Source organism: Oreochromis niloticus, linkage group LG19, assembly GCF_001858045.2.
Source record: "Oreochromis niloticus isolate F11D_XX linkage group LG19, O_niloticus_UMD_NMBU, whole genome shotgun sequence".
NCBI lineage: Eukaryota > Metazoa > Chordata > Actinopteri > Cichliformes > Cichlidae > Oreochromis > Oreochromis niloticus.
The window spans coordinates 29,683,536-29,821,710 of NC_031983.2; the positions used below are offsets into that span (position 1 = coordinate 29,683,536).

The 138,175-nt window shown below is 47.9% G+C and overlaps 12 protein-coding genes and 2 long non-coding RNA genes across 24 annotated transcripts in view; 10 read left to right on the forward strand and 4 right to left on the reverse strand.

Moving 5' to 3' along the window:
• Window positions 1–2,388: 2,388 nt before the first annotated feature.
• Window positions 2,389–8,850, reverse strand: foxa1 (forkhead box A1). Its single transcript, XM_003457203.5, has 2 exons — window positions 8,560–8,850; window positions 2,389–6,760 (listed from the first exon to the last, which is right to left on the reverse strand). Exons 1-2 carry the CDS (start codon window positions 8,623–8,625, stop codon window positions 5,594–5,596), a joined length of 1,233 nt encoding a protein of 410 aa, XP_003457251.1. The 5' UTR covers window positions 8,626–8,850; the 3' UTR covers window positions 2,389–5,593.
• A 5,209-nt stretch (window positions 8,851–14,059) lies between these two features.
• clec14a (C-type lectin domain containing 14A) lies at window positions 14,060–16,670 on the forward strand. The gene is made up of 2 exons (XM_003457223.5): window positions 14,060–14,251; window positions 14,993–16,670. The coding sequence occupies exon 2, from the start codon at window positions 15,028–15,030 to the stop codon at window positions 16,093–16,095; it is 1,068 nt and encodes a 355-aa protein (XP_003457271.1). The 5' UTR covers window positions 14,060–14,251; window positions 14,993–15,027; the 3' UTR covers window positions 16,096–16,670.
• Window positions 16,671–17,849: 1,179 nt separating this feature from the next.
• On the forward strand, window positions 17,850–24,397 carry LOC112843114 (uncharacterized). The gene is made up of 3 exons (XR_003215255.1): window positions 17,850–18,421; window positions 19,803–19,978; window positions 24,233–24,397. It is a non-coding gene; the product is annotated as an uncharacterized LOC112843114 (long non-coding RNA).
• LOC112843123 (uncharacterized) lies at window positions 18,428–19,469 on the forward strand. Its single transcript, XR_003215265.1, has 2 exons — window positions 18,428–18,915; window positions 18,996–19,469. It is a non-coding gene; the product is annotated as an uncharacterized LOC112843123 (long non-coding RNA).
• On the reverse strand, window positions 21,293–24,374 carry lrrc57 (leucine rich repeat containing 57). Its single transcript, XM_013265322.3, has 5 exons — window positions 24,224–24,374; window positions 22,826–22,961; window positions 22,305–22,573; window positions 21,815–22,000; window positions 21,293–21,728 (listed from the first exon to the last, which is right to left on the reverse strand). Exons 1-5 carry the CDS (start codon window positions 24,305–24,307, stop codon window positions 21,687–21,689), a joined length of 717 nt encoding a protein of 238 aa, XP_013120776.1. The 5' UTR covers window positions 24,308–24,374; the 3' UTR covers window positions 21,293–21,686.
• Window positions 24,398–26,255: 1,858 nt separating the features above from the next.
• haus2 (HAUS augmin like complex subunit 2) lies at window positions 26,256–29,273 on the forward strand. The gene is made up of 7 exons (XM_013265323.3): window positions 26,256–26,404; window positions 26,694–26,780; window positions 26,962–27,060; window positions 28,014–28,083; window positions 28,236–28,368; window positions 28,440–28,548; window positions 29,089–29,273. Exons 2-7 carry the CDS (start codon window positions 26,694–26,696, stop codon window positions 29,200–29,202), a joined length of 612 nt encoding a protein of 203 aa, XP_013120777.1. The 5' UTR covers window positions 26,256–26,404; the 3' UTR covers window positions 29,203–29,273.
• Window positions 29,274–32,878: 3,605 nt separating this feature from the next.
• Window positions 32,879–35,937, forward strand: LOC109194469 (zinc finger BED domain-containing protein 4-like). Its single transcript, XM_019348500.2, has 5 exons — window positions 32,879–32,925; window positions 34,326–34,443; window positions 34,575–34,711; window positions 34,850–35,320; window positions 35,426–35,937. Exons 2-5 carry the CDS (start codon window positions 34,380–34,382, stop codon window positions 35,918–35,920), a joined length of 1,167 nt encoding a protein of 388 aa, XP_019204045.2. The 5' UTR covers window positions 32,879–32,925; window positions 34,326–34,379; the 3' UTR covers window positions 35,921–35,937.
• Window positions 35,938–38,513: 2,576 nt separating this feature from the next.
• Window positions 38,514–47,533, forward strand: srp54 (signal recognition particle 54). Of its 2 annotated transcripts, none has more exons than XM_005461933.4 (17): window positions 38,514–38,646; window positions 43,843–43,936; window positions 44,310–44,407; window positions 44,489–44,580; window positions 44,666–44,750; window positions 44,845–44,949; window positions 45,065–45,131; window positions 45,207–45,264; window positions 45,379–45,529; window positions 45,651–45,799; window positions 45,880–45,980; window positions 46,169–46,255; window positions 46,333–46,406; window positions 46,510–46,618; window positions 46,708–46,878; window positions 47,008–47,103; window positions 47,207–47,533. In XM_005461933.4, the coding sequence occupies exons 3-17, from the start codon at window positions 44,330–44,332 to the stop codon at window positions 47,296–47,298; spliced, it is 1,515 nt and encodes a 504-aa protein (XP_005461990.1). In that variant the 5' UTR covers window positions 38,514–38,646; window positions 43,843–43,936; window positions 44,310–44,329; the 3' UTR covers window positions 47,299–47,533. The 2 variants fall into 2 exon arrangements, with proteins under 2 accessions (XP_005461990.1, XP_019204439.1); XM_019348894.2 differs by having other exon boundaries at window positions 43,843–43,932.
• A 395-nt stretch (window positions 47,534–47,928) lies between these two features.
• On the forward strand, window positions 47,929–61,347 carry sec23a (Sec23 homolog A, coat complex II component). The gene is given in 20 exon segments (XM_025900957.1): window positions 47,929–49,674; window positions 49,765–49,822; window positions 49,900–49,986; window positions 50,063–50,299; window positions 50,390–50,466; window positions 50,554–50,597; window positions 50,600–50,697; window positions 50,789–50,947; window positions 51,093–51,208; window positions 51,312–51,435; window positions 51,529–51,609; window positions 54,437–54,526; window positions 58,792–58,898; window positions 58,991–59,144; window positions 59,222–59,299; window positions 59,385–59,546; window positions 59,745–59,831; window positions 60,205–60,360; window positions 60,575–60,640; window positions 60,723–61,347. Coding segments are annotated over 20 exon segments (2,292 nt in total). The 5' UTR covers window positions 47,929–49,453; the 3' UTR covers window positions 60,813–61,347.
• On the reverse strand, window positions 54,441–58,785 carry LOC102078222 (histamine H2 receptor). The gene is made up of 4 exons (XM_025900972.1): window positions 58,065–58,785; window positions 57,046–57,976; window positions 55,752–55,905; window positions 54,441–55,623 (listed from the first exon to the last, which is right to left on the reverse strand). Exons 2-4 carry the CDS (start codon window positions 57,740–57,742, stop codon window positions 55,440–55,442), a joined length of 1,035 nt encoding a protein of 344 aa, XP_025756757.1. The 5' UTR covers window positions 57,743–57,976; window positions 58,065–58,785; the 3' UTR covers window positions 54,441–55,439.
• A 3,440-nt stretch (window positions 61,348–64,787) lies between the features above and the next one.
• On the forward strand, window positions 64,788–76,189 carry tyro3 (TYRO3 protein tyrosine kinase). The gene is given in 21 exon segments (XM_003457222.5): window positions 64,788–65,062; window positions 68,135–68,318; window positions 69,859–69,959; window positions 70,037–70,207; window positions 71,111–71,197; window positions 71,289–71,404; window positions 71,485–71,665; window positions 72,156–72,298; window positions 72,397–72,505; window positions 72,508–72,534; window positions 72,627–72,750; window positions 72,970–73,064; window positions 73,168–73,263; window positions 73,733–73,813; window positions 73,896–73,988; window positions 74,067–74,188; window positions 74,280–74,389; window positions 74,709–74,868; window positions 75,505–75,641; window positions 75,764–76,112; window positions 76,115–76,189. Coding segments are annotated over 21 exon segments (2,625 nt in total). The 5' UTR covers window positions 64,788–64,998.
• Window positions 76,190–82,454: 6,265 nt separating this feature from the next.
• Window positions 82,455–106,185, forward strand: mgaa (MAX dimerization protein MGA a). The gene is made up of 27 exons (XM_019348499.2): window positions 82,455–83,095; window positions 88,080–89,170; window positions 91,268–92,978; window positions 93,063–93,318; window positions 93,407–93,522; window positions 93,648–93,789; window positions 93,885–94,492; window positions 94,528–94,614; window positions 95,166–95,442; window positions 95,518–95,645; window positions 95,746–95,814; window positions 95,890–96,001; window positions 96,084–96,403; window positions 96,659–96,961; window positions 97,160–97,499; window positions 97,599–97,886; window positions 97,966–98,627; window positions 98,747–98,869; window positions 98,954–99,065; window positions 100,207–100,319; window positions 100,780–100,868; window positions 101,101–101,203; window positions 101,407–101,530; window positions 101,654–102,031; window positions 103,498–103,647; window positions 103,729–103,836; window positions 104,452–106,185. Exons 2-27 carry the CDS (start codon window positions 88,140–88,142, stop codon window positions 105,108–105,110), a joined length of 8,409 nt encoding a protein of 2,802 aa, XP_019204044.1. The 5' UTR covers window positions 82,455–83,095; window positions 88,080–88,139; the 3' UTR covers window positions 105,111–106,185.
• A 592-nt stretch (window positions 106,186–106,777) lies between these two features.
• Window positions 106,778–130,597, forward strand: mapkbp1 (mitogen-activated protein kinase binding protein 1). The gene is given in 32 exon segments (XM_025900976.1): window positions 106,778–107,142; window positions 109,216–109,307; window positions 116,561–116,623; window positions 116,708–116,765; window positions 116,853–117,023; window positions 117,110–117,247; window positions 117,326–117,508; window positions 118,132–118,292; window positions 118,549–118,747; window positions 119,283–119,429; window positions 119,503–119,708; window positions 119,778–119,869; window positions 121,384–121,509; window positions 121,608–121,678; window positions 121,918–122,039; window positions 122,940–123,015; window positions 123,098–123,209; window positions 123,358–123,421; window positions 123,524–123,652; window positions 123,919–124,037; window positions 124,122–124,153; window positions 124,745–124,885; window positions 124,974–125,093; window positions 126,512–126,615; window positions 126,695–126,822; window positions 126,916–127,104; window positions 127,236–127,317; window positions 127,593–127,990; window positions 128,859–129,102; window positions 129,105–129,601; window positions 129,802–129,887; window positions 129,966–130,597. Coding segments are annotated over 32 exon segments (4,695 nt in total). The 5' UTR covers window positions 106,778–107,028; the 3' UTR covers window positions 130,197–130,597.
• Window positions 130,598–130,639: 42 nt separating this feature from the next.
• LOC102077468 (COP1-interactive protein 1) overlaps window positions 130,640–138,175 on the reverse strand; it is a 50,858-nt gene continuing 43,322 nt past the window's right edge. For 8 of the 10 annotated variants that reach the window (XM_025900961.1, XM_025900960.1, XM_025900964.1 and 5 more), the window contains 12 exons: window positions 136,042–136,125; window positions 135,741–135,815; window positions 135,549–135,632; window positions 135,397–135,471; window positions 133,426–133,488; window positions 132,771–132,854; window positions 132,619–132,693; window positions 131,851–131,934; window positions 131,711–131,773; window positions 131,597–131,641; window positions 131,392–131,520; window positions 130,640–131,241 (listed from right to left, as the gene is read on the reverse strand). In XM_025900961.1, the coding sequence (XP_025756746.1) occupies window positions 130,961–131,241; window positions 131,392–131,520; window positions 131,597–131,641; window positions 131,711–131,773; window positions 131,851–131,934; window positions 132,619–132,693; window positions 132,771–132,854; window positions 133,426–133,488; window positions 135,397–135,471; window positions 135,549–135,632; window positions 135,741–135,815; window positions 136,042–136,125 (1,142 nt within the window). In that variant the 3' untranslated portion in view covers window positions 130,640–130,960. The remainder of the gene's footprint in view (window positions 131,242–131,391; window positions 131,521–131,596; window positions 131,642–131,710; window positions 131,774–131,850; window positions 131,935–132,618; window positions 132,694–132,770; window positions 132,855–133,425; window positions 133,489–135,396; window positions 135,472–135,548; window positions 135,633–135,740; window positions 135,816–136,041; window positions 136,126–138,175) is intronic. The other 2 variants (XM_025900967.1, XM_025900966.1) reach the window with 2 other exon arrangements.

The window sequence follows — 138,175 nt, forward strand, 5'->3', positions numbered from 1 at the left end:
AAAAATAAACTTTTACTATGAAATACCTGCAGAAGACCCACTTGTATTTTATTTTATTTTATTTTATTTTATTACTTATTTTGCATCATCATGATTATTATTATCAATCTTTGTTTAGTGTTTTTATTGTGTTTGATTCTCGGAGATGAATAACGATGTTCAGTGTGAATGTTTGCTGTGTTGCCTCGGAGATGACACTCGCCGTTTTCATATTTGAAATCAAGTGTTTCCCACGTGTTGTTTAAACTCACACATGTTTGGAACATGTTTAAAATCAGGGCTCACTAATACTCATGTCACAATGAGGACGTGTGACAGCTGCTCACGTTTGATTAAAGATTTATTGCCAATAATCGTTCAGATTGAAACGATCAGCAGGAAGACTTTTGCTAATAATTTTTGATTTATGCCACAAACACGGAAAAAACAAACAAATGTTCACACGACGTTTACACATCATCCTGCTGAGGATGTTCAACATGATCGATAATCATGTGTTATAAACTGATGGTGCACGTTTGATTGATCAAATTAAATTTATTAAGTCTAGAAAAAAATGATTTAAGATGATTGTTATTGATTATTTTGGCCTAAAGAATTCATGATCAATTATTTTTAAATCAAAGGTCTCTGATTTATTTATTTCTGAATAAATCAGATTCTGAGCTCATCCATCAGGTCACTGATCAATAATTAATATTTGATGTGTGACCGCCGGCTTTTAATCTTAAAAAGGTTTCACTTTTAATGTTTCATCACATAAAAATGAACTCGTTTTTATTTTATCATTTCAAAGTCTTATGTTTGATCCCCACGCAGTGTGTGTGTGTGTGTGTGTGTGTGTTTTATTCCAGGTAATGCACGTTAATTTAAATGGTTTGTGTCACATTTCTGTCTCATCTCTCTTCATTCTCTCACCGCCTTAGTTTCCTTTTTCTTATTTCTATAAATCATCCTTTTAACACAACAGCTCCTGTCCGCTGCACAACAGGGAACTGAAACCAGGAGCCTCGTGAGGCCGGGTCCTGGTTTTAGCTCAGGTCTCCTGAATTTGGTGTTTGTGAAATTTGCTTCACTCGGGACACACGAGGTTTTCTCTGCATGCAGGTGTGTGTGTGTGTGTGTGTTTTAATGAACATATAAATTGGTCTACAGTCAGCTCTGATCCTCCACAATAAAAGTCTCAGTGTTAAATCATGAAGGTCAGTGTTTGAAAAACGGCAGCAAAACAAATGCGCCCCCCCCCCCCCCCCCCCACACACACACACACACACACACACTCAGAGCGCTATTTTTCATATCAGAAGTCAGACTTTTCTCGATGATCAAAAACAAACAAAGAAACAAACGAAGAGCTCCTCTGTAAACAAGCTCAAATCATTTAATTGCTTTTATTTATTTGTTTGTTTGTTTGTTGATTAAAAATAAAAACTGTATAAAAATAAGAAAAATTCTCTGTCAGCATTTTGAATTCTTTTTACCTTCAACATAAATGTTTTTCATGATTTTTATATTAAATCCAAACAGAGGTTTTATTTTGAAATCTCGTGCGTCCTCCTCTCTGTGATTTTTATTTCTTATTTTATTTATTTCTACTTTTCATTACTAATTTCTTACGTTTATTGTTTCGTCGTTTGTTTGTTTGTTTGTCCTTCCGAAGCGGCCCTCGGCTCCTCTCGGCCCGGCTCGGCCGTCCGGGCCTCTGTGCGCGTCTCCGCTGCGGGTTCATGTCCGCGGATAATTGGCGGGTAATTCCGGGATCATTGGAAACATTTCGCGGCAAAAAGGGGAAAAACCTCGAGATCAAAGTGAAATCTGTCGGCTCGTGTTCAGGTTCACGGCCCGCAAACACCCGCGAAATCCGCACAGCGAGCCCGCGGGAGGCGCACCGAGGCCGGCCTGAGCCCCGAGACACGAGCCGAGAGGAGCCGAAACACCGGGGGCACAACAATAATAAAACATAAAGAAACTACAACAAAGCGGTGAAAATAAACCGCGAATAAAACCAGAATAAAAAACAAATAAAGGAGAATTGAATAAAAATAATTAAAGAAACACAAACACGGCGACAGAAAGATGTGAAGATAAAATCAACAAACAAATAAACAATAAAAACCATCATTAAAACTGTAAATAAAACAAAAACAGGACAAAATAAAAGAAACGAAATATAAAAAACGGAAAAAATAACAAATCAGCTGTTTCCGGTGTTTACACTAAAAACAAACAAACAAACAAAAACGCGGTCACAGAGAAGCCTGGAGATACGAGCTTTCTGTCCACCAGAGATAACAAAAAATAAAATAAAACAAATAAACATTTTATTTTATTCGTTTATTTTATGCATCTATTTATTTGATTGTACTTTTTCAGTGAGTCTTGAACGATCACAGTGAGTGATGGACGAGTTTTCGAGTCATCGTTCTCTTTGTTTTTGCTGAAACTGACGATTATTGGAAAAAAAATTCTCGATTAAATGAAATCAAATAGACAAAATTAAAACCAGTAAAAATCAGATCGTTCTTCTCAATGTTTTTATTGAAAATGTTCTTCTGTCCTCAGCTTATCGAAGATCAATGAATTTACTGATACTTTATCGATTCAGTTCTCATTATTCTGCTGTTATCAGCTGATCGTTATTGACTGCTGCACGTGATTGATTAGTCATAAGTGATCAGTAATTTTGTTCTCCTGATAATTAAATCAGTTCTCTGAGCGAGATACGTGGTTTTTACAGGACAGCAGAGACATTTATTGATCGATTATCAGCTGATTCCAACACCTGTCTTTTTTGTAATCAGTAACGGAAATGATCGATAAATGAAACACGTCTGAATTGATCAGCAATCAATAACCCGATCAGCCTGCAGCGTTCCCTGTTTTTATTTGAAAATGACAGAATAAGTTAAAACATGCATCAAAACCAACGAAGAACAAACACGCGACGAGGACGCGACAGAAGGAGAAGAAGAAGACCTCCCACTTCATTCATGCACATGGTAATAATCAATAATCAATAATCGTGATGGGTTAAATACACAGACAGGAAGTGATGTTGCTTTTACACACAGAGTCACCGATCGATCAGATCATCGATCGACTGATTGGAGGATGACGCCAACACTCGATCAGTTATTGATTATTGATCGGCCTCATGAGTCTCTCTGCTTCCTGTTTATGTGCCAGAGGTCATGTGACCTGAGTTTTCAGCGTTTGGTGCAGATGTAGACTCCCAGCATGCTCTGCTGCAGGTGCCGTCGTTTCTTAGTTTCCTCAAGTGGTTAAACTAGCGAGCAGGAAGTGACCCCCACACCTCAGCCACAGAACGCCACGCCCTTCATCCCAGGCTGTGATGTCACAACAACTACTCTCCTCACAGTGTGGCATGGAGGGCACCGCTGGCAGACTTCCAGCGGCCTCGTGTCTCCGGTCACGTCGGGGGTAGCGCTAAAACACAGGTGAGGCCAAGAAAGAGCTACAGAGCATGCTCAGAACCGACATGGACGCAGAGATGCAGGAAGTGCTCCAACACTCCACGCTCCTATTTTGAAGCTTCTTGCAATGAACTTACTTTGAAAGTTTAACTCCAGTTTGAAACTAAGTGACAAACGATGAAGTGGCCATGAATTAAAATTTAATAAAGGTTATTCCACCCCAAACAAACCATTAAATAACAATAACGACGAGTTATGATGTAATTCAGGTTTATGTTGTTAGTTTGTGATTGGATAAAATGGATCAGGTGGTTTTCTGTTGGTCACATGACGCAGGTGCTTTAACCCTGTGAGAAGAAGATAGTTTACTGTCGATTAACGATTCTTTTTTGTTTTGATTTTTTCATTCACCTCAAACTCGTTTGATTTTATACCTGAAAATCATAACCAATTTGAGTTACACTGAATACTAACAGTAATCAGAGTAAAACTACTCTCTAATTATTGATGTATATTATCGGGTTTGTTTCTTGTTTCTGTCGAGCTTGTTTTAAAGTGCTGCTGTTGTTTGGTTTTTAAAATATTTCCTCAAACTTAAAAAGAAAAGCAGCAAATATTTTTCAGTGAAAAACATCAATAATCAAATCACTGATCGATCGTCTCAGCTGCACGTCTATAAACTGTTAGATCACTAAAAAAAAAAGTTCCAGTCATTAGCTGCAGCGGCACATAAACGTCTGAAGTTTGTCAAGTAAAAGTACTCAGAATGAAGTTACTCGAGTAAAAGTACCGAAACCCTGAAAGCAGCTTCAGCCTCATCTGTGTGTGAATGTTGTGTGACCCTCACTCTGCTCCTCGGGTTCTGCAGTCTTTAATTTTCAGCCTCACAGGAAGTCAAATGAACTTGTTTGCATTCGATCTGAAAATCGGACATGTCGTCGTGCTGTTCCTGCTCCGCGACCCTGTTAAGATGAATGTTTTGTTTAAAACAGAAGCTGAAGCTGCTGTATCAGGAAATTTATTTATCTTTATAAACTTTTAATGACTACAAATATTTTAATTTTCTCTGTGAGTAACAGCTACGTCAGAGTACTTTAGCTTCAATATTCTGAACACTTTTCCTGACTGAGTGCTTCCTCCAGCTCTGAAGCCAATCAAAAACTGCCCAAACGGCGGCGAGGAGAGTGTGGTGAGCATGGCAGAGCGGGACTGTTTTTGGGGTGAAATTATCCTTTAAATGAAAAGCCTTTAATCTGAGCGGCAGGTTCTCAGGCTGGGCCGCGCGATCCTGCCAGAGGTCAGCGGAGGAGCAGACAAGGTCGTGGGAGAAATAAATCCTGATCAGAAAGACGAGTCCTGATCATCAATGTGTTTGTAAACATCTGCAGTATGACCTTTGACCTTGCTCTAAGCAGGACTCCAAACCACTGTGGCTCAACCTGCGGCTCATGGCCCTCTGAGGGACACCAACAGTTTCACGGATGCCTGAGCCCAAACAGCCATGTTCGGTCACACTTGAGGGTGAAAGGTCAGTCAAAGGTTAATGTGTGCTGCTGACCAGGATCTCAGAGACAGCAGAGAGTTCTGCCCGAGTTCTTAAAGAACCGAGTCTCTGACCTGGATCAGAGAAACCTAAAGGTCTTCACACTTTAAACTCACAGAATTTGCCTCCATGAAAACTAACATTAAATTACGTAAAACTTGAATCAAGTTTGGTATGGCTTTGCCTACATGCAGACTGACATTGCTGATATTTGAAGGAAGTCTGGTCACACCGGTAGGAATTGAGTATTGAACGGGTCCAATGACGCTGGTTTTGCAGTACTGGATTTCTCTGTGTCCCCAACCAAACCAGGATCAGACTCAGAACCAGGACTCCCGGGCTCCACCTCCTAGCAGAACCCTGTGGTTTAACTTCCAGGGTTCTTCAGGTGGATCACAATCTGGACTCAGGTTCAAGTCTGACCCGGTTGTTGTTTTTGTACCTCAGATCATTTGTGACTCGTGTGTAAAAGCAGATCACAGACCTGGGGTCAGTCTCATCGTGTCTGTTGGCGTCCCGGTTCGGTCACAGTGCAGGAGTTCAGAAGTCCGTCTCAGTCCAACAGGAAGTCTATGACGGCTGCATGCAGAGAGTCCAACAGGAGGTGCAGCAGCTACTATGAGGTGTTGAGGAGTGGTCTGGGGTAGACCCCTTGGTAGTAGGAAGCCTCCAGTGGCTCCATGGTCCTCCCCCCGAGGCCGGACCCTGCCCCGGTGTTGTAGGAGGAGTACTGCAGGGCCTCGTAGGCCTTCAGGTCCAGTTTGTGCTGCTGCTCCGAGGACGACATCAGGTTGTTGATGGAGAACGGATGGTTGAAGGAGTAGTGCGGGTCTCCTTTGATATGGAGCTGCGACTCGTGAGCCATGGAGTGGGGGGGCAGTGACAGCGAGGAAAGGAGCTGGGCGCCGGACACCTTCAGGTCAGATGGCCCGCCCATGCCTCCCCGCAGGTCCAGCCCGGGGGACGAAGCTGCCTGGCTGGAGGAGGGCAGCGAGGAGTCTAGGAGTCCCGGAGTTTTGAGGGCATCCCCTGCGGGAGACGCAGACCCGCCTCCGCTGCTGCCCCCCTGCTCTTTCCTGCCGTCTGACTTGGCCGACATCTTCTTCTCGCACTTGAACCTCTTCTGGCGACGCAGGTAGCAGCCGTTCTCAAACATGTTCCCAGAGTCCGGGTGCAGGGTCCAGTACGAGCCCTTCCCCGGTTTGTCTGGCGAGCGCGACACCTTCACGAAGCAGTCGTTGAAGGACAGCGAGTGGCGGATGGAGTTCTGCCAACGCTGCTGGTTCTGTCGGTAGTATGGGAACAGGTCCATGATCCACTGGTAGATTTCGCTTAGCGTCAGCATCTTACTGGGCGCCTGCTGGATCGCCATGGTGATGAGGGAGATGTAGGAGTATGGAGGCTTGGCGTGCGGGTAGCTCCGTCTGAACGCCTTGTTGTCCCGGGCTCGGTTCAGTCCCCCTCCGCCGTACGCCATGCCGGGGCTCATGCTGGGGCTCATGGCGCCGTACGGGTTTAGGCCCATCGAGGCCTGCTGGGCCGACACCGAACCCATCCCAGATGGGCTCAAGGCCCCGCCCATCGATGCCACTCCCCCACCCAGCCCCGTCATGGCCGCCGGAGCAGAGCTCCCCATTGCTCCTACAGGGGCAGGGCTGAGACAAGTGCCGCTATAGGACATGTTGAAGGAACCTGACGTGGTCCCGGTGCTCGACATGTAGCCGGACATGGAGCCCATCCCCAGACCAGAACCCATCCCACCGCTGGCCATTGGGGAGTAGACCTGCAGACAGAGACCAGAACCAGTCAGAACCAGGACCAAGACACTGACCAGTCAGACTAAATACAGAAAAGTTTGAAACCAGAGCCAGGTCTAAGACCCAGTTTGTTCAGTTGGTCCTTCTGCAGCGCCCCCTGCTGGTTGTTTGCCTGTAAAAATGTGAAACTTGATTAAGAGTCTCCTCAGATTTTATTCCAGAATCAGGTGGACAGTCAAGTCTGCAGAGGAGGGTTAAGCCCAGTCCAGAGATCTTAGCCCAGGACCGGAGGAGGAGGAAGAGCGGGTCGCAGACCAAAGGAAAAGTCAGCGGCGCGATGCCCAGCTCCTCCAATCCTGAAGTGTGTGTGTGTGTGTGTGTGTGTGTGTGTGTGTGTGTGTGAGCGCTCAGTAAGAAATAAAGAGCACTCCATTAATGATACACGCCTGGGAACCTGGTTTAAAGAACATTTAAAGAACGTTTTCTGTGTATTTGATGAACAGTTTAAAGTGACAGGATCTGATTTTCATTCTTAATGCGTTTTATTAATGATAACAATAATGATACTTTATACTAGTATGTAGGGTCCGAGTTTCTCCTCCACATTCACATTTTAAAAGTTTTAATCAGCTGCAGAGAACAAAGTTAATTTAATTTAATTTGTTATTTTTTTAATTTTGCAGTTTATTTTGAGGTTATTAAACTTTATTGTTTCTGACTGAGGCTCGGTCAGCAGCGGCCTCCTGCTCTTTGTTCCAGCTTCAGTTTGATTTTAATTTTCAGATTTTTGATTAAACGGGATTTTAAAAAATAAATAAATAAATAAATAAATAAAACCACAGCGTCGTTTTTTTCCCATTAAATAAAATGATTGATTATTAGTTTATTATAGGAAGATTTTCATCCTCATTCAGAATCTAATTTAAAATATTCATGATTTTTTTGTTCTGGTTTTAAACGTTTTTAACGTTTTTTAACGTTAAAATAAATCAAAGTTTATTTAAACTTTCACGTCGTGAAGGTGAAATAAACGCAGTTTGTTTAGATTTCACTGAAACATTAAAAACGTTACTGCTGCCTGTGATTATTATTGTTAATATTTGTTTAATATAACTGTGATTTTCTGTGGTGAAACAGAACTGAGATCATTAAAAATGAAACGGATGAATGAATCAAATAATTAAATAAAAGTTTTCACATCAGATAGAATAACAAATACGTTCTGTTTCAATCTTTGCTAAATTAACTCGGGTTAAAAAGGTAATAGCGGCTCTTCTTATTATTATTATCATTATTATTATTTCCGATAATCAGTGATCAATACCCGCAGCGAAGAAGCGGATTCGTGTCTGCGCCAGAGTCCGTTTGAAAAAGACCCGATTTTTGAGTCGGAGCTTCTTTGTTCTGATTTTCTCTGAAACTCTGAAACTTTTTTTTAAAAATCTTTTTCATTTTAATTTGAATAAAATCGCCGCAGACTTTTTCTCTTATATTAAGTATATTTATGTAATATTAAATATTATAGAGTTAATATAAGGTATATTATCCGGAACCAAACGCTCTGATTTTGCTGCTCGTGTTTGAAGAAAGATTTAAAGCTGATTAAACAGATTTTTAAATCTGTCGCTTTCTCTCTGATAAAGTTCATTTTTACTTTCTTTGGATATTCTGATAAATAAAAACGGAATAAAAAAACACAGTTTTTAAAACCAAACCGGAACCCGAACTTTAACCGGAGAACTTTCGCGCAGTTTTCCGGTTAAACGCTTTAATCCAGCCGGGCTCTTAGCCCGGGTCTAACGCCGTGCGCGGGGCGGTGACCGACCTCCTCGCTGTAGTATCCGCTCCAGTCCGGAGCTTCGTGGCCTTCCATCTTCACCGTGCCCAGCATGTCGGGAGCCCGCGGCCCGATCGCGGATCCTGCAGGTCCCGCTCCGGGTCTTCTCCTCCGGGTCTCCTGGCCTCCCGGTCCTGTCCCCGTCTGAGTGTCTGCGCGCTGCGCCAGGTGGAAGCGTGCCGAGCCGAGCCGAGAGTTAGTGAGGAAGAGGAGGAGGAGGTGATGGTGACCTGCGGACTGATGTGAGCCTCCTCCTCCTCCCCGTGCAGGTCCGGCCCTCCGCTGCTCCCCCCCCCTCCTCATCCCGTCATTCCTCCACTCAGCCTCCACCTGCGGCTTCACCTTCATCACAGAACCGGAAGCGGGCCCGTTGCTTTATAAACTTTTGAAAATGTTTGATTTTTGTTTTTGTTTAAACTCCCCAATAAAGTGAAAACAAAATCTTATATTTTTTAACATTTTAAAAATATTTCAATAGATAAACATAAAAGTGCACGTGCCGCCGCCGCGCATACAAAGGTCCGTCTAAAAAGGATTTTCGCTCCATTTCTGTTGAAGACTGAGATTAAAGGACGTGTGCAGGATTATTTCATCACTTCATGAAATAATCCTGGTAAAAGATTCATTATTTCTCATTATCCTCAGTTCGAGTTTCATTTAATGCCGCTTCAACCTTTCACACGTCTGTACAAATGTCCCTTTAAAAACACGCAGTTTTTAGTCTTATATTGAACACCTCATTAAAGAGTACACATTGTTTTTGAGTTTAAATAAAAGAGTCATCGTCCTTCACAATAAGAGTAAATTATAGTCAAACCCTGAAAAATAAGCACGAGCTTTTAATGTGAAAAACCATAGGAGCTGATTGGGGTTCTTGAAGGCAGGCTTGCTGTTTAAAGTTTTATGAGCAAAAATAATCTCTAACGTGTTTGAAATGCAGGAAACACATCAGCGTTAAACAGCTGGTTTGTGGCTTCATGAAGCTCCAGATGTTTCAGCGCTGATGGTCTGACTGCACTCAGGTCAGTGAATGAGGCCTGCACACACACAGAGGCCGACCCACAAACATGACAAAGCCCTCAACAGGACTCCTCTCCATACAAAAGAGACCCGACTTTAGGATTCACAGCCACAAAGAAACATTATTATTGATTATTATTATTACTATTATTATTATTATTACTATTATTATTATTATACTGGCTGGTCCCAGATCTGCCTCTGCTCCAGCTGACGGCCCAGTGTGCAGCTTTCATGAACGAGCACAGCGGCGGATTATCGGACTGGATTAAGAGGACGAGCTGCTGGATTTAAGGACACTTAAACCAAACACTGAGCGGAGACACAGAGGGGGAGGCCCGGGAGGACACCTCCTCACTGAGGTGCAGCTGAGATGAGGATGGAAGTCCAGGTAAGACCCTCAGACCTGTGCAGCACCTGTTTGTATGGAAGAGCCAGACTTTGTGATGCTTTCAGAGCTGCTAAGGAAAGATGAAACGTTCCAAAGGTGAAAGCACACCTTTAACTTCTGTTAGAAACTGCACCCAGATCAGTGTTACCCCACTGCAGGTGTCACAGTCTGCAGGTACACCTGACTTCAGGTGTGATAATCAGGACAGGTGAGAGCGGGTCTCCTTTTACCTGCATTTAGAGACTAGATCATCTTCATGTGTGCGTCTCTCAGGGTCAGAGCAAGTTCATATAGTAGCAGACGGGGTCATGTGACTCATGCTGTACCTGCTCCTCCTCCTACCTGCCGGTGTGGCTGTGTGAACACACCTGTGTGACATGAGGTATGAATATTTTCCGCAGAGAATTTTCAGCCTCTGATGTCACGCTGCACCTTCCTGTTTCCAGTTTTTTATTCACTCCCGCCTTGTGTTTCACATGGCGTCGATGACAGCGTGGAGGTCGACGCCGAGGAAGAGGAGGAGGCGGAGGCGGTTTCATTGTGACTCATAAGGTCTTAAATCTCACTAAAAGCTCCTCACTGACTCACCTGTCACCTGCACTCCTACACACAGACACAGCGGCTCCAGGAGGGGCGGAGCCAAAGACCTGGACCTTACCGCTCTGTGGGACCCACTGAGAAGGACAAGGGTATCCATCTTCATCTTCATCTCAGGGTAACACCAAACATCCACCAATCAGAAGACTGGTGTAAACCACACACACACACACACAGTAACACACACACTAACAGTAAGTGTGTGTGTGCGTGCGTGTGTGTGTGTGTTACAGGCTGTTATTAAAGCCCTGTTGTTGCCGTGGTTTCCTGTGAACTCCTCCCCTCTCTGTGGGGGAAATATCTCTCGGCTGTGAGTCATGGCCGAGGATGTTGGGTGAGTTCATCTGCAGGTCAAACAGACAGTGTTCTGCTCACATGAACACCATGTGACCTCTGACCTCCACGCTCACCTGAACTCTCTCACACAGGTGTTCTTTCTCCTGTCAGCAGCTCTCTTGAGCCACGATCGCCTTTGACCTATGATAGCGGCTGGTCTGTGCAGCGCCCTCTGCAGGACCTGCAGAGGGCGCTGCACAGACCAGAGCAGGAAGAATCACACGCAGGAGAATAAAGGCACAAAGGAACTTCACACGTGTGAGCGTGCAGATGTGCACAAGCGGTTATCCTGGACACACAGGGAGTCACAGGAAGTGACATAAGCATGGAACTGACTCCAGGTGCGTTAGTGGGGAAAAGGGTGTTACCACGACAATGACTCTGTGCTGATAATAACTGACTTCATTGTGTATTTATTCATTTATGCATGGAAAAAAAATAATGTACAGATGTTTGATGGCAGCACGACTGTCAGAAAATTCAGGTGACCTCGGTCGCTGCTGCCCACGTACACCTGCAGCTCACCTGAGGCTCACTTTCATTTTTCTGATCCAGCTTCGTTTTATCGCTTGCTGTTTATCTCTTTTTGTCATTTGTTTCTTGCACTGCCGTCTATTCTATTCTATTCTATTCTATTCTATTCTATTCTATTCTATTCCTGTTGAGCAGCTGCTTCCTGTTCCTGCTGTTCAGTTTGAACTTTCAGGTGGATTTGGGTTGGGAGTCCTGGACCTGATCCTGCTCACCTGGTGGAGTTTCCACCTGTAACCCAGCTGTGAAAACATCCGCGCACGAGGAAACTTTCTCTGAGCACAGCCTCATCAGGCTGCATTACCCACAATCCAGCAGAGTCCTGCAGACGGTCCGACCCAGCACAAGTGGACGACTTCACCACGATCAGGCTCAGGTGATTCTCTGCAGGTGACGCCGGTGTAAGCAGAAATAAAGGCAGGGACCTCTGATCTGGTGTTCAGGTCTGTGTCAGGGCTGAAGTCGAAGAGCCAGAGCGAGATTTTGTTGGTCACGCTGATATGCAGCTCAGTGACTTTATCCATGCTGTGACAGTTTGAGGCCGAGGCGGCACAAACCAGGTCCCAAACCTGGGCTGCCAGGAAGCCTGAAATCTGCACCGAGTCAAACGTGTGGAACGTTTCGCTTCGCTGAGGCTGGCGCTGCTGCCCAGAGTGAGCTTCATCTCCAGGAGGCACACAGCTCCCGGTCCTCTCTGCAGTTTCTTCTCCAGCAGGAGCTCCCTCCCCTCCTGTTAGCCTCCGCAGGTGTTAGCACCTGTTTGAAGGCTGAGGGAGACCTCTGGTGGCCATGCGAAGCAGTGCATGTGAAACCTGCGGGGAAGCGGCCATGACCTCTTTCCTGTGCTGTTAACGCTGATGAAGCATGTACCTGAGCACGCATCGGCCCCCCAGGTGTGACTTTACAGTCCTGTAACACCTGTGATAATGCCACATTGTTCATCTTTTTCCCTCTGCTGAAGCCACCGCCACAGGGGCGGTGCTAGGATCCGGAAACACCGTGGGCTTGTTCTCGTTTGGGACTGATTTTACTGGAAGCAGCGGAAATAAAAGTAGAAATGTTGATGAAGTTTTCATGTGTGAGACAGAAACTTTTCCAGCCCTGGCCTCACAGTGATGCTCTCATTGCACCAGAATGACTCCTTTACACTGCTCACCTCCTCCTCACCAACCCGCTGCAGCCCTCACCTCCTCTGCTCCCTCCTGTGCAATCAAACTCCATCCAGATCGATCATTTTTGATGTGATTATTAGATATTTAAGACATACACACAGAAAATCGAATGAATAATGCGCAGTCATCAAAGCTTGCATTGCACAGCTGCACTTTCCACTGCATAGTCACATGACCTCGCCGTTTCTTCATTTATGTTTCAATTGCAGTATTTTATTTTAGAGCACTTTAACAACACTGTTGTTGTCCACTAGATGGCATCAGTCCAGTGTGTGTGTGTGTGTATGTGTGTGTGTATGTGTGCGCACGCGCAGGTTCTCTCAGGCCGGCGTGTCGATGACACACTAAAGAGGCGAATCTGCCTCAGACTCAGTCTGGTGATCTGACACTGGACCCTCGAACAGGTGCGCAGGGTCTGTGGGAAACAGTCAGACAGCTGATCCAGGTGTGTGACGTGATGTTTCAGTGGGTTCAGTCAGCATGAGGTGTGGGTGGACATCTCCTTGTCAGACCGCCAGGAGTAATTCCCTCTGTATTTAAACGTGCAGCTGCTTTGAGTAAACTTGACTCGGGTGTGTCTTCACCTTCACATCCAGCAGGTCACTCATCGAGGCTCCACCAAAAACATCAGTAATTTGATGTTTTTGGTGGAGCTTCATTCTGTGTGGTTTCTGAGCGCTGACCTGCCGAAGTTACAGTCACAGCTTTCCTGTGAGAAGCATCTCCAAACATCTGGTCTCCTTTTTCTCCTTGTGCTGCTCCTCATTTATGAACCTGGCTGTGAGGCGGAGACGGAGGTCACATAATGATATAAAATAAGCTTATTACAGCACTATGAGTGGCAGAGCTCTCTGAAGAGGATTCATAGACACAGTCTGCACCTGACTGCATAATCTGAATTTAGTTATTTAACATTTGTCTAAGACCAAGTGGAGCTCAGCATCTCTAAGCATCAGCATCATAACACATAGTGCATGTGTCGCAGGAGCGAGTCTGTACACGCTGAAGATTTGTGTTCATGAGATTTTCAAAATAAAAGTCATTCAGGTTGGTAGATAAATGCATGTTTTAAATTTTAAAGCTGGACCTTTTTTCTTCATCCTCCATTGAATGTTCACCTGTTCCTACATTGAAGACAGAGAATGACTCTGAACATGATCTGCCTTTAATGGCTTTGAACCAGAGTCCATTTAAAAAAATAAAAATTTTATTTGTGTTGACTTTTCCTCCCACCGCTCACGCTGCTGTGCATTGATCTCGGTATGTTCTGCTTTCCATGGTCTTTGTTTCTTTTGAGTAAAATAGTTGCAATGACATTCACAGCACTCGTGTTCCTTATCTGTGCTCTGATCTGAAACCTGAAGTTGGGCTGCAGAATTTCTCTGGAGGAAACCAGCTCGCCATATCAAGACACAACACACATCCTGTCCTGGAGGAGGAGGAGGAGGAGGAGGCACTGTGTGGAGAGGGTGAGGCTGGCAGTCTGGCTGAAGGAGAACCAGAGAAAAAGGAGGACAGAAAGCAGGAGTGACAAACAAGAAGAGGAGAAACTGGAGAGAAGGAGAAAAAGGAGGAAAGAACAGAGCAAAGAGGAGCAGGAGGGAGGAGGAAGGAGGAGAAACTGACTGGACTGGTGAGAAGGACAAGTTAGAAAGGGTCAAATAAACTGAGACATGATTATTGATTATTGGTTTGAAAAGAATAAAAACAGAAAACAGTGATTTTCACTGAAACAGAAAAAAATCCGATGCTGAAGCTGAGAACTTTTATTTGTTTAAAAATCTGCTCAGGACGTTTAACAAAGACGAGAAAAGTTAATCTGCCAAGATGAGCTGTAAAAAGAGTTTTTCTGCAGGTTCAGGTCTGTCAGCGTCTCTCAGGACAAACTGCTTTAAAGATACTTTGTGTAATTAACCCTTTGGTCAAATGCAACTCAGATATTTACCAGCGGGGGGCAGTGTTTTGAATGAGTGTTTGATTGGAGCTGCTAAGAAACAGAAAAACTGTGAAGCGCTGATTTAATGTGTATCAACAAAAAGCTAACACAGCTTAGCAGTTAGCTGCCTTCATAAGCTAATACTGCATGGCTAACATTAGCATTACAGGTTTTCCAGCTGCTTCAGTTGTCATCTCCTGTCATATTCGGAAGAATCTCCGCACACCAGGAGCAAAGCTGCAAATGAGCTGCTGTTTAATGATCAATTCGCACAGGAGTTAGAGGTTCAGCCCGAGTGAAAGCTGGGCTCAGGCTGAGTTTAGACAGAGTCTAGATTGGGTTAATGTTCAGTTTAGGGTAGCTTTAGACTAGGTCAAATCCTGTCTATGACTGTGTTAATTTCAAATAGCAAACTGATTTTTTGATCTCTGGACATAGTGACATCATCACCAGAGGGGGTGGAGCTAGAGGATATGGCGCTTCAGCTCTGCAGCTGTTGGACTTTGCATCTTTGCATCTTTGTCTTCCTGCTAAGAAATATTTCCTCTGCCCCGTCTTCACGATACATCCTGAACCACAACAAACTCAGCTTCAACAATGCCGCTAAGAAGTGTCCCGGCGGCAGTGTCCTCACCACCATCGCCACCCAACAGGAAGTGGATGAAATCCTCAAGCTCATCTTCAAATCAGAGCCGTTTCAGAACGGGTTCACCTTCTGGGTCGGGCTGAGAATCACCAGCTCAGAGTGTATAGACAGGTCCAAGCCACTGAGGGGATTCAAATGGTTAGAGAACAACAGTGAGGAGTCAGAGGTGAGCCAATGGGCGGAGGACCCAGAACATACCTGTACCACAGACCGGTGTGTTGCACTGAAGGGACAGTTTGATGGGTTGAATGTGACCTGGGGTCTGATTCCTTTAAACTGCCATAAGGACAAAAACGCTTTTATCTGCAAAGTGAAGGATGGGGACACCACCATCAAGCTAGGATCAGAACAACCTCCACCTGGGGATACACCCACAAAACCACCTCCACCTGAGGACACACCTACAAAACCACCTTCACCTGAGGACACACCTATAAAACCATCAAAACCAAAGCGTGAACCTGGATTTATTAATGACTCTCATTCCGCAGAGCTGCGTTCATGCCAGCGCCCCTCTATCCCTGAGGCTCGCTCACTCAAAATGCTCTCGGGTAACACGAAGATCCAGGTGCAGTGCTGGTCCTCCGTTAGTTTTGACCTGGTCTGCTCCGGAGAACCCACCGTGTGGCGACTGGAGAATGGAGCCCTGGCCAACATCACTGCCATCAAAATAGAGTGTGCCAACGCCACACAGAAAGAGGAAGACTCTGTCTTGCGGTTGACCATCCTGCTCCCGGTGCTGATAGCCACGGGGGTGCTGGTGTTTCTGCTGGTGGTCATCGCGGTGACGGTGAAATGCTACCTGAACAGGCGGTCAAAGAAACGGGCCATAAAGAAGGCGGAGAAGATGGAGATGAAAAGCAAGAACAGGAAAGATTCCTTCTCATTGGCCTAAACAGCCTAATCGACCAATGAGAAGCCACTGACACAAGGGAACAGAGCTGTGATTGGCTGTGTTTAGTTACAAAGTTGTTGATTGTTTTTCAATTATTGAACATTTTGAAGGCTTTTACCTGTCTGTGGACTTACAGGCTCAAAATAACCCCTGAATTCTGTCTGCCAGGCTGAAACCCACAAACTGTTCACAGGTAAATGTTCTTGAGTTCGTTATTGGTTCATTTAGAAAAGATCAATAAATTAAAAACTGAGTTAACGTCTGATCAGTTTCTTCTAAATGACCCAATAAAATTCACTCGTTCTGTCTAGTAGCAGAACAAATTGTTTAAATACTTTTAAATTCATTTTACTGATCATTTAAATTCACCTGTTTAAATATTATTCTTTATTTAAGGACAGAATATAGTTAATCTGTATTTCACTTCACTATAAATGTTTAAACAAAAGGTAATTTCACTGCTGAATGACATGGAAGTTAACTTTACTTTGAAAAACTGATGGTTTGGCTCAATCTGCTGATTTCCTGTTTTTGAGTAATCTTTGAATTAAACAGAACTTTATTAATCTTTGTTACCTGATGATGCTGGACTTTTACATGTTCATCAATAAGTTTTTTTTAAATGTTTTACAAAAACAGAAATTTCAGTGTTCCACTTCCTAAAATGTCCCAAAGGTATGTGGACACCAGGCCTCTATTATCCTATAATATCACAGCTGTCCACATATTTTAGTGTCTGTGAAGGTTCTCGGTCATCCAGGTCATCATAATCTAAGGAGCTCTGAAAAAAAGCGTCTTTCTTTTAGATTTCTTTAAGTGTCTTTGAAGACGTTTCATCCGAGAAGCTTCTTCAGTTCTAAGAGCAACTGGTGGAGAGTCCACGGGCCTCTCGGGGACACTCCCATAGGGCTTAAATCTGGAACTCTCCACCAGTTGCTCTTAGAACTGAAGAAGCTTCTCGGATGAAACGTCTTCAAGAAACTTGCTGTCTCTTTTTAATCAGGATGTGGCCCAAATTATTGGGACATCCGTTGGGATAACTCCAGATCTCTGGAGAGAGGTTAACAGCGAAGTACAGAAGGTCTAAAGTGAATCATAATTACGATGTTTAGCTGTTTCTGGTATAGAAAGCACCCCTGTGCATCATTATAGACATAAGTTTGTGGACACCCGAAGGCCAACCTATTGCTGCTGCAATGATGGAAACATTGAGCTGTCCACATACTTTTGGCCACATATACCGAGGTTTCTGCAGGACAGGAAGCAGCCACTCTGTGTTTACAAACTGCTTTTCCTGTTTCCTGAAGAACAGCAAAGTTCAGACAGGAAACTGCCCCCACCCCTGACTCAGGGGGACGCAGGACTGATGATCTGATTAATCACGCCTGTGAACAGGAGCTCTGATTTCAGCCCTGAACCCAGTTTGTTTCTGTTTAAAAACACACAAACGGATCATTTAGTTCAGTCGGTACAATCAGTCAACACATCTGTCGTCCCCTTCAGTAATCAAGTGCATCGTAGGAAGTCTGTGTCAGTGTTTTTTACTCGGCTTCTCATCACAAGCCCAGAAATGGCTCGTCAGCAGAGACTAACAGAAAAGTTCCACTCTATTTCAGACATTTAGGCCAGCGCGCGCGCGCGCGCGCGCACACACACACACATACACACACACGCACACACGCACACACACACACACGCCTGCTATCTTAGTGAGGACCTTTATTGACATAATGGTTTCCCTAACCCTAACCTAATTGTAACCCTGACACTAAAACCACATTTTGAGCCTCAAAAAGGCCTTCAAACTTGTGCGGACCGGTGTGTCCTCACAAGTGACTTTTGGTTCTCACAAGTATAGTAGAATGCAGATTTCGGTCCTCACAAAGATAGCTAGACAGGAACACACACACACATACTGGGGGTTGATTGTTGTTATGGTGACTCAGATGCTTCCTGTTTCCTGGAGGAAGTGTGTGAAGAATGTCAGGAAGCCAGAGGATGTGGAGGCCGGGGCCATGAGTAACGGACTGCTGTTGTCATAGGAACAGTATGTGAGAGCGTGAGTTGAACTCCGGTCCAATGTTTAGAGACTTTTATTTTGGAGGCCTTTGTTTAACCACCTGCTCCTGATTGGCTGATGTGAAACTGAGGCAGCACAGCGACGTTAGGCCTGAAGTTTAAACCTGAAGTAATCCGATGAGCTGAAGTCCTGCTCCGCGGACCTCACACAGTCTTGTTGTTATCTTGGCTGGTAGTTTGATTCCAAGGCTCGGTCCTGCTGGTGCTGCTGCTTCGGGTAACCCCAGCCCTTCATCAGAGATCACAGGTGCTGTTCTCACGCTACAACCTTTCATTGCACTGTTTTGCAGATGACTTGCAGATCTATCTGCCTTTAAAAGCAGGGACAGACCAACTTCAGCTATTATTACGCTGCCTGGAGGACATCAAACAGTGGATGTCTTTAAATGTTTTAAAATTAAATGAAAACAAAACAGAAGTTGTCATTTTTGGTAACTTCGTTAATAATCACACTGACAGTGCTCTGGGCCCATTATCCATGTAAGACAAATGTTAGAAACCTCGGTGTGCATGTTGATGGTTCCCTCAAACTGTGTAGGCAGGTGAGCGCAGCAGTCTAATCCAGCTTTATTCATTTAAGACAGCTAGCCAAGGTTAAGCCACACCTTCCAGCCAATGTCTTTGAACGTGTTATTCATCTCTTCATTACGTGCAGACTGGACTACTGCAATTCTTTGGTTTGGACCAGGCCTCCCTCTATCATCTCCAGCTGGTCCAAAATGCAGCTGCTAACTGGAGCATGTAACCGCAGTTTTAGCCTCTCTACACTGGCTCCTTGTTCCTCACAGGATCCAATTTAAACTCTTACTTTTGTTTTTAAGGCACTTACCGGCCGAGCCGCCTCTCACTCATCTGAGCTCCTGTTTATTCATGCTCCAGAGAAAACCATGAGGTCCAGTTCAAAACTGATGTTATCCATTCCACGAACCAAACTTCAGTCTCGTGGTGACAGAGCCTTCTGTGTGGCAGGCCCCACACTTTGGAATAGTCTTCCTCTAAATATTAGATCTGCACAAACGCTCTAACAGTTTAAATCATTACTAAAGACACATTTTTATGGTCTGCCTTTTAACACACTTTGACCTAAACATTTTGGTTTTGACAGACTTAGTTGTTATTTTAGTTGTTTTTATTGACTTATTTCATCTACTTATTTGTTTTTTCTATATTTTACTAAATCATTGTTTTACATTTTTTTGTTTTAGTGGCATTTTAAATTCTTAAGCACTTTGTGCAGGATGGACTGTTTGGAAATGTGCTGTATAAATAAACTTGACCATGACCTGTACCTTTAATAAATGTCCATCTATTTGTGTAGAAATAGAGTAGAAATATCCTTTATTGTCCCTCATTGGGGAAATGGGCATGTTGTGAAGCGCTCCGAGTGCTCCGGAAGAGCAGAAAAGTCCGTTTAGACAGAAGTAAAGAATAAAAAACAAGAGAGCGAACAGGGCAAACTTACAACCTGAAAAAATGAATACTTACAAATAGCTTAGTCAGGTCCAAAGAAATGTGAAGCTTTTTTAAAGTGCTTAAAAGCAACAATAACACCCTACTTACAGAAATTGGAAATACTATGCAAATACCAGCAGGATGTAAACAACTTATTGTGTTTGATGGTTATAAAGTCTAACAGCTGCTGAGAGGAAGGACCTGCAGCGTGAGCGTCAGGCGTGGGGTGGAGACACTGTCCGACCCCCTGCACTGGGTGGACGGGGCATCCCAAGACAGAGCCGGCCTTCTTATCCAACCGCTTCCTCTCAGCTGTAGACGAGCTGCTGTTCCAACAGACAACGCCACAAAGGTAAAAAAGGTCTTCAGGAGCGCCACCTGCAGTCCAAAGATCTCAGTCTCCTCAGCAGGTAGACTCAACACTTCCTGTAACGAGCATCAGTGTTTTACTCCAGTCCAGTTTGTTGTTCAAGTGAACACCCAGGTACTTATTAGAGTCCACTATCTCAGTGTCAGTTCCCTGGATGTCCTCTGCTGTGGGTGTGGTGGGTCTGCAGAAATCCACCAACAGCTCCGTGGTTTTCTACAAAGTTCACCATCACTAGTAAAGCACATTGTCAAACAAAGAGGCTCATTAAAAGAGCTTCTTGTGATCTATGAAGTGCACAACTGATAAATGTTAAAGTCATATAGCTGCTCGCTAACACAAACATGCAATCAGCCAATCGCAGAGCAGCAGCTCAGTGTCACTACTGTAAGAACAGGAAACTGAGGCTGAGGTTCACAGACTCATTTCCGGGTCTGATGAGGCTCAGATGGTTCAGGCAGCTGCCGTATGATGGTGTGGAGGAACGCCACAGCCTGCCTGTGTGATGTTCTGACCACGCCCATCTCATCCTCTGATGTGTCAAAGCTCAGACGGCCCCCGCAGTCACGGATCTCAGGAGGAACAGGAGAGCCGTATCGTTGATGCGGCAGTCATGTCAACTGGACCAACATCTGCAAGCAATGCTTCTGTTGTAGGACACGCCCGTTCTCTTTAACGGCGCGGCGACCCACTTGTGATCCCCTATCTGGCGTATTGCTTGCGCTTCGTGAGCTCGCATGCTCGGTGGGACGTCAGCCTTTAACAGAGTTTTTATTAAAAGTGAGTGAAATTCTCCACCAGTAATAATAAAAGGTGATTCTTTACCAAAGAATTTTCTGAGGTGAACCCGGGCCGTCTGGCGGGAAACAGAACCAATGAGCACTCAGGAAAAGAGAAGTTTCTGACGGCTTCCTAACTTTCTAAAGATGGACGAGAGACATTCATCTGACAGTTGGCACCGCAGGCTGAGCCGTTATTAGGGCGGAGCTTAAACCACAGAGGGATTAACAGCCTTCAGCGTGTTGCGTCTTCAGCATTTAAATGGACAGAAGAAGAGGACTTAAGATGAACTTCCTGCTGCCCACCGCACTTCAAAAATCAAACTTTACTGACTTTTCCATTATTGGCAGATCAGCTGGGCCTGTTCACATGAAAGGATCATTCTGTTTATTATTGATCACCTGATTAGGTCCTTCATTAGTAGTTTATATTGATTACAGCTGAGGAAACGGCTAATCAGACACAGAAAACATCTGGAAACTTCCAGCTGTTAACTCTTCACACACACGTTTTGTTTTAGACGTCTTTAAAAGCTTTAATAGCTGTTAATAATTAATAATCAATCAATCAATAAACAGGCTGCTGACATTTTACAAAGCATGTTTCTACATGGTTAACTAAACATTTCCACTTTTTCTCTGTCCATAACTGAGTGAACAATAAAGTTTGATGCAGTCAAACATGGCACCGGTCCTCTTCTTCAGTGTCGTGAAACCTGTCCTGTCTCCATGGTGACTGTTGCTCTGGAGGTTCGGATTTCTGGGGGCGCTGTGAGGAGTCCCGGCTGCTGAAGTCTGGTTTCTAGCAGCAGCAGAAGCAGCAGCTGTGGGAAGTGCAGGGTAAGAGGGGCGGGGCTTCAGCCGAGCTCGCCTCCAGGTGAACCTCACAGATCCAGACTCTACATCGAAGGTCCTCAGGCAAACTTCTTCTTTGTGGCCGTGAAACGCTCCATGTACTGAGGAGGAAAAGCAGAGTGTCATCAGGGACCGCAGGAGGACTCGCAGTCTTGGACTCGATCTGGTCTCAGACCGCAGCACTGACCTTATCGTATCCCTCCAGGTCCCGGAGTCTCTTCACCTCAAACAGGTTTCCCTCCACCGAGAACAGGGACACCTGGGACTCGGTCAGGATGGACTGAGGGATGGAGGAGAGCTCCAGGCAGTTCTCCTCCAGGCGGAGGACCTTCAGACGGGGACAGCGGGAGACCTCCGCCGACACCACCGAGATCTGGACCAAGAACAGAGGACCGGGTTAGTACAGAGGAACACCACCAGACCTGGGCTGGGATTATCAGAACCTCCTGGGAAGTCTGAGGGATAGAAAGCTGCAGTAGATGTCATGGAGTGACCGATCAGTGATTATTGATAACCGATTGATTAAGCACCTTGGGGCGACTGTTGTAGTGATTTGGTGCTATATAAATAAAACTGATCTTTAATACTGGGTGAATTAACAGCACAGGGTCAGCCCTTTCAGGTTTTCCTCCTGGTTCTGGTTCTTTGGTGGACTGACAGACCTGGTTCTGCAGTACCTGGTTCTGGTTGAGGTTGATCTCGATGGCCTGCAGCTCGGACACCTCTTCAGGGACGTTCTGGATCTTGTTTCGGGACAGGTCCAGCAAGTCCAGCTGCCTCAACGTTCCGAGTCCGGAGGGGAACTCTGAAATCTGGTTCCCGGCCAGGCTGAGGGTCCGCAGGGCTTTGAGCTGGCCCAGTGTGGGGGGCAGCTGCTGGATCCGGTTTCCATTCAGACTCAGGGTCTCCAGCTTCTTCAGCTTCCCAATCTCAGAGGGAATCCCGACTAAAAACAGAACCACAACACAACAGGGTCTCACAGGTCTGAGGGTCGGGGAGGCTCCGGTTTGTTCTGCAGCTAAACCGGATCTAAAGACACACACAGTCCGGGGATTTTTAAATCATTCCAACCCTAAATTAAACTAAAAAAAAGCATCCAAAGAGAACAAATCAAATGCTGAAACAAGAATGTGGTTGCTTTTTGTTTGGCTTTAAAACACAGATGTAAAGGCATAACTGCTCCGGGTCGAACACTCACCGAGCCGGTTAGAGTTCAGCGTCAGACTCTTGAGCTGAGGGAAGTTTCCGATGGTGGTAGGAAGGACCTCTATCTTGTTCCCGGACAGATCCACCGTCCTCAGGTTGGCCGTGAGCCTCTGCAGCTCCTCTGGAAACTGAAAGCAGACCGTGACCAGGACAGGCAACTCAGGACAGGCGACTCGGGACGCCCTCGGTTTTGTATAGGTTAAGCTTGCTATGATCAGGCCCTGGGGTGTCACACTCTAATGGTGGCAAGTGTGCGCCTACATGCTGCAGCTCGGAGCTCTCCAGTTCTGTGGGTTTTTTTTTTTTTTTTCATTTTGTGTTTTTTGCTTTGTGATTTAGACAAAAACAAATGAGGATGTGCCAGATCGCTCACCCACAAGATGGACGAAATCGAACCGCAGCTGGCCACCAACAGACTTGTCTGAAACTGCTGTGCAACGGAAACACGGCTCCCGATGCTACTGGACTGGACTCTCCATCATCAGGACCACATAAAGAGTCAGGAAAGAACCGAGCGGAGGACTCTGCATCGTCACACATAACAACTGGTGCACACACAGCTGAGTCCTCGACAGCTTCAGTTCCCCGGACTTATCCTCTGTCAAGTCGGCTGCAGAGCTTTTACAGCAGTGCACATAGCTCCTGTTGCTAAGGTCAGCATGGCTCTAAGCCAGCTGCACAGTACCAACAGATGCAGATACATCCGGATCGGGCCGTCATCACTGCTGGTGATTTTAACAACTGCTTAAAGACAGTTCCTGACTTCTCACAGTAGGTGGAAAGTGCCACCAAAGGGAAAAACACAGCAGGCCATCTTCTCTGTACATCAATGGAGACTGTGTGGACAGGATCCAGGATTCCTGACTCCCAGGAACCCACACAGGAGCATCTCCTGGACTGCCCACACCAACACCACTGTGAAGAAAGCTCAGCGGGCCCGCACTTCCTGAGGAGAAACAGGCTACAGACAAAACTCGAATCCTTCTACCACTCCACCATAGAAGGGCTGCTGTCATATTGTATCACAAGCTCCTCACAAAAATAGACTCCAACGCATCATAAAGACAGCACAAAAAAGTTACAGGGCCCAGCTCCCACCCCTTCAGCGAATCGCAGATAAACACCATCTGGTCAGGTGTATAAAAGGCGATCACCTGCTTTATCACCTGATTTATTCATTGCTTACATGTGTGAACACGTGTCTCTGTGTGTTTGTTCTCCATCCCAGTGATGCCACTCCAGTTTCATGCAATGACAGTAAAGGCTCCGAACTGAAAGGAGAACTGTCCAATCATAGGGTGCCCGGACTGAAACGTCTGACGCGTCAAACATGTGTTTAAATCTTTCTGTGTATGTGTGTAAGTTAACTCTGGAGTTTTGCTCCTCTCACCTCCTGCAGACCTTTCCCCGTCAGCTGAAACACTCCCGTCTTCTGGGAGGTTTCAAGGTGAGACTTCAGCGCACTGTTCCCCATCTGCACCTGTAGCCAGGTACCAGCCCTCCACTTGCAGGGCCACCCGAAGTCCTTCCAGACAGGCTGATGGATCAGCTGACAGCCGTATCAGCGCTCCTCCTCCTCCTCGTCAGCAGGTGTTGATGAGATCAGATAGTGAATCCCTGCAGGTGAGCAGTCCTCTCTCACAGACCTGTGAACATGTTTGTGTTTATTAGTGAGATTGGAACAGAGGCGGCGTACAGCTGTTTCACTCTGACTGAAGAACAAAGTGAATATTCAGAGAAAAGCTCTGCATGGGCTGCTGGTGAGCTCACAGACGTGCTTTGTCTCCATGTCCCGCAGCATCGTGCCAACGTAAGGCTCCGAGTTTGGGTTGAAATCCCTGATTGTTTTCTCTAAGCGACCCGTCCTGAGCCGAGGGAAACGGTATCAATATCCACCTGTGCTGGGCGGCGTAGGATTTAAACTTTTTCTCATGTTGATGCACAGATGAGCAGATCAAACACCCCCAGTGGATTAAAGGTGTTTAATAACAAAGAAGACCTGTAATAACTCATTCACATTAATAATCCTCAGCTAACTAACATACAAACCATTAGCATCGTTAATAACTGCACTTCACCAAGCACCACACTGACTCTGACAGGCAAGTCTCCCTAAATTTACAACATTAATCTTATAAATTTGCCACTAGGGGCGATCGTGGCTCAATGGTTGGCAGTTCGTCTTGTAATCAGAAGGTTGGGCAAGACACTTCACCCGTTGCCTACTGGTGGTGGTCATAGGGCCCGGTGGCGCCAGTGTCCGGCAGCCTCGCCTCTGTCAGTGTGCCCCAGGGTGGCTGTGGCTACAATGTAGCTTGCCATCACCTGTGTGTGAATGTGTGTGTGAATGGGTGGATGACTAAATGTAGTATAAAGCGCTTTGGGGTCCATAGGGACTAAGTAAAGAGCTATACAAATACAGGCTATTTACTATTTTAACTTTATCCCAAATTGACCATCAGTGGTCCTAACCCAGCTTTGTTACTCATGAGTGTGCATCAGCCAAAGAGGGAACAAACCGGACTTACCATTGGCTTTCTACAGCACACCCCAGTAATGTGTAAAATGCATTAGTGTTGAAGCCTGAGCTCAGTAAACACACCTGTGGAAAACCCTCCTCCTCTGTAGTGTTGAACACACCTGCAGTTCTCCACAGTCACCACAGGGGCCGCCAAATCCCCCAAACTGAGGCGTTCCAGATCAATGCTGTGGCAACAGAGAGCGGTTTCAGCTTTAAGGTGGACTTTAAAAGGTATTTAAGGTGGTCAGTTTCTTGCAGCGGGGCAGCCTGAGGCACTAGCTGACATGCACGCACGCGCTCACACGCACACACACCTGTCTCTCTGCAGCAGGCAAAAGCTCACCCTTCAGCTGTCACAGGTGGTAAAGGTGAGTCACGTGTTTACCTGAGAGGTGACACACTCACCGTCAGCAGCCTAATCGGTCCCAGTCTCTCCTCACTGTAAACACACTGTAAACACACTGTAAACATTAAGGCCACCGCCACCCTGCTAACAGCTGAGATAACCGGAAACGGCTCTGTTTACATACCGACACAATGTCGCCCTTTAACCCCCGTGTGCAAGTGTCGCGTGTCCAGGTGCTGTGCTTAATTTTATCCGATAAAAGGACAAAAAAAATTAAGATCAGTAGAAAAGTGAAGCTCGGCAGCCGCCCTGATTCTGCGCTCCTGCTTCTGCTGCTTCTTCTTCTTCTTCTTCTTCTCTGCTGAAAATCCCGCTCAGGGCTGCAACGCTGCCACCTGCTGACAGATGTCACTCAAACCCTGAACGACATTCTTCTTGTCATGTGACCTCAGCAGGCTGTGAGGTCAGATTTGGATCCAGGATTAGGCAGAAAGAGACGTTTTTTGTTTGTACACAAACAGAAACGCGATTATTTTCTGTAACTATGTGTTGTAGTTCTCTCTGGATCCTGAGGGGTCGCTGTTGCGGTCAGCAGCCGCCAAACGTTTTCGCAGAAGAAGAGAAACAGCAAAAACAAACCGGCGGGCGGGCTCCGGTGAGGTTCAGTTTGGTCGTCTTAGAGCGGAGGTTCTTTGGTTTTAACGGTAAGAAAAAGCTGGAAACTGACACTAGACTGTTTGTGTTTAACGGGACCGCCAGAGGCAGCTTAACGGTGCCGGTGTGTCCGTCAAAAAAGCCTTTAAAGCTGCTTCAAAGTCCGTTTAAAATTGTGGAGATTTAGTTTGATGGCGCTTGCCTTCACACGCAGAGCTGTGAGGTGGATCCCAGCAGGGTTCTGGTTCGGATAGATCCGGTTTTAGGTTTGAACACCTGGTCCAGGTGAATATCAGAGTCTGAGGCTGGTCTGGTTCAGGTGACGTTCCTGTCTTTCAGATGCATCAGTGGGATTTGTCTCCGTTCTCCGTGACTCCAGCTGCCAGCCTGCTTTCTAAGTGTGTCTCCGTGGGAGCGCTGTCTCAGGTAAGGACACGAACAGGTGTTTAGGAGGCTGAGGCGGTCTGTCAGAGCAGCTTTACACGGTTCAGAGATGTCTGAGGACAGGTTCAGATCTGAGTGAGAGCTGACCTGTGTGATCCGGTTCTGATCCAGACTAAAGCTTGTGAGTAAAATCTGAATCTGCTTCTGTCTCACCTGTCCTCAGGAGGAAATAGACTCCGCCTCCAGTGCTACAGGCCCCGTCTTTTCCTCTCATCTGCGGAAGGCTGAAGAGCAAATCAGAATGCAGAAGCAGTTGGATGAGGTATGTGCGTGCAGCTGTCTCGGGGATGGCGTGCTGGGATGTTATGTCAGAGTGCAGAGCCCCACCTGCTTCGATGCCTGAGCCGGATGTCGGCCAGATTGGATTTTGAAATTTTCTCATGAGAAACGTTGTTTTGCTCTCCTGCCTGCAGCTCAGAGTGGATGATGTCATTCTGGAGCGATGACATCATTCACTCTAAGCTGACTGCAGGCTGTTGCGCTGTGTCACCGTGAGAGACGGCCTCCGATGTGGGGCTGTTGGTGATCATGAGCACAGTCGTCATGTTTTTAAAGGCAGACTCAGAACCTCCACAGAGCAGCTTCATGGATCCTGGTGGCTCCGATTGGCTGCTCACAGCGCCTTCACTTTCTTGTTTTTCTTTTCTAGTCGTGGTTAGTTAATTAAACTTTGGATTGTGTGTCCTCTCCTTTGTTCAGAAAATGCTCATATTTACACTCTAATTACTAACTAGTCCTCTAACCCGCTGTAAGTCTCTCCTATTGGCTTCGTAACTAATCCTACATTTCTGCAGCTTTCAGACTAATCCACAGGGTAATGAAACCAGTAGGTAGTTTTGTATCTTGTAACTAGTCCTGTGGGTCACAGCGGGTCTATGCTAGTGTCTCCACAGCAGCAGTATCGCAGCGCTTTATTAATAAAGCCCTGTTTTGTACGTTGGCGTGCTGGGTGCGTCATTTATGAACACATGATCGTCTCGCCAAATGCTTCCCATCACAGAAACTCGGATCTGAGCACTGACTCCTTCAGGGCGTCAACTGCAGGCGGTGACAGGTGTGCGCTCGCTGTGGGTCCGGTCAGGTGAATGAGACGCTGTTGTGTGAATGAAACACCTTACCTGCAGGAGCTGTGTTAAACAACAGTGACTGCACTGGGGCTAGAAGTCATGTGACTGTGTCAGCTAACGTAAAGGTATTTGTTTCCTGTTGATGCAGATGCGGCTGCGGCTGGAGCTGCTGCAGGTTGACGAGCAAAGCGCCGATGTCGCCCACAGCTTCCACCTCGGTGAGTCCAGGTGATGTCATTGTCATCGGGTCGATGTTTTTAAACCAGCCTTCACTCCAGATCTTATTCTGAAGGGACTTTAAAGACTTCCTGTCAGAACGGAGGATGGCAGAGCCACGCCCCCTCTGATCAGGTGCTTTTGTGTCCTGCAGCTCGAAGGTTCCAGATGCTGCAGATGCTCGGGGATCACATGCAGGAGCTGCTGAGAGAGCAGAACAGTCTGAGGCAGCGACTCATGAGACCGCTGGCTCACACCAACCTGCCCGTGCACGCTCACCTGCACAGGTAATGCCTGATACTCTCAGCGTGATTGGAGTGGCCCATGGCGCACTGTAACGGTCTGTGGTGTGTTTCAGGTTCGTGGTGGAGTCCCTGAACCTGATGATGGACTTCATTGAGACTCTGGAGGAGAAGCTAAGCTCCGCCCACAGCAGGACCACAGCCAGAGACCGTCTCACTCTGCTGGTCAGTCACACGACCTCACTGGTTTGGGGATGGCAGTAGGCCACGCCCCTATGCAGACAAACTAAAGCCGTGTGCCACCGTTCATTTTAGACACCTGAGAGAATCTGTGTGTACCAGACTCCATTCACGAAAACAGGAAGTTTACCTGAGAGAACAGGTGAGCTTGTGTCACCCTGAGGTCTGAACTCATTAGTTTGGATCATCACAGTCAAACGCAAACGTTTGTTTTCTGTGAGCTAAAAACCGATGTTTTATGAATGGAGTCTGGTGGGTTTGTCATCAGCAGTGTGGGGTATTGTGCAGAAACAGGTCAGAAACGGGAGGCGGGGCTTGACTGAAACAACGCTTTGTGTGATTCAGCATCAAGCTTTATTGATAAAAACAAATTAGTATTGTTAACTGGGTTTGTCTCTTGGCTCCGCCCTTGGCCACCTCCCTGTTCATGGTCATTTCCTATCAGTCCCTCACACACTAAATAGCGTCCTCCGATTGACTGCAGAGTTCATCCCAGTTCAACTGTTACCTCTCCCACTCTCTCAGGACTCCTCGCACGCCCAGCTGCTGATGCAGGCCTCAGAGATGGAGACTTTGTCCAGTCAGATTCTTCAGTGGAAGTCAGTTGATGGATGCAGCCTGGTGACCTCTGACCCTTAACCTTCATCATGTGTTGCACTTTGAATTTATTCTAATAAATGTTTGCAATAAAATCTTTCACATTTTCCATATGCAGCTTCTGATTGGTTATTCAACACAGAAACAAGGTAACCTTTGACCTCTGCTTTGGTTTCAAAATCAGAGCTGAAACTCTGAGGCTGTGTCCCAGTTAAGAGACCGCACGCTTGAAGTACACATTTTGAGACCTATTACGTCACCACAACACGACGACGTCGATTTCTCCAAATATCAAGCGTGGTCCGGTGCACGCTTCGTGGTCCCATATATCCCACAATTCATAATGCAGCGGTGGGTGTGGATAATTTTGCCGCAAAATACGGCAGAAGGGAGCGGCCGAAGAGTGAACTGTCAGAAGTAAGTACTGAATAATATGTCACTTATTTATGTGCGAATGTTTAATAATGAAGAACATTAAAACATTACTGTTGGCCACATGTCGGCAAAGTTATGTGACATTACTGATGTTTGTTTACTTGGTTTTAAAGCCTTTAAAATATACGCCGTTCAATAGTCGACCTTAATCTTACAGAGAATGTGATGATTTTATGGATAATTAAAGTCAGTCATATATCCACAAACGCAACAAGCTGAAAGTCAGTGATGCTGCTCGGTTTGCAGTCCTGAATATGACGGCACAAGCAGGATTCACTGCACTGTTAATGTTAGCTATGTTATATTGCTGCCTCTGTTCGGTGGTGTCGAGCCAAACGGACTTTAACGTGTGTTTGAACGAGTTGACGGTTCACTCGTTAAGCTGAAAGAAAGATGCTTTAATCACAGGAGTCACACATGTGTCCACTGGACCATCTGGGAACTCTTCTTGTTTAGCACTCGTAATAACACAAACACTAAATCCTCCTTCTCTTGTGCTGTTTTGTAGCAGTGTGTCCACCTGAGACTGTCACCTGTCTGTCTGTCCTGCACTCTCTCTCTGTTTCTTTCTCTCTGATTGTGGAATAAAAGTATGAACATGTATTTATAAGTTACACTTGTGTTTGAATCCTGCAGCTTATCACACATTTGATTTCCATGTGTGACAACTGCAAGTGTCCAGAGTGAGGACAGACTGAGGGACCCACTGCTGCACATCATCTGTGAGGCTTTGCACCCCTGATGATCCACCAGGACAAACTCAGCAGTGTGTGAGGAAGAGGAGGAGGAAGAGCCAGCAGCAGCTGACAGATGGAGAGAATAGACAGACTGTTTCCTGTTTGTGAAGGACTGCTAGGAAAGTTTAACATAACTAATTGTCTGTCCTGAATCAGTCTTATTAGGTAATGTTCAAATAATGTTATCATCCCAGTGTTTTCAGTGTGGGAGAAAGTACTCAGGGCCTTCAAGTTACACACTATGAAAGGCAGCAACAAGTTTAATATTCAGAAACCTAAAGTATGTATCAGCAGCAGAATGGAGCTAAAAATAAATGTTTGTTTCAGTTCTATGAAGCTTTGAGTATTTTGGATTAGTAGCACTGCTGTGTTTGTTGCATCATATTGCTGTAATTGTTTATATGCTTTATATATTCTGAGGTAAGTTGATCTATAGTGTTACATCATATTCTATAAGGATGTTATGTGTTTGTAGACTTTCTGCCCAGTTTGACCCATTTAGCAGAAGTCAGCCTGTTTAAGGCTCTGATATCTATTCTGTATGACTTAAAGCAGTTATGACATGGTCTGATTTTCTCACCCAATAAAGGAATATTTCATATATCAGTCTGATCTTCATTCTATCAGAAACAGTTATCACAGCTCGTACATTTGCTTTTTACACATATATGTAAGCATTGAGCCAAATGTAATAATGCCAACATATTAAACAAACAATATTTGTCTCATATATAATACATCTATATATACACTGTAACAGATACTTGGCTTTGAGTGAAGATTTAAGGTGATAAGAAATATAAATAACTGCAACTTGAATCTTTGACACAGAGTTCAAGCCCACTGCTGTAATATATCCTGTAATATATGTATATCATTATAATCTGACAATAACTATAATATTGGCCATATTATAGTTACATTACCAAAGTGAGATGACTTTAGTCTCATGAACAACATTAGCTAATTGTTATTTACTAACTAATCTTGAAATGACTGTTCAGTACAGAAATGAAGCCCAACAATCATGTTTTTACAGTCCCGCGTAGTGATGTGACGTTCTGTATCGAGACTTCGAACCTTGTGTCGAATAATGGAGGGGGCGTTTCCGCGATGCGCGTAACGAGGCTTGCTTCATTTATGGGAGGAGCTGAAAATGATGATGTCCGAAGCCTCGCTGCCCGGCTGTACCACGTGACTGGGTCAATAAGGCTACGTTCACACTGCAGGTCTTAATGCTCAATTCCGATTTTTTGATCAAATCCGATTTTTTTGTCTGCTTGTTCACACTACACATAAAATGCGACATCAAACGCGCTCTAGTGTGAACGCTCAAAGCGGCCCGCATGCGCAAAAGAAGATGTCACACACAACTCGCTCTGTTTAGACCCAGACCAAACAATATTGTTTGACTGATGGCCCTTAATATAAAGACTTCGGACTTTATGTTTCCAAATTTTTGCTTTAAGTTATTTTGTTATTTACATAATAATGTAGATGACCTAATAATGATCCTTTTTGCTGTTTTAGAGGAGCGGTGCTTCAAAGGATAGTTGCAGATTTCTGTCAGAATCTGCAGAAAATACAGTAAAAAATAAAATGTTCACATTTCTCCAACGTTGTCTTCCCAACAGTTTCACCGGATGGTAGGAAATCGTTCGCGATGTCCTATCTGGCGCTTCTCCGGCGCTGATAATTGGCGTCTGTCTGTCAGTGACGTAAAAGACGGATTTAATGCGACTTGACCGTTCACACAGCAGTCGCTTTCTAAAACATTGGATACGTATCGGATTCAGTACCACATACGAAAGTGACCCAGATCGGATTTGAAAATATCGGATTTGTGCCGTTCACACTGTCATACCAAGATCGGATACGGGTCGCATAGGGGCGAAAAAATCGGATTTGATGCGCTTTCGCCTGCAGTGTGAACGTGGCCTAAGTGGTTCCAACTTTGCCGCGAGCTATGACAGCGATATAAACCCCTCAGACTTCATTCATAATGTGGGTGTTTGATGGAGAGTTGCGGTTAGTGAGAGTTTGGAGACAGTTTGGAGGTTTAGGAGAGTGAGGAGAGAAAGTCAGGAGAGAACGGAGCCAGCTAAGAAGAGTCTTGATGCATTCTCAATCATCCAGGAAAGTAAATCTCCAAAAGTTGAATCTGTTCATTTGGACGTAGCGTTTTGTGGGAGAAACGTTTCGTCACTCATCCAAGTGACTTCTTCAGTCTCAGCTGACTGCAGGTTTCCCCAAACCTTATAAACAGTACATTTGCATAATGACTGAAACCAGCCCACTGAAGGAACAATGGGCTGTGAGGTCAGTTCCTTAATCATAATTATGCAAATTCCCATGACCATTGATCAACAATCACTGACCAAAACCCACTGATCAAAGAACACTGATCAATGGCCATGAGTACCATTCACAGAGAGTTGGGGAATGGCTGCAATCACAGCATTGTAAGATGGTGACAGATGTACCCTTAGGCCCCCCTCCTCGATTCAGAGATGGTCTTTCCCTTTTCACGTAAGCTAAGAAGAGGATGTCCTCCCCTGTGTGGGAACATTTTGATCTTATTCCTCCCAACAAGGTATGTAAATTTCTACAGAAGATGTATTTTCATAATACTGATGGTGCATTACAATTTATGTTAAGCTGTCTTTACTTTTGTACATAGCTGGACTGGCCATCGGGCATACCGGGCATTTGGCCGGTGGGCCGCTCGTGATTTTTCGTTTTTATGGGCCGATGGGGTTTTCTTTCTTTCTTTCTTTCTTTCTTTCTTTCTTTCTTTCTTTCTTTCTTTCTTTCTTTCTTTCTTTTTTCAACGGTATAAATGAATAGTGGTGTATTGGCCAGTTGGTCATGATCGACTCTGGGCTGGACCAATTACAGCCGAGGAGGTCGAACTTTAAAGTTGAGGTGAAAAGCAACGCGATTTGTCCCGATCAGCTGATCAATGATCAATGATCAGCTAATCGGCTTTTCTCTCTGCGTCAGAAAGAGCAAACCAGCGGAGGTCGCGTTAAACAACAGAAGCACCTTTAAACTTGATGAGCTGTTGTTAGAATTTATTTAATATTAATTTCTAGTATCAGCTGATGTTTGCTGGAGGGACGAAGGGTTGAAGGGAAGTTATGAACTGTTTCTGGGAGACAAATAACACCAGGATCTGTTTCTAAGTAGCTGACAGCTGGTAACTGTGCAGGGGCGGGTCTTGCAAAGTTTTGCCAGGGGGCCAGGTAGGGCATTAACAGGGAAAGGGGGGCACAAAAAATACGTTTCTTTCTTATTCTCATTTAAAATTTCTAGCTTTTAACAAATAATTATCTGAATCATACAACCAAAGTTTTCATCTGATGTCAAATGTATAGAAATCCATTATTGTACATAGTAATTTTTTTCAGGGTCCCAACATAATTTCTTCAGAAGTAAGTACTGTATATGATGCCAGTATTTTCCCACATTTTCTAGATTCTGTACCATACTGTTTGTAAAATGCCATCAAAAAGTCAATTTATTCTTTCTCACCTTTCTTTCTGTCTCCTTTCACTTTTTAAAGGTTGCCATGTTAGAAAAAATATTTTGCCCTGCCATGCTGTTTATTGATGTGGTAAATAAATAGTTTATGAAAATATCACTAAATCTGTCATTTATTATTTTTAATATTCAGTAATGGTCATGTCTCACCTCTAGTCTTCTCTGTCTTAATTTCAGGTTTCCACCATGTGTTGTAGAAAGTTCAGGAGGTAAACCAAGCAGTCTTTGGGTTTCGGCTAAGTACTGTTTAGAATACCAGAATAGGGAGGATGGTGTAGGTTTAAGTTAAGTTCTAGATTGATACATATATACCAACAAGGCAGTGTACATCACTGTCACAACGACGTTTGTTTTCATTCAAAGGCTTTATGGTTTTTCCTATAATACCATGGTGGGCCAGTCTCTAGTCAAAATTCCCGGTCTGATTTTTTGGCCCTGCTTTTGTACAATGTGAAGTGTTTGCTATGTGCCAGGGAGCTGGGATATAACAACAACACCTCATCCATGCTCAGGCACTACAGAGCTTTGCATGAGAATAAGGGGAACACCGACTGTGGAGCAAGACCAGGTGAGCCATCAAATGCCATGATAATATAGCATGCCGTAATGTTACTAAATGATATAACAATATTATACAACTGTAATAAGTTACGTGTGTGATATTTATATTTGTGCTTTGTTTTTATTGTCTTTCCTCAGGAGAACAATCTCAAATAGATGAAGACCTGGTTAGCATGGTGATTGAGGACTCCCAGCCATTTAGCATTGTGGAGGACAAAGGATTTAAAAGATCTGTTCAATCATTGAATCCTAGCTATGTTCTCCCCACTAAAAAGGTCATAAAAGCAGTGAAAATTTAGTTTTTACAGAATAAAATGTGAACAGGCAGGACTGAGGCTCAGTGTGTAGCTACACTACACACTGCTTCACAGCCACGTCGTACTTTTAAACAAAATGTTTTTTCTTTCTTTTAGGCCCTGAAAGTCATGGTGGAGGCCAGGTACCAGGAGATGAAGGAGAAAGCTAAGGCCAGCATTGCGAAGGCAGCAGCTGTGAGTCTGACATCAGATATGTGGATCTCCATCAACACAGAGGCCTATCTTGCAGTCACCTGCCATTTTGTTGATGAGTCCAGCACATTAAACACAGTTGTTTTAGGAGTGCAATATTTTCCTAATGCACACACTGCAGAAAATATTGCACAAGTGAAAGGTTCACTCATGACAGAATGGGCAATTACTGACAAAGTCACATGCCTAGTAACAGTTGGGGCTGCCAATATGGGGGCTTGTGCAAGGGAGCTACGACTCAAACATGCCATGTGCATAGCTCACACCCTGAACTTAGTGGTGAAGAAGGCCCTTGACCAGACCCCTGAGCTCTCTGACATCCGAGCCAAGTCCAGGAAGATCGTGGGATATTTCGGGAGCAGTACCACCGCAAAGGTAAGTTCTTAAGTGGCTTAATTACAGTTTCTTTAATGCTACTTAAGTGTATAGTTCTGCTCCCTTGACAATCTAATGTATGCTTTTTTAATTGTATTTTATAAGGAGAGGCTTTCAGTGGTGCAGGAACAACTAAGGAAGCCTCAACTCAAACTAATACAGGAGGTGGAAACCCGCTGGAACAGCACTTATAATATGCTGCAAAGACTGTTCGAGCAAAGGGAGCCGGTGGGTGCTGCTTTGGCAAGTCTCACAACAGACATCCCACCTGTTTCATCTGAGGAATTTGGTATAATTTCAGAGTGTCTGCTTGTCCTAGCACCATTTAACGATGCAACCACTGAGCTCTCTCAGGAAAAAAGGGTGTCTGGGTCAAAAGTCATACCTTTGCTCACTATGCTGGATCATTGCCTCAATGAACAAATGGAAAAATCACCATCCATTGGGTCTTCTCTGGGTCAGAAGCTGAGGATGCTATTGAGAGAGAAGCTGGATAAAATACAAACCATGAGCATTATGTTCCTTGCGACACTGCTGGACCCAAGGTTCAGAAAACTCGGGTTTCTCAGCCCTGCAAGAGCTAACGAAGCAGAAGAATAGAATAGAATAGAATAGAATAGAATAGAATAGAATAGAATGCCTTTATTGTCACTATACAGTTGTACAATGAGATACAGAGCATCTCCTACTCAGTGTAAACATGCAGGGGGGGGGGTACAGTTCTGCAGCGCTATATACATATGGACAGTATTAACATATGGAAAAAGATGTGTATATATATATATATAAAATGTACAATTTACAAGCTGTAAGTAATATGTAATAAATAGTGTTATGTATGTACAGTTGAGTTATTGCACATAGAATTGGTATAAATAGTGGTGGACCATAGAGGAAGTGGGAAGAGGGGGGCTGTGTTATCGGTGCATGTGTGAGTTCAGGGTGGTTATGGCTTTGGGGAAGAAACTGTTTTTGAGTCTGTGGGTTTTTGTGCTGATGCACCTGCAGCGCTTCCCTGAGGGAAGCAGGCTGAACATGTTGAAGCCAGGGTGGGAGCTGTCCTTGATGATGTTTGCTGCTCTGCTGAGGCAGCGGGAGGAATAAATGTCCAACAGGGAGGGGAGAGGGCAGCCGATGATCTTTTGTGCTGTCTTGACCACACTCTTCGCCTCACTCTAGAAAGACTGAAAGCAGAATGTGCTTCCGTAATGAGGGCCTCCACCACCTCCTCTTCCTCCGCACCACCACCACAGCCATCAACGTCACAAACTGTTGAGGCTGTTTCCCACAGTACTATTGTTATTGCATTGCACTGTGGAACTCTCTCCCCCAAGCATTAAGAACTGTGGACTCAGTAGCTGTTTTTAAAAAAACAACTCAAAACTCGCCTTTTTAAAACTGCTTTTGGTTAATTTTTTGCCTGTTTTATTTAGTCTTTTTAAATCTTTTTATGACTTGTAATTTTATGTGCAGCACTTTGTGATTCTGTCTTGAAAGGTACTATATAAATAAAAATTTATTTATTTATTTATTTATTTATTTGAGTTGCATTTATATAAACTGATTCTTGGGTTTTCCTTTGTATCTATTATTGCACGATCTACTCTACAATATAAAGCGCCTTGAGGCAACTGTTGTTGTGATTTGGCGCTATATAAATAACATTGAATTGACAATTGAATTGCTAGTATCACATAAAACTCTCCTTATTGTTTAGGTAACAACCTGTGGTGTCGCCTGGATGAGAGTGTCAGGCAGACACAGACACATAAAGTGACAGCAGACGCGAATATTGAGGTCCAACAGTACATGATGGAGCCAAATATTGGAAGGCTGGAGGACCCCCTTAAATACTGGGAGAGACAAAAATATGTCTATCCTCACTTATATAAGTTAGCACTGACATACCTGTGTACCGCTGCCTCATCTGTGCCCTGTGAGCGAGTGTTTTCAAAAGCAGGGGAAATATTGTCCAAAAAAAGAAATCGCCTACGACCTGCCACAGTGGAGAAACTGTTGTTTTTAAATAAAAACCAATGATGTGACCCCTAAACACTAATCACTGTCCATACCCCAACCACACCTCACCTCACAGTAAATGATCATTTCCATTTTAAGCATTTCCAAATAATCATTTTACATACTGCCAGTATAAATATACACAGCATACTGCCATCACTACAATATACATGTTTTACACACTCCTTTTGTTGTTGACATTTACAGGCTGTGTGCAAAATGCCACACTCTTCAAATTCATGCTAACTAATATTTTTACGTCCAGTAGATGTCCTACTAGAGCAAATGAAGCTTCAAGACGCTTTGTGCTGGGGTGAATCAAATGGATGAAAAGCTTCAGTGCTTCATGAACCTTCATCTGCCCATCACTAGTCCCGTGGTCTCAGCCTCAGATACTCAACTAATCAAAGTGATGTCATAAAACATGAATGAACAACAAAACATTTGTTCTCCTTCATTTCTGTCACACAAAGCTGTATGAAACGTTTCTCGCGGTTAGTATCATGGTTGCTAGGCAACCTGAGCAGCGCGACGAAGGCCAGATCGTCCCATTTCACAAGCCTCTCACTTCCGCACTTGTCGTACTTATAGTACGCACCGTCCGTAGTACGCGTACGGAGCGTACTTCAAGCGTGCGGACACAGCCTGAGCATGCGGAAAGGTGCGGGAGGATCTGATTGGTCGTAACTGAAATGCATGTTTAAGCTGTGTGAGGTCATCGGGTGTGGGCAGGTGATCTTCCTACCTAAAAAAAAACAAAAACATGAGGGCTGAAGTTTCTCAAAAACCCTGCACTGATGCTGCTCAGGTAAAGGTGGACAGGTGAGGCATTTGTGGTGCAGACAGGTGTGTTCAGAGGGCTGCACTGATGAAATAATAATGCAATGATGAGATCATGGGACAGGCTCAGGTGGTTATCCACAGAGCCCCGCCCCCTCCTGCACACGTGATTAAGTGTGGTTTCTGTCCATCGTGGGAGCTGCTCACAGATCAGCTGATTTAAACCTTTAACGTCCAAGTGGCTTGGTGTTACGTGATGACGTCACTACAGCTGCTTTCATTTAGGAGTTTTTAATCAATTTTAAACTAAAACTTTATGGAAGAACTTCTAATAGACTCCACATTAAAGTGAAATGAAACTTCTGATGTTCTGAATAAAGTTGTTTTTTGTTTTGTTTTTTGTAAATAAAGCCTGAGTGCTTCCGGTCGGGCTGGTTGGATGACGCGGTGTTTCCGGTGTTTTGGATGACGCTCCTGTGGCGGAGTCTCGGTCCTGCTGCCGTTTAACGAACACACTCACGGATACGGTAAGACCCGTACCTCTCTCCGCTCCCGCGAGGCTCGGTTCTTCGTACCGGGCCCGCTGCCGCCGCCGGGAGTGCGTCCCTATCCGCGTGAGCCGCTGACGGGCTCCGCGTGAGCGCACCGAGCTAACAGAGCTAATGCTAGCCGCTCGGTCCCTACTAACTGTAAACAGCTGACGTGTTGTTCGATAAACAGGCGATCGATCCGCGGGATTATCGATCACGTGATGAGGAGCTGATCGATGTTCTGATCAGTTCTGTGCGATCGGACAGGCCGAAGGAGTGAGAGGCACCGGTGAAGGGCCGGGGTCCCGCTCGGGTCATCCAGACCTCCACCTGAGTCCAGAGAGCCGGTGTGGAGGGCCAAACGGGTCGCCGAGAAGCTCCATGGAGGGGTTTCCTTTAATGTGTCACCTCCTGGCTCAAGCGTGACCATCTGATCAGCTTCATATCCGATTAATCGGTGGCTCCAGGCAGCACCTTTCAGATATCGGAATACAAAGAAAGGATCGATCCCAAAATCACAGATCGTGGGTCCTTGATCTGTACTGAACCAGGTGTGAGGGCAGCCAGAGAGCTCTGCTGGTGGATGTTTTCCGCTCTTAGAGTCTCAGAGCCGCTAAGATGATGCTCACGTGTCACAGCCGTGAATGTGAAGCTTGAAGCTCAGATCAAAGGTTACAGGTGTCGTACAGGTGGATCTTCATTATGAGGACACACCTCAAACTGGCTGTGGTTTCCTCGTGCCAAAAAGTGGACATGTGAGCCCTCCATCAGCTGTTAGAAGTGATTAGACAGAAGCATTGATTATCCGCAGTCATTGGACGGGCTGGGCAGTGTCCACGATGATGACATCGTAACATCTCGACCATCTCAGATTTACCTGGAAATCTTGTGCTCCAAAGTTTGAACGTTTATGAGTGCTGTGAAATTTGAGCTTCAAATATCAAAAACTTTCCAGGGTGTTTTTGAAAACTTCCAGCAGGTTTCTTCACACCTGTCCTCACGGCTTGTTCTCACCATCAGCATGAACAGCATCTGTAACTGGGAGTTTGGCAGTTTCCAGATGTTACTATAATTATCACTTAGAGCAGGGGTGTCAAACTCCAGGCCTCGAGGGCCGGTTTCCTGAAACTTTTCCATGTGTCCCTGCTGCAACACACCTGAATAACATTAGGAGCAAGACTCTATAGAGCTGCATGCTGAGGTGCCAACTCCCAACTCCACTCAAGTGGAGTAGTGTTTGGAAAAATGTATTTTCCGCACTATAAGGCGCACTTAAAATCCTTTAATTTTCTCAAAAATCGGCAGTGGGCCTTATAATCCGGTGCACCTTATCTATGAATTCTTGCTGTGTTTACTGACCTCGAGCCGATTTTATATGGTACACGGTGCTCAAAAATCTGTCAAAAAATGTTTTAGTCCGACTTTGGTAAGCTACGAAGCCGCACGTTATGGCTACCATAGTCAGCAGCCTTGCGGAGTAATCTGGGTCCTAAACTCCTTCCTTTTCAGGTCCCAAAGTCAAACAATCACTATGGCATCACTGAGAGTTAAAAACTGTCTAAATTCTTTCATCTTTAATAAAATGATCAGCATTGCTGCTTTCCCAGGTGTAACAATTAAGTTTAACATCCAGGCATCCATGAAAACAGGATTTATTAAATTTCACGGAGTTAGAAGTTAGCAGGAAGTTAGCTCGCTGGTTTCGCTAGTTACCTATAGGGCTGCCACAAACGATTATTTTGATAGTCGACTAGTCACCGATTATTTTTGCGATTAGTCGACTAATCAGATCATGCATCCATTGGACGTAAAATGTACACCTGAAAATATGTTAAACGTTTATTTTGTGACCCAGAAAGAATAATAATTGTAATATTAAAACTAACTAGCTGCCGCCATTGTTGACAACTGCGCTGGGCCGCGCTATGAATTCTGGAACACAGTTTCTTCTTCTTCGGGGTTTAACGGCAGCTGGCATCCTTGTACATGCAGTGCTGCCATCTTCTGTTTCAGTCCGTTATTACACTCTTAAATACTACTACTTATTCCTGCGTCTTTTGGGATCTTACAAAGCTTCAAACGACGCGTCGACTATTAAATTAGTCGTCGACGATTTTAATAGTCGACGTAATCGTGACTAGTCGACTAATCGTGGCAGCCCTAGTTACCTAAGCATGATATAGCATGTTCTGACTGAGAGATTTCTGAAAAAAATAAAACGTACAGCTCTGCTATCACTTCCAACATAAATGAAGACAGAAAACTAAACAGCAGTGACGTTTGTAGGGTTACTGAAGTTGGGCTAGCTGGTATATAATGATGTGCTACGTGATCGCTAGCTACACAGCTATGTTAGCATAACAAAGCATAACACAGTGAACCTGGAGAATGAGCGCTAACTTTTTTCCACTTGATAAAAGTTCCCAATGTTTTTTTTGACTAATGCAATTGCATGGAAAATTTGTGTAAACGGACCAAACTTCAGTCAGGAGAACAGCTGAGATAATCCAGCCACAATATGAGGTTAGTCATTAATGTAAGGTAAGATAACCTTTATTAGTCCCACACGTGGGAAATTTGTTTTGTTACAGCAGAAAGCTGACAGTGCAAAGTTACATAGCAAAAATTAGAAAAACACTGGAACAACATATACTGTTGTTCCAGTGTTTATAGAGCAGCTGCCAGAGAATTCAACATTAATGAATCAATGGTACGGAAGTGGAGGAAGCAAGAGGAATGAGCTGAGTAAAGTTTGACTTATCTGACTGCTTTGTTTCGTTTAATGCGCCTTATAATCTGGTGCGCCTTATGGTCCGAAAAATACGGTACTTCTAAAAGTACTCTAATTGCATCGTGTTCATTCATGAGCTGCTGTCAGGTCTTGCTAATGACCTACTTATGTTATTCAGGCGTGTTGCAGCAGGGACAGCGGCCCTCGAGGACTGGAATTTGACACCTGTGACCAGTGTTGGTCAAGTTACTTGAAAAAAGTAATCAGTTACTAATTACTGATTACTTCCCCCAAAAAGTAATCCCGTTACTTTACTGATTACTTATTTTCAAAAGTAATTAATTACTTAGTTACTTAGTTACTTTTTAAAAACACAATTTACAACCTGAATAGGTGATAAAGCGATAGATCTTTCAGCCCAATTCTACTTTTTCTGCATAATCCATCATACAAAATGTAATCAAATGGAAACGTCTCTTTTTAAAACTTGTTTTATTAGTTTTAATCTTTTAACTTTATGCATCAAGCAAAAATTAAATTATATGCAACATTCTCTGACTGGAAGAATTTGTTTAACATTTAAACCTATTTTCTGCACATTCCAGCACATAAAATAAAATATGTTTTTGTGTTTACACTCACTCTTTCAAATAGATGCAAGTAAAACACAGCAGAAAATAAATAAAGTCAAAGGCTAGTTGCTCTATTTTCACCTGTAAAGCAGGACTGGGTTAGGCGGAGGTTTACCCTGATGCAGGTGTGCCGTGGCGGTCAGTTGAAGACTCCGTGAGTTTCTCTGTGAATTTCCCGTTACAGTCGTAGCTAGGGCTGCCACGATTAGTCGACTAGTCACGATTACGTCGACTATCAAAATCGTCGACGACTGATTTAATAGTCGATGCGTCATTTGAAGCTTTGTAAGATCACAAAAGACGCAGGAATAAGTAGTAGGATTTAAGAGTGTAATACCGGACTGAAACAGAAGATGGCAGCACTGCATGTACAAGGATGCCAGCTGCCGTTACACTCCGAAGAAGAAGAAGAAGCAGTGTCCCAGAATTCATAGCGCGGCCCTGCTCAGTTTTCAACAATGGCGGCAGCTAGTTAGTTTTAATATTACTCTTATTAATCTTTCTGGGTCACAAAATAAACGTTTAACATATTTTCAGGCGAGAATGTAGCTGTGTAAACCTCAAATATCTGCTCAGTTTATCAAGACACCGCATATTTTCAAAAGCGCTCAGACGTTTTCGGAGACGTCTGTTACCCACTAGCTCGATAGCTAGCCGGGGGCAAGGCTCACTAGAGCCCGTGAGAACACCGGACTCCCGGCAAATCGTTTTCAAACCCACCATCGTCTTTCGCTACTCAGGTTAAACATATATAAGTCACTTAGATAACTTAAAAATGTTATTGTTTGGCCTTTTTTTTAGTATTTTATTTGTTCCTGAGTAAATCGGTTTGGCTGAGATTAAAGTTATAGTTTATACACAGCTGAATAAACGTCAAGCAGACAACTGATTATCAGAAGTGTGAGATGTTCGAGAATATACTCCGGTGTCCCGTTATATTTTAGATAGCAAGGAGTTTATTAAACTTTACCAAAACAATCTGTAAATCTCATTAAATTTAATAAACTATCATCTTGTCTTTATTTTTAGTTAGCACATACCCTAAACACTTAAAACTGTAAGCTAATGTTATATAAAAGCAGATGCTGCTGGTGCAATAAGCTGTACGTTTTACGTCCAATGGATGCATAATCCGATTAGTCGACTAATCGCAAAATTAATCGGTGACTAGTCGACTATCAAAATAATCGTTTGTGGCAGCCCTAGTCGTAGCGCACTCGCTGCTTGCCTGGAAGTTTAGGGGTTTTTTCGCTGTAAAAAGAAGTTTTCTTCCCACGCACAACGGACACTAATGTTTTTGTCACTTTTTATGGAATCAAACTCAAAATAAGGTCAGTACTTCCACGCTTTAAACGCTGCACGCTCATACTCTCTCCCGCGCTCGATATATTATCCATTGTTGATCTGCAGACAGCTGTTGTCACGGACGTCGCACTCGCTTACGTCACTGTCATGAGACACTCTCACCAAAAAAAAATCACGGTTTTAGTAACGCAGTAACGCAGCGTTCCTACGGGAAAGTAACGGTAATCTAATTACCATTTTTGCGATGGTAATCCCTTACATTACTCGTTACTTGAAAAAAGTAATCGGATTACAGTAACGCGTTACACGTAACGTGAGAGGGCGCAAAGGCTGAACTCAGAGCCGGTCTGAAGCGAGCAGAAACGATATGAACGAACGATCTGAACCTGAACCGGTCTGATGTTTTGCAGTGTCTGTTTTTTTACTGTGAGCCTCGAGCGCTGTTTCAGATTTCAGAGTGGATGATCTTCATCAAAGATAAATCTCTCAAATCTGAACACCTTTTATTTTCTCTCCTCTGGACAGGAAGTGCGAGGCTGCCACTACCACCTGTCAGCTGACTTACTGAGCACGCTCAGTAGGAGGGGTACCCTCCACAACACTCTGATTAACACAGTGAGTAAGTGACTTAATACATGCTCAATCATCCAGGTGAGGAAGTCTCAAAAAGTTGATTCTGTTCACGTGGACATAGCAGCCGATCCCTACTCCCCGTAAATGGTACTCATGGTTACCGATCAATCAGTAGTCATGACAATTCATGATGATCATTAACATGATTAATGATCATAAACTGACCTCACAGCCTATTGTTGGTCAGTGGTGCTAGTGTCAGTCATGCTGCAGATGTGCTGTTTATAAGGTTGGAAACTAAAGAAGTCACCTGATGGTGATGAAACGTTTCTGTCACTGACTCCTCTGCAACTAAACCGAGATAAGAATTGGCAGCGTGACGCACACAAACACGCCGTAACCACGGTTTTTATTTTCAGGTGTAACTTAGACCGCCATCATGGTGCTCGCCGACCTGGGGAGGAAGATCACCTCGGCGCTGAGGTCACTCAGCAACGCCACCATCATCAATGAAGAGGTGAGTGGGTCATGAGGTTCAATCTGAGCGCCCAACTGATGGCGCCGTGGTCTGTGACTCACCGTGTGTGTGTGTTTCCAGGTGCTGAACGCCATGCTGAAGGAGGTGTGTGCCGCTCTGCTGGAGGCCGACGTCAACATCAAGCTAGTCAAACAGCTGAGAGAGAACGTCAAGTGAGTGTGATCGTCCTGATCCCGGCATCCGAGCGTCCCGGTCCCGTCCAGGTGTGATGAACTCTGCTTGTTTTTGTCCCTGCAGGTCTGCCATAGACCTGGAGGAGATGGCGTCGGGTCTGAACAAGAGGAGGATGATCCAGCACGCCGTCTTCAAGGAGCTCGTCAAGGTCAGATCGTCTCGCTGCCAATGCTCGATCAGGTTAAACACCAACAGGAAGTTGTTGAGTCTAACCATGTAGTGTGTGTGTGTCATGCGACCAGCTGGTGGACCCCGGCGTGAAGGCATGGACGCCCACTAAAGGCAAGAACAACGTCATCATGTTCGTCGGTCTGCAGGGCAGCGGCAAAACTACGACCTGCTCCAAGGTGACCCACACTCACCTGTCATAACCCCCCCCCCCCACACACACACACACACACACCTGACACAGACCCCGCCTCCTGCTGTGTGTTCTGACTGTGATTGGTGTGTTTCCTGCAGTTGGCATATTACTACCAGAGGAAAGGCTGGAAGACCTGCCTGATCTGCGCCGACACCTTCAGAGCAGGTTAGTGTTACTTCCTAGACTCACTTCCTGTCAGTCACATGACCGCCATCATCATCATCATCTCTCCTCTCTCAGGTGCCTTCGATCAGCTCAAACAGAATGCCACCAAAGCCAGGATCCCCTTCTACGGCAGGTGAGTCTCAGACAAGCGGCGCCCCCTGGTATTACCTCTGGGTGATGAGTTCAGGGACCTGCCGAACTTGTGCGTGGTGCATTCACGAACCTCCTGACTGTCCGTGCTCTTCAGTTACACAGAGATGGACCCGGTGGTGATCGCCTCAGAGGGCGTGGAGAAGTTCAAAGCAGAGAACTTTGAGATCATCATCGTGGACACGAGCGGACGACACAAACAGGAGGACTCGCTGTTCGAGGAGATGCTGCAGGTCTCCAACGCTGTGGTGAGTCCCTGAACGCACCACCTCAGGTGCAGTCCTGCTAACTGGAGCAACAGGAAGTGTTTATGTGTTAAGGTGCCTGCCTGTTCTGGACTCAGGTGTGTCCCTGGTCCTGTTTCCGTAGCAACCCGACAACATCGTGTACGTGATGGACGCCTCGATCGGGCAGGCCTGCGAGTCCCAGGCCAAAGCCTTCAAAGACAAAGTGGACGTGGCGTCGGTCATCGTCACCAAACTGGACGGGCACGCCAAAGGAGGAGGAGCTCTGAGCGCGTAAGCCTAGCGTCCTGTGTTGCATGATGATGTCATACGACTGTTACGGTTTACCTTCTTCTTCTGCTGTTTCCTGGCAGTGTGGCGGCCACGCGCAGTCCCATCATCTTCATCGGAACGGGCGAGCACATTGACGACTTCGAGCCGTTTAAGACGCAGCCGTTCATCAGCAAGCTGCTCGGTAAGCATGCGCCGAGGGGGGAGGGGCATATGCACGGACGTACGCTGAGCGGCTGTCATTGGTGGACTAACTGTAAACTTTCATGTCTCAGTTTTTTTTTTTGTTTGTTTTTTTTTTTTATTTGATTGATTCTAAATATTTGAACTGAGCCGTTTCCATGGAAACCTGTTGACACCTCTTCCTGTCAGGAATGGGTGACATCGAGGGCTTGATCGACCGAGTGAATGAGCTGAAGCTGGACGACAACGAGGAGCTGATCGACAAGCTGAAACACGGTGAGACGGCGAGCATGCCGCCCACGCTGCACTCTGGGTAAACTCACTGATCTTAACCTTTGACCTCTGACCGGCAGGCCAGTTTACCCTCAGAGACATGTACGAGCAGTTCCAGAACATCATGAAGATGGGCCCCTTCGGACAGATCATGGTACACACTCACCTGAAACTGACCTGAAACTGACCTGAGGCTGAGAGACAGCCAGGCTTGATGACTGTGTGTGTGTGTGTGTGTGTGTGTGTGGTGCGTTCAGGGTATGATTCCAGGCTTCGGGACAGACTTCATGAGTAAAGGCAACGAACAGGAGTCAATGGCTCGACTGAAGAAATTGATGACCATCATGGACAGCATGAACGACCAGGGTAACACGCACGCACGCACGCACGCACGCACGCACACAGCTGGTCCTGATGGATGACCCGATGTCTCTCCACTCTCTTGGGTTCTGCAGAGTTGGACAGCAAAGATGGAGCGAAGCTCTTTAGCAAGCAGCCCAACAGGATCCAGAGGGTGGCCCGGGGGTCAGGGGTTGCTACCAGAGACGTCCAGGAGCTCCTCACCCAGTACACCAAGTTCGCCCAGATGGTCAAGAAGATGGGAGGCATCAAAGGACTCTTCAAAGGTACCAACACCTGCTGGGGGGGTCTGAGAAGGTTTTCGGGAACATGTGAGAGGTCAAAGGGAACTGAGCAGGTCTGCAGGTGTACAGCGTCCCGCCGCTGACGTGTTTGGCGTGCTCACTGTGTTTCAGGAGGAGACATGTCCAAGAACGTGAACCCGTCTCAGATGGCCAAACTGAACCAGCAGATGGCCAAAATGATGGACCCCAGAGTCCTGCACCACATGGGTAAGACCAGAACCCAGACCCAACCGCAGGTTTGCTCGCCTGCATGCGCCCTGGAGAGTAACCGTGTGTGTGTGTGTGTGTGTGTGTGTGTGTGCGCACGCAGGCGGCATGGCGGGTCTCCAGTCGATGATGCGTCAGTTTCAGCAGGGCGCCGCGGGCAACATGAAAGGCATGATGGGATTCAACAACATGTGACCACCGACCAATCAGCTGCCTTAACTACAGGTTCCGCCTCCAGACAGGTGGAGGGGTGGGGCTTAGAGTTACCTGTTCTCTGCTGCTTTCAAAGTGAGGAGGAGAGGATGTCTCATTAATTTAAATGTGTAGGATGAAAATGGAGTGTCCTGATTAGACAAGCTGATGATGATGATGATGAAGATTAGTGTTGTATTTTTGGCGTTTAATAAACGTTTGTATTTACACCATTTTACACCTTCTGCATTTTTGGTTTTTTGTTTGTATTTTTTTTTCACAAAGCCAAGCGTGATAGGAAGTAAAGTCTGGGATTTTCAGAATAAAATCGTACTGTTTGCTTTGAGTAAAGCTGTAAAATAAATAAAGTGAGAGTTGTAAAAGTTTTCAGTAGAAAATAAAATGTGAGGTGAAAGTTTGAGTTTATTCCAGGAACCTTTAATTAAGTGAGAACAGGAAGTGTGCGGGCTGTTCTTCAGCCTGTTTAATGATGATTCATAAAAATATGAAGACTGAACAGAGGCGTGACTGAAAACGGTATCAGAATAATTCAGTGAATAACAACAGGTAATAAATAACGGGTAATAAACAGAAGAGTGGAATCTGGTTTGATTAGTTTGGGTGAGAAGAGTATAAACCCTGAGAGGTTAGAGCGGCTCCTCCCGGGCTGTGGGTCAGAGTTTCACTGCGCCGCCCCTCTCGGGTCTGGTTCCGGGATTTCTGTCGGAGTGAGCCCTCTATCTGCGTTTCTCCTCTCTGGGTCTTGACGTGGCGGCCGCCATATTGTTTTGCTGTGTTGTCAGTGGAGAGCGGCGGCAGCTTCAGCGGCGGTGAGTGTCGTTTACCTGCAGCACGGACTCACCTGGGCCTGGCAGAGCTCCAGCCTCAGCTGGCCTCTGTCGGGCCACCTGTGCGCGCGTCCCGTAACTGTCACCCGTGTGACGTCAGTGTTGCATTTTGTCGCAGTTAGCCGTTAGCTTGAGTTAGCTGTTGTGTGATGTTGAGAAAACGGGGCTGACTTCGTGTTTGAGTCCTCGGGTTCGGCTCCAGGTGTGCCGACGTCAGCAGCTACCTGTGCCACACGGCTCCTGCTGTCACACACCTGCAGTTGTCCCACAGGTAGCTGCTGACGTCAGTTTTTTAAGTGTCGCAGGCGCAGCATCTTTGATCTCTGACCTGCTGGACTTTAAATCCTCAAAGGTCGCGCAGAGTCGGTGGGCGCCGGTGAGGTCACGTGTTTAAGAGTGGCACTATCTTGATGATGATGATTCAGGGATGAAGCCTCAGATTCAGGCGTGACGTTAGAAACGCTCCCATAGTGAGCCCAGAGGATCCAGCAGGACCACAGGGACCCGCAGCCCGCCCACCAGACTCTGTTCGGTTTCTGTAGGATTTTGTGTTCGGCTCGTTTTCTGGAGTAGCAGCTGGGGATTCATTTCTCTGAGTTTCCTGCGAAGTTCGGCCTGAGCTGGACTCCAGTGTGAGCATTAGGACTCTTTCTGGAACTTTTTCAGTTTAAGAGTGAAGTGTTACTGACCTTTGACCCCATATCAGCCTGTTTGTGTCGGCATCAACCAGACGCTAGGGAGAAACTTTTTTTCTGATTTTAATTCTTTCTGTTGGTTCGTTATTATTATTATTGTTGTTGTTGTTGTTGTTTGTGCTTTATGAAGGTTTAGCAGTGACTCGTTTTTCTGCCACACGTTCAAAGAACATAAAATCATTTCAACGTCACCATAAAAATCGATCTTGCAGGTTCAGGCGCTGCCTGCTGTTTTTCTCTTTTAGTAACTGCTCACCTGGAGCTGTGCCTGTCTTTGGGTTTGATTTTTTTTTTTTTTTACCTTTGAGACTCACCTGTGTTTATGTCTAGAAACTAGAACCAGTCAAAATGTGGGTTGGGGGCACGACAGGTAAAATTGCTACCAGGTCACACATAAACACGGACACCCGTTTGAGATAGCAGGTGTTTGCACCAAAACATCACTTCAATCCGAACCAACGTAACTTTAGAAGAAAGTGGGCGGGGCTTATCCCCACGCTGCCAATATCACTGCACTACCCTCACACTGCCACCCACCCCCATCCCCTCCTCCTCTCATCAGCTTATACCCAACAGCGTGACCCCCCCCCACCCCTCCCACTTCCTGGTGTTGCCATGGCAACCTTTCCAGAGTACATCGCTCAGAACGAGGAGCGCGACGGCGTCCGTTTCAGCTGGAATGTGTGGCCGTCTAGCCGGCTGGAGGCGACCCGGATGGTGGTGCCGGTGGCGGCTCTGTTTACCCCGCTGAAGGAGAGGACCGACCTGCCCCCGATCCAGTACGAGCCAGTTCTCTGTAGTCGCGCCACCTGCCGCGCTGTGCTCAACCCACTCTGGTACACATCACAGCCTCCCACACTCACCTGTCCACCCACCTCTCACCTGTGTGCCCCGCACTCATCTGTCTGTGTGTCTGTACCTTTCAGCCAGGTGGACTACAGAGCCAAGCTGTGGGCCTGTAACTTCTGCTACCAGAGGAACCAGGTGAGTGCCACAAGCCCCGCCTACCTGTCAGGTGTTCCGGGTGTCACAGGTGGAGTCTGACCGTGTCTCTGTCTTAGTTTCCTCCATCCTACGCCGGGATCTCTGAGGTGAACCAGCCCGCCGAGCTGCTGCCTCTGTTCTCCACCATCGAGTATGTGGTTCAGGTGAGTCCTGAGGACAGGTGAGACAGGTAACAACCGTGCCATCAGGTGTGTGAGCCGCTGTGCTCTTTGTCCTCAGAGGGGCCCTCAGATGCCGCTGGTGTTCCTGTATGTGGTGGACACCTGCATGGAGGACGAGGACCTGCAGGCGCTGAAGGAGTCTCTGCAGATGTCGCTGTCTCTGCTCCCGCCCACTGCACTCGTGGGACTCATCACCTTCGGACGCATGGTTCAGGTGCATGAGCTCGGCTGCGAGGGTATCTCCAAGAGCTACGTCTTTAGGGGGACCAAGGATCTGAACGCCAAACAGCTGCAGGTACGTACCTGCACGTCCCTCTGGGGTGGGGCTGGGGGCTTCCCGAGGGTCAGAACTCAGGTGAGCTAACAACACCTGTGCTTCCTGTAGGAGATGCTGGGTCTCACCAAACCTTCAGCCGCTCAGGGACGAGGACCTCAGGCGGCGCCACAGCAGTCATTCAACAGGTGAGCCTCTTGTGAGCCTGAGTGGGTGTGGCTTAGGTAAAGGTGCTGTCACAGCAGCGGCGTTCCTCACTGTGAATTTTCCTGCAGGTTTCTGCAGCCGGTGCAGAAGATTGACATGAACCTCACCGACCTGCTGGGGAGCTGCAGCGCGACCCCTGGCCTGTGACGCAGGGCAAGAGACCACTGCGCTCACTGGGCGTCGCCATGTCCATCGCCGTGGGGCTCCTGGAGGTGAGGGGGCGGGGCTTTAGGCAGACAGAACATGGCTTGGATGTCTCAAAGACTTTGATCGACAGTTTTGCTTGTGTTCTTTTACCCACAGTGCACCTTTCCCAATACTGGCGCACGCATCATGACCTTCATAGGCGGCCCAGCGACACAGGGGCCCGGCATGGTGGTGGGAGACGAGCTGAAGACGCCGATCAGGTCCTGGCACGACATCGAGAAGGACAACGCCAAGTTCATGAAGAAGGCCACCAAAGTGAGTGCATGGCGTTTACAGGCCATGTGACACGCGGTTTTTTTTACCTGATTATTTTCATCATTACGTGATCGTTCTGTAAGACTTTTAATGGCTGTTGTTGTGACCTTTGTTTGTTCTCGTTGTGCTGAACGCTGCATCACAGCACTACGAGTCTCTGGCCAATCGAGCGTCCAGCAACGGTCACATCATCGACATCTACGCCTGCGCCCTCGATCAGACCGGCCTGCTGGAGATGAAGTGCTGCACCAACTACACCGGGTAAACACACACTCACTCACTCCTGAACCCTGTGAAAGGTTGGTGGGCTGTGTAGCGCTCTCTGTGGTCGTGTTCATGCGTGACCTGTGTCTCTGTGTCGCAGCGGTTACATGGTGATGGCCGACTCCTTCAACACGTCTCTGTTCAAGCAGACCTTCCAGAGGGTTTTCACCAAAGATGTCCAGGGATCCTTTAAGATGGCCTTCGCCGCCACGCTGGAGGTCAAGGTATGAAGGAAAAGCACAGAAGAACAGGGAGGCCCTGCACCCAGCGCATCTCTATCACAGGTTAATGACCCCTGCTGTGTTTTTTCCATGCAGACGTCCAGAGAGATCAAAGTGTCCGGCGCCATTGGCCCCTGCGTGTCTCTGAACGCTAAAGGACCCTGCGTCTCCGAGAACGTACGTGAAGCTAAGACAGTGGCACGAACGACGCCCTCTGCAGGCAGAGACATGAAGTACACTAACACCGCCCCCTGCAGGCAGAGACATAGGCGCTTTCTCAATTCTCAAATAGGCGAGTCCGTACTCACGTTCTCGGCGAGTTTGGACTTGCCGAGAACGTGAGTGCAGACTCGCGATTTGTACAATTGGAACACCAGCGTACTTGATGATGTAACAGGTCTGGATTTTCCGTCGCCTCTTAATTTAACTGTGATTAGTATTGTCACGGCCTTTTATATTCCAAACACCCAAAAAGTCCAAGAAAAGGCCGTGGGTGGCAACGGGAGGTTTGTTTTCTGACTTCATTGTTTAAAATTATATGGCGTTTATTTTGTGGAAAATTATAAACAAAAATCAACCAAATATCTTCTTACAACTTAAAATTAAATGAAAGTTAACTCAATTTGCTTTAAGACGTTCAAGAAGTGGTCAAAAAATCTTTTTTAAACCCTCCCGTCGTCCCATCTGACATTTGGCAAACAGAAAACCTCTTTACCACACCCCTCCAGGGTGCTCTTAATCCCTTGATTAATGGGAGGGTCCATAAGCTAATAAACCAATCACTTTCTAAAAACTTTTCCAAAAATAAAATTAATTACAAATTTGCATAACAAAAACTAGGTCAGCATATTCTTACAACTTTAAAGAAAAAGCAAAAATGAATACAAATTGCGATTTATACACATTCAACAAAAATGGCCACAACAAATATGTTATGAAGCTTAACTTTAATCTCAGTCAAACCGATTTACTCAGGAACAAATAAAACACTGAAATAAACCAAACATTAACATTTAGAAGTGATCTAAGAGACTTATATATCATGTTTAACCTGAGTAGCAAAAGACCGCAGGGGGGTTTGAAAACGATGTGCCGTTTTCAAACCCCTCGCTGTTCCTGCCGGCTCTAGTGATCCTTGACCTCCCGGTCTGCTATGGAGCTGGTGGGTAACAGACGACTCCGAAAACGTCGGAGCACGTTTGGAAATATGTGATATCTTGATAAATCCAGCAGATATTTGAAGCTTACACAGCTACATTCTCACTTGAAAATAACTTAAAAGTTTATTTTGTCTCCCAGAAAGAGTAATATTTAAAAGTTTTTAGCCGCACTCCTCTGCCACTGCCGCGTTTGGATTTTGGACGAAATGCATTCTGGGATATTTAGCTGTACCAAGTACACATAAGTCACCACCGATGCATGCTCGATAAAACAGGCAAGGCGAGAGCACATCCGGGAATTTGTCGCATTCCTGGCTTGATGCGTACTTTGAATTGGAACAGTACTTGGTCTCCGACTGATGACGTATCACCAGTACACAAGAACACAAGTACGCACAAGTACGCATATTGAGATAGGCCCATAAAGTACACTAACACTGCCCCCTGCAGGCAGAGACAGGAAGTACACTAACACCGCCCCCTGCAGGCAGAGACAGGAAGTACACTAACACCGCCCCCTGCAGGCAGAGCTAGGAAGTACACTAACACAGTCCTTTGCAGGCAGAGACAGGAAGTACACTAAGGTCGTGTCCAAATTCATGGGCTGCATCCTCCTGAGGACCCGGCCTTCGCGGTCTACGTGGGCCGAGTCCTCAGAAGGTCGGGTAGGCCGGAAGTAAACGGCTGGGGAAATGGGACGGTCTAGCCTTCTGATTAGCATCACCGCTGTCTCGGTGGAGTTTAATAAACTCGGCCGTCTGCTCCTTGCTATCTAAAATATAACAGGACACTGGCATAAATTCTCGACCGTCTCACACTTCTGTTTAATCGGTTTTCTGTTTGACGTTTAGTCAGCTGTGTAAAAACCAAGGAGGAACCCACCCGGGGGATTAATAAAGTTTTATTTTATCTAATCTAATCTAATAACTTTAATCTCAGCCAAACCGATTTACTCACGAACAAACAAAACACTGAAAAAAGCCAAACAATAACATTTTTAGGTTGTCTAAGTGACTTATATATTACGTTTAACCTGAGTAGCGAAAGTCCGCGATGATCTGAAAATGATGTGCCGGGAGTTGTGCCGTTCTCGGCGGCTTCAGTGGCCCTGGAGCTCCCGGCTAGCTATCGAGCTGGTGGGTAACAGACGTCTCAGAAAACGTCGAAGCACTTTTGCAAATATGCGATATCTTGATAAACCGAGCAGATATTTGAAGTTTACACAGCTACATTCTCGCCTGAAAATATGTTAAAAGTTTATTTTGTGACCCAGAAACATTAGTATGAGTAATTTTAAAACTTAGTAGCGGCCGCCATTGTTGGAAACTGGAGTTTGGCTGGGCCGTGCTATGAATTCTGGGATATGGTGGGCCACAAAGGACACACCCGACCCATCCTTCAAATTCGGGGAAAAGGAGGACGCATTTGTCGGCTGCATTCGGAGGAGTCCACGAATTTGGACAGCCTTCGGCGCGTCACTGTGACGTAATCGGTCTACAAATGCGTCCTCAGGAGGATGCAGCCCATGAATTTGGACACGACCTAACACTGCCCCCTGCAGGCAGAGACAGGAAGTACACTAACACCGCCCCCTGCAGGCAGAGACAGGAAGTACACTAACACCGCCCCCTGCAGGCAGAGACAGGAAGTACACTAGCACCGCCCCCTGCAGGCAGAGCTAGGAAGTACACTAACACCGCCCCCTCAGAATCTTACTGCTCATATAAGTGATGATGCTGTGTTTTAGACAGGTACAGGTGAATCCTCAGGTGGATCATGGGTGTAATTCCTGTGTCCGGCCTGCAGGGGCAGATCAGCTTAGACTGTGACTGTTTGTGTTCCAGGAGATCGGCACAGGAGGAACCTGTCAGTGGAAGGTCTGCGGACTGGATCCGAGTACCACGCTCGCGCTTTACTTCGAGGTCGTCAACCAGGTATTAACACCTGACCTCTGACCTTTGATTCTGAACGTCACCATGAAGCTTCTGAATTATTGATATCCACCAATTAGAAGAAAGTTCAGTGATCTGAAGTGATGTCATGGTACAGGATGATGTCATAGATCCTGCTGTTGAGAAAATAAGAGCTCAAGCTAAAGCTGACAAAATAAAAGCACCACTGATGTTCTGATAGTGAAATTCTGGTGTTTAAAACTGGTGTTTAAAACAACAAAGTTTGCAGTTTATTTTTTTTAGTTTTTTTTTTCGCTCTTATTATTTTAAAAGTAATATCATTTTATTTTTGCCGTTTATCAGGACAGCTTTCAAAATTAAAACTGCAAAAGACTAAAGCAGCCAAACTGACACAGTCTTTCTAAGAGGATGCTCAGTCATAATAGGCAGGAAATGAGTTTGAATTTAAAGTGCACACATCAGGGCGGAGATGCTGACTTCCAGGCTCTGCCTAGTTTGTCCATCATCCTCGATCCTGCTGGGCTGCACGAGCCGCTCGTCACTCCCAGGGTCTCCGGCTGTTTATCAGCTCTGTTCACATGCAGCACAGCATCCAACTCAGAGTTTAAACGCTCAGTGTAACTGAGCCCATGGAACAGTTTAACCTACTTCCTCCGTCTACTCTGTGCTGATGTGGTCACGTCAGCATAAACACAACTCTGCTGAAATGGAGCTGAAAGAGCTCGGACTGTTTGTAACTCTGAATTTGAACTGGAGGAGGATTTGGAGAAGGAAATATTTCGTGTTGTGAGACTGCGGGAGATCATCAGCCGAACATCAGTGTGCGGTCTTCAAACACAACATCACGTCAGAACTCGTCCACACTGAAGAACAAGATGAGAAGTATGGCCTACATTTCCCAGAGTGCACAGGTCCAGTGATGGTGGTGGGAGGATCATGGTGGTGTTGGTGTTTTGGGAGAAGATGGAGGCCGTGTTGCGCTCGTACTTGTTGTTGTTGTGCTGACACGATTGGTCGCGTGTAGATGGAGAGCGGAGCTCTGGGAGCGGGACTCCAGGAACATCCCGGAACACGGAATGAACCTGCAGAAACTTCGGCGCACCGCCACCCTGTACCTGCTGGAATCATAGAGAGACAGACAGGAAGTGATGTTCCTGTTCACTATGACATCATCAGCGCATCAAAGTGACATTTCATTACTACTTCAAAACTGATTGGAGCCTTCGATAAAGAAAGTCTGACTCACGTCTGCGTCATGCAGGTGATCCACGGGTTGAGCGCGGCGCTGGTCAGAACCAGCCAGGAGGAGAGGGCGGCGGTCACGGACGGACTCTGATGACCGCTCAGCGTCTCGTACAGACACACAGAGATGTAGGGCAGCCAGCAGACCAGCAAACACACTGCCAGGAGACAGGAAACCGAGTCACATGACTTCGTCAGCAGCCCCTCTACGAGTGAGCTGGTGTTTGGAGACTAGTTATCTAGTTATCTGTGGACTAGTTAAAGAGGCCTAGGGACTAGAGAACCGCCTTGAAGTTGTAGATGTGTCTACCAATCTGAAGATGGGCGGTTCAGGCTGGAGACTCTCTCTGCTTGTATGAACAGGTGAACATGGCGTTAAAGTACTTGGAGTGCTCAGGTAGAGTGGATGAGTGCTGTGTAAGAGCCAGTAGCCAGTACTCACAGTGGAGCGCTCTCATTGACCTTACGGTGAAAACATTAACCTGGTTTATGGGTCACTAAGACCACCTGCAGCTGGCTGTGGTGACCTTTGACCCTGCCTGTGTTTATGACCTCAGTGTTTGTCCCTATAATGAGAGTAATGGCAGTGAGTCACAAAGATAAACATGGACGCTGATCCTCAGAGACGGCCGCTGTGACGCAGAAGTTTTATTTTAGAGGGTAAACGGCTGCGGTCCCGTGGTCACGTGATCCTGCTGTTTGGTTTGAGTTTATGAGGACATTTTCACATGGATCTGCTCTGCTTTACGAACGGGGAAATGTTTTCTGTCCAAGGAACAAAATAATTTCATGTATCCGACTTAATCAGCAGAAATCCGATAAACTGTTTCCCGTTAGGCGGGGTGTTCAGTCCCAGTGGAGAAATACTGGAACTCCATATGAAATCACTGGTAATTACTGGGACTGTTGCACCAATTAAAGAATCTAGAAGACAAGTTTCGGACTACTTACTGAAGTTTAAGTAGAAGTTTAAGAGCCTGCAGAGATTTTTATACTAGCTGGAGATTTTGAGCGTTTAACAGGAGTTGGAGATTAGTTCAGACGTCTGTGTTACTGAAGTTTGTTTACTAGTAAAAGCCTGAGCATTACTTTCAGACAGCTGTAGGTTTTTAGCTTATTTGAGGAGTTGTGGAGATGTTTGTGAGCTAGTTGCAGAGGTTGGAAAATAGTCGTCGGACCGCTGTGTGGGGGAAACTTGGAGTAAAGCTTAGAGGACAAAGTTTTCACAAAGAACGCGAGTCGGTGAAGTGCAGGTGTGACCCGTGTCCCTGCAACATCAAGGAACAGCTTGAGCTCACCTGAGGTGGCGACCATGACAAGGGAGCTCCTCAGGTAGTTGTTGGCAGGAACGTAGAAACAGTGCAGCTCGTTGCACATGAAGGTTCCCCTCCTGGCCTGCTTCCTGGCCACATACACGATGTATCCGTACAGCGAGCACATGGTGAGGATCGGCGCTACGATGCCTGCCCCCATCCACAGCAGCACAAAGTACCTGTTCTCCGGGGTGAAGCTCAGGCAGCAGAGGAACCGCGAATCGCTGTAGGCGTAGCTGCCGAAACCCAACAGCGGCATGGTGGCATTGGCCAGGCAGAACAGCCAGACTGCGACCAGCACCGCCCGGCTCCGCCCCACCGTCCAGATGCTGCGGAAGCTGAGGGCAAAGCAGATCTCCGTGAACTTGTAGATGGTGGCCCAGGCAAGCGAGTGCAGGGAGGCGGTCTGCAGCAGGAGGAAGATGAAGCCGCCGCCCTGACAGACGGCGCCCTCGCTGGAGTGACCGACAGGCTGGGAGAGGCTGTTGTACGCGCTGAAGGGGATGGCGGAAAGTCCGAGGACGAGGTCGCTAAGGCTAAAGCTCAGGGTGAGGCCCAACGTGTTGGACCGCAGCTCCTTGTTCAGCAGGAGCACCAGCAGGAGGAGGAGGTTCCCACAGGTGGACGCCACACTCGTCAGCAGCATGAGAGCGGCGTACAGCATGCTCAAAGCGTCCGCCATCTTCACATGGACTCGCAGAACAGGAACGTGCACCGTGCCGAGGTGATCCAATCACCTGCAGGCTCTCTGATCAGCTGATCGATCAGCTGTTGGTTCCTTCTGAAACGAGGAGCCAAGGACGAGCGGCTTCAGCAGGCTGTCAGAGCAGCTGAGAGCCCGTCGTCACCACGGAGACTGCCGGGATTACCTGAGGCACTGTGAGTCACACCTGAGCTGCAGCTTAAATAACATCAGCTGTCATAAAGATGAAAACGCAGAGAGAACCTTTCAAGGACATTTTCACCAATCAGAAACCAGAACCAGGACCAGAAGAAGAGTCTACCTGAACCTGCAGCTGACTGGACCAATCGGGAGGAAGAACCATGATGTCACCTTCATCAATTGATTATCAGAGCAGTCTGTGCTCTTCAGAGGTTAAAGGTCACACTGATGTTGGCTGGAGTTGATCAGTCGGTGTGTGAATCTGATCGCAGTCCAACGAGTCTGATCAGCTCCGAGTCTGAGCGGGGCCGGGTGGACTGCAGGGGGCGTGTCCTGTTCTCCAGAGGGTGTGTTGCCATGGCGCACCTGTTTGACACCTGCTGTGAGGATGATGAGCGCACACACACACACACATAGTTACCTGCTGACTGTAAAGTAAACAAGATGAACATCCAATATCCTGCCTGTGTGTGTGTGTGTGTGTCAGTCACGCAGCCTGACTCAGGTAATAACAGGTGTACAGGTGTGTAATCACCCTCACCACCTGCTGAACCTCAAACCGCTGAGGAGCTCAGGCCGGGGTTGGGTGTGAAGCAGCCAATCACATCTCAGCTTTGTTAAAGAAAGTGACCTCTGAGTCACGTCTGGAGGCAGAAAATGAGCCTCAAACACAAAAACACACCTGAGCAGGTGATACGGAAATAAACAGTCCAAGGGGTCATGACCCTGACAGTGAGGTCTCAGGAGCGGGATAAATGCTGGAGGCGGGGTTAACATTCTATGATGTTGATACCTGATTAACCTGACCTCTGATCTTTAACTTGCCTGTTTGTGGTGACTTCCTGCAGCACAACGCGCCGATCCCTCAGGGCGGCCGCGGGGCGATCCAGTTTGTCACGCAGTACCAGCACTCGTCAGGTCAGCGACGCATCCGGGTCACCACCACCGCCAGGAAGTACGAGCACACCTGCTCCTCACACACCTGCCTCCACCTCATCACTACACACACACACCTGAATTAATCCCACCCCCTTCTCTTCCCCTCAGCTGGGCCGATGCTCAGACGCAGATTCAAAGCATCGCGGCGTCCTTTGACCAAGAGGCGGCGGCCATCCTCATGGCGAGGTTGGCAGTGTACCGGGCAGAGACGGAGGAGGGGCCGGACGTGCTCAGGTGGTTGGACAGACAGCTGATCAGACTGGTAGGAGAACACACCTGCAGAGTGAGCGCCACGATTGATCTGAACAGGAAGCGATTGATAATTGTGTTTGTGTTCAGTGTCAGAAGTTTGGCGATTACCACAAAGACGACCCGAACTCCTTCCGGTTCTCCGAGACCTTCTCCCTGTATCCCCAGGTGACCCGACTCCTGTAACGCTCTGCACAGACACACCTGTGACACGCACCTGGACGCAGGGCTGACGTGTGTTTGTGTGTTTCAGTTCATGTTCCACCTGCGGCGTTCGCCGTTCCTGCAGGTGTTCAACAACAGTCCTGACGAGAGCTCGTATTACCGACACCACTTCAACCGGCAGGACCTGACGCAGGCGCTCATCATGATCCAGCCGGTGCTCTACGCCTACTCCTTCAACGGTCCACCTGAGGTATCTGTACACCTGTGTGCACACACATCTGTATAGCTGCACACACACAGTGCAGAGTAAGCAGCTGGATGTGCAGGTGTTTCATGTTTCAGAGTCTGAAGCTCTCATTGTTAAACAAACTGTGAGTTATTGATCGATTAACTGATTAGACTGCGTGTGTGCGTGCGTGTGTGCGTGCGTGTGTGTGTGTGTTTCTAGCCCGTCCTGTTGGACAGCAGCAGCATCCTGCCCGACCGAATCCTTCTGATGGACACGTTCTTCCAGATCCTCATCTACCATGGAGAGGTACACCTGACGCCACCAATCACACTTCAGCACGTCGTGACATCACAGCTGTCTAAGCCAATCAGGGTCCTGTAATTTAATTAGGATAGAGCCATGATTATCTGTTAAAGACCGTTTCTTTAAACGTGATCCAGCTGTTTCCATCATAGGTGTGACGCTGAGCTGAGTTCCCACCTGATTTCAGTCCAACGCTCACACCTGAACGCACTTCAATCAGCTGTTTGCAGTTTTACCTGCTGAGCTTGTTCATATCCTCTCGTTAACTCAACGATTCACCTGACATGAGCTCAAAACACACAAATCTTTAAAGAACCATGATAATGAGCTGACCTGTGTAGGTGTACAGGTGTGTCTCACTGTGTCTCTCTGTTAGACTGTGGCTCAGTGGAGGAAGGCCGGCTATCAGGATATGCCCGAGTACGAGAACTTCAAACACCTGCTTCAGGCTCCGGTGGACGACGCCCAGGAGCTGCTGCACACGCGCTTCCCCATGCCGAGATACATCGACACGGAGCACGGCGGCAGCCAGGTGAGGGCGCCGGCACACACCTGAGAAACACATCAGCTTTATTTACATCACCTCAGATTACGAGGCGTGACATCAGCACAGTGGCAGTGTGACGTCATCAACTATTATGCAAACTCTCCTTTATGCACCTGTGCCCACACCTGTGCCCACACCTGTGCCCACACCTGTATACATGATCAGCAGGTGAAAGGTTTTCTTCTTCTGCTGTTTTCAGGCTCGCTTCCTGCTCTCCAAAGTGAACCCCTCCCAGACCCACAACAACATGTACACCTGGGGGCAGGTAAGACTTTAACCTGTAATCTTTAACCTTCAAATGTGGACCAATCAGACGCTGTGTTTACAAAAGTCCCCCCCCCCTGCAGGAGTCCGGTGCTCCGATCCTGACAGACGACGTCAGCCTGCAGGTGTTCATGGACCATCTGAAGAAGCTTGCTGTCTCCAGCGCCGCCTGAGGGTGCCATCGGCTCACCTGTCCTCACCTGTTTGCTTTTTGTTTTCTTGCTGCCTGTGTTTCCATGGCAACAGTTCACAAACACCATCAACCAATCAGGAGCAAGTTTAGAGTTTTACCCTCACAGTGTAGAGATGCTATTGTTAATTGGCCTTTTAAAAAAAAAAAAATGAAGTTGCATTTGATTGGTTGATCCTCTCAGACAGCGGCAGTGATAGCTTTCACAATAAAAGCCTCTGTGTAGCTTTAGTCTGTGCAGCTTTTAATGTGAAACAACAGCAGGAAGCGGTGGCTGTCGGAAGTTTTTTTTTATATTTGGCTAAAAAATTTTAAATTGATTTTAAAATTTTAACAAGTGATTTTTTTTAAATTTAGGAACAGGAAACAGGAAGTGAGGTGTTTTGTTTTTTTAGAAAGCGTGTGATGTCACTGAGCGCGCGACGCTGCCTGCTTGTGTTTGAACACTAACCGAGAACGAACGCAGAGGTTCACCTCGCCACTGTTCTCGTCTTTCTAATAAAATCTGCAGAATTTCACCGAGTTTGTCTTTTTCTGAAACGTGAAGCTCTGATGTCATCAGAGACGCTCGCAGCAGCTATGCATGTGTGACTGAGCCCAGTGTTTTATAAAGCACTGTCTGACAGCCTGCAGACGGTCTGTTTGTAATTGTAATCAGCTGTAGACGAGATGATCACAGGACTGTGGTCGCCTCCGCCTCTGCTCAGACACCATCAGTCATCCCAGCAAATAGCACCACCCCAGATTTAAAAATCCACTTTAGCTCAGGAGCATTAAAGTGTGAAAAGGAAAAGAAACCTGACAGATCCTCGAGGAGCTTCTGTTGTCAGTGGAACAGAGTCCGACTTTAACCCTGAATTAACCTGAGTGACCCGCCCTACCATCTGAGCCTTCCCACTCACACAGGTAAAATCAATGAGCCGAGCTGTGGGGTCCTCAACGTGTGCCACACCCACAGAAACAGACACCTCTGCTAAAGAGCTGCAGGTGAACAGGTGGCGTGGAGCTCAGCACTGTCAATTCAGGGGCTGCATCCTCCTGAGGACCCGGCCTTCACGGTCTACGTGGGCCGGGTCCTCCAAAGACCGAGAAGGCCGGAAGTAAACGGCCGTGAAATGGGACGGTCTAGCCTTCAGCTTTGCATCACCGCTGTCTCGGTGGAGTTTAATAAACTCGGCCGTCTGCTCCTTGCTATCTAAAATATAACAGGACACTGGACTAAACTCTCGACCATCTCACACTTCTGTTTAATCAGTTTTCTGTTTGATGTCTATTCAGCTGTGTGAAAACTAGAACTTTAATCTCAGCCAACCCGATTTACTCAGGAACGAATAAAACACAGAAAAATTTGGCTGGGCAGCGCTATGAATTCTGGGGTATGGTGGGCCATGAAGGACACACCCGACCCATCCTTCAAATTCGGGGAAAAGGAGGATGCATTTGTTGGCTGCATTAGGAGAAGTCTACGAATTTGGACAGCTTTCGTTGTGTCGTTGTTGTCATTGTCATCGGCCTTCAAATGCAGCCTCCGAAGGATGCAGCCTTGGAATTGGGACACAGCCACTGGGTCTAAGCTTCCTTTACTCAGGAGAGGAGACACAGCAGCATTCTTCTTGAAAGGAGAGGAGAGGTCCCCGTAAGTGTAGTAAATTTGTGGTCCTCTCACCTGAACATGGGACACACACACGCACACTGCTGCTGCTGTGTTTCATAACTGAATCTGACTTCAGATCAGCTGAAAGATAAACGTTTAAAATAAAATCTAAATAAAAAGTTTTTATTATTTGTGAAAATAAAACTGAAACAAACTTTGATCATTGTTTAATACCATTTTTATTCCAAAGTATCTGAGTACTCTTAATCGGGAGGCAGAGGAGGAAACGACCTGAACTCTGATGTCACACCAGCAGGTGGCGGTCATGTGCAGTGAGTAGACACACAATCCACCGTGTCAGTCCAAACGAAATGGCACGAGACCGGAATCACATTTATCATTGACGGGAAGACTTTATTAGAGACACGAGTTTACACCATGGTTTACACAGACAGCAGAAGAACCCAGCGGGCTTCCTTTTACACTCCACCTGACTGAAGTGAGCACCTGGAACAGTCCAAGTCTGGGGTTCGCAAACCAAATGAAAACATAAATCTCCACAAACATCAAACCACAATACAACACATGAAACACATATTTATGATTGTCCTATAACTAATTCAATAACACATAGACTTCAACCACACTATTTAAAGTAAAACACTCCCCTAACTGGCACTTTGGTTTGCTCCAGGAGCTCATGAGCAGGTGATTGGGCTGCTTTGACTCTTTTGCTCCACATCCTGCAAAGGAAGCAACCAGGAAGGTGAGTACTGTTAACACACTGCTCTTAAAACATACACAAAGAATTTTGGTTACAGACCAATGATAAAATATGAACCGCTCTAACTCAGGTTCTTCTTCCTGACACAGGTAGGATGGCCACTCCCCCTGTGTTTTCACTTATACCAGCTAATGACCTAATAAAGAATCACTAACCACAAATGTGTGTTTGTTTTTTATGTAGTTTTTAAATATCAATCACTCAAATGAATACAAATACAGGTGTGTAATGGAACCCCTGGTCTCCGTTACACACCTGTATCATCTGAGCTTGTATATGAGGAGCAGGATTTTAAACTCAGGATTTAACAGGGAGCCTCAGTAAATCAGTAACAGTCATCGCAGCAACACTTCTCACCCTCCACTGAGAAGAGCTGCCTATCCAGACTCGTTACTTTCCCCAGGGAGCAACTGCATTAAAGAAAAGTAACTCATTATATTACTTTGGTGCTACTGTTTACATGAGCTCTTCACGTCTGCACTCCTCTACAGCTGCTCCACCATCGCCCTCCCCCTGCACACCACCCAAAACCAGCTGAGTGCGTACAGATAACTGAAGAGCCTGTAACTGTAATGTGATTACTGCATGGATGCAGTAATCACATTACTGAAAACAGTAATGTGATTACCGTGATGTGTTCTGTTCCAACACTGTAGATGAGCAATGAAATGAAATGAATGTGAAACTGAAGTCACCATTTTTTTTAACAGGAGACTAAAATTTGGATGAAAAAGTCAAACTAATGAAACTCAATGGAAATAAAATTAGTAAAAATTAAAAGTGACATAAAAACTTTTCCAAAGGAAATTTAAATAATTTAGTAACTATGATGTCAAAGAAAACGGCAAAAAAAAAAAAATAATGAAACAAAAATAGTACAATAAACTGTGAAAATCAATCGACTGAAACAAACTCTGATCATCGATTAAAGCCGTTATTCCCAAGTATCCGAGTACTCTGCATCAGGAGGAAACTACCTGAACTCTGATGTCACACCAGGAGGTGGCGGTCATGCGCAGTAAACACACACACACACACACACACACACACACACATACACACACACGCTCACACACACACACACACACACACACACACATTCCACCGGTATCATCTGTGAAACAGCTGAAAGTCAGCTGCACTTCCGGTTTGAATCCCACAGATATGATAAAATATAATGACGCCCATAAATATTTACTAGAAAGAAATAAAGAAAACAACAACGAAACAAATGGAAAAATGTGTCATAATTAAAATGTTAAAAGAAATATAAGAAAACATGAAATGAGCTGAAACAAAGTAAAACAAAAATCATTTATAGATTAAAAGAAGAAAATATGAACCAAACTGAAGAAAAAGTACTTCTGGTGTTTTTAAATAACATCTGTAAGAATAATGCAACTAAATGTGTGTTTAACAGAGTTATTGTAGTGCCTAATTAGTTTTTATTCCGTTTTGATATTTGTTCATAACTCAGTTTTCAGTCACTTTTAATTTTAGTTTAGTTTTATTTAACTATAATAACCCTGCTATTTAATGAAAATGAAAGTTTAGTTTAGCGTGTAGCTTTTATTGTGAAGGCGCCTCCGGCCCGTGCGGCCTCGCGCTGGGTAAATTGGCGGGTCGGAGTTTGTGGGAAAACAAACGGAGGAGAAGTTTTCCCCGAGCCTCGGGCTATTCTCCTTTGTTTTCATGATCTTCATCAGTCACTCCTCCTCCTCCTGTTGGTCCGCCGGGCAGTGAGGCTCCCGTGACGGACAGACCGAGCCGGAGGAAGAGGAGGATGCGGAGATGAAGCTGCTGCTGTGGGTCGTCGTGTTATCCCTGCGGAGCCCCGCCGGGACTTGTGGGAGCGGTGAGTGTCCCGGGGGTCGTGGGCAGTTAGCACAGGAGCTAATGCGACCGCTTTACATCCGCCGAACTCCGCCCGAAAATGATCAGATTTAAAGATTTTACCTCCTGTCAGACACTCACAGGGTCAGGCTCACCTGACGCTCCGAGGTGATGGAGCCTCTCGGTAAATCGGCCAACGCGAGTCACACCCAGCAGCGTTTATCTGAAGCTGGTTCGCTTGTTTTCTCACGTACAGACCCCTGCTCTGACCCGAACCCGTGACAACTGCACATTTTAACCGAATTAGTTTCTTTCTGGTTTGTTGCGTTAGCGTCGATTTACCTTCAAGCTCGTGACAAACTAAAGAGGTCATGCCATGAAGTCATTTACAGCACGTGGAGCAGCTCGCAAACACTTTCGCCTTATATCGGGCAGTTCTTGAATGGAGTTTGGTGTGGGGACTCGTAAACAGAGGTCAGGGGGCAAAGTGTAGCTTTCCGGGCTGATAGCTGTTATGGTCTCGGAGTCATGATGTGAAGCTATCAGTCATTTTATTCAGGACCCACGCGTGTGTGTTGTAACTCACCTGTAAATATGCGCGCACACACACACACTGCAGAATAACCAGAGTTCCTCAGGTTAAATCATCAGACTTCTTAGCACAGCTCATGTCCTCGGGTTTCTCATAAAAATTAAACTCTTTTATTGATATCACGTCTAAATCCTGAAGAGCTGCTCTTTTCAAGTTTCAGGATCATCTTGTTTTTAATTTCTCAATTGATTGGAAGTTGTTCATGTTCAGGAAACCTTCGCGAGCTCCACATGAACACCTGTAGCGCCTCACCTCTTTGTGTGTTAGACTGAACCTCAGAGTTGGTCTGCTCACAGTATTGGTTACTGGTATTTTTACTGATGCTTCTCCCAGTGCACCATTACATCATCTTTCCAGGAAGTGATTACTACTGCCTTGTGATGTCATCAGCGCATAGAAAGGATGTCACCTGCCTGCTCTCTGATTGGATCTGATGTTTGATTGGTTTTCAGCAGGCTTCTGCTCATTTTTAGTCAGACTTTCAAAATAAAAGCAGCTGAACTGTTTGAGCTGCTGTATTTTCATGAACCCTTTAAATGTTCAGATTATTGATCAGTTTCAGTCAGGCTTCAGAGCTCATCACAGCACAGAATCAGCTTCAGTGAAGGTTACAAATGATCTTCTTATGGCCTCTGACAGTGGACTCATCTCTGTGCTTGTCCTGCTAGACCTCAGTGCAGCGTTCGATACTGTTGACCATAATATCCTATTAGAGCGATTAGAGCTGTAGGTATTACAGGTACTGCACTGCAGTGGTTTGTATCATATCTATCTAATAGACTCCAATTTGTACATGTAAATTGAGAGTCCTCTTCACACACTGAGGTTAATTATGGTGTTCCACAGGGTTCGCTGCTAGGACCAATTCTGTTTACATTATACATGCTTCCCTTAGGCAGCATCATTAGAAGACATAGCATAAATTTTCACTGCTATGCAGATGACACGCAGCTCTATCTGTCCATGAAGCCAGGTAACACACACCAATTAGTTAAACTGCAGGAATGCCTTAAAGACATAAAGACCTGGATGGCCGCTAACTTTCTGCTTCTTAATTCAGATCAAACTGAGGTTATTGTACTCGGCCCTGAAAATCTTAGAAATATGGTATCTAACCAGATTCTTACTCTGGATGGCATTACCTTGGCCTCCAGTAACACTGTGAGGAACCTTGGAGTCATTTTTGACCAGGACATGTCCTTCAACGCACATATTAAACAAATATGTAAGACTGCTTTCTTCCATTTGTGCAACATCTCTAAAATTAGAAATATCCTGTCTCAGAGTGATGCTGAAAAACTAGTTCATGCATTTATTACTTCCAGGCTGGACTACTGTAATTCTTTATTATCAGGATGTCCTAAAAACTCCCTGAAAAGCCTTCAGCTGATCCAAAATGCTGCAGCAAGAGTCCTGACAGGGACTAGAAAGAGAGAGCAGATTTCTCCTGTTTTGGCTTCCCTTCATTGGCTTCCTGTTAAATCCAGAATTGAATTCAAAATCCTGCTCCTCACATACAAGGTCTTAAATAATCAGGCCCCATCTTATCTTAATGACCTTGTAGTACCATATCACCCTATTAGAGCACTTCGCTCTCACTCTGCAGGCCTACTTGTTGTTCCTAGAGTATTTAAAAGTAGAATGGGAGGCAGAGCCTTCAGTTTTCAGGCCCCTCTTCTGTGGAACCAGCTTCCAGTTTGGATTCAGGAGACAGACACTATCTCTACTTTCAAGATTAGGCTTCAAACTTTCCTTTTTGCTAAAGCATATAGTTAGGGCTGGACCAGGTGACCCTGAATCCTCCCTTAGTTATGCTGCAATAGACGTAGGCTGCCGGGGATTCCCATGATGCATTGAGTTTTTCCCTTCCAGTCACCTTTCTCACTCACTATGTGTTAACAGACCTCTCTGCATCGAATCATATCTGTTATTAACCTCTGTCTCTCTTCCACAGCATGTCTTTATCCTGTCTTCCTTCTCTCACCCCAACCAATCACAGCAGATGGCCCCGCCCCTCCCTGAGCCCGGTTCTGCCGGAGGTTTCTTCCTGTTAAAAGGGAGTTTTTCCTTCCCACTGTCGCCAAAGTGCTTGCTCATAGGGGGTCATATGATTGTTGGGTTTTTCTCTGTACCTATTATTGTACGATCTACTGTACAATATAAAGCGCCTTGAGGCGACTGTTGTTGTGATTTGGCGCTATATAAATAAAATTGAATTGAATTGATCAGGGAGAGACTGAAGGAAGATAAAATAATAGATTCTCAGGCAGCTTCTGAATGAGGTTCTTATGGAGGACGTCAGTGATGATGAGGCTGTTCCAGAAAGTTCAGAGAAGTGTGTTAAGTTTGAGATGGAACACTGCTGCGTGGAAGACACACACACACACACACACACACAGATCTGCTGATGCAAACGTGTTAAACTTTCAGTGTGACAAAAGAAACGATTCAGACCGAAGAGCTTGTGTGAATGGATCAAGCCGACTCCTCCTACTCCAGCAGGTGTGGTGTTCACAAAGCATCCGTCCAATCAGACGGTGTCTCAGGGGAACGAGGTGCGGCTGGGCTGTGCAGTAGAAGGCGTGACGGAGCCGGAGATCACCTGGATGAAGGACGGCGAGAAGCTGTACAGCACAGACCAGGTGTTCCTCACGCTGGGAGAGCAGCACTGGGAGACGTCACACAGGTGAAGAACATTCAGTCGACCAATGTTTTTCTCCTAACGTTTCGTTTGATTTCCTGAAAGTGCTTTTCAGACTGGGGGGCGGGGCTGCGAGAGTGCTGTGATGTCATCGTACTGTCAAACCGTGTTTATCTCTTAGTTTAATTCCGACTTTCATTATCAGCCAGCGGCGCTCACTCCGCGGCTGCTTCCTGCTGACTCAGCCGGAGGTTATTCATTCAGTGCGAAGCTTCACATGATACTCAGTCTGGTAGATGAACTGGTAGAAACACAATATTAAAGTTTTTAGGGCTAATCCACTGTGAGAACGCAGCTGGAGTTCCACAGGGTTCTGTACTGGGACCAGTTCTCTTTAGTCCTGATGCCTCTGGACCTCCTTCAGGTGGTCCTTGTGCACAGGTGAAGCTCTACGCAGGTGATTCAGTGGTTTATGTTCATGTGTCTATGAGGTAGAAAACTCAGACTTTCACATGCGACGCGGTCACATCCATCACACCTGAAGCTGAGTGGGAATAAAATAGGAAGAGGCAAGCAGCGAGGCGGTGCGCACAGGAGTGTCAGTGAACGTGAGAAAGGTGAAATAATGTACTTTTTTACCTGTTCATGCTCCAACAGCTGACATGTAGCAACCAAACGTCAGTTTATGCGCAGATGACACTCTGATTTATGTTTCCTGTCTTCAGGTAAATCCGTAGTTCGCTCAGGTGATGGGGACAGCCCAGCAGTTTTCCAGGACAAAGTTCTAGCTGTGGAATCCAGAACATGTCCTGGAAAACACCTGGATAGAGTTAGCTGTCATGGACCTAAACAGTTTGAATCTCTGCAGAGGCAGAAAGTTCACTTCCTCCATCATCCTTTAATGTGTGTTTATGTTAGAAACAAGTTGGAGTTGAGTCATTTATATGATGTAGTGTTTCTGTCCTGATCTGGACCCGTTTTAAACTCTGAGCTGTGATGCTGTGGCGAGAATGTTAAAGTGGTAAAAAATGCCATGCACTCTGCCCGCAGCTCGCTGTTTCTGCTGTTTGATGGTTAAACAGACGTCCTGCAGTAAACACAGGCAGAGCTGCTGTTTGCTTTGAACTCGATCTCCTTCCAACACCACCTCTTCCATCTGTGTCGCTCCTTTAAAAGGTGAAGTGAAAAGCCCACTGACATCTGGCGGAGGCGATTCTAGGTTTGATTCCAGGCTGCAGGTGTTCGGACTCCAGACTGAGCGCTTCCTCCTCCGTGATCTGACATGACGCCCAAAGAGGAAAAAGTGGGCATGCTGCTGAAATTCAGCACCTTGCCTGATGATGGCGCTGTGGCTGTTTCAGTGACTAAACACAGACTCAATGGGCCTGATTTGCTTATCGTCACAGTAACACCAACCACTCCGCCCTCTGGTCCAAACGTGGTCCCTTCCTGCTGTGTGAGGTGCAGATGTTTGAAGCTGAGCCTTTAGCTCGTGGATCCAAAGCTCTCATGAACCTTGTTCTGTGCTGGGCCGCTGCTGTGTGACTGTTATTGGGTCTGGGTCTGATGTTGTGGTCTGTTTCAGTGTGAAGTCGGTCCAGCAGCAGGATGCGGGTCAGTACTGGTGTGAGGTGGAGTTCCACGGCCTGACCTTCTCCTCTGAGCGAGCCTGGATTACAGTGGAAGGTGAGGACCCTGAGCATGGTCACCTCCTCCTCATGTTTCTCATCATGCTCCAGTTTCACCTCCTCTTCTTCCTGCAGGGGTTCCTCACTTCACCCAGGAGCCTCAGGATGTGGCGATGTTCGCCGACACACCCTTCAACCTGACCTGCACCGCTGTCGGCCCCCCCGAGCCCGTGGAGCTGCTGTGGTGGCTTGGAGGAGTCCGGGAGGGGGAGCCTGGACCCTCACCTTCCATCCTTCACGTCCCAGGTAAGAGAAAAGTGACATCCAGGTGCATCATGGGACAGGTCCTCCAAGTATCAGCCTGTGGGAGGAGCTACAGTGTGCCATTTAAATTCAGAAAACTTTATTACTCAAATGATAAAACGCACACACCTGTTTGATAAATGAGTCAGACACAAATTAGTCACAGCTTTATGACCCCATTATTCAGCAGTTAACGACACACACACACACACAACACACACGAGCTGGATTTAATCCAGAGGTCGGTTTAACTGGAGCCAGATCACGCCGTGTTTCTCCAGATTAAAGTTCTCCCACACGGCCTCAGCTGATTCAAACTTTCAATGTCTCTGATATTCAGAGTGTGTGTGGGGGGTGTGTGTTAGTGTTTGCAGTGGGAGAAACGTCGTCAGCTGACCTCACTTTATAAACAGCACGTGTGCAGTGACTGAGGCTACGTCCACACTAGCCTCAGTCACTGGCTCACGTTCCAGTACTGCGCATGCATGAAACGCAAGAAGATTCGACCTGCCTCATTTCTGTCTGCCGTTTATTTACTTTCCGGCTCTTTGAAACGTCGCGGCAAAATGTTGAGGAAAAGCACCGAGTTTTTTAAATGGAGTAACAATGAGGTGGAGTTGTTGCTGCGAGTAACACAAAAGTACAAAGTTGCAAAAGCGAGTGAGAATTAAAGAATATGAAGAAAAGCTATCTGGAGCATGTACAGACTTTAATAGGGCTGTCAAAACTGAGAGCAAACTAAACAACTGCTGTGTCATGCCCTCTGCTATCTTAGTTTAATTGGTCACTTGACTGGCTTTACACACATACACAGTTTCTTGTGTCGTCTGTGTAAAACTACATGACCCATAATGCACCTGGAGCTCCTGTGTGTGTGTGTGTGTGTGTGTGTGTGTGTCCGCGCAGGTGTGAACAGCAGCATCAAGTTTTACTGTGAAGCGAAAAATGCCAGGGGCGTCTCCGTGTCCAGAACTGGAACCGCTCACATCAAAGGTGAGGCCACACCCACACAGGTGTAAGTTGAGCTGTGATTGCATGGCTATGCGTGGGCGTGGCTTATAAACAGTGTGTCTTTGTGTCTCAGTGCTGCCAGAGGCTCCGGTCAGCCTGCAGATCGTTGGGATGGTGGACAACAACGTAACGTTGTCATGGAAACCGGGATTCACTGGTCACTCTGAACTGTCCACCTGCATCGTCCAGGTAATGCACACCTTACCCTCACACCTCACCTGTAGGCCTCAAAAACGTCCTCACCCTCACACCCCCTTCGTTTGAACCAGGTGTTGAGGCGCTCCGCCCGCAGGTGGGACCTCCCACAGCGGGAGGTCCAGGTTCCTCCTCACCTCCACACTCTGACTGGTCTGAGGAGTCACGCAAACTACAGCGCCAGAGTCTCCTGTGTGAACGAGGTGGGGGCGTCGCCCTTCTCGCCCTGGTTGCACTTTCACACACCTGAAGCAGGTAAGACGGGTGCGCTGACCGTTACCTGCAGCAAACATGTGACCGTGTCATGTGACCGGCTGGTGTTTTACTACCTTACAGTTTAGTCAGTAAACACGAGCTACAGCCATGTGTGTGTGAGAGAGAGACTGTTTGTGAGACTGTGTGTGTGTGTGTGTGTGTGTATTTGGGCAGATTCCAGTCCTCTGCGTACAATCAGCTTTTGTTTGTGTCCTAAATCCAGTGTGAGGCCTGCAGCAGGGCCAGCGGCGCCTCCTGCAGGTGGAGCTCACACTGGGCCCTTTGAGCCACAGTGACCCACATTCAGCTGCAGGCCTGAGCAGCTGAGCCCAGAGAGAAACACCCAGAAAAACACAGCAGGAGAAAAAGTAGAAACCAATAGAATCGATAGAACCAGAGAAATCAGTTGATGTGCGGTCTGAGTTTTTTTTTTTTGGCTCGTACGTGCTTTTATGTACCTGTGACTGTGAGTCTGTGTGTCCCGCCTCAGTGCCCTCTGCGGCCCCAAGGAACCTTACCTTTGACCTCTCGGAGCAGCACCTGTCTCTGAAGTGGGCGGAGCTTCAGGTGGACGAGCTGCAGGGTAGACTGTTGGCCTACAAGGTGCAGTGGACTGTGGGAGGAGAGGCTCAGGTGAGACAGTCATACAGGTGTCAGCGTGCTGACCCAGTCTCTGCAGTGTGATTGGAGGAAGAGGGTGACTGTGATGATGTCATTGTCTCTGCCTGCAGGAGCCGCTCCTCTTTAAGGAGAGCTCCGCCCACCTCTCTGGAGGTGGTCGTTTCTTTAATGCGTCCTTCCAGGTGGCGGCCTGCACAGCGGTGGGCTGTGGGCCGTGGAGCCCCCGGTGCTGGTGCTGCCCCCTTCAGGTACTCTCAGACATGACATCAGCTGTGATGTCACCGCAGGGTGTTTGAATGACGTTGATGGACTGATTATTGCCTGGCTGCTGCTCTCTCAGCGCAGGTCCGGGTCCCGCGGAGCCACGTGTGGGTCGGTCTGCTGCTCGGCCTCCTGGTCGCCACCATTGCCGGGCTGCTGCTGGCTGTCGTTGCTCAGCGCCGCGGGAAAGAGATGCAGTTTGGGTACGAACGTGTTCACCCACACCACTGGTGATACAGCAGCACGCCTTCTTGCTTCCACAGACACGCTGCAGCAGTTTATTCATCCACCGCTGAAAGTAGTCCGAAACAAACGCAACATGTGAACTTTTAAAAATGTTTCTGGACATTTTCACGTGTGAACCAATGAGCTGCCAGCATCAGGCGTGTGGCTGTGTTTCTCATGTGTTTTCATGCTTCCAGCTCGGCCTTCAAGTCTCCGGGTGCAGAGACGTCAGTGTCCTTCACAGCGGCGCGGTCCTTCAGCAGGAACGTGACGGACCTGCAGGAGTCCACCTGTGAGTCTGAGCACGCTCAGTGTGTTTGTTGATAGACACGATGTTTAGTCACGTGACAGACGATGACGATGTATCAGACCTCGATGACTCTGTCTCCCCCCAGTGGACGGTCTCTCTATCAACGACGAGCTGAAGAACAAACTAAAGGACGTTTTGATTTCTGAGCGGCTGCTGACGCTCGGACACATGCTGGGAAAAGGTATCGCTATGACGACAACAAACAACACGTGTAAACAGGAACTGTCAGCAAACTGTTCACTTTCTCTTGTAATCCGAGCGACAAACACTAATTTATGAATTAATGTGGGTTTTTTTTTTTTTTTTTTAATGAAACCAAATCACATGATTTGCGCTCATGATTTCACCTGACCTTTTATGCAGATCGGATGTATAACCTCAGCTCTGTGTGTGTGTGTGTGTGTGTGTGTGTGTGTGTGTGTGTGTGTGTGTGTGTACAAAATACAACAGAGTGCTGAGTGTGAGGAAACTCCAAGTGTCAGGAGTACACACACGCACGCACGCACGCACACACACACACAAAATGTTTAAAAATATCAATATTCATTCAACGTGTCAGAAAATAATTTGTAGAATATGTTAAAACATAAATAAAAGTGTAATAAAATAACAAATGCAAACAGAAAATCGAGGTGTGTTTACCTGTGCAGGTGAGTTTGGCTCAGTGCGTGAGGCCTTCCTGAAGACCGAGGACTCGTCTGTCCATAAGGTGGCGGTCAAAGTGCTGAAATGTGAGTTGTACTCTTCTTCTTCCTCATCTCCTTCTTTAAGCAGCTGATATGTTGAATAACCAGATCACGTGACCTCCTCCAGCTGACATCACCTCGTCAGGTGACATCGAGCAGTGTCTAAAGGAGGCGGCCTACATGAAGGACTTCCACCATCCCAACGTCATCCAGCTCATCGGTAACCCCGCCCACCACACAGTGGTTAAAGGAGGTCAAAGGTCAGGCAGCGTAATTAATATGCCAATCTGTCTAATAGGAGTGAGCCTCCACCGGCGTCCCGGCCAGCGGCTGCCGATCCCGATGGTGGTTCTGCCGTTCATGAAGCACGGAGACCTGCACACCTTCCTGCTGCTGTCCAGGCTGGGAGACGAGCCGTTTGTAAGAGACGCCACCTCGCCTCGCTCTGATCGATAGCTGATCAATAACCTGCGCTATGCTTTGATCAATAACCAGTGTGCCTCTGCATCAGGACCTGTCTCTGCACACGCTGGTCCGGTTTATGTTGGACATCTCTCAGGGAATGGAGTATCTGAGCAGCAAGAACATCATCCACAGAGACCTCGCCGCCAGAAACTGCATGTCAGTTTGCCAATTGCAGCCAACCAGTCAGATCAATGATCTGATTCACTTCAGATAGTCGTTGTTGTTGTGAGTTTAAATGAGGAGGAGTGGCAGCAATCTTCCACTCCAGGTTATCAATCAGCCAAACACTCACAGAGTCTGCTGTTGCTATTTGGCGCTCTGTCAATGTAATGTAACGTGTGAGTGTGTCACATTCAGCGCGTTTACATGGAAGTGAAACTTTATTCATAAAGACAAAGGATAAAAATGAGACTGTAGGGGGCGCTGCACCGGCCTTAGTGAGCTCTGTATGTGTGTGTGTGTGTGTGTGTTTCAGGCTGAACGAGGACATGACTGTGTGTGTGGCAGACTTCGGCCTCTCTAAGAAGATCTACAGTGGCGATTATTACCGTCAGGGCTCCGTCTCCAAACTGCCCGTCAAGTGGATCGCTCTGGAGAGTCTGGCTGACAACGTGTACACCACGCAGAGCGATGTGGTACGCACGCACACACCTGGGACACACAGACGTTTGTGACGTAGCTGTCCCAGATTACAGATCCTGATCCAGACCAGAAGACATTTCAGGCTGTTTTCTTTTTTAGTTTCTGCTGATAGTCACGTTCAGACAGCTTGAAAACGATGCCTGAAGGCAGCTTGACGCACTGTGATTCATAAAAATCCATCCTGACAGATTGTGATCCATGAACTGACATGTCAAAGCACTTATTCTAAGTTTGCTCATCCAGCAGAAGGCGAGTGCTGATGCGAGCACGCAGGGACGCTTTGTTCTCTGTAAAGATGCTATGACCTGAGAGGAGGCGGCGCTGAGTTTGTGCCATCAGTGAACCCGCAGCAGCTTAATGCTGAGACGGGTTTAAACACACCTGTGCAGGTGGTTTCTGCTGTCACCTCATCACAGTTGTCGTGCTCGTTACTGCCATCTGCTGATTAGGAGTGAAGCTGTGACATAAACACAACCTTACGTCAGCAGACCAGCTCTTTGTCACATGATTAGATTGTCATGGAAACAAACTGAAGGAACATGTTAGGAGTAAAATAATGACTTTAAAAGTTTCAGGTGTGTGTGTGCACTCAGCGAATGATGACCTTCGCGTGTGTGTCTGTGTGTCAGTGGGCGTTTGGTGTGACGATGTGGGAGATCATGACTCGTGGTCAGACTCCGTATCCTGGCGTGGAAAACTCAGAGATCTACGAGTTCCTGATCAAAGGAGAACGTCTGAAGAAGCCAGCCGACTGCAGAGACGACATGTGAGTGTGTACACAACGACAAACTGAAGAAACAACACACAGAATGAAAACCCTTTCAAAATAAAGGTGATCATGTCAGCTGTGTGCACTCTTTAACCTCTTTCTTCTTCTGTGGTTGTCAGATATGAGATCATGCACAGCTGCTGGAGTCCCGTCCCTAAATGTCGGCCCAGCTTCCAGCAGCTGGTCAGCCAGCTGGATACACTGTGGGTCAGCCTGTCGCCCGCCTCCCCTCAGAAGGAGCCGTTACTCTACGTCAACCTGGAGGGCGATGGTGGCGAGCATGGGGGAGGAGCCCGGGCCCCGGGGCCTGAGGAGGCGGCGGCGGCGGCTTCAAACTGGGGTGTCCCATGGCAGCGGCAGGTGGAGCACGAGGAGAAAGACTGGCTGATTGGGTCAGTGGCGGCGTTTGCCATTGGTGGCGACTACAGGTACATCATCGGCCCCTGTGGAGCCTCTGAGGAGGAGGCGGGGGGAGGGGGTCCACAGACACGTTACAGGAGGAGGCGAGGGACGAAGACGACGACGACGTCGTCATCAACGTGTGACAGAGACTGGCCAATCCCAGGGTTCCTCCATCAGCTGATCAGACTCACTTTAAGGCATGAAGCAGCGGGCGGGTGGAGACACCGAGGGACAATCACGACCACTCTGCCCACTCCTCCCACTACGTTTCAGCCTCGGAACAAAGAGTGAAAGGATCCATTAAGGAGTCGATCGGGTGAATCGGTGACGGAGGCAGGCGCCGTTGGTCACCGAGAGGAAACAGAAGGGGGCGCCGAAACGCCTCACATTCATTTAATTAGTAAACGTTTTGTTTTTCAGGTCAGTAAATCAATAATTCACGTTTTATTGATCGATCAGCAGCTGGTTCCTTGTTTGATGATTAATCGCTTCCTGTTCACTAATCGATTAATCAGTCTGGATATTTTCTTTGCAGCTTGTGTTTTAGAGGACGTTACCATTTAGGTCTGGAGCTGTGCTTTTATTTTGAAAGACTGGGGTTTTCCTGAACACACCTGTGACCCTTATCTGGGCTGGGAGCCTCCAGTTGGAAAACCCTGCACTGAACCTTTATTAACAGGGAAACATTTCAGGTTTGACCTTCCTGCTGAAGCTCCTCCCACAAAGCATTTTTCTGAAGCGCTTTGATTTTAGTCTATGATGTGTTGGGAAATTATGGGATGTGTGAAAGCTGCTGGACGTGTACTGTGAGGCCTCAGTGGCCTCTTACGCGTGCCTTCTATGGTTTCTTCTTCACTGCGTGTCCCACCCTCTGTCAGTGTCTCTCTGCTGCCCCCGGTGGTGGCTGTTGCTGTAACAGTGAAGCTGTGTTTTCTTATTACTGAATTAACTTGAAGTTTTTTAATGGCGACAGATGACTGACCCTCTAACTGATTTATTGATCCTGGTTTGTGTTTGTGTCTGCAGTGTCTTGTGTTGCTATGATGACACTCTTACCTCTGTGTGTGACGTCTCACTGACTTCAGGTCTGTAAGAAAGAGATAATTAAATAAAGTGTTTCCTGTTTTCTGTGCGTCGTGCTCTGATCTGAGATCAGATTAAAAACACAGCCATGATCGGTAAAAATCAGCTTCTGGCTCTGTGAAATCATTTCAGGAGGTTTTTATTGCTTACTGCCGGTTTTCAAATTCAACTCGGATCAATCACAAAAATAATCAGACAAATATTTATTGATCGACAGGTTTGCAGCTCTTCAAATAAAACATGGATCAAAATAAAATCTTTACTAAGGAATAAATGTACTAAAATATGGGGTGAAGATAAAGTCAGGTATTTAAAATGTAATACAAAAAAAATGAGGTAAAAGAGACAGGAAGTGATGTCACACCACAGGGCGGGTTTGTTTCTTCCACATGATTCTTCGTACCTTATTTACTGCATGCCCATCAATAACAGTTCACACGGTCATTTCATTAGGCACACCTGGAAACAGCCGTAACACCTCGAGCTGTTTCAGTGGGCCGGTGACGTCTTAATAACCTGAGCAGGTGATTCCAGGTGAGTCTGTGGTTTCTGCCCCTCCCTGACTGTGGCTCTGCTGGCCAAAATCAGACTGTACATAAAGGATGGATGTAAAGGTAACACTGAAGCGGCTTACACCTGCGTCCCGTTTAATCCAGGGCTGACTCTGAAGTCTGATTGGACAGAAGTCAGCTGATCTGTGAGCTCGCTGAAGTTTTTCCTGATGCGTTTCAGAGCAGGAAGCAGCTAAGATGGTAACCGCTGACATCACAGTACAGCTCCATTGTTCATTTACAGTCTGGGGTCTGAAGCAGCGGTCCCCAACCTTTTTTGCGCCATGGATCGGTTTATGCCCGACAATATTTTCACGGACCAGCAATAAGGTGTCGCGGATAAATACAACAAAATAAAACTAGTGCCGGTACCGAAAAAAAGAAGATTTATTCATAACACACGTGAAAAGACCCAGGAAAACAGAGTTAACGATAAAAACGATAACAAAATAACGCTGAAAACCAATAAAAACCCTGAAAACCATACATTTCACACCTGGGGTCCGTTTTTCGTACCTCGCTTACTACATCCAAGATCAAATGACACATCCAAGATCAAATCATCGCGCTAACTTTGAGCTCGCTAATCCGGTTCTCCGAACACACCTGTTGTTGACGATTAGTATAGCTTGATGAAGTAATCTGAGATCACTGGGTGGCTTAAAAGGGGCTACGCATCGATAGTAGAAACACTGATCGGCAACCCTGTGATTGGTCGGCGAAGATGTCGAAGGAGCGCGCTCAGTATTTTTCGGCAGCAAAGCAAGAACTCTTGATTGAGGGATTTCAGGAGTTTCAGAGTTTAATTAAAACGCAGGGGAACACTGGAAAGGCTGCAAAAGCAAGGAGAGAGGGCTGGCAGAAAGTTGCTGACAAATTAAACTTGTAAGTAATTTATTATATTATATTATATTACATTATATCCTCTTTCACATTAGAGCCACAACAGGACCCACTAGAACATGGGAACAAGTAAAATGAAATATAAGAATATTCTACAGAATGGTAATATTTATCACTTATATTGCTTTTAGTCTCTTGAAAAGAGACCCTGAAATAATCTGTTTGTTTGTTTATAACAGCAACCAAGAAAAGGGCAGAGCAAATAAAGACAGGTGGTGGTCCTGCACCCCCTCGTCACACCCCGGCCGAGGAGCTGGCCCTAGGGTTGAATGCCACCAGACCCATTGTGGAGGGCATCCCTGGGGGCAGCTCTTCCTTAGACGAGCAGCCGGGGTGCAGTAGCAGCAGCACCTTCATAACTGGTAAATGAGCTCATAATTCTATTTGTACAATGTGAAATATTTGGTTGTTGCCTTAATTAAAATGCTTTTTGCACTGTGACATTTGTTGACATATATATATATATATATATATATCTTTTTTTAAATTATTTATCGCTTTTATAGCCGTGGTCTCTCATCTTGATTGCACGTAGTAATTTACTATTACTACTCTAAAATATGAATTACATGTGAAATAATCAAATACATGAAATAGAATGATTAATAGTACATTTCCCTTTTTTTCGGAAATGACCTGTATGTATCTGTATGAAATCAATAAAAGAATCAAATGCTGCATTATCTTTAGTTGATAATATTTATTTATGGTAAAACAGTGGCGAAATATCGCTGTTGCTTTCGTATAAATGAAGCGGACATACCTGAGTGGCCGCGATCTAATCCTGTTTACATAAAGTAAGCCTGCTCCCAAGCAGGTTTACGCTTACGGATCTGTTGCTATGACAGCAAGTCCCGGATGAGCTTCGGAGAACCGAACGATCCAAGATCACGCGAAATCGTCAACAATCAAATCCGGCTAACTTACTTAGCGAGGTACGAAGAACGGACCCCTGAGCCTCAACTCTTGCGGACCGGTACCAAACGACTCATGGACCGGTACGGGTCCGAGGCCCGGGGGTTGGGGACCGCTGGTCTGAAGGACAGACTTGGTGCCTGGCATTTATTCACTCCAGCAGGGGGCGCTCTGCTGCAGCGCCAGACATTTCCTCTGCTGACATGTCACGTGACAGGAAGCTGAAGGGCGTAGAGACGACGGCTCTGGTTATTATGGATGTGATCATAAACGGTAATCCGATTGACGTGTGACACGGCTGAGGACGCCTCGTCATACATGTTCAGTGTGTCTGTGATGTAAAACCTTTTACTGTTTATTGTCAGTTTTTAGGCTTACAAATATTTAAAATAACCTCATATTTGACAGATTTGTGATGTCATTTAGCAGGCGCGTGTGTGTTGTGATGTCAGCGTGAGCACCAGTAGGTGTGTCTATGTGAGTGTGTCGCTGTGATTGTGAACAGTAAACCTGCAGGGCAGCCTCGCCGTGTGGCGCCGCTCTGCATCCTGATAACTGTGATGTAACGGCCTCTGAACATGAGCTATGACATCCTCAGGACGGAGCTGCTTCCTATGAGCTGATTGGAGGACCGTGTTGCTTTTGTTTAACAGGACGTTTAGAGAACACCATACTGCTCCACCTGACCTCCACCTGCGCCTGGTCTCCAGGTGGAGCTTTGATGAAAGCAGAACGTTTCTGCGGGTCAGTGAGAGATGAACCGTGTGAATAAACGGGAGAACATGTGAAGACCTTCACGCTGAGCTTCAGCATGAAGTCAGCATCAAACATTTATAACTATCAGACCAGTAACACGGCTTCACTGCGACACAGAGGCCCCGCCCTTTGGTTAAAACAGCGATCCCAAGTCAAATGTGCGGTCTCTGAGACGGATTGTGGTTCTGTGCTGTGATTGGACGTTTCACTGCTGGTTTGTTCATTGTTTGCGTCAGCTGTGATGCAAACAAGAGTGTCTTATCTCTGAAGGAGCAGCTGAGAGTGCCGACTGACCTGAAGACACAACGACACAAACCATAACAAATCTGAACTGCGCCAACTCAAACTGACCAATCAGGTTGCTGTGATGTCACAGCTGACGTCACAGCAAGAGATGAACCATCATGATTTCTTAAATGTGAGGATCTGGTGTACTGAAGACATCACAGCGCTGCGATTAGTTTTTTTGGTTGTTAGTTTGATTGACGGCGGAAACTCCAAGCTGATCAGCTGATTACAGCATTAATCCCAGTTCACTGTGGTTCTTCAGACTTTACACACAAACAGACGGTGTGTGGAGGAAGCCGCACAGACCTGTGGAGAGGATCTGGATGGAAGTTTTGGGAGGCGCTCAGCGCTGGGACAGAAGCTGGATATTTCACACATTCATAGACACGTTTGTTCTCAGACTGACCCTCTGCATGTTTCCACGTGGACCTGATCACCTGTCAATGACTCATATTGATCACTGCCGCAGAAGCTGAGCTGCCTCACCTGCCACCAGGGAGGTTTGAGCTGCAGGTGAAGTTTGGCTAAACTAGAAGATCAAAAATACTAAAATACCTGCCCACACGAAGGTGATACAAACCTACCTGTGCAGAAACGTTGGCCAATCAGAAGGAAGAAAGAATAAATCTCGGTTTTCCTCAGGTAAACGCAGGTAAATGCAGACACAGAGTTTCTGAAAATTGTCTTCTTTAAAACGCCAAATTGTGACCAAAGGCTGACGCCCAGAGGAGCGGCTTGTCATGAGGAGCGTCAGCGAGCAAACTCGGGAGAAATCTTGCCATCGATCCCACGAACGCTTCAGCGCTGTCCTGACCTCACGGCAGGTGTTTCCTCCAATCAGGCTGAGAGATGTTTAAACGAGATGTCAGGTGTTTACCGGCCAATGTTTGAACTCCAGGTAGAAAGTGTGAGGTGAGTTTACCTGACCGGCGCATTTCCCCAGGACTGAACACTAACATTTTGGAGGTTCTGGTTCCAGCTACCTGTCACACTTCTGGCTCCACCTGTGATTGTTTATTCAGGTGTTTTACAGTCTGTCTTTGTGGCTGTGGTGTTCAGATATTTTGTTCTCAAAGGTCTCTAGAGTTTCAGAGCACACCTGCGCCGTCACACGGAGACGCTACAGAAACCTGGGAATAAAATTCTTCACACACGAGCGTTTTTCTTTTTACCTGTTCTTAATGCGCCCACACAGACCGCGGGATTTCACAGGATGCAACATTTGTGGACAAAGCTCAACATTTGGATTTTTTTGGCTGTGAATAAACAGATCTGACCAATCAGATCGCTGCACTTGCACTCGTGTCCCGAAGTGCGCACTGACACTGAACACACATGTGACTCGGAAACACTAAAATAATCCTCAGACTCACAGCTCGCTGCTGCTCCGGACTGAAATGATCCCTCCTTCATCCCAAAAAGTGGACGAAAGCTCCAGGATCGAAGCAGGAAACCTGCTGCTGAACGCGTGCATCCAAAAATTCTGAATTCCTTGTTGTTATCTTCATCAGGCTCAGCATGTGAAGCCCTCTGCACCTACACCTTATAAAAACCTCCACCCTTTACAGGTAACCACAGCCCTCTGAGTCCTTCACTATGTCCATGAAGCTTCACCCTCCTCCTCCAGGCTCCAAGTCCGACCCTGCAGAGCTCTCACACACACCTGATCACCACACCTGTACTTCCATTCTTCATAACAACGTTATGTTAAAATGCAGAAGCCCGGGGGCAGGTATGCAGGTGACACTGAGGTCAGAGGCACACACCTGTGCTTAAAACAGAGACACAAAGTAATCAGAGTACTCCTATTAAACACTGTTACCTGCACTACATGTTTTATTGCAATAGATTACTTATTCACGAGCTGTGTGTCACTTGACTTACCTGTGAGTGTTATAAATGAGTGCATTTATAACATGCCGGGTGGGCAGCAGACACACCTGGCTAACTCAGTGTTAGCCGGGAGCTAACTGGGCACCTGGTGAAACCCGTACGCACAAAATAAAGCGCGCCCCCGCGGCGCGCGCACAGACACAGGAACGCGCAGTATGAGTTCGGGCTGAATGAGCCACCTGTGGTCACGTGAGCAGTGTGGCAGCAGCTGTGGTTCCCGTGAAGTGGCTCAGTTCCGCTTCGGAGTGTGACTAAACCGAGTCAGCCCGCCCCAAGCCGGCGGCCGGAGTCCAGGCCGAACCGACGGCACGGAGCCCCGGGAGGCGGCGGGCTGGCCGCCTGGGACCGAGCCACGACGCGGGGCCTCGCCGGAGCCATCTTCGTGTTCTCGGCAGGCACGTTCGACTCCCGCGGTCGCTCACGGGGCTCCACCGGCGGTCGCTCACGGGGATTCCTGCCGTCACAGCCAGGTTGCGGCCCCAAGATGGCGGCGGAGGCTGCGCAGTACGGGCGGAGGTGACGTGACTGCGGAGGACGCCGCGTGCGCTGTTGTTTCCCTCCCACCGTTAAAGACCCTCCGCGGCCAGGCCGACCACCGAACCCGACCAGCGGATCCACGGAGCCCCTCGGAAGCGCCCGGCGCGCGGGGGTGGGCACAAGGTAACGATTGCGTCGGTACCGGAGCGCGTGGACGAGCTTCGGGGTGACGGCAGCCACGGTGAGCTCGGTGAGGCCTGCGGCTAGTTGCTCTCTGAGGGCGGCACGGAGCACACCGAGCCCAGCGGAACCGGGAATGAGCCTCCGCGTCCGCGCGCTGCTTCACCGGAACTTCAGGTGTCTGTGAGCACGTGCAGTTTAAAGGGCAGGTTAGCACGCGGCTCGTGTGTATGTGTTTATATCCAGGTGGCCAGGTGAGGGCAGCTGGGTCATGGTTAGGGGCGGAACAGGGCCGAGGGCCTTGGTTTGTAGTTTAATGTCCGAGTTTGTAGTTTTTGGTGTGGGGTTAAGGCGGGAAAGTATCACGGAGCTAGCAGGCTGCACAGTGTCTGCGCCCTGAATGTTTCTGAGATGCTCTGACCTCAGCTCTGCCACGTTCACGGGTGAGCTAAACTAAAGTCAGCAGCTCCAGAGCCCTGAGACCTCCTCAGAGCCCCTCAAACCTCCTGTTGCTACTCAGGGTTTGGTGTTGCTGTGTTTTAGGGCTTCCTGTGAGAGTCTGCATTATTTGTTAAAAACTGACTACTTGAACTTCATCGTAACACCTGAAGAAAGCACACCTGAGTATGCAATCCTGTCTTGACTTCAGTGGTCTTCAGGTGGCATAATGACTGCAATGTTAACATATTAGCACATAGCAGCTAACCTGCCCAGTTAGCGTGAACACTACGTGAGTGCTAAAGTATATGAGACTTCAGATAGCACATAGTTACCTGTTACGAAGCCTGCAGTCTGCCATTCTTAACCACACATGACTTTGAGTGTTAGCACTGGCTAGCTCACCAAAATTCGTTATTCACTCATTATGACTGTTATACATCTTACATGGTTAGCACGATGACATTCATTTTAGTAGGTCGTCAGCAGGTTACACCTGTCTCAGGTAAACATCCTGCAGCATGACATCACACACCCTGTGATGTCAGACCATACCTGACTGTATTTGGATGTGACGTGGCGGCAGGCGTTATCAGCTAGCACTTTCAGGCTAACGTGATTGCAGTCAGGATGCCAGTTTCAGCAATGATAACACAAAATGTTTCAGTAAATGTCTGTCCAGAGTATTTCTTGTGAGGTTGAAGCTCAGCCCGCTCTGGTTGCTTGGCGTGTCCTTTGTGATGACGTGACATAATTTTGTGTGACTTTCCTGATACAGCGTCGAACCCAAACTGAAACACGCACTTTTTTTAAATGAATGTGTATAGAAACATATTTAATCACAGCTAGTGATTCACCATAATGTCCACCATGCAGCAGCTAATGAGCGTCATGAGAGTCATTGGAGAAGGTCTGTACAACTTAGGCTACGTTCACACTGCAGGTCTTAATGCTCAATTCCGATTTTTTGATCAAATCAGATTTTTTTGTCTGCTTGTTCACACTACAAATAAAATATGACAGCAAACGCGCTCTAGTGTGAACGCTCAAAGCGGCCCGCATGCGCAAAAGAAGACGTCACACACAGCGCGCTCTGTTTAGACCCAGAGCAAACAGTATTGTTTGACTGATGGTCCTTAATATAAAGACTTCGGACTTTACGTTTCCCAATTTTGCTTTAAGTTATTTTGTTATTTACATTTGGCCTAATAATGATCCTTATTGCTGTTTTAGAGAGCAGCAGTGCTTCAAAGGATAGCTGCAGATTTCTGTCAGAATCTGCAGATTATACAGTACAAAAAAAATGTTCACGTTTCTCCAACGTTGTCTTCCCAACAGTTTCACTAACATCTACACGGGATGGCCAGGAAGCGTTCACGATGTCTTCTCCGGCGCTGATTATTGGCATCTGTCTTGTGTCAGTGACGTAAAAGACAGATTTAATGCGACATGACCGTTCAAACAGCAGTCGCTTTCTAAAACATCAGATGCGTATCGGATTCAGTACCACATACGAAAGTGACCCAGATCGGATTTGTGCTGTTCACACTGTCAGACCATGATCGGATATGGGTCACATAGGGTCAAAAAAGTCGGATTTGATGCGCTTTCACCTGGAGTGTGAACGTAGCCTTAGTTCTCAGTTTGCTGATGAACCTCCACACTGACTGGTGGAGAAACCGTTGCTGCCACTCAGGAGACTTCCATTAGGTTGGCCAATCGAATGAAAGTGGGTATTTAGGGACGGGGCTGCAGGAGAGCAGGAAGCTTTGTCCTTAGAAGTGTCAGAGCGGTGCCTGTGTAACATGTACGCTCAGATCAGTAAATACAATGTTTTTATTTAATGATTTGAGTCTTTTAGAGAAAACATGTTGATTGTGTCTCTGCACACAGCTGTGTGGATACGAGAACATTGAAAGCTCCTAACCTCCTCCCTGTCCTCCATCACAATCCCAAAGTGTGTTACTTTTAAGCTCCTCACCTGCTGAGGTCACACTGACAGACACTGATGAAAGCCTCAGGCATCTGATGACAGCTTCAGCTCTCACCGCTGTCTGCCATCTCATTAAAAAGCTCAGATTTTCTCGTTGTGTTTCTATAGCAGAATCTGTGATTTTGTTTAGTTTCTGTTTTTCATCAGTTAAAAATCGTCTAGTTATTGAACTTAAAAAACCGTCTTTCCCATGATGTCTGGTCGCTGCCGCTCTGTCCCCGTGTGTTCGCTAGCTAAGCTTACAGAGGTCTCTGCTGCAAGGGCCTGCTTCCACCCAAAAGCGTTAACAGACTCTGGTGTTTATGAAGCACAAAATGGATAAGAAAACCATGTTTGCATGTAAAGATTCAGTGGTGATCGTGTTACTGAGGTCAGTGTTTGCTGATTTACAAGAAGAAATAAAGGCCTGTTTAATCTGTGCAGCAGAGGAAAGAATAAAAATAACAGAAACGATTCTATTGTCAGGAAACTGGCAATACACATGCACACAGATGATGGTGCTTTTCTGATATTTTCATTGGTGTCTGCTCTGTTAAGTAACTGGTCAGTAACCAGTATTACACTTCACGGTCTGAACTAGGGCTGCCACGATTAGTCGACTTGTCACGATTACATCAACTATCAAAATCGTCGACACGTCGTTTGAAGCTTTGTAAGATCCCAAAAGACGCAGGAATAAGCAGACATCTGTTACCCACCAGCTCGATAGCTAGCCGAGCGGTCGAGGCTCAGTAGAGTCGGCGAGAACAGTGAACTCCCCGCACATCGTTTTCAGACCCCTGCGGTCTTTCCCTACTACTACTTAAACATGATATATATATATATAAGACTAATGCGTTATTAAGTAACACATTACAGTAATTACGTTATTATTGTGGTAATGAGCACGGTAACTAGTTATTATGCCAAAATCAGGAACACGTTTATGGTTACTGGGATTTAGATAGGCTCGTTATTTGTTACTTCTTGTGTTGCGTTCGACTGACCTCGGAAATCGGAACACGGACCTGGGAATGATGTCACACTCGACTAAACAGCGTTCTGGTTAGCCTTGTCAGAGAAGTCGGCTTCCAATATGGCGACGCCCTCGAAAACTGTTGTTTTGCTAGCCGTCTACAAAAACAAATTGCTACTAAACACATATGCAGCTCATCTGCAGTCTGGAGTTACCTACATCTTCCTACGCGGAAGGCAGAATTTCCGAGTACAATCGAAAGCACCATGACTGCAGTTTCTGTGTTGGACGTAAAAAGCGCACGTGACGCTGTGGCGTAGGGCTAAAATCATGGCGGCAGTCGACGACTGTCCAGTTCTGTTTGTTTTGTGATGCACTGCTTCTTCCTAGTGATACTAGGTACAATGATTAGAATTATAATACTGCTGCATCAACCCCAAAATGATGTGTTTGCATTTGTAGAGGGTTGAAACAATAGAAATAGATTAAAACAGACAGATAAAAAAGTGACACATAAAACAAACATTGTTCATTTCTAATTTAGTTTCATTCATTTCATCATTAACTTGCACTCACACTACTACACTGCCATTTTAGGTTCAGGCCATTAGGTGGCACAGTGCACTTGTGGCAGGATAGTGCTAACATGGAAGCAAGCTAGAAGACTGGCATCCTTGCTGAGGATCCAGTTAGGCAATCAACACATAACAAGAGAATTCTGAGTAAAACCAACGTAACTTTCCCTAGTAACTAGTTACTTTGAAAGTAACGAAGTAACTGAGTTACTTTTGCTAGAAGTAACTAGTAATGTAACTAAGTTACTAATTTAAAGTAACTTACCCAACACTGTATATAAGACAGCGGTGACGCAAATCTGAAGGCTAGACCGTCCAATTTCACAGCCGTTTACTTCTGGCCCACCTGACCTTCTGGTCCACATAGACTGTGAAGAACAGGTCCTCAGGAGGATCCAGCCCATGAATTTGGACACCCCTTAAGTGTCAGAGAGCAGGATTAACCATCACATTTGCTGGTGACCCGTTATTTAGCAGTCATTAGCCAATCAGCGCTCAGGTTCACAGTCAGTTCCACCCCTCGCTCGTCACACGTGCTTTCAGAACATACGGCAATGGCTAACATGCTAAGCTCGAGGCTTCGTGACAAGACTTCAGCAAGCAGTGTGTGATGCAGCTACGCCCGTCTTTTATGGCCTCTGTGATCAGCTGCCTACAGGGCTGCTGAAGCAGCTGAGACGTGATGAGGATCAGCACCCCAGCCAATGAGAGGAAGGACTCGGGCCTTGGCAGTAACTGAGCTTTTAGATTGAGAGCTAGAAGGATCGTGGATGGTGTTGTTCTCATAATTAAAAAACAAACTGATATTAGGAAGCGTATATGTGTGGGTGACAAAGTCTGTCTTTGATATCCTCTCCAGGGCTCACGGTCCTCACAGCTCAGCTTTGTGATCCAGGTGCATCCTGTGGTTCTGTGTGGAGAGAAACAGGCATTAACGAAACCGTCGAATTATGTTTTTAACACATCACCGGACTCTGTTTGAGCATCTTGTGCAGCTGTTATTGACTCTGTGCTTCTTATTTTCAGGATGCTGTCCTGAACCGTCATGCAAATGAATAAACTCCAGGATCCTCGTTGGACCTGTTCATGGCTTCTAAGAAGAAGCAGAAAGACATGGTGTTCCATCAGGAAAGGGCGACCGCCCCCGCAACAGCAACCGCTGCCAGCAGCCCCCCTTCGTCATGGTACGTCACCCCAAAACCCGGGAAGGCGAGCGAAGGCGGGGTGGAGCAGGCCGTCAGGAGCGGCGCTGAGCAGAAACATCCCACCAGTGTAAAGCCTCAGTCGGACACTCTGCCACCAGAGAACACCTGCAGAGGCGTCACAGTGACCCTGGAGAACCACAGCATGTGGAACGTGTTCTTCAGATGTGGAACAGAGATGATTCTGACCGAACAAGGCAGCAGGATGTTCCCCTACTGCCGCTTCCGCATCTCCGGCCTGCAGCCATCCAGGAGGTACACTCTGATGATGGACGTCCAGCCGTTAGACAACAGTCACTACAGATGGACCGGCAAGAACTGGCAAGCTGCTGGAAAAGGAGCACGGCATGCAAAGAGCCAGCCTTTTGCTCACCCAGAGTCCCCGGCGACGGGCCAACACTGGATGCAGAGTCCGGTGTCCTTTTACAGGATGAAGCTCACAAACAGCATCTCAGACCGAGACGGGAACACTATTCTGCATCCGATGCACCGCTACCTGCCACGACTGCACGTGGTCCAGACAGACAAAGCTGCTAAAGACATAAAACTGAGTGATCCCGGTGTCATTACCTTCTCATTCTCCCAGACTGAATTCATGGCGGTCACAGCCTATCAGAACGCTCAGTTTGTTCAGCTGAAGGTAGACTACAACCCGTTCGCTAAGGGACTGAAGGAGGACGGGTCCAGTTCATGGGGAGGAAAACTGAAAGCGAACTCTAGGAATCTGTTCCATAAAGAAGGAGGAGTTGCTGAGCAGCTTCCTGTGAAGGAGAGCCTGAAGTCTTTGCTGGCAAACCACAAACCTCGAGCCTCCAAAGCAGCGGAGTCCAAACCTTCAGTGGGCGGAGACCTCAAAGACAGTTCCACTACAAACAAAGATCCACCTGCTGCCACGGCCCAAGGGCAGAGTTTGGGGTAAGACTTTGATTCTTCAGTTTCTCTGTACTGAGTATCAGGTGTGTAAGAAAGACGTGTTTCCAGTCAGACAGCAGACTTCCTGTGTTAAGGCTCATGTTAACCGTCGGTCTGTTGTAACCGTTATATAACTGACGTGCACCTCCAGAGAAATATCTCTGTGTGCCACAGCAGCTGGGGTGGGTCTGTTAGGTACCATCATTTCTCCTCCATCAGCCACTGTTGTTCGGATCATCTGAAGAGAGTGGATTACCTCTGAGAAACCCACCACCAGCCCAACTGCTGCTGTCAGCCACCTGTGTGAGCACATCGAGCTTTAGTTTCATGCACAAACTATGAATCGGCAGTGACATGAATAAATGTTTAAGATGGATCTCCATCTTTGATTCCTGCTCAAAGCTGAATGAGCCCGACTTTGGTCCATCTGTCCGTTTTGAAGCTGAGTGAACAAAAGCTGTTTGCAGAGATTTTAAATTGGTGGAAAGATGCTCTAGTTACTCAAACAGTCACATATCTTTAGAACTACAAGAACCAGAGTTCCAGAGAAACTTAAAGTAAAAGTTCTTCAATAAGAGCAGTTCAGGGGTATTGTTTGAATTTTGCAGGTCTTTGGTTCCCCACTGAAAGCTCAAAGCCTAAGTGAAAAGTTTCTGTGGTGGAAATCTCAGTAACGAAGGGTGTCTTCCTGTGATTGTCCATCAGAATATTCAGGAAAGCGTTACACGCTGTTTCCTGATCTTTAGTTACCTTGAACACACTTATTTTCTTCTGTTCCATAACGACAGCACAATGCAGTCTGTGATGGTCCCTGTTACTCGCTGTATATGTTTAGCTCTGGTTCCTGAAGCCCAGCAGGTGTTCTCACCCAGTACTCTAGCGTTTTTCCATCTCACGCTGCTGAATTATGGGATGGTTTTTGTTTTGTTTTGCTCCTGGCAGTCTGTGGGTATCATGGAAGCAGTCACACATGACTGAATGTCTGTTAATTCAATTCAATTTTATTTATACAGCCCCAGATCACAACAGCAGTCGCCTCAAGGCGCTTTATATTGTACAGTAGACCCTACAATAATACATACAGAGAAAAACCCAACAATCATATGACCCCCTATGAGCAAGCACTTTGGCGACAGTGGGAAGGAAAAACTCCCTTTTAACAGGAAGAAACCTCCGACAGAACCAGGCTCAGGGAGGGGCGGGGCCATCTGCTGTGATTGGTTGGGGTGAGAGAAGGAAGACAGGATAAAGACATGCTGTGGAAGAGTGACAGAGATTAATAACAGGTATGATTCGGTGCAGAGAGGTCTATTAACACATAGTGAGTGAGAAAGGTGACTGGAAGGGAAAAACTCAGTGCAATGATTGTTAGGACATCTAGAACTGAGCTCTCCCTGTAATTCGTCCCCTGGATAAATGACTGAACATTTATCTGGAAACTTGAGTTGCTGTGTGACTTGTAGACCTGGTTGTAGATCCAAGGAACTCAGAGACTAACTGGCAGGTTTCGGTCTTCTTGATGTTGAGTTCTCCTTCACCATCAGCCAATCAGCTAACACAGTGGTTAACGGCAGAGCAGACGTGTCACAGCCTCCATGATGGTGGATGTTTGTGACACGTTACACTGCAGGAGAATCAGAAAGGCTGAGATGGCTGGTCAGTTTGCTGTTCCTCTATTCCCTGGAGAACCGTACTGCATGAGTAAAGGTGAATAAAACCATGAAAATAAGATTGTAAAGGGATTTTTAAACGCTTAAGAAAAAAAAAACAGTGCTCCAAAGCCTTTACTTTGACGGAGCGCGACCTTCCAAACGGGAGCCATTCATTATGTCATGGGTGGTGCAAACTTCTTTAGAGGTCCTTAGATCTCGAGGGAAGATCCTCCAAGCACTTAATTTTGTTTTTGATTTTTTTTTTTTTTTTTAAGTTTGGTTTTCTGCGATGTTGTATTTGTCAATGTTCCCAAACCCCTTTGCACAGGAGGAAACGGGCTAATTTTAGCTCCATGTATAAACTCCCAATGAGTTTAATGCTGCTTTGATTGACCTCCTAAATAACACCAATGTCACTAATCTGATGTTTTCGTTTGCTTTTCCTCAGCAGCGTCTCACATCCAGCTCAGAAGTTGTTCTCGGAGCTGATTCGTGAAGCTCACGTTTCACTGCAGAGATGCAACCTGGAGCAGCTCGGCATCAATCACAGCGGCTCTCTCAGAGCAGAGCCAATCAACACTAAGAACTCGAGTTTAAAAGCTAAAGGACGAGAAGCCTTTAAAGACAGTACATCTGTTAAAGCACCTCCAAGGAGATGTGAAATAAGAGGGACCATTAAGGACGACGGGCAGTCGCTGAATTCACTAAACTGTAACGATGGTGTTGGGAGGGGTGGTCCTGCTTGTGGTTGTGCTCCTCCAGAAGTATCCCAGAACTCCTCCGAGGACTTGGAGCACCGACCTAACCCAGACGCTACGACAGAGACAGCCACGAAGCAGCACAAGCGGCCGGCTCGGCTGCCTCTGCCGGCGCTCGCTCTCTTTCTGAGGCAGCACTCTAAAAAGACAAAGAACAAACCGGACTCTCTGGCCTCGGCAGCTCCTCCTGAGCGCCTGTCCGGATTGGCCAGTTCTGCTGCTTCTTTTGCACATCCGCCTTGGGAAGGGACTGCCGGTGCAGCCGATCCCTCCGAGGATCTTGGCAGCGTGAAGCCCGACCTGACAACCTTCGGATGTGCAGATCCTCTAGCTGACGTGGTTTTTAATGTCTCTGGACAAACAGCGGCTCCTCAGCAGCCCGGTCCAGCTGCTGCTGCACATCTGCTGGGTCCAAGAACTGACGACTGCTCGGCCCGCATTTCCGAAAGCCCGGGCCCAGAGCCTAGAGGCCCTGACAGTACCCAAGTGTTACCCGGCTTAAACCAGCCATTCTGCACCTTCAGGGCGTCTCTTACTACCTCTTCGCTGCCTCCTACTGCCCCCCCGCCCCTCCACACAGTGTTATGTTCCCCGAACTCACCACAAACACCACCTGAATCATCCACACCACCTTTAGACTCCCCCACCCTGAAGTCTTCGCTTCCTGACCCAGAGTGTTCGTCCTTCGGCTATGAGCCAATGTCTCCTGCGAGTTCTCCAGAACCTTTACCTCACCTGCCGGCCTCGATCGCTTTAGAGCTCGACTCTGCGGCCTCTGAAGCACCTGACGCAGCAGGACCTCCTGAAGACTCGCAGGACACCGAAGACCCGTCTGTGTTTAAATGGCATACAGTGTTACCTCCACCCGAGTCCTTCGTAGACACTTCATTCACAACATTTCAGTCCCCACTGCAGACTTTACCAGAGGACCCTGATCCACAGAGTCCAAACGCCTCCACGCCTGCTCCTGATCCTCCGGCGTCTTTCCCAGAGAGCGAACAGTCGCTGCCCTTCCCCGCAGAGCTATCCCCACTCGCCCTTCAACTGCCTCTGTCTCCAACCTTCTCCTCAATAGACGGCGACGGACTCTCTCCCACGCCTTCACTCGCTGACCTTGTGCAGTTTTTGTCCACTGACGTTGACCTCAGGATGGGGGTGGAGTTTTCGAACACTGAGGCGGGGGCTGTTCCCTGCTTACCTGTTACAGAAACACATGAACCTTCTCAGCAGGTCCATCCGCTCCCAGCCAGCAAACCCTGCAAGCGGAAGAAGAAGAAGGTTCGGCAGCGAAGGCTTGGCAAGAGCGAGGTGGAGCAGGAGGTGGACGACTCCACCTACAGGAGCATGCAGCCGAACCTGGAGGAAGTGGAGGAGCAGTTATTCATCTCCTTCACTTCAAAGGTAACGTTGTTAGATAGATAACTGATCATAAACCATCATAATACAGCATGCGTACTGAGGGTTAACACACAGTACCTGTTTCAGGAGGCTCTCAAGCTCCACCTGGCCGACTCCTCCGACAGGCCGGCTCCACGGCCCACACCTGACAGTCAAAGAGCTGCAGACTCACCTGGGGGCGGTGACCAGTTGGACACAAGCGATGTACCAAGCTCCGACTTAAACCCATCCAAACCCTCAGCGGAGAGTCTGGCAGAGATGATTGCTTCCTTCCAGAAGATTCTGCTGAGAGACTTGAAGCTCATGAAGCACAGGCAGGTCATCCACCCTGTGCTGCAGGAAGGTACGATCACCTGGTTTCTGTTCGCAGGCAGCAGGTAGAAGCTCTCTGTTCTGTCTCTGACTGTCTTCTTTGTTCTTCTCTGTGAAAGTCGGTCTGAAGATGAACCTGCTGGACCCGACTCTGGCCATCGACCTGCAGTACCTGGGAGTGCGCCTGCCTATCCCCCGCCGGGCACCAGCATGGAGCCGCTGTCAGCGTCTCAAGGTGAGCATGAGCACAAACAAGCAAACTGTCCTGACTCACCTGTGCCTGAAAAACCAGCCTGAGAGCAGAACACCTGTGAGTCCGTTTACAGGTAACAGCGCTGCCTGTGTTCTCTTCTGTTTCAGGTGTTTCTGCTGCGTTTGTGTCCCGAACAGGAAAAACCACAGACGTCACTCAGATTAAAGGCTGGAGAGCGAAGTTCACGTTGTCTGAGACTCCGCCCACACCTTCAGCCTGCAGACCTGAAGGTGCTTTTCTACGCTATGAGCTCACAGCTGGTTACAGTTTTGTTGTTTTTCAGCTCGGCTCCTGGCCACACTTGGCCATGTGCTAGTCTAACTAGTTTGTGTTGAATCCTGCAGCTGGTTTGAGTTCAGAGCCGCAGAAGAAGAACCTGTCGGCGTTCTGCAGCGACATGCTGGACGAGTATCTGGAGAGCGAGGGGAAGCTGATCGATGAGCGTGCCGCCAGCTTCTCCCAGCTGCCAGTGGAGCCGCTGGTGTACGAGCTGCCCACCAGGAGCACCAGCTACGTCCGGACCCTGGACCACGTCCTGAAAAAACAGACCGCCGACCCCGCCTCCTCCGACCTCATATCTGGGTTCATCCCCCCCTCCAAGAGGCCCCGCTTCAAAGAGCCTAAACCAGGCCGGAGGGGTGAGAGGAAGCAAAAAGGTTCTAAACAGAGCAAACTCAGACCAGAACTTGCAGCTGCTCTGGGTCCTGAACCCAGTCAACTGGAACCTTGGCAGCCTGCAGGCCATGCCCCCTCAGCGCCTCCATCACGCCCTGAATCAAACCCCATCAAGAGGCGGAGGAGGCTCAAACCCAGGACCTCATCTCAGACCCTCAGCCCCTCTAGGGCCACAGTGCCCCCATTGGGTATGTCCAGGGACCTGGCCCCGCTGGAATCAGACTCTGAGCTGGGGGCGGGCAGAGCGAGGACAGCAGCAGGAGTCGGCGCCAGCCGATGACCCGTGCCCTGCAAAAACAGAAGGTCCTGGAGGACGGCGCCGTGTGGGAAGGCCTGCGCCGGACCAGCATCACTACGGAGAGGGCCGCCATCACCCTCACGTCCCTCTTCACTCAGACGGTGAGCATTCATTGGCTGCAGCATCTCATAGAGGGTGGGGTGAAAGTGCAGCTCAGCGGGTTCAGTGTAAAACAGTGCTGTTTGTTTTTGTCATGAATAAAGGATCATTTTAATGTTGTCTTTGGAAAATACTGCAGCAACTTTGTGCTGTGTGAGTTTAAATGATGTGAAGGGCAAACTAACAGGTGTTTGTTACAGACCAGTAATAACAACCACACACTGTTAATAATCACAGACTATTAAAGAGTCATTAGACACTATTACAAGGTTAAAACTACACTGTTAACACATTATTGTTAAAGTGATTACAGATTAGTGAGCAGTGGTGCGGCGCTCTCGTGCCGAGCCTAAAGCAAACTCTGGGTTATCTGCGTTTATTTAAACGTAGACGTGTTGACTGTGTGACGCTGCTATCAACAGGAAGCACAGACGTCATGTGACAGGAAATCACTGCAACACAAGCAACAAAAAGACGAATGCGAAACGATCATGAGGAAGTGGGCAGATTTTCACACACGTGTAGAATAAACAGGTCTGATGTTCTTCTTCAGGGTTTCGTGAGCGAGAACCCGACGGTGCCGATCCAGCTGAGCTGCAGACGGGCGCCGCCGTGTCTGAACGAGTTCTGCCGGCTGGGCTGCGTCTGCCTCAGCCTCTCCCGCGACTCCAGGATCAGCCACTGCGGCCGGCCCGCCTGCATGTTCGGCTGCAGCTGCCTCAAACAGAAGGTGGTCCTCCTCAAGAACCTGGATGGGTCCGACTCCAGCCCCTCCTCACACCACGGGAGGACCAAGAAGAAGAGGAGGAGGAGGATGAAGATGGCCTACGGTGAGTCTCAGCGGTTCACCATTTAAGCGTCAGAAAAGCATCGATAACAATAATAACCCCGTGGTTGTGTCGCAGTCCTGAAGGAGGCGGACAGTGTCTCCCAGCCTGCCGAGCGGGTCCGGACTCTGTGGAGGAGGGATCCCGGGCGCTCGGATCCAGAGCCGGTACGCGTGCCTGAAGCCGCTCCACAGACCCACCTTGCGGTAAGGACCCGTTTAAACATGTACCGTAGCACTTTAAAGGCTGTTCCGCACATTTATCCGCTGCAGTGCTCAAACTGGTCGTTTCTTTCTTTGTTTCCAGAAGGTCAGAGAAGATCACCGCAGCTGTGCCAGAGTCCGAGGATACTCCGGAAAGATCCGGAAACAGAAGGTAAGCCAGCAGTTCCCTGAGGGAACGAGGCTCTTACTGTAAATGTTTGTTGTTCATTACCTGATTCGCTGGCAGGTGAAACCAACACTGTCTGTCCACCGGGAGGCGACCAAAGGCACCATCAGACCTGATCGGCCGAAGCCCCAAAGCGTGAAAAAGCTGAAGAAGACCTCCAGGCCTCCTCCAGGTGTGTTGACGCTGCTGCTCTCCCATCAGCCCCTGCACCTGCTGCAGTGTTTTCTGTCCTTTCATGGAGGTTTCCTCTGCAGGTGAAGCCCTTCAGGCTCTGACTCCCTCCGAGCCTCCTCTGAGTCCTCCAGCTGAGCTGACCCCAAAGCCGTCTAAGCGTCTCTTCATCAGGGCTGACTTTAAGTGGAAGAGCGAGGCCGACCGGACCCTCGTGCTGATGGAGCTGTGTGAGGCGATGTCTCAGAACCGGCTGGACCGCCCGTTCTGGATCAAGAACTTCCTCATCCATCCTACCGGCCAGTCTGTGGAAGGCAGCGGCGCCGAGCGCTGTATCCAGTACCACGTCAATATCTCCAGATCCACACTGAAGCCAAGGAAATCGACAGCGCTGCGCAGACAGGTGGGTGCCGTTAGCTTCCTCTGTAATGGTGCTTTTTCATTGATTAGTCATAAAGGTGGTAGAAATGTTTCTGATTGGTTGAGTCTGAGTTTCAGAGACAGTCCTGCCAGCTGATTGGTCAGCTGCTGGGCTGTTTCCACCAATCAGAGCTGTGTTAACCTGTGAAACAAATGAGCCTGTAACCATGGTTACGCGTGTGTCACCATGATAAACTCGCCTGGCGTGTGATGGTTGATTACAACTTGTGTCTTTCAGGTGGATGCAGCACAGGTGGGCAGGAAGGTGGAGCCTCTGAAGGAACGTAACATGAAGAAGGAGTACAGAATGCAGGAGGCGGAGCCTGTGGAGGACTGGCAGAGGGAGGTGGAGGAAGGCGACATCACAGAGGAGGATGGCTTCACGGATCGCCAGGTCGACGTTTGGACAGAGAGCAGTGGACAGGAAGTGACATCAGAGGTGAAGGTCAACATGGCTCTGCCTTTCCTGACCGGAATCTCGCCTGCCGGCTTCCTCTCAGCCAATAGGAAAGCGCCGGGAGGAACGGACCAGCCGATCCAGGTAAGAATGAGCTGAGCTTCTTCTTACAGCTGCTTCACACGGTCGTCTTCAGTGGGCGGAGTCACAATGTCACCCTTAATTTACATCTGTTTGCTGACCTGTGACCTGGGCGGAGCGTCACCAACATCACAATTAACATTAAAATCCCTCACCTGCCGCTCGCCACTCACGTGACTCTCCCTCCATGTCGTCCTGCAGGTGAACGGGAAGCTCTACCCTCTGGCTAAGATCCAGCTGGGGAGGATGGGGGCGCTCCACCCGGCCAACCGGCTGGCAGCCTACCTGACGGGACGGGTGAGCTCATCCCGTCAGCAGCAGCCGTCTCTGCGACCCCCCTCCTCCTCCTCCTCCTCTGCTCGGAGGTTGGGGCCGACGCCTCTTGCCGTCTCCTCAGCTTCCTCTGTGGTCTCTAACCTCGCTGCGACCACCACAAACGCTGCGGCCACTACAGCCTCTCCCACTATCACCACCACTGCTTCCTCTTCTGTGACCCCACCCAGAGCGGTTCTGCCGCTCACCCTCTTGACCTCCATCACAGGTGAGCGTTTCCGTGTGATAATCTGCCTTTGATCAATAAATAATCTCTGTTTCTGCCTGATTGGTCAATAAAAGTATTGATGAATCCGTCTGTGCTCAGGGTCTCTGTCCAGCAGCTCGTCAGCGCCACCTGTTAATCCGTCTCTGGGCGCAGCGACCCCTAAAGCCCCTCAGGTAGTGCTGATTAAGGTCCCACCTCCTCCTGGGACGGTTCCTGTCGTGGCCCCTCGCCCTCCGGGCCCCGCCCCTGGCTCTCAGAGGATGCTCCTGAAGCCAGTCCAGATGGCTTCCGGCATCCAGTTTTACCGCCGACCTGACGGGAAACTGGTCAAGCTGGTCCCCGTCAGCCAGCTGAGGGCGGTCACGCCCACTTCGCCTGCACAGACAGGTGAGTCTGCAGACCTTGGGGATGGGTGGGGCATATCTGAGATTAAACTAAAATCTTGATTGTGACTCTGTCCCTGCAGGTCCTTCCTGCTCCTCCTCGCTCCTCTCCCCTTCGGCCCACACAGTCAGACCCCAGGCTCCACCTGTTCCCTCCTCGCCGTCCCCGAGCTCTGGCTTCCTGTCTCAGAAGGGCACCTGTACCTTTAAGATCCTCCCTGCCGACTCCAGCCAGGACCCTATCATCGTCACCTGTGCCAAAGCCCCGCCCAAGACCCCGACCAAGGTGCTGACGGTGCCAGGCTCCTTCACCCTGCTGCAAACACACCCCTCCAACCCCCCCGTGACCCCAGTGAAGCTCCTCTCGCTCAAAGCCCCTGTGCCTCATGGCGCCGAGGAGGGTGTCGAAGCCGCAACTGCGTCTGTGGTCGCCACCGGAGCAGGGGGGCTGATCTTCAAATGTACACCACCTGAAATTTCCCCCACCATCCAGACACCCTCAGAGGGCCATCCCACACCCCCGCTTTTGTTAGGGTCAAAGGTCACGCCCGCGCTACCGCCAGGTCCTGAACCTGAGCCGGCTCAGGACCCGGTGGAGCTGGACATCATCTGCGTGGACGAGAAGCCACACGTTACCACGGAGACGCAGTCGGTAGAGGTGACGTCAAGCAGCGAGACGGAAAACTCGTCAGACTTCAGAGAGTCGGAGAGCGACGACGAGAGGGCGCCGCTCGCTAACAACACGGTAAGAAGGCGAAGAAGAAATATACACATGAAGACGACCTCACACACTTCCTGCTCACAGACGTGTGTGTGTCTGTGTGTGCGTGTCTGTGTGTGTGTGTGTGTGTGTGTGCGCTGCAGCGCCTCCTCCACACGGCGTTGGAGCGGCTGCGTCGGGTGCGGCTGCGTGAGCTGTTGGAGCGTCTGAGGAGGACGGTGGGACAGTTGGGGGAGAAGATGTCGAAGGTCTCAACGCTGAAGACGGTCAGAGAATGAAAGCTCCTGATTGGTCGGTGGGTGGGTGGGTTGGTTGGTTGGAGAGTAACGAGTGGTGCTGTCTGCTTGCAGGCGGTGGAGGTGATCCAGGAGCTGAAGAGGAAGGAGTCACAACTGAAGAGGAAGAAGAGGAGACTGAGGAGGAGGAGGGATGAGTACCTGTGGAGCATCGCGCCATCAGCAGGTGAGAAGCAGAAAGACTCATGTGACCCTGACCTGGTTATTGGGAACATCAGCACCGAGCAGGAGACGAGACAGGAAGCGATGTCGTGTTCACGCAGAAATTATAGAGCTTAGGGGGCGTGACCAGGACGTGCTCTACAGCCAATCATGTGCAGATTAATCAACCGCTGCGTCCCGATAATGAATGAATCGGTTAGTACGCCCCATCAGCAATGTGTGCCAGAGGTCAGCTGACAGCCGCTGGGAGTCCCCCCCTCCTTCCCTTGGGGTGTGTCTGCTTCCAGCTTTAAACACACCCCATTCAGTCAATGTGGCGCCAAGAGATGGCGCCTTCTTTAAAACACAGTTGGCTACAGACACTCGTTTTATCGTGGGGTCTACAGCGCTGTTTTGAATCGCGTAGTTTTTATTCTTGGTGCTCTGCACACTGGATGCTTTTACATCGTTTTCTGTCCTCACAGTGTCTCCCGTGTCTGCTGTTTGGGCTGCTCGTCCGTCGGCAGCTCTTTGGGGTGACCATATGCAAGTGAAGCGCGGCAGCTGAACAACAAGCAATGACAAAAGCAAAAATACGTCATTTGAACTTTGTCACAAAGTTTTTATCACAGTGTTGTGCAAATACTTCCTGTCACTCAGAGGATATCTGGGCTGGGGTTTGGAAGTCGCTGGGGGCGTCGCCTAATGACTGATATAGGATGTGATCCTGACAGTGTGCGCTCTCTTACCTGTAAAATCCACACAATCAATAAAACAATCAATAAAACTACGGTTAACACGACCACATGACAGATTAAACATTGTGTGTTATCAAAGTGTTTATTTATTCAGGTGTCAGACGGGTCCTCAGGGCGGCGCTACAGGACGCCTCTGACACAAATGTGTGTGCAGTCAGGAAGCTGACCCAACGATGCTGTGATGATGGCGGCGATGAATCTGTGACTTGGTGAAACGTAAAGCTGCTCTGTACTCTGGCGAGTTGTCGTTCAGTTCTCTGATCGTCCCGGCGTGTTTCTGACAGCGAGCAGGTGGATGCTGCCTCCAGCTCGTGTTTTTTAAACTTTACTGAGAAACTTCGAGACAGGCATGCGATGACTTCCTTTTTGAGGACGCGTCTCTGACTCGTCTGTCTGCTTCTTATGTAGATCAGACCAAACCGACAGCAGCAGTGATGGCGGCAGCGGCGGCGCCAGAACTTTTGGATGAGCCGACAGTTATCTCATCAGATGAAGAGCGAGTGGTTGTCACGGATAGCGATGTAAGAAACCATCATGCAAAGTCATCTTTAACTCATTCCTCATTCCTGACCACAGGAAGCTCCCTCAGTGTTTATTTTTTCAGAATAATAGCACAGCTTTACAAAGTGAAAGCAGGGAGATTTAAACAAGTATTTCAAATAATTTATGGAAAACGGAGGTGAGGAGAGTGAGAGAAACAAGATTAATTTATATGAAAAAGCAAGAAGTAGCAGGAAGTGAGACTAGGATTAAAAACCCTGGGATTAAATGGGACCCTGATCAGGTAAAGAAAAGTTCAGAGTAAAGTTCAGAGTTTGATGAGATTTAAAATGAAGATGAGGAAACGAAGGAAGAATTCAAAAACAAGCATCAGGTGGGATGAACTGTCAGACTGTGGTTACGAAGAGCTTTGATTATTGATTGGTTGAACTTATAGCCCATGCGTCCGTGCCTCACCCGAGGCATCTGTGTTTGTGCCAGGTGGAGCAGGAAGACGATGAAGGTCGGGGCGTTGCCATGGAGATGGTGGGGGTGAACAGTTGGCTGGCGAGGAAGAGGAGGAGCTCAGAGTAAGAACCTTCCAGAGGAGGGTTGTCCTCTGCTGTCTGAGGGTCCCCTGACTCCAAAAAGAACTACAGCAGGGAAAAAGGGGGCGGGGCTAAAACCAAATATGAAACAACACCCACTGTTAGAACGCTGCCCCATGGTGGTGGAAGTTGTAACTGCTCACCTGGTGGAGGTCAAAGGAACTGTAGGTTAGTGGGCGGAGCCCGTGTTTAAAGTGTCTCTTCGTGTTTTCAGGCTGAAGGAGGTGACAGCTCCTCGCGCCGGCACCGCCCTCCTTGCAGCTCTCCAATCGGCCACGAGCGGCTCAGACTCTCCTCAAGAGCTGCTGCTGGAGCAGGTAACCAGGACACACCTGTAAATCATCAGAGGCGCTCTCAGCTCCTCCTCCTCTGATCAGGAACCTCCCAGGTTTCCTTCAGTTTCTCGCTGATCACTGATCAATCATGTGATCAGTAGCGATTTAAACGGAGAGGGGAGGGGCTGTCGATGCTCTGCTGATGAAGACGAGCGTGACATTCTGTGTGCTCTTCTGTGTTTGAGGCTCGGCACGAGATTGAGGCGCTGCAGTCGGAGATGGAGGACCTGAAGAGTCTGGGGACGAGTCTGACGCAGCAGAGGGACGGACACGTCAGGGACATCTGCGGCAGAACAGGTGAGGGAACAGGTGAGGCGTAGGTTCACCCTGTGAAGCTGAAAACTCAGAAAACTCTAAGAACCTCACAGGAGACGTTTACCTGCCTGCTCATCTGGAGGCAGAGCTCTAACCCGTTGGTGTGTTTGGCTGCAGGTAAGAGCGAGCGGAGGATCCTGAGGAAGCTGCAGCAGTTTTCGTCCAAGCAAAAGAAGGTGGAGGAGCAGGAGAGGTGGCAAGCGCCCAATCAGGTAACAGCAGGGGGCGGGACCTCTGCTCCTCCACCTGTAGGCAGTGATGCGTGTGGAGCAGGTGACGAGGTTGACAGCATTATCGCGACAACAGCAGCCCAACAGAAGTCCACAGATGCCCCTCCTACTTCAGTTTCTGCCCCACCCACTCCTGCACCTGTCCAGGTGTCACCAACCCACAATGCACCTGTGGACAAGAAGCGTTCAAGGACGATTCCAAACATCCTGTCTCGCAGTAAGGCTCAGGCTCCGCCTCCATCTGCGATCACGAAGGCTGCAGAAGGTGAGACCAACACGTGTGAGCTCCTAATGAAATGATGGATTATTTCACCGAGTAATCGAGTAATCTGTGGATTATTCCACTGAGTAATGCAAACATCTGTGATTGTGTTTGTGAAATATTCAGGTCTAAGTTTTTTAAGGAAATGTTTTAAGTGAAAAATAAATGATGTCAGATAAGGTCAAAGGTCAGATCTAAACTTGGGCATAAAAAGCGTTCCTTGACTCTTGCTGGACGTCTTCCTGGCGGTAACAGGAGGCAGGTTTCTGTGTCCGACCTGAAGTCGCTCCTGTCATTGTGATTGGTTTGTGGAAAAAGCTTCTATTTTTATACTTTTAAATAGTAACGTAATGTAATAAACACAGTGTATTTATCTTACTTCACATTTAAACACCAAACGTGGTGCGTTAAAAACGACATAAAATTTTACCTTGACGTGTAACCTACATAAACACTCAGCGTTTGTCCACAACAAACGGACTGGAAAACAACAAGCTGCTGACACGAAGCGACGACCAGCTGGTCCTGATGTTTCTGAACGAGACAAGTGAGAAACACAGATTGTGGGTTCGTCCATTGTCAGGAGAACGGTTTGATCCAGCAGTGGGAGCTGTGTCACGGCCGCGCTCGTACACGTGTTGGGATGTCGGGCGGGCAGTTTGAGCTCTCGTTAGCAGAGTTGGGACGACATCAGTGCTCAGCTGTGTGTCCAACGTAAAACAGTATTTTATGATTTCCATGTCATTGTATATTCAGTACAAGTGTGCGATTTGAGCTATGAGCACGCTTGCTGCCAAATGCAGTGATGTGATTGGTCAGATCTGTTTATCTGAAACATCAGAAAAATCAAGCTTGGTTCGAAAAAGAAAAATACCATAAATTCGTCGTGCGTAATAACACATTCAGTGTGAACGGCTGCATTAAGAAAAGGTGAGTCTGAAAAATATTTTTAATGCAAGAAATATTCCCTCGAAATTTACGCGTTCTGAAATGAAGAGGGTCTAGTACACCCCATGCCCCCCTTTAGACTCACCCCTGTGTGCTGCCTCCATATAAACGGGGCGGCTGCCGTCGGCTGATCTCTTCTAAGTTAACAGCTGATCTATTCAATAGAATAGAATAGGCCTTTATTGTCGTTGTACATGTACAACAAAATTATGGGTGCTGCACGCCGACTGTGCAGGAACAGACAGGAGGAATATGTACGAAACAAGAGGAAGGCTCACAGTGGAGAACAGAGTCTGTGTGTGAGTGACCCGAGTGATAAGGGTCACTCACAGTGGCTCAGGGTGGGGTGTGAAACGCTAACGGGGTATAGAAACGCCGTTGGACACATCGGCGCTACAGAGCCGTGCAGTAAACGAAGCATCGAAGCAAAGACTCGACAGATCGTTGCAGATTAAAACAAATTAGTTTGTCTTTAAAGTTTTCAGATTAAACTTCATGTTTTCCTTCACCTGTTCGCCCAGGTAATCCTCCAGGTGACCCTTCGTCCTTTCAGAGTCTCGTTCCAGCTGAGGTTCTCTCTCTGGTCGGGGCACCGTTACCCAGGCAACCAGTCCTGACCCTGAATCCCGTGAGAGCGGGTTCAATGGTGCTGCAGCCGGCGCCGTCTCCAGGTACCGACACGTGGAGCCTGAACGCTCTCTGCTTGGCTGTGCTTTTATTTAGAAACTGAGATGTTTCTTTTTTGTCTGTAGGCGTGGCCTCGGTCACCCTGAACATTCCTACTCTGACCAATCAGCAGATCCATCTCACCCCACTGCTCTGCCCACCGGCCAGGCCCCTCGCTGTCACCAACCTGAGAGGTAACCAACACTCGCTGCATCGGTTTTATTCATCCTCGGGACCATAAAAAGATTCTCAGACATATATACAGCAGGTGCGTCTACTGAGGCGCCGCCTGTTCATATCCGTGAAAAACGGTGTGAAGCAAAGTTCAGTCACGCAGGTTTTAAACACGACTGGAAAACTTAACCTCGAATCACTCGGCAGTGGCGCTAAGAGGACGATGGCGGCGACCTGTCCAACAGCTCTGATCTTGCCATGACACCATGTAGAGACCACAACGCTTCGCCTTGAATATCTCGTAACAGGAGCAGGACAGCTTACCGTGGATCGCTGCGCTTTAGCTCTGGGCCGAGCTCACACTTTTTTTTCTCTCTCTCTCTCTCTCTCTCTCTCTCTCTCTCTCTCTCTCTCTCTCTCTCTCTCTCTCTCTCTCTCAGCTCCACCCACATTCACTCAGCATTGGTAAGCTCCTCCTCCTTCCGGGTTGGACTCATTAACATCTCTCAGATGGCCAAATTAAACCAAAAAAACCCACCGAGAAATACAAAAACGTTGTTATGGCGCCGGCATATGATTGGTTGTTTTTTTGTGAGGCCGATCAGCTGATTATCATCATCTGTTTACTCTTCCAGGCTCCGGCCTCAGCGGGGTGCTGCAGCTCGTTCAGACCAACACACCACAACAGCAGGCTCCGCCTTCAACCCATAAGCTGCTCCCTGCTCCTCCCGCTCCTCCTCTAGAGGTCTGCGCTGCATCAGCTGAGTCCTCAGATCAAATCAAACACCAGGACCAGACTCCACCCCTCGGTGAGGTCAGACCTACATCCTGGTCATATTGCGGCTCTGACAGCCAATCGGAGGACAGAGAGGCGGAGCCTGAGAGCAGGGGCGAGCACAAGAGCCTGCCGTCGCTCCTCGATGAGTTTGTCTTCCTTAATCAGCAGGTGGAAAAACACCAGGACGCTGCAGTGGTGGGTGGAGCTGAGGAGGAGGGACATACCCACAGCCCCTGGATGCTGCAACTGGACTCGGACTCTGACACAGACGGGGCGGGGCCTAACCTCAACACGGAGACGATGTTGACCACTCCAGGCAGTCCTAAAGGAGGCGTGCTGGCCCCGCCCCCTCTGCTGCAGATGAAGGTGGGCGGAGCCAAAGTGGCAAGCCCAGGCAACAGGGAAGGAGAAGGCACAGTGGCAGGGGGAGAAGAGGGGCAGGGGCAGGGGGGCGTGGCCTGGAGGCCAATGCCGAGGCTGGTTCCTTTGGGATTAAGAGGAAACGCCCCCAGCTGACATCACACCACAGAAATAATGTTGTCACATCAGCTGCACCTTCCCGGTTTGGTCCTGATGGGTGTCGACGCATTTGGAGAAAAAAGAAAAGCATAGACTGATTGTGGCGCTTCCATGGTAACAAATCAGTTATCGTCTGTGGATTATTAAGGATCAATATTCAGGTATTGATTGGTTTGGAACAGGGCGACTGTGTCCTGTTTGTCCGATGCGCTGACCAGATAAAACGCAGACACTGCTTCTGAAAAACATGGAAGTGCCTTAAACCTGCGTTCTACCTGACAGCCTCCAGGGGGCGACACTGCAGTTCTGTCCTATAGAAGTCTGCGACACGACGCTGCTCTGACCTCTGTACACACTTCATGCTGAGTTCATTCGCTGTATCTCAGTCATGTCTTTCAAAATGGAGGATCAGCTGTGGTGTTTCGTTGATTGCTCATTGGCTAACGACTCATCAGTCACACGGTTATCCAGTGAGTGAGCGGTTTCATGGTCAGACCCGCCCCTCTTCCTTACAGCCAAGATAGTGGGGATTTCAGTTTTTAAAAATGTCTATTGAACCTGTCACATCTTACTTTAAAAGAGTTTCTTTAGCGTCCTGTTTTCAGTGGCTGTGTTCAGAGAAACTTAATGGCGTCCTGAGGAAGAAGCAGCACCGTACCCACAGAATGTTCTGATGTTGCGTTCAAATGTCTTCCTGTTTGTGTCGGTGCCAGGTGAGCCAAGAGACACCTTCACAGGTAGCAAGTTCACGTCTGAGAGTGGCGTCCACGTCACGAAGAGAACGCATTCGGGCTTCTCGCCTCCAAACGTTCAAACTTTATTCTGAAAGTCCAGCTGTTGTTTCCTGCTTTTACTTTTTTATTTAAAGGAACTTTGTGAAAGCTGTCAGTGTCTCACCATGGTGGAATGTTTCAGTTTTTTCATGTTCTGCAGGAAAAACAGTCATCACAGGGGACTCACCTGGACTGACCTTTTCTTTTTCTTAATGGCTATTTTTCTACATGTTTACCTCAGCTGTCCTAACAGCTGGAAGGAAAACAGGTACCAATAAAAGTTAAATATTTGAGTCTGACCTGCTGCATCCTACTTTTATTCAACAGGAAGTTCCCAGGTGTGTTTGAAGTGTTTCTCACCTGAAACTTTCAGGTTAAAGCTGAGGTTTCTGATTCAGAGTACCTGAACACATCACATCCAGCAAACGAGGAAAAAATAAATATTCAGTAAAAAAAAAAAAGTTTCTAACCAGATGACAGTTGGTTTGAGTTTGATTTAAAGTGTTTGATTTATTTTAGCTCACCATCGATTTTTTTTATGACGTCATTGCAGGTAAGTTATGGCTAATATAGGAAAAAAACTGCAGTTAGTGTCCGGTGCCGCTGAGAGGCGCTTATACTCTACGCTAACAGTGAAGACGCGTTCCGACTTCTGACACGCGACACCGGAAGATGACTGTCAAAGTAAAAGCATCGCATCTATAGAAACAAATTGATTACTTTCAAAACAAGAATCGTGTTTCATGTCAATAAAAGAAAGCGATCAGTAAATCCTGACTTTGAGGCATTACTGTGTGAAATCTGAAGTAATGTCCGAGCTCAATGAGCTAATGATAACAGCTGTGATTGGACCGTGGTGTCTAAATTGTTTGAGAGAACTAAGTTTATTTTTGAAAGGCGCGACCGGAAGTGCGGGTGTCGCGTGCGGTTTTGACACTAACGGATCGCCGCTCGGCTCGGTCCGTCCCGGTTGTCCTGTTTCCTCGCTGCGGCGGAGGAATACGATGCGGAGCGGCGGCCCGAACCAGCGCAGAACCGAACCAGGACCGAGCTCACGGAACACGCGGTCCGGCCCGGCTCTGACGGCATGGCGGCGCGGAGCAGCCGCTGAGAGCCGCAGCTAGCCGGCGGCTAACGGCGCGATGGCCGCCGACGGAACGATCCGCAGCCGCATCAAGAGCCTGCTGCGCTCCCCGTCCATCAAACTGCGGCGGAGCGGCACCGGTGCGCGGCACCGACGCGAGCTCAGCGACAAGGTGCGCGCGACTCCCACACACACACGGAACCTATTGTTTTTCTGCTGGAGTCTGGTGGTTTTATTGTTTAAATTGTTTCTAACTGATAAATAGAGCTTATTCTACCTGACATTTACTGTCGTCTGTTTTTATTGAATTTTTAAAATTGTTTAAAATTCAAGATTGTTATTTTCTCATCGTTGCTGTTATCGCCACAAAACACACACCTGAACCGGTCTGTATGGAAAAATAAGGACCCTCCCTGATGACCTCTCCTCTGATGGTCCTCATAAAGACCTTTGACTGGAACAACGTGTGTGTTTTCTAGAAGTGTCCTCATTTTGTTCTCAGATGCCAAACACTGTGCTAAACAGGCTGTGTTTCTGCAGATGTCCTCACTTTGTTCTCACTGTATGGAGCCGTCTTTAGAGTATACATTATTGTCATTGGTTCAAAGTGCCTGCTCCTCTTTAAATACGGTCCTTGCTGTCTGAAAGCAATTTTGTGCACCAAACCATCCTGAATCACAAGATTTATGCTGTAGACTTGTGCGCTGCAGTATTTTAAAGCCAGTAAAACCAGTCTCAGGTTGCAGATCTCAGCTGGTCTTTGAACCTGGATAACCTCCGCACGTCTCGTCTCAGAGGAGGTCCTGGATTCGGCTGACACGGACGCTCGCATTGTGAGGACCTGTCTGTCCCGTCCAGCTGGTCTATCGCCTGCGGGGCCCCCTTCATTTGTTAGCAGCTTCACTTCCCACAATCCTTTGTGTGCCTGCTGACTTACCCGGACACGCCCCACCTGTTCTGGTCATGTTGTGGGAAAGCATACTTGTTCACACAACTGCATTGTGGGTACTTTGCCATTTGTCCCCATTGAAATGGAGAGCAGAGACTCAGCAGTGAGGCTGTTTGTGCTCCTTGGGGACAATCTTTGTTATGGGGACATTGCTGCCCCATTTGGGGGTTCACGTTAGAATCATGTTATGTTAATGCAGTGGTGTCCAGGCTGAGCTCAGCGGCTCTTTCAGAGGCTTATTAGTGTTAGCAATAAAGTTTACTGGGTGGATGCATGCACATCGATGGCGTTTAATGGAAGACTAAAAGTTTCTGAGCACAGGCAGGAGTGAGGAGCAGTTGTAGATAAACTGTAATTACACTTTAAAACATTATGAGCTCAAACTGAAGGACCGTGGTAGCTTTGAGCCGCTTGGATGCGAGCGTTTCCTGTCGGCGAGCTCGTCATGTCTCAGACGACTGACGCAGCGTCTCGCTGTTTCTGAGTAGTTTCTCCTGAATCGCCATTCAGAGGCAAAGAAAAGCACTTGCTACTTGCCCGGCGAGCGGCATCCTGCAGACTCGCCTGATGATTCATCCTCGTGGTTTCCTTTAATCTGATTGGACGGTTTGGAGGAAAGCGTTCGTGCTGAGCTGAGAGGGCCAAAAACTGTGAAATCATGAATAGAGTTTGGTGCAGGGGGAGGGGAGTCATGTGAGGAGGACACACACACACACACACACACACACACACACACACACACTCACTCACTCACTCACTCACTCACTCACTCACTCACTCACTCACTCACTCACACTCTCTCTCTCTCTCTCTCTCTCTCTCTCTCTCTCTCTCTCTGTGCTGTTAGTTTAGCATCTGGCCGCTCAGCAGTCACACTGAGTAGCAGGACGTTTTCTGGCAGCATGGAGGCAGAAGTAAGTGTGTGTGTGTGTGTGAGAGAGAGAGAGAGAGAGACTCGGATCAGGGCCGGGTTAAACAAACCCTTCTCTGTGCGTTCACGCTGGCGCTCCTCTCTGACCTCGTCACAGTAAACCTGACTGATTTCAGCCTGTCAATGATCAGTAATCTGATCAACAATCTGATCACTGATGGCTCTCTGCAGAGCAGTGGCTCCATTTGTTGTGAACAGAAACAGCTTTGTTTGTGTGTCCCAAAGCATCATGGGAGCTGTAGTGTTAAAGTTTAAATCAGCAGGTGGGGCCCACCGCTCGCGGCGCTGTCACTCCTGTGAAGGAAAGATCAACACGAACACATTTGGAGGAGTTAACCTGTCACATTCTGACCTTTGCCCTTCAGGTGACCTTGGAGAAGGTTCTGGGAATCACAGCACCGGGGAACCGAGCGCTGGCCTGTGACCCCCGGAGTGGACTGGTGGCGTATCCAGCAGGGTGAGAGAGCACTGAGGGCTGATGGGAAAATGGTGACTTTAGTTATGCCAAATTTGGATTTTTTTCTGTCACAGCTGATGATGATGAAATGATATGATGATGGTAGTCATGGCGATGGCTGACCTGACGAAGATCCTGTCATATACCAGAGAAAAGAATAGAATAGAGCTTTAAGCCCTCGGAGAGGTCCCATCAGGAAACCAGTTCACGTGGGTTTTTTCACCGGGTTGACGTCGCCCACCCTCCACCCCTCCTGCCTCTCCTCCACGTCTCCCCGAGTTGTACAGTTAGATGTCTCGGGGTACAAAGGAGCTGCTGGCTCTGCTCCTGAGGAGGAGCCGTCAGCCTGATCAGGCTGTTAGGCTGTTACTCTCATAGTAAAGTTCCAGCTGGTATTACTGGTGTGTTTCAAATGACTCCTTCATAATGAATACAAGCATCACACTGCTTATTCTTATTGTGTAATTATGAACGTTTATCAAACATGATATAAAAACCTACATTTGAAAATATTTAGTGAACCATCAAAAACAAATGTGACTGAAAATAACACGACAGCTGAGAAACGTCAACGCACGTTGTTTTCGTTGTTACTGCTCCAGGTGCAGGAGTTTAGTATCTTAGGGTCACGTTCACGAGTGACGGCCGGTGCTGCCCCTGCGACCCGGCCCTGGATAAACAGAAGAAGATGGATGTTATTATCTATCTGTCTTACTAAGGAAGCCTACAGTGGCTGTCTGAATCCCAGGGACACACATATCACTCCAAGCTAAACACATTCAGCTCATTATTGTAGCATGATTTTATTTCATAACCATATTTATCCACGAGGATTAAGGATGCAGGAATTCCCGTCATTGAAACACAGACACAAACACCGAAGCCTAGACCTGAGTCATTTTCCAAAATTCATCAGCAGCGCTGCACGCCACCAACAGCTCCACATTTAGTACCTGCCTGCAGCTCCACAGGACTCTGCCCCAGCAGCACCTGTCATAAACTCTTCATGTTCTGTGTCATGATTTACTTTTCTTGCCACATGTGCCACAAACCACCTTGGCTGCTTACGATCACATGTTATCAAAAGGGTAAGTGAGCACAGGTGAGTTCAGGTGAGCCGTGGCGCATCTATGCAGCCTTATGTCGCAAATCACTGTGACAGGTGGAAGAAGTAGTTCCTACCAATCGTTTTGACAATAAATAAGTTACTTTCCACTGTGTTCCTATTAACGATTAACTACAAATTCACCCCAAATTACTGAAATGTTGGTATTTCAATAAGAGCATCGATTCTAGAACGTAAATATCTGACATCGGAGGAATCGATCCACACGCCACTCTTCCCTGGTTGTGATGACAGCGTACAGAGGGTGGCTGACATCGTCCGTGATGTTCAGCAGTTTGAGTCCAGCTTCTCCAGCTTGGACTCCTGTTTGGATTTACTGCCCTGCGGTGCAACAGTGCTGGCGCCCAGACTGGATGTCTTGGTCTCTGTGTAAGGCAGCTGCCAGTCCAGGTCACCGGGCGGGGTCCAGGAGGAGGATCCTGACTGTGCTGCTTTCTTATCGAGGTGAAACAGGTGGAAGATAGCATCCTTGACTCCAACATTTGTCCGATACCCAAATTGTAGGGGTGGGCATGCTTAACCTGCGCCCCGAGGAAGATCCACTGCACAGGAAGGGTGTGATACCAGGAAGAGGCCTGATGCTGCGGCATCAGCTAGGCTCTGTGAGTCGTTACCATGGCGCGAGCAGGCACAAAGAAGAAACAGTCAGTTTGAGATGACGATCCTCAGGTGAAACGATCCACCAGCGCAGTGAGGTCATTAACACACCTTTAACAGGCGCTGAGACATGAACAGAGTAAAGGAGGTGGTCAGTGTGAGAGGAGAGCTCTGAAAACACTTTTATCATTATTATTATTGTTATTATCATTACATTTGTTGTCAATGGCAGATTTTAGACGCAGACAAAGTGTTCACGCTGAAACGAGTTCACGTTTATCTGCACTTCTTAAAGCCCTGCACTCAGTAAACTGCAGTAACGTTAACGTGTTCATCCATGATCCTTCTCAGGGTTGTGGGGGGTGGAGCCTATCCCAGAAACAACAGTCTCAGCGTGTGATTGGATCGTGGGAAATCTCATCTTAATCTGTGACTTAGCCGATGACATGCACAGTAACTCATTTTAGGATTTAGACGTATGTCTGAAACCACGATCAGAAGGCCTTGGCAGACGGCGATGAGCCTGTACAAGTGGGCGGGGCTGAGCAGCGTCGACACGTTGGGAAAAGTGTGAAACAGAACAGAGATGTGTTTTAGTCACAGAAGAACCCAGAAAAGCTTCCTGTATGAGAACAATCACAGGTCAGAGGTCACGGTTGGAGTCCAGAGGAATGATGGGAATGTCACCAGGGGGGCCTGGGAAGGCGTCCAGCTTCCAGGTTTTTTATGCTGTGCAATCAGCTGCAGGCACGGGAGGAGGGGGCTGCTGATGGTCCGTTTGTACGGAGCTGCGCTTTCAGGTCACGGCTGACAGGGCGCCGTTTAAACGCAGTGACAGGAAGTGGGTCAGTGCAGCGGCGGCGTGTATGTGGGTTAATGAGAGAGAGTGCATGAAGGCCGGCGACACTACAGAAGAGCAGAATGTACTATGTTACTACAGTTTGTACTGCATTACTGCAGAGTGTACTGCATTACTGAAAAATGTACTACGTAGAGCAGGGCGATATGGCCAAAAATATATATCACGATATATATTTGAAAATTTGCGATAACGATATAAGTGACGATATAATTTCTGCGAGACAAAATACAACTCCACAACTTTACTAGCGCAAAAAACCCCATCCTTTTTTTTTTCACTTAAACAAGCAGCTGTTTTTTTTTATAGGCATTAACTCTATATAAAAATTTAACAGTGCAAATGCAAATTCCTTGCTGAAAGTTTAACCAAAAGGCATTTCCAGTAGAAATGGGCTGACATATCCTGAGCATAACCATGTATAATATCCACTGAAGTTAAAAAGAGGTGCTTTGCTACATTAAACTGCAGTGTGCCAAATAAAAAAGTCAAATACGTATTTCTCGGACCATAAGGTGCACGGGATTATAAGACACATTAAGCAAAACAAACCAGTCAGATAAATCAAACTTTATTCAACTCATTCTTGTTGCTTCCTCCACTTCTGTACCATTGATTCATTAATGCTGTATTCTATCACAGCTGCCCATGTTGTTGCAATATATTAATGACTAACCTGGTATTGTGGATGGATTATCTCAGTTGTTCTCCTGACTGAAGTTTGGTCCGTTTACAGCATCCTGCCATGCGATTGCATTTGTCTCTAACCATCGGGAACCCTCACGTTAACTTTTATCGAGTGGAAAAGTGTTAGCCTTCATCCTCCAGCTTCACTCTGTTTATGTTATGCTAACATAGCTGTGTAGCTAGTGATCACATAGCACATCATTATATACCAGCTAGCCCAACTTCAGTAACCCTACAAACGTCACTGCTGTTTAGTTTCCTGTCTTCATTTATGTTGGAAGTGATAGCAGAGCTGTACGTTTGAATTTTTTCAGAAATCTCTTAGTCAGAACATGCTATATCATGTTTAGGTGGTAACTAGCGAAACTAGCGAGCTAACTTCCTGCTAACTTCTAACTCCGTTAAATGTAATAAATTCGTTTTTCATGGATGCCTGGATGTTAAACTTCATAGTTACACCTGGGAAAGCAGCAATGCTGATCGTGTTATTAAAGATGAAAGAATTTAGACAGTTTTTAACTCTCAGTGATGCTGCAGTGCTCGTTTGACTTTGGGACCTGAAGAGGACGGAGTTTAGGACACAGGTTACTCCCAGATTTACGAGCACCTCAGTCCGACAAATACGGCAATAATGACGGCCCGCTTGCATGTTCTACAAAAAAGTGCTTTGTTGTGTATCTGACAGACAAACACCAAACCAGTTCCACAGCACTGAAGTGGCACCATTTTTACAAACCAATTCTGGTTCATCCGTTTCACTCAACAATCCACTTTCCCCCTTCTCATTCTCCGTTGCCGCCGTGCTTTTTCGGCCATGTGTATGAAAACAAAGGCACTGCGCATGCGTGTTTTACCCATATTCTATCGCGATATTTCATTTTCTTATCGTTGCTTACCATTGTACCGGTATTACCGTGAATGGTATAATATGGCCCAGCCCTAGTAGTACGTTGCTTCAGAATGTACTGCGTTACTGCAGAATGTACTCTGTTACTGCAGAGTGAACTACGTTACTGCAGAGTGAACTGCGTTACTGCAGAGTGTACTGCATTCCTGCAGAATGCGACTGCGAGCTCGTGCCAAACACGATATCTGCCGCTTACAGCTGATTATTAGTTATCCAAACAAACAAATGCATCGTGAAGCTCCTCCTTCTGACTTCCGGTTGTGGGTGGGGTCAGCAGAATGAGCAGGTGTGATGTCATTAAGTTAAATGTGACATTTGATGTGAACAAAAGGTAAACAAAGATGTCTGAAAATGTTAACCATGCTCTCCAATAACCAATCACGGTGTGCGGTACCTCACATCATGTCACATGGTACGGTCAGATGGAGAGAAGAACACGTTATACAAACGATGCTCACGTGTTATTAAAATATTGCTAACTAACTGAAACTGCAGCTGAACCATGCCGTGCGTTATGAACCTCCCTCCCTCCATCCGAGGAAACATCCAGCTGTTCTCAGGCCAGCCGATACTCCAGTGTGTCCCAGGTCCACGCCGCGGCCTCCTCCACGGACACACCTGGCCGGAACACCTCACCTATGAGGCCACTTCCTCTGGCTCCTTTTGGTGTGATGGAGCAGCGCCTCTACTCGGAGCCCCTCCCAGCTGTCACTGAGGGAGAACCATCCACCCCTTGGAGAAGCCTGTTTCTGTGATGTCATTCTCTTGCCCTTAAAAAAAAAACAACTGCTGAGTAAGATAGAATAGAAATATCCTTTATTGTCTCTGTTTGGGGAAGTTCGTTTGTTCCAGCAGCAAAGTGGCAGATGGCTGCGTAACATTAGAACACAACTATTTACTGTCATTGGATGAAAATGTAAACGACAAGATCAAACGACAACAGCGACAACTGCTCATCTAGTCGATTAGTCACACACATCCCTACGAAGCTGTTGCTCGCCCACGTACGTCTACTGATTAAACCCAATTGCTCGCTGCTGTGTGTGGGCGTGGCCACGTTGCCGCGGCTAACAGCTACAAAGCTAACAAGTACACGAAGGCTAAAAAATGTCCATCACCATCTCCCGTGAACCTCCTTCATGTTTCCATGACGATAAAACAAATAAACGCTCTCTGCTGCATCCAGCGTTGCCACCATCAGATCACACTGAGAACTACAGCAGTTTCACTGAGGTTTAACTGCCTTTATGTCCTCCTCTATCTATGAAGGAGGCGCAGTCAACTCTGTGTGTGTGAGAAAGAGAGTGTGAGTGTGTGTGTGTGTGTGTGTGTGAGAGAGAGAGAGAGAGAGTGTTGGTGAGGAAGAATGTAACTGGCTGCTGATTCAGCGGCTTCCAGACGAACAGTCAGCAGCACGGCATGTTTATCTGCATGCACACACACACACACATGCTCACACTCTCTCACATACACACACACACACTCACACACACGCTCACACACTAGCAGGTCCGGATCCGCCTCAGCAACAAAGTTGTTTGCTTTGATGAACCGATCCGACCAATAAGGGGTCAGCGGGTAGTTGTGTGTGGCTGCTCCTTTAATCTGCTGCAGGCTTCACAGCTGATCTCACACACAGACAGACACATGTATAGTCCCTGTGTGAGTGTGTGTGTGAGAGCTCTGTGTTACGCCTCGCTCGTTGATCTCAGGTCTGTTTCAGAGCAGCCATCTGCACGTGCTCATTGGCTCTCTGTGGGTTACACAGTGACTCTACCTGCCACTGACGTCCACTGCACCCTGGTGACCTCTTCAGGGTCGAGTTTAGGTGAACACGGAGCTTTTTATGGACACGGGTGACGTGTTTAGAGCTGCTCTGTTTATACGGGGGGTCAGGCAGGTCCAAGCTGCCATCATGTCCTCCGGGAGAATTAAGTGCTCTGCAGTGTGACTGCAGGTGTGTGACCCACATCCACGAGTTTCATTTACAGAGTGTGTGTGAACGCTTAGGGTGGAGTGGATTGTGTGTGTGTGTGTGTGTGTGTGTGTGTGTGTGTGTGTGTGTGTGTGTGAGGGCGTGTTTATGGGTCTCAAGTCTGCACATGCTCAAACCATCTCAGCCTGACTCCCTCCAGCTCACTCCCAGTGAACATCTGAGCATCAGCTCACTTCACCATCTCCAACTGTCACAGCAGGTCTGACCACCATCTTTAAACCTTCTCTGAATCTGTGTTGACAACGTCCTGTGTGCAAGCTGCGGGCAACAGCTCCCACACAGGTACCATCCAATCAGAAGAAGAGCTGTTCACATGTGAGCTGTTAACACAGGTGTGCCCTGAACACAAGTGTTTTCAGTGAATGCAGACAGAAGCTCAGACAGCTGACAGAGCGGGCGCGAGTGACCAGAGGAGAATCAAACCTGCTGTTGCAGGTAACCGTGCACGGCAAAGTGTGTGGATGCAGGGGGAGGGGCCACTGAGTCTCAATTATTTAACATGAACATAAAGAGAACCATGGGGGGGAAGGGGGACATAAACAATGGTCTGAGATAGTCACAGGGAGGTAACACCTGCACAGGTGTCTCCACCTTACCTCAGAACCTGCACCTGTTTACAGCAGGGCCAAAGAGCAGGTGTGGTTTCCATGGCTACCTGTTCACAGGTTGGAGTAGTCTCCTCAGGATCATTAACTGCTTATTGTTTCAGGCTTTGTTAATCTCCCAGAATGCTCTGCTCCTTCTTCTTCTTCTTGGTGAATTTTGCTGCAGAAACAGAATCACGGTGGGATTGTTGCTCGTGCCTGAAACCGTCTGCGTCTTGGGAGGTTTTTACTTTGAAAACCTGGCATTGCTGAGCATCCTGTTTATTTTATAAAATTAACTAGGAGCTTTTGTTTTGAAAAATTCACATATTTAAGGAATGTTGGTAACTGAAAGCTTTCATTTTGAAACGGTGAGATTTTCCTCCATCCTGTTGAAGGATAACCATCCCAGGTCTTTTATTTTGGAAACCAGACAACCTTCTCTGTCTTCCTGTGAATGAGTGCTTTGATCATGTGACCTGGCCGTGTGATTGCAGGTGTGTGGTCGTGCTGCTGAATCCACGGAAGAACAAACAGTATCACATCTTCAACAGCTCCAGGTAAGACTCCAGCAGCCAATCAGATCACACTTCCTGTCTGCTCCTGTGAGGAAAACGTGGAATAAAGACCGTTTCCTGTTCCAGGAAGGCAATCACGACGCTGGCGTTTTCACCGGATGGGAAGTATGTGGTCACAGGAGAGGTGAGCGTGCGACAACAGCGCTCAGGTGTTCACTTGGTGCCTCAGGTGAGAGATGATGCTTATTTTTTTCCTTCTCATCTTCCTCAGAGTGGTCACATGCCGGCGGTCCGGGTCTGGGAGGTGTCAGAGCACATTCAGGTGTGCGAGCTGCAGGAACATAAATATGGCGTTGCGTGCGTGGCGTTCTCTCCAAATGGGAAGTACATCGTCAGCGTGGGCTACCAGCACGACATGGTGGTCAACGTGTGGAACTGGAAGGTGACGGAGGCGTGGCCGAGTGTACCTGAGAGATGCCACCTGTGAAAAGGTCAGCATGCTCACCTGCTGCTGTCTGTCTGTTTCAGAAAAACGTAGTTGTGGCGTCCAATAAGGTGTCCAGCAAAGTGACCGCCGTCTCCTTCTCGGATGACAGCTCCTACTTCGTTACCGCCGGAAACCGACACGTCAAGTTCTGGTACCTGGACCACGCCAAGACCTGCAAGGTTCCCGCGCGACCGCCCACCTGAAGATCGTTTGGCTGGGACTTCCTGTGTGGTTACTGATGGTTTCTGTGTCTGCAGGTGAACGCCACCGTGCCCCTGCTCGGGCGCTCGGGGCTGCTCGGCGAGCTCAGGAATAACTTCTTCAGCGATGTGGCATGTGGGCGGGGCAGACAGGCCGCCTCCACCTTCTGCATCACCTCCTCCGGCCTGCTGTGCGAGTTCAACGACCGGCGGCTCCTCGACAAGTGGGTGGAGTTACGGGTGAGTGCGAGCGGCCTGACAGCAGGCATCTATGCAGCGGTCATGTGATGTCACTGTTTCTGCTCTAACGCTCTGCTTCCTCCTCTGCTTCCTGTGCAGAGGGTCGACTCTGTCGCCGTAAGTCCTCGTCCCACCTCAGCCCGCCGCGAATACATCCCACACACGCACACCGCCACAAAACGTGTTTACGTTGTTTCATTTTAAACTCTGCCCTTCATCACAGCTCCTCCCACCACAGCAGCTGACTGTGTGACATCATTATTAATCACCATGTTTATTCGCTATCGATCCTCTCTGAACCGGCGCCGTGACTGCTGAACGGCGAGGAGCGATTTCTACAGCAAAAAAACATTTCTGGTGACAACGATCTGACACACCCACTCCCTTCATCTCACCCTCATTGGTCAATTTCAAACCAGGTCCACGTTTAACTACCTCATTGGCTGTAACATCACCACGCCCACTCTGTCACATCACCCTCTCCATCGCAGCACTGTCCTGCACTGCAGTAGTATCAGCACTTCAGCATTAGTACTGCAGTATTACTGCATTCTGTCACAGCTCAGGTGGAGGTACGTTTACTTACCTGCCCGTGTTCACCTCACCTGTCCGTGTGTTCTCAGACGTCTCAGGCCACCTGCCTGTGCGTCACTGACGACTTCATCTTCTGTGGTTGCTCCGATGGGACGGTTCGAGCCTTCAGCCCCGCCAACCTGCACTTCCTGTGTACTCTGCCCCGCCCACACTGCCTCGGCGTTGATGTCGCCAGTATGGTGGAAGCCAGGTAACACGTACCTGTACCTTATTTTACTACAGCTTACTGTAGTCAGTATGTAGCCCCACTATAGTGCACGTTAGCCCGTAGTAATCGTCACTGAGAACACCGTCACCATGTTTAGCTGACAAACATGTGTCAGAGGTCACATGTCGCCAGTCTGCATCTTTATTTAAACACAGAACAGGAAACCTGGTTTTTACTTAGAGCTCAGCTGATCATGGAAACAGCAGCTCTCATTGTTCTTCCTCTTTGTCCTCGTCAGTCAGCTGTTCTCCTGCAGGCCGGAGTCTCGTTACCCGGACACCGTCGCGGTGACCTACGACCCCGCCAACCGCTGGCTGTCGTGTGTCTACAACGACCACAGCGTTTATGTTTGGGACATCCGCGACCTCCGTGACCCCCGCAGGGCGGGAAAACTTTACTCCGCTCTCTATCACTCGTCCTGTGTGTGGAGCCTGGAGGTCAGTGTGCTGGTTTTACTGATGTTATGGGGCCTTGTTCATACATTGAAACCGTGGGGACGTAACACTGTGTCATCGATGTCTGTGTGTTTGTGAGGACATTTTGTCCGGTGCGTGGTCGGACTGTCAGCAGCTCCAGACTCGGCGTCAGGCTCAGGTTAATAGTTTTGTGTCGGACGTGCTCACAATGCCAAACAAAGCTAGCGAGTGTGCATACGTCACAAACAGAGCACAGCCTGGCCTCGGTCACGCCCTCCCAGCAGGTTAAAGGTTATAGACGGGTGTCGTGAAGGTCAGCGTCTGAGGGGAAACAGTTACAGGTGTGCTGCACAGGTGTGGAGGGTGTGAGCTCTAACCTCGGTAACGTTTTACTCTCTAATCACAGTCTAAGCTCTGTGAGTAAATCATCCACCAGGCAAGGATCACTCCGCCTCCAGCTGTGCCGCCTCCACCTGACAGCAGAGTTTGGACAGTAATCCATCTCTGTATCGTACAAAGTCTGCTAACCTGTCTCTCACCTGTAACTGTCATGCAGGTCTACCCCGAGGGTGGAGGAGAAAAAGGAGGAGGTGGTAAAACGTCCCTTCCCCACGGCTCCTTCCTGTCCTGCTCCTCAGATAACACCGTCCGACTGTGGAGCATCGACGGTCACAGCGCCCTCCACAGGAACATCCTGAGCAACGTAGGACAGCACACACCTGCACATCGTACACCTACACCTGTGCTACACTGACCTATGGCCTCTGTCCCCGCAGGACCTGCAGAAGGTCGTGTATGTGGACGACAACATAACTGGCCTCCTGGACACGGAGAGCGTCAGCATCGCTGCGGGTACAGAGAAGGCGGGGTCATCAGGGATGGAGGGGCAGCAGGTGGACCAGAGCAGGGCGGGCATTAGGACCCTGAGAGTCAGCCCCGATGGACATCACCTGGCCTCTGGAGATCGCACGGGGATCCTCAGGTGAGTGGGGGTAGGCAGGTCGCCATGGAGATGGTGTGTGTGTGTTGGTGTGACGTTGGTGTGTTTTAGGATCCACGACCTGGACGGCATGGAGGAAATTCTGAACGTTCAGGCTCACGACTCGGACATCCTCTGCCTCGAGTTCTCCAAACCAGACACAGGTGAGAAACCATCCCAGACCGGTGCGGGTCTTATTTTGCTCTTATTTTGAAATGGGTTTTATTCATAGCTTTATTGTAAAAAAAATGTTCTCCTCATGCTAATGAAGCCTTGAATGTACAGACAACGATCACTGAAAGGACCCCTTAAAGCAGGGGTTCCAACTCCAGGCCTCGCGGGCCAGTGTCCTGCACGTTTTAGATCTCACCCTGGGTCAACACACCTGAGTCACATGATGAGTTCATTACCAGCCTCTGGACACGAGGTCATTCAGCCATTTAAATCAGCTGTGGTGGATCAAGGACGCATCTGCAGGACACCGGCCCTCGAGGCCTGGAGATGGACACCCCCGCCTTAAAGGGAGGAAACTGGAGGAATGAATGTGGAGTTTGTGGTTCCCAAGGGGATCGTCCAACATTACGATACCTGACATTATCCCCCCCCCCCCCGCTGGTTTGAATTGATTTTAAAGGTCAGAGGTCAGTCTTACAGATTAGTTGTCCTCTGACTCGAGGTCCTTTGTTTCTTTTCCTCTTGGAAAACAAAAAGCTCGTCCTTTCTGCTGAGTCGACGTCTCTCTACAGGAAGTGATGTCACTGGAGCTTGTTAAATTGGTATGTGTGTAATTATGTGTTTCTGTGGTTGTGAGTGTTCCTCTCTGACTTACAGCCGGCTCTGTCTGTGGTTTTCGGTCATTTTGGACCGTTGGTGTCCCCACAGAGAGAATTTCCTGTGTTCCACCACATAAATCTGCAACATCCAACTAGCAATACTGACCTCTGATTTTCAAAATAAAAGCACTTGTGTTTCTGTAAATTGGCCCTTATTTTCAGGACGTGTAAAAGTGAGGTCATTTTGCTGTGTCTTTGGTTTTACACCATGAGGTGACTTGTCGGTTTTTATAAAATGATAATTAGACACATTTTCTGTTTTGTGTGAAAGGACGCTCTAAAGTTATGAAGAGAGTGGGAGAGTTTTATCTGTGAGAAGAGCTGCTGACATAAGCTAATGCAGTTAAAGTCAGCTGTGTGCTTCCATGATTTACACCCACACGGTGCTCGTTATAACTGACTTTACCATCGCGAGCAGCTAAAAACAGACGCTAACGCGCTGCAGTGGCAGCTGGCCTTCAGACATGTTTTCATCCTCCTCCAGAGGTTCGTTGGATTATTGGAGTCACACAGATGAAGCCACAGCTCTGTGTGTGCGTGTGTGTACCCGCTTTTGCAGGTTTGTGGGGACTCTATTTTTGACTGCAGTGAGGCGTGGGGGGTGGGGGGGGGTGCTTTGAGTCAGCTGATCACAGCAGGTACTTTTAACACAAATATCAGCGTGGAAATGTTCACTCAGACTTCCTATTGGCTCGTGTGATGATGTCAGACAAGGAGAAGCGCAGCTTCAGTCCAGGTTAGTGATAAAGAGCTAGCATTTCCCTCAGCTTTGTCTTGTAGGCGTTACAGTGATCAGACCGTTCAAAGAGAACATTTGTCCAACCACATGTACGTGTCTCTCTCAGGTCTCCAGTTATTAGCCACGGCCGGCCGGGACCGTCTGATCCACGTCCTGGATGCGGGCAGAGATTACAGCCTGGTTCAGACTCTGGATGAGCACTCGTCCTCCATCACTGCCGTCAGATTTGCTGGTACCGTCTGAACTTTGACCTCTTTGACCCTCTGCCACTTGCTGCTGTAAGTTTGCTGCTAGCATCTAACCTGTGACATTCTTCTTCCTGTCTGTCAGCCAATGAGGGGAAAGTGAGGATGATCAGCTGCGGCGCTGATAAAAGCGTCTACTTTCGCACAGCTCAGCAGGTGAGACCGAGGCCCGTGGGAGTACACGTTAGTACTTCTGAACACAGTACTAGTACTTGTAGCGGAGTATTAGTACTGCTGTGTGTATTGCTTGTGGCTCAGTCACTGACCTGAGGTCAGTTCTCGCACAGTTGAATGCAGTTTTCGTTCACGTGTTTCCAGGCGAAGTGATGTAAAAAAAACTCCTTCTGGAACTTCGTGGTCATATGGTGCTTCCTCTTCTCTCTGCTCCTCCTCAGACAGGGGAGGGATTGGAATTCACGCGGACGCATCACGCCGTCAGGAAGACGACGCTGTACGACATGGACGTTGAGCCAACCGGGACCTACGCAGCGGTGGGCTGTCAGGACCGCAGCATCAGGTAACGTCTGACTGATGAAAGGTTCTGAATCCCATGATGCGGTCTGCCTGCAGACGTCCAGTCAGTGATCAGCAGAAGCCGTTTCAAAGCTGGAACTGAAAGAGACGAGCGATCAGCCAATGAGACGCTGAATGAGCCTGGACTTAAATCCACCTTTACCTCAGATCAGTCAGATTACCCAGCAGCCAGTGGGAGTAGCAGGATTAACCACCATCCACTCCTCCTCCTCCTCCTCCTCTCTGGGTTCTTTCTTCTTTCTGTATGTTTACAACACCTTCCAAAGTCTTTCACATTAAAAGCAGCAAACTCAGAGAAGCAGAAACCAAATGAATTTCACATTAAAAGCCCCACTTTTGGGGGAAAGGCTTCAAGTATTGATTATCTATCAGTGGGGACGATCGGACGAGTCAGGCTGCCCCCTGCTGGTTACAGCTTTATCAGCGTGATTGGCCCAGTAAGCAGCACTGGTTTTTCCTGTTCCTGTGAATGGTTTTGATGGGATTAGTTCAGAGTTGACTTTTTCAACCTTCTGCAGCTACAGACTCTCAGCTTTAACCTCCAAACTGAAACGTTTCTCAGCTTCGAGTTGGTTTTCTGAACCTACCTGCACAATGTGGATGTAAACACATGAATATGTACAAATACACACGTGTGTATCACATGTTTTTTCACTGCCATGCAAACTTCCAGCAGCTTCTTTCCTGTGGTCAGGTGCATTGCTGCCACCTTATGGCTGTAAGTGTGCATTACATCCAGGAAGTAGTTTTATTTTTCTAGTCAGTGAGGTCTGTGGCAGCTGGTCTCAGGTCGCTTCACCCCCTCACTTCCTGTCTGTGGATCTTTTTTTGTTTGTCTGTAAATGCTGCTGCTGCTGCTGCTGCTGCTGATGGTGGCGTGCAGGATCTTTAACATCAGTAACGGGAAACAGAAGAAGCTCTACAAAGGCTCTCAGGGCGAAGACGGGACGCTCATTAAGGTCAGAAAGCTGTGGGTACCATGATGATGTTTCCATGGGAACAGGGACAGACAATAACTGACTCCTCCTCCTGCGTCCTCAGGTACAGATAGACCCGTCGGGGCTCTTCATCGCCACCTCCTGCTCAGACAAGAACATTGGCATCTTCGACCTGTACTCAGGAGAGTGCGTGGCCACCATGTTCGGACACTCGGGTCAGTCGCCGTTAGTTACAGATACGATTAACGACCGCTGACAGCAGAGCCAGTTCTTTCAAAACTTTATTTAAGACCAGAGCTTTTACACACGGCTGTGATTCCTGTAAAGTTATTTCAAGTCTGGCCCTTTTTGTTCCTGTTTCAGAGATCATAACGGGGTTAAAGTTCAGCAACGACTGTAGACACCTGATCACCGTGTCAGGAGACAGGTACACCTCACCTGAACCCCCCGCACCCACCCACAGCCCTCCACAGCCCTCCACAGCTTTATTAATTCACGTGTGTGTGTGTGTGTGTGTGTGTGTGTGTAGCTGTATCTTCGTGTGGCGTCTGAGTCCAGAGCTCACCATCAGGATGAGGCAGCGTCTCGCTGACCTTCGACCCCCCTGCAGCAATCCCAGTTCCCAGAGTGCACCTCAGCAGAGAGCCGGGAAGCTCAGGTAAACGTGATGATGATGTTCAGACTCACCTGAAGAAAACAAACTGCTTTAAAATGAACTTGGAGATCAAACAAATCCATGAAAACAAAACAAAAAATAACAAAACAAGAATAACAGAAAAAAATGACCCAAAGTCAGCCTGATTTAAAATAAAATAACCTGCAGTGACTTTGACCTCTGACCTCTGTCCTGAATCCTGGTGTGAGGTCACATGGTCGCGGCTCTGCATGCTGACTTGAACTTATTTGTGTGTGTTTGTGCGGCAGGGAGGCGTCGACGGCTCCTGTGGTCACCATGTCGTCTGACAGTGACAAGGAGGAGGAAGAGGGGGAGGAGCTTGGCTGTCCATACACGGACACAGCAGGAAGTGTGGAACAGGAAACGGGTGTGTTACAAACTGAATGACTCGATGGATTCGTCAGGTGACCTTTAACCTGCACTGACAATGTTTTTTGTTTCTTCCCCTCAGAGGCGTCTGATGAGGCGTACAGCAGCAGGAAGGTTGGTGCATGTGACCTTTGACCTTTAACTGATGATTTCATTCTGTTTCATTGTTGGGATGAAACAGCTCATTACATGGATTTTACCTGAAGGGGGCGCTCTAGTGTAGAAATTTGAAGCACAGTGACAGGTGACCTGAATCCGCAGCAGCGAGCTGACGGCTTAAGACTCGAAGCTGAATCCTTGTTTTTATTCACAGCGTCAGCTGACAACCTGCAACAAAAGCTGTTTCTCAAGTACGCGAGTTCGTACTCGTGAGAGAGTTGTTCGTTTTTTTTAAGAACAAAAGATACTTTTAAAAAAGTATCTTAAGCACTTTGGCAAAATTTGCTTTTACATATTCATAATGTCTAATAAGCTACATGACAGAAACAAGCTTAAGCTCTGTTAATAAACATAGTACACATGTATGCCTGAGTAAAAACAGGCATACATGTGGCACTGGCACTGGCTCTAGTGACCCTCGACCTCCCGGTCAGCTATCGAGCTGGTGGGTAACAGACGTCGCCGAAAACGTTGGAGCACTTTTGCAAATATATGATGTCCGGATAACCCGAGCAAATATTTGAAGGGCTTCTGTTTGTGACTCAGCAGGATGGGGGCTTAACTGTGGCACGACTCCCTCGCCGGCGCTGGTCCAAGAGGACATGCGACACTGACGGGGTCCTGATGGTGAAGTCCATGTTGGACCTGAGACTGCTGGACTCATTCCGCCCCGACAAGCAGGCGGAGGTCAGGACACTCAGAGACTATTCAAAAATCACCCTTTTTTACATTGAAGCGATTAACTAGCATTAATGGTCCTTTTTATTCTGTGAAGACACGCCCACTTGATGTTAGCCACTCCCACTGCAGCGGGACGAGGAAGGGTCAAGCTGAGGAGGAGCTTCACAGGACCAATCAGGAGCTTGGCAGCACCATCAGCCTGCAGGTTTCCAGTGTATGCGAGCACACGACTGCATTGTCTGTCTCTCACTCTGACCGGCGGGGGGACAGGGCAAGAGAGAGAGAGGGGGAGAGGGACAGGGCGAGAGAGAGAGAGGGCGGCGGGACAGGGCAGGAGAGAGAGGGGGAGAGGGACAGGGCAGGAGAGAGAGAGAGAGGGGGCGGCGGGACAGGAGAGAGAGGGGGCGGCGGGACAGGGCAGGAGAGAGAGGGACAGGGCGCGGGACAGGGCAGGAGAGAGAGGGACAGGGCGGCGGGACAGGGCAGGAGAGAGAGGGACAGGGCGGCGGGACAGGGCAGGAGAGAGAGGGACAGGGCGGCGGGACAGGGCAGGAGAGAGAGGGGGAGAGGGACAGGGCAGGAGAGAGAGGGGGAGAGGGACAGGGCAGGAGAGAGAGAGAGAGAGAGAGGGGGCGGCGGGAGAGGGCGGCGGGAGAGGGCGGCGGGAGAGGGCCAGCGGGAGAGGGCAGCGGGAGAGGGCATGTCCCCCCCCCGTCTCTCCCCGAGGGGAGGCAGACACTCTCTCCTGCTGCGCTCCTCTGCCTGTCTCCCCCGCCTCTGCCTGTCTCCCCTCGCTCCCCCGCCTCTGCCTGTCTCCCCCTCGCTCCCCGCCTCTGCCTGTCTCCCCCTCGCTCCCCCGCCTCTGCCTGTCTCCCCCGCCTCTGCCTGTCTCCCCTCCCCCCGCCGCCGCCGTCGTCTCTCCCCGAGGGGGGCAGACAGACACTCTCTCCCTCTCTCTCCTGCCCCCCCCCGAGGGGGGCAGACAGACACTCTCTCTCCTGCTGCCCCCCCTCGCTCCCCTGTCTCTGCCCGTCTCCCCCTCGCTCCCCTGTCTCTGCCCGTCTCCCCCTCGCTCCCCTGTCTCTGCCCGTCTCCCCCTCGCTCCCCTGTCTCTGCCCGTCTCCCCCTCGCTCCCCTGTCTCTGCCCGTCTCCCCCTCGCTCCCCTGTCTCTGCCCGTCTCCCCCTCGCTCCCCTGTCTCTGCCCCGCCTCCCCTGTCTCTGCCCCGCCTCCCCTGTCTCTGCCCCGCCTCCCCTGTCTCTGCCCCGCCTCCCCTGTCTCTGCCCCGCCTCCCCTGTCTCTGCCCCGCCTCCCCTGTCTCTGCCCCGCCTCCCCTGTCTCTGCCCCGCCTCCCCTGCGCTCCCCCTCGCTCCCCTGCCTGTCACACACTTCCTGTCTAACATTACTTCAGTATGGGGTTACTATCTTCGAAATGATACAATGATCCCTGCAGACTGGGATTGAACCACCAACCTTGCAGTCAGTGTGTGACCTGCTCTACCACCTGAGCTACAGCCTACCCTCAGTGGTTGGAGTAACAGCAGGAAGTTCTTCGTGGGTTTGATGCTGCTTTGTGGCTTCAGCTCTGAGCTGAACCTCACTCAGATGTGTTGATGTCATTCTGTACATACAGGTACACAGACCAGAGTTTATACTCCTGTCCAATCAGAGCGCAGACAGAGAGAACCCAGTGCTGTATCCGGACCAATGGGAGGACAGAGCGAGCCTGGCAGGCAGGTAGGACTGCTTCCTGTCCTGAGAATTCACAGATGACGTTAACTTTCACCACCAAATAAGCCCCTCCTCTTGCTGTCAGTGAGTTCCAGGTGAAGGAGGCGTGTCCTGCTGCTGCTGGTGCACGGCAGGACAAACCGAGTCCCGACAGCGGCTGCTCGCTGGGATTCAGCTCCAGACTGTCGAGTCCCAACAGACCTGCAGGATACGGTGAGATGCGCTCACCTATCTGTGAGCCGCCTCGCTGCTGCTTCCTCTCACCTGTCTTTATCAGCCCAACCCTCTTCTTCTTCTGCCCATCAGACTCGGAGCCCACAGAGCCTCTCAGCATGGACGGAAACTCCTCCGAGCTGGAGCTGGAGGTGGAGGAGGACGAGGAGGAGGACAAAGGACCAGGTGGTGGGGAGTGCAGAAAACGCGTACCCCAGACTCCCGACCAGGAGGCGTTCCTGAAGGAGCACTTTGTGATGCTCGCCGAACTTTCTGCCTCAGGTACGGCGGCAGAGCTTAGCAACTGATTTCAGCATTTTTCCTCCCAGTCCTGAGCGACAGGATTTGAATCTGTTCCTGAGGAATCACAGCAGACTCACCTACACCTGAACATGTGACCTATGTGTTGACAGGAAGTCCAAGCAGAGCGTCTCACAGCTCCAGTGAGAGTCTGAGCATCTCGTCCAGGTTCCTCACCCAAAGCACAGCCACAAGGTAGGAACACGTACACATAGATCCACCTAATCAGTAATCAATGATCACACACACAGCTCCATTCAAACCAAACTTTATTGAAAAACGATAACAGCTTCCTGAATGCAGACGTGCACGCTCAGCTGTGGGACAGCGTCTGAACAAACAGGAGAATATTTGTTGTAGACACAGTGTGGCCTGAACACTAACTCTGTGGGGTCTCCAGCTGCTCTCACCTGTGGTCCCCACGCACATGTGTGGTGGATCACTCAGACCTTTTGTTTTCTCTCTCTCAGCCGGACCGTGCTTCCTCTCCCATCTCGGACCTTGGGGGCTGGCGCGGGGGAGCCAAAAGCTCGTCCGCTGGTCTCCGAGGTCCGACCTCTGATGGAAGAGAGCGGGCAGGACGGGAAGGTGTCGTGGACCCAGGACCAAGCCCAAAAACAGAACCAGGCTCAGGCCACTTCATTTCAGGACCAAGCCCAGCCTCCTCAGGGTTCAAACCAGCTCCAGATCCTGGAGGAGGAGACCCCCTTGACCCAGCAGGTCCACCGACCCTCCCCGCTCAAGAAGGCCCAAACTGCAGTGGAGTCCAGGAGGAACCAGGGACCGACAGCCCGAGCTGCCGCCTCCCACCTGAACTCTGCTGGACTTCGAAAGGCTCAGTCAGTCCACAGCCTGCTGACTGACACAGGTAACACTCAGCTCACTCACCACACAAACAGGTAAACAGCACAACAACCAAAAGAGACTGTGGACCCCCAAGCAGCTGCATACACTGTACACCTGACGTAAAGAAGCTAAATTAAAGCTAGCTAGCTAACCACACCCATGTCGGCTGTGACTGTAGAAATTAAATGTTACGTCTTTGATTTGAGCCAGTACAGCATTGATGGGTAAAACCAACACTGTTTGATATGTTAGCACTGTGGCTCGGTTAGCTTCATTTATGCTTTAACAAGCAGCTCACGTTAGCCAGCATGAATTTAACACACTGAATAGATTTTGTGGCAGTTCATTACGTTACCTGATGAATTTGAAAGTGTCCAGTTAAGTCAGCAGATCAGCTTTGATCTTATGGTCTCAGGATAAGATGTTACTACAGAGATGGCTGACAGCTCGTATATTAGCAGGTAAGCTTGTTTCAGCTAATTGAGGGAAAGGTCTCCACACTATTTCCTCCAAGTCAAGTGTTGAAATATTTGTATGTCAGCAACATTTCAGGCTGCGGGATCATTTACTCTAAACTGGCTGGCTTATGGCTAGTGTTAGCTAACCTTAGCTTGCTGTGTGATGTTGCATGAAGCCACAGTTTCTGTCCCTTATATTGAGTTAGTGTTGTCACTCCACTCCAAATCGTTAGCTTGAATATTAGCTACTCCGCAGACTGTTGAACCAATCAGAGAAGGCCTTGACTATTCAGTAAGATTAGAGTCAGTTCAAACACTGGAGATTAAAAACACGGAGGGCCACGGAGGAAACTGTCACAGTGTTACTCTGAGTTTACATGGGTTTTTTTTTCCAGACTTAATTACATCACTTCCTGTCTCTCACATCATCAGGTGACTCCACCATCTCCCAGATGACCTCTCGTCCCCTCAGAGAGGAGGTGCCCCCTCAGCTGCTCCTTCCCCCTGAGCGTCCCGTCTCCCTTCCCTGCGCCCCCAGACGCCCCCATCTACAGCACCGCCCCTTCAGAGACCAAGCCCTGCCTCCCCGAGGTCCCCATCACAGGAAACTGCTGCCGCTCTGGCCGCCGCCGCTCTGGCCGCCACCACCCCGAGGAAGTCTTCGTCATCCTCCCTGACTGCATCGGGACCGCGCTCCTACATGAGCCCTACCGCCAGCTCCATGGCTAAGATGTCCCGTTCCGTCTCCGTGGGCGATGGCCTTAACGTCCCCGAACCCACTGATGACCTGGCAGTGACATCACCAACTCCTTCCTCTCAAATCAAAGAAACTCCACCTCCTGTTGTCGCTGTGGTTCCCTCTGTTACTCTGGCCACGCCCCCTCACGCAGCTGTGGTCCCAGTTGTCGTCTCTTCGTCTTCCTCCTCGTTTCTGGGGAACCATGGTAACCAGATGCCCCCACCCACCCGCTGTCTCCAGGCTCGTGTCACCAGTAGCAGCAGGCCGCTTCCTGACAAACCCTCCCTCCTCCCTTTCTCAACTTCCTCAAAGTCCACGGCGTCCTCATCCCCCTCGCAGCTTCCTCCGGTGTCTGTCTCCCCCCTAACTCCCGCACGACAGGAAGCGGGGCGTCATGCTCCTGCAGACGGTGGCGCCGGGCAGATGGACGACGCAGGTTTGGACTCTAACCCTCCTCTTCTTCTTCATCCCTTCATCCTGTCATCTCTTTGGCTCCTCCTCCCCCTTCCTCTTCTGTGTGACGGGTGAGACGTTTCTGTCGTCTCTGCTTTCATCGCATCATTGTTTACAGTCTGTTTTTAAATAAAGTAAAAACGAAGCTCGAGTGACCTCACCTGCTGCTCTCTCTTTCTGCAGACGAGCCAATCAGTGTGGAGAGCTGCAGGGCTCTGACCAATGAGCTGCAGAGCTGCTTTAAGAGAGCGACGCACCTGTACAGGAGAGTAAGTAAAAGACTCCGCCCACCTTACCATTATGCTTGATGGTCACAGCAGTATTCACCTCTCCTCCTCTTCTTCCAGGTGAGCAGCTTCTCCTCAGATGAGTCCGCCCCCGACCAGCACCAGATGTCTCTCGTCCTATCAGAGGCCTTCCAGGCGATGAAGGTGGAGCTCGACGCCCTGCCACTCGGCATGCTGGCAGCGGAGGGGGGGCTGGAAGGTGTGGGGGAGGTGAAGACAGCGGCGCTTCTGGAGGAATACTCACTGCTCCTCCTGCAGGCGGTCCACAGGAGGATCAACAGCAGCACCTGAGCCCCGCCCCCTCCTGAAGGATCTGAAGCCATTTTGTTTTTAAACTGATGCAATGATCTTCCTCGTTTTTATCAAAGACATTTCTCTTTCCTCCGACTTCCTGGTGGCCGTCAATCTGAAGGAGTGATCGGATTATTGATCGCTGTTAGACTGTAGAGACACTTTTCACCGAGCGCAGAGCAATACCACACTTTGTGATCTGATGCTACAACTTTGTATTTATTATGATGAGCTGTTACACTACTGACTCCGCCCCCTCGCCTCACACTGACCGGCACGTTTTGAAGCCCTGGTGTTGCCACGGTCGTACATTTTGATATCTTCGGGTGTTTGTGGGGATAAATTTGTAGTTTGAAACGTTTTCATGTTTTTGTCATGTTTAATAAAAGTTTCAGACTCGCTGTGATCTCCGACTTTACTGCAGGACAAACAAGAATCAGCAGATCTGTTAAAACTTTATTGATCAATACATGAGAACGCTATTTCACTGACTGCTACATTCAGGGCGGGGCTAAAGTCACTGCTCCTCCTGAGACTTTTGCATGAAATGATCACTGGAGCACAAACAGTTGCAGTTCCTCAGGTGACCAACGAGGCAGCAGTGAGACTCGTGTTAAACATGTTTACAAGATCATTTCCTCCGCTTTACATTATATTAAAGAGTAAAGTTTGCGTTATTAAGGGCGTGGCCTCTTTCATCCCACTTCCTGTTCGCTCTGCTGTACAAAGGTTGGATAATCTGGGTGTATCCCAGGACGTCACCATCACAGGTGGAACAGCAGGAAGCCAGAGAACACGCTGAAGTTTCGGGAGTCGTCATAGAGGCGGTAGCTGGCCGGCAGGCCGAGGTGCACCCGGTTGCCCTCCTCCAGCTCCAGACACACTGCGTTGCTCGTGGAGGCGTAGCCGCCGTGGTCGTTCAGGTCGAGGCTGAAGACGATCGGCTGGTCGTTCTTGTACAGGTACAGGCCCATGTAGCCTTTCACGTAATCTGCAGCCGTGAAGCTGAAGACGTACAGTCCTCTGACAGGAGCCGTGAAAACACCTGAGGACCAGCACAGGTGTTAGTTAGACAAGCACCTCAGGGAGGAGCTCCACCCCCTCCACCTTTGACAATATTAATATAATTCTGCAGTCAAACATATTTGTTACTTGGAGCTGAATATTTCAGCATCCTGTGGGCGGCACGCTCTACCTGCTGTCTGGTTGTAGGCTTCGCCGACGTTGGTGATGATTTTGGAGAAGATCAGAGTTGTTTCTTCATCAAACGGTCCCACTGACCCCGAATCGGTCAGACCGGCTGAAAACGCCACCCTCAGCTCACCTGGAAGAGACAGATGTGATGTTTAACCCACAGCTGGCTCGGTGAGGACGTTTAAAGTTTTGCACGCGTGGCTGACCTTCCTCGGACGAGGCCCTCAGCTGGTTCAGCCTGACCTGCAGCTCTGAGAGAAAGGGTTCAGATGTGATTCAAGTTAATCGGACACAGAAAGCTTCGCGAGGTTGTTCGTTACCATCAGCGCGTCTCTGTGCCGCCATCAGTCGGTCCGAAACAGACTCCAGCTCAGCGGCTCGCACTGAAAACAGAGCGTCACACGGTGAACTCGGATAAACGCCATCAGACCTGACAGTCCGGCGACGTAACAGAGGTCACCTGTGTTTTGTGTCATCAGCTCGTCCAACCGCCGCTCGGTGACGTTCAGTCTGAGCATCGTGGCCGACAGCTCGATGTCACGGCCTGAAAACAGTTTTTATTTTAATCACTTGCAGAAAAAACCGAGACCCCCGACCTTCATCTTAAACAAAGATAGCGGAGGGCATTGAGATTGCTCTCAATTTTGACAGCCCTAAAAGATGAATATCAGTCTGTACGTGCTCCAGATAGCTTTTATTCAAATTCTTACTTGCTTTTGCGCACGCGCAGGACTGGAACGTAAGCGTTTTCGGTCGTTTTAATGTGGACGCACAACTCTGTGAAAACGACTGAAAACGCTAGTGTGGACGCAGAGCGTTTTCAAACAAAAACACCGTTTTCAAATCTATCTGGGCTAGTGTGGACGTAGCCTTAATGAGCGACTCCTGAAACCTCAGGTAGGAGCTGATGACCGTACCTGCAGCACGAGTGTCCAGATGTTCCAGCTGTGTCTCAGAGGATCTCAATCTGACCTCCACGGCTGCACAACAAACCACTTTGTCATCGTTCACACAGAACTTCAGTTCCTCAGTTTCCTCGTTGCTCTAAAATGTCTACAGTTTGTACAAAGGTGTGACTTTAACCCTTCGCGTGTTACTTGTGTGCTCAGACAGCAGCTGTTCCAGCTGTTTGTCTCCATCTCTCAGCCTGGTGAACATCTCTAAACAGAAACAGCAGCTGTGAGCGTGCTCAGAGCAATTCTTACTGCGTGCTCTCTGACAGCTGTACCTGTGTTCAGGTCGCCCTGCAGGCTCGCGCTCGTGTTCACGCTTGTCTGCAGCTTTGTCAGTTTGGAGCTTTGATCTGAAACGTGAACAGTAGACAAACAAAGGGCCCTCACACACATACACTTCATTTGTCTGCAGCTTTCATTCATTTACCTGATGTTACAGTCTGCAGCTCGTGGATCTGATGCTCTGTGGAGTTTAGTTTAAGCTGCAGCTGCTTCACTGAGTCGGTCTGAGCTGGAAACAGCACAGGAAACACGTCACAGGTCTGACAGTGACACATCGAGTGTGAATGACAGGTTAGTCTCTGTTTAGACGCAGACGACACTCCGATCTCTGTCCTGGGAGATGATCCCGAGTGTGTCTGGCCTGAATGTTGTTAAACTGAAACAGAGACAGATGCTGCAACAATCATCAGCATGTACATGTGGTCACAGAGTGATGAACAGACTGACATGCTCAGTTTTCTCTGCACAGTCTTCATCTCAGTCTGAATCGTCAACACCACACAATCATTTTTGTCGGTGTCGACCAATCAAAGCTGTGGGAGGAGGAGCTGTTTGTTTTATCTCATCATTCTGTCAGTGTCCAAACTCACTGTTGTTTACAATCAGAGCATTTTCAAAATAAATCTTATTTCTTCGTCACTGAAGCATTTTTAAATTTTCTTCACTTTCAGCTTCAAAGTTCAGTGTTTGCTACATAAATTTGCAACAATTCACTCGGTTTGTGTGGATATAATGTTCATGTATTGCGTGAACATTTGCACAACATGACACTCTGCCAGTCTGAAAGCTTTGTGTGTTACCTGTGTGCTCAGCCTTCATCTGTTCCAGCTGTTTCTCATCGTCTCTCAGTTTGTTCATAATCTCTGTAAGTAAGTAAAGTAAAGTAAACATGGTTGATGGGTTCTTCAGGGAACCTTGTTAGATCCTTACATCACTGAATGTTTCTCTCTGCTCTGGCTTACAATCAAATGTGGGCACACATGACTAAAGTATCCCATTAAACTTTAAACTGATCAAAGTCGTGGACCAACTATTGCTCCTCCACCTAATCACACGAGCCAAGGTGTGAAAACGGGTGTGGGTCACAATCAGCCATGGTTTCAGGTGAACCCACTGTGAGACCTAGCCCCACCCTATCATGTGATTTCCTGAAGTCAGGATGTTAGTGGGCGTTAAGGCGTCTGGGAAGGATCTCATACTGGATTATAGATGGCAGACAGGTGGTGTCATAAGCCCCGCCCTCCGTTCAAAGATGGTCGTTCACACTGGACATAGATGCTTCTTTCACTCCTCTTTCAAACCATCTGTCTTCTCTGTCCAAAATGTGAACATTGGCATCCTTGAAGAGTGACCTTTGACCTTTAGATGCAGCTGGACTGCCGAGTCTTGTCCTGTGGAGGTGGCTCTTCTATGTTGTGGCTGTTTGGTGGCTCCAGTGTAGGTCTGAGCTCTGCATGGCTACGTTGTTGGGTTTGTGTTTGTGATGAACCAGCGTGTCTGAGTGTGTGTCTGTGTGTGTGTCTGAGTCTGAAGTACACTGGGTTGTCATGCTTGGAGAAGACTCTCCCAAGGACACAAACTCCGAAACGCAAACGTCTTCAAGAAACTTAAAGCAGTCCAGGCGCTCTTCGTCCCAAACGACCATGACCGAGAACCTACACAGACACGTTTATCAGCGTCGAAAGCAGGTCATATATTTACTAGTCAAAGTGAATTTTCTTGCAAGTATTGTGATAACTGTGGTGGAATTTTCTGTTAATAAAGTCTGCAGCAAAGTCAGCTGTGGTCAAGCCTTTTAATTATGAGAGAGCTTACACACATCAAACATCACAGGTCCACAGTCATGAGCGCTCTGACCGCAGAGGGTCGCAGCGTCCCTTTTGTAACATCACACAAACTCTCTCTCTTTCCAGTTACAGCGCCCTTTCGTCCTTCTACACCCCAGCAGTCAGCAGGTAACAGAGTGAAACATGGTTAGGCCGAGCAGTTTTCACCAGATCATGCTGACACACACACACACACACACACACACACACACACACACACACACACACACTTCATCTAAGCAAACAAGGTCACACAAATCCTACAGTGACGTCCGAACAGCTAAATCTAAATGTGAGGATAAACTGGAGTTTTCCTCATTACATAAAGTCAGATGTTTGATGAATATGGAATAAGATGATATCACCAGACCAGGCAGGAGAACAGTGCTTGCAGTACTGTGGCCATGTGCAGTGAACTCAGGATCTCCTTCCCTTTGAAATGCACCACTCGCAGTCAGCTTGGTGCATCAAGAAGCACTAAGAGTTGCAATCTTCAGCAGAGACTGAGATGGACTGGAAATAACCTTCACCAGTGTGATGATGACTGTGTCAGTCCCAGTCAAACCACGGTTGTTGGCTCCGCCCTGTGCAGTCACCTTGTGAGGCAAAGTGCTCATACAGAGGTTGAGCACTCGACCTCAGGCTGACCAGTTTGCAGCCACTTAGTGAAATGCGATGTGGGCACCACCAAATGTTCCCAGACACAAAATAGTGCCCGCCTTTTTTTTTTTTTTACTGTAGTGTGATGGAGCCATGAAGAGTTCCTCCGAGAACCAGCTTGGTTCAGAATGAAATCAAAGTCAGAGTGTGTTACTTGTGTGCTCAGACAGCAGCTGTTCCAGCTGTTTGTCTCCATCTCTCAGCCTGGTGAACATCTCTAAACAGAAACAGCAGCTGTGAGCGTGCTCAGAGCGATTCTTACTGCGTGCTCTCTGACAGCTGTACCTGTGTTCAGGTCGCCCTGCAGGCTCGCGCTCGTGTTCACGCTTGTCTGCAGCTTCGTCAGTTTGGAGCTTTGATCTGAAACGTGAACAGTAGACAAACAAAGGGCCCTCACACACATACACTTCATTTGTCTGCAGCTTTCATTCATTTACCTGATGTTACAGTCTGCAGCTCGTGGATCTGATGCTCTGTGGAGTTTAGTTTAAGCTGCAGCTGCTTCACTGAGTCGGTCTGAGCTGGAAACAGCACAGGAAACACGTCACAGGTAAACTGAGAGCAGCGGATTCAGAAACTGAAGCAGCTGCATGCTGTCACATGTTGCACCCTCAGATCACCTGACTTACCCGTGCTGGTCAGCTCCAGCTGCTGCACCTGACTCTTCACAGCCGACAGGTTTTCTTCCAACGAGGCTCTGACAGCTGAGAGGAGAGGAGACGATCCCAGTTAACCAGAAACTCTTCACCTGGTTTACTGGATCAGAGCTCATTTATGAACCCACGACTGGAGCGGAGATCTGATCATTGGACACAACATCTGGATCCAGCCAACACCGATGAAACAAACAGGTTGGTGAACATCTGGAAAGGTAAACTCTGTGGTCAACTGCTCCTGCTGCAGGTAACTCACACCTGTGGACCGACTCACCTGAGGTTTGTGTGTGCAGCTCATCCAAGCGGCGTTCAGCGTCACTCAGCCTGCTGCCGAGCGCTGAAGCGCCCGCCGACTCCACTGAAATTTGAGAACAGAAATGATGGACGGTCAGTGAAACATGTTTGATGAGCTAAAAGTCTGCTGAGGAAACACGAACGGCTTCAACAGTAATGTAAAAGAACCCACCCACCACTTTAATCACACTCTAGATCTTGTTTTAACATATGGCATAGAAACTGAACATTTAACAGTGTTTCCTGAAAACCCTCTGCTGTCTGATCATTTCCTGATAACATTTACATTTACAATAACTGATTACACAGCAGTGGAGAGTAGACTTTATCACAGTAGATGTCTTTCTGAAAGTGCTGTAACTAAGTTTAAGAATATAATCCACCCACTGTTATCATCTTCAATGCCCTGTACCAACACAGAGCAGAGCAGCTATCTGAACGCTACTCCAACAGAGGTCGATTATCTTGTTAATAATTTTACCTCCTCACTACGTACGACTCTGGATACTGTAGCTCCTGTGAAAACTAAGGCCTCAAATCAGAAGTACCTGACTCCGTGGTATAATTCTCAAACACGTAGCCTAAAGCAGATAACTCGTAAGCTGGAGAGGAAATGGCGTGTCACAAATTTAGAGGATCATCATTTAGCCTGGAGAAATAGTTTGCTGCTTTATAAGAAAGCCCTCCGCAAAGCCAGAACATCTTACTATTCGTCACTGATTGAAGAAAATAAGAACAACCCCAGGTTTCTCTTCAGCACTGTAGCCAGGCTGACAAACAGTCAGAGCTCTACTGAGCCAACCATCCCTTTAACGTTAACTAGTAATGACTTCATGAACTTCTTCACTAATAAAATTCTTATCATTAGACAAAAAATTACCAATAATCATCCCACAGATGTAATATTATCTACAGCTACTTTTAGTACCATCGATGTTAAGTTAGACTCTTTTTCTCCAATTGATCTTTCTGAGTTAACTTCAATAATTAATTCCTCCAAACCATCAACGTGTCTTTTAGACCCCATTCCTACAAAACTGCTCAAAGAAGTCCTGCCATTAATTAATTCTTCGATCTTAAATATGATCAACCTATCTCTAATAATCGGCTATGTACCACAGACCTTCAAGCTGGCTGTAGTTAAACCTTTACTTAAAAAGCCATCTCTAGACCCAGCTGTCTTAGCTAATTATAGGCCAATCTCCAACCTTCCTTTCATATCAAACATCCTTGAAAGAGTAGTTGTCAAACAGCTAACAGATCATCTGCAGAGGAATGGCTTATTTGAAGAGTTTCAGTCAGGTTTCAGAGCTCAGCACAGCACAGAAACAGCTTTAGTGAAGGTTACAAATGATCTTCTTATGGCCTCTGACAGTGGACTCATCTCTGTGCTTGTCCTGCTAGACCTCAGTGCAGCGTTCGATACTGTCGACCATAATATCCTATTAGAGCGATTAGAGCACGCTGTAGGTATTACAGGTACTGCAATACCTACAACCCTAACCCTATCTAATTTGTGCATGTAAATGGAGAGTCCTCTTCACACACTAAGGTCAATTATGGAGTTCCACAGGGTTCAGTGCTAGGACCAATTCTGTTTACATTATACATGCTTCCCTTAGGCAGCATCATTAGAAGACATAGCATACATTTTCACTGCTATGCAGATGACACGCAGCTCTATCTAACCATGAAGCCAGGTAACACACACCAATTAGTTAAACTGCAGGAATGCCTTAAAGACATAAAGACTTGGATGGCCGCTAACTTTCTGCTTCTTAATTCAGATCAAACTGAGGTTATTGTACTCGGCCCTGAAAATCTTAGAAATATGGTATCTAAGCAGATTCTTACTCTGGATCAGGGGCAATTTCAGCCCATTTTTGGGGGTGCTTTGATTCATTTTGGGGGTGCTTCAGCACCCCCAAAATGAATCAAAGCACCCCCAAAGATTTCTTACTTTTTTTGACAATATTTGCTGTTTGTGGGACACACTACTAAAAATATAAAAAGCATACAGTACTTAATTGAGATGGAACATTTTAACAACAAAAGTATAGATAACCCCCCCCCCCCTCAAATGGTTTGTTCCAGCTCGCCTCTCCCCTGCTCTG

Bases quoted from the DNA above. Each gene is read 5' to 3' on its own strand.
- mgaa (XM_019348499.2), top strand. From the start codon at position 88,140: ATGGCTTCTAAGAAGAAGCAGAAAGACATGGTGTTCCATCAGGAAAGG. The intron at 96,962-97,159 runs GTAAGAATGAGC...GTCGTCCTGCAG, and splicing joins GAACGGACCAGCCGATCCAG to GTGAACGGGAAGCTCTACCC. The intron at 103,837-104,451 runs GTAACCAACACT...TTACTCTTCCAG, and splicing joins CGCTGTCACCAACCTGAGAG to GCTCCGGCCTCAGCGGGGTG.
- haus2 (XM_013265323.3), top strand. From the start codon at position 26,694: ATGCATCAGTGGGATTTGTCTCCGTTCTCCGTGACTCCAGCTGCCAGC. The intron at 26,781-26,961 runs GTAAGGACACGA...ACCTGTCCTCAG, and splicing joins CCGTGGGAGCGCTGTCTCAG to GAGGAAATAGACTCCGCCTC. The intron at 28,549-29,088 runs GTCAGTCACACG...CCACTCTCTCAG, and splicing joins GAGACCGTCTCACTCTGCTG to GACTCCTCGCACGCCCAGCT.
- LOC109194469 (XM_019348500.2), top strand. From the start codon at position 34,380: ATGCTCAGGCACTACAGAGCTTTGCATGAGAATAAGGGGAACACCGAC. The intron at 34,444-34,574 runs GTGAGCCATCAA...GTCTTTCCTCAG, and splicing joins CGACTGTGGAGCAAGACCAG to GAGAACAATCTCAAATAGAT. The intron at 34,712-34,849 runs GTCATAAAAGCA...TCTTTCTTTTAG, and splicing joins ATGTTCTCCCCACTAAAAAG to GCCCTGAAAGTCATGGTGGA.
- clec14a (XM_003457223.5), top strand. From the start codon at position 15,028: ATGGCGCTTCAGCTCTGCAGCTGTTGGACTTTGCATCTTTGCATCTTT.
- foxa1 (XM_003457203.5), bottom strand. From the start codon at position 8,625: ATGCTGGGCACGGTGAAGATGGAAGGCCACGAAGCTCCGGACTGGAGC. The intron at 6,761-8,559 runs GTCGGTCACCGC...CTCTGTCTGCAG, and splicing joins GCGGATACTACAGCGAGGAG to GTCTACTCCCCAATGGCCAG.
- srp54 (XM_005461933.4), top strand. From the start codon at position 44,330: ATGGTGCTCGCCGACCTGGGGAGGAAGATCACCTCGGCGCTGAGGTCA. The intron at 45,530-45,650 runs GTGAGTCCCTGA...CTGTTTCCGTAG, and splicing joins TGCAGGTCTCCAACGCTGTG to CAACCCGACAACATCGTGTA. The intron at 46,879-47,007 runs GTACCAACACCT...ACTGTGTTTCAG, and splicing joins CATCAAAGGACTCTTCAAAG to GAGGAGACATGTCCAAGAAC.
- LOC102078222 (XM_025900972.1), bottom strand. From the start codon at position 57,742: ATGGCGGACGCTTTGAGCATGCTGTACGCCGCTCTCATGCTGCTGACG. The intron at 55,906-57,045 runs GTGAGCTCAAGC...GTCTCCTGGCAG, and splicing joins TGTCATGGTCGCCACCTCAG to TGTGTTTGCTGGTCTGCTGG. The intron at 55,624-55,751 runs GTGAGTCAGACT...CTATGATTCCAG, and splicing joins ATCACCTGCATGACGCAGAC to CAGGTACAGGGTGGCGGTGC.
- lrrc57 (XM_013265322.3), bottom strand. From the start codon at position 24,307: ATGGGGAACAGTGCGCTGAAGTCTCACCTTGAAACCTCCCAGAAGACG. The intron at 22,574-22,825 runs GTGAGTGTTCGA...TTCTGTTTTTAG, and splicing joins GCTGAACTCTAACCGGCTCG to TCGGGATTCCCTCTGAGATT. The intron at 21,729-21,814 runs GTCAGTGCTGCG...TTTCCTCCTCAG, and splicing joins ACCTGGAGGGATACGATAAG to TACATGGAGCGTTTCACGGC.